The 101195-nt window shown below is 52.6% G+C and overlaps 31 protein-coding genes across 31 annotated transcripts; 17 read left to right on the top strand and 14 right to left on the bottom strand.

The window, feature by feature from the left end:
• Positions 1–5796: 5796 nt before the first annotated feature.
• Positions 5797–7636, top strand: BDZ83DRAFT_289316 (uncharacterized protein). Its single transcript, XM_060502178.1, has 2 exons — positions 5797–6619; positions 6672–7636. Exons 1-2 carry the CDS (start codon positions 5981–5983, stop codon positions 7551–7553), a joined length of 1521 nt encoding a protein of 506 aa, XP_060365789.1. The 5' UTR covers positions 5797–5980; the 3' UTR covers positions 7554–7636.
• An 870-nt stretch (positions 7637–8506) lies between these two features.
• Positions 8507–10043, top strand: BDZ83DRAFT_651157 (uncharacterized protein; the record flags this gene model as incomplete). The annotated part of the gene is given in 4 exon segments (XM_060510433.1): positions 8507–8878; positions 8891–9214; positions 9702–9768; positions 9907–10043. The coding sequence occupies 4 exon segments, from the start codon at positions 8507–8509 to the stop codon at positions 10041–10043; spliced, it is 900 nt and encodes a 299-aa protein (XP_060365788.1).
• Positions 10044–10546: 503 nt separating this feature from the next.
• BDZ83DRAFT_776422 (uncharacterized protein) lies at positions 10547–11224 on the top strand (the record flags this gene model as incomplete). The annotated part of the gene is given in 2 exon segments (XM_060515464.1): positions 10547–11189; positions 11208–11224. The coding sequence occupies 2 exon segments, from the start codon at positions 10547–10549 to the stop codon at positions 11222–11224; spliced, it is 660 nt and encodes a 219-aa protein (XP_060365787.1).
• Positions 11225–12016: 792 nt separating this feature from the next.
• BDZ83DRAFT_575947 (polysaccharide deacetylase) lies at positions 12017–13308 on the bottom strand (the record flags this gene model as incomplete). The annotated part of the gene is made up of 2 exons (XM_060504871.1): positions 12017–12706; positions 12766–13308. The coding sequence occupies 2 exons, from the start codon at positions 13306–13308 to the stop codon at positions 12017–12019; spliced, it is 1233 nt and encodes a 410-aa protein (XP_060365786.1).
• A 6149-nt stretch (positions 13309–19457) lies between these two features.
• On the top strand, positions 19458–20645 carry BDZ83DRAFT_619124 (uncharacterized protein). Its single transcript, XM_060508101.1, has one exon. It carries the CDS (start codon positions 19676–19678, stop codon positions 20462–20464), a length of 789 nt encoding a protein of 262 aa, XP_060365785.1. The 5' UTR covers positions 19458–19675; the 3' UTR covers positions 20465–20645.
• Positions 20646–21744: 1099 nt separating this feature from the next.
• On the bottom strand, positions 21745–23873 carry BDZ83DRAFT_651153 (uncharacterized protein; the record flags this gene model as incomplete). Its single annotated transcript, XM_060510432.1, has 5 exons — positions 21745–22172; positions 22872–23063; positions 23465–23536; positions 23576–23699; positions 23871–23873. The coding sequence occupies 5 exons, from the start codon at positions 23871–23873 to the stop codon at positions 21745–21747; spliced, it is 819 nt and encodes a 272-aa protein (XP_060365784.1).
• A 2082-nt stretch (positions 23874–25955) lies between these two features.
• On the top strand, positions 25956–27102 carry BDZ83DRAFT_776421 (uncharacterized protein; the record flags this gene model as incomplete). The annotated part of the gene is made up of 4 exons (XM_060515463.1): positions 25956–26249; positions 26312–26678; positions 26742–26886; positions 26943–27102. 4 exons carry the CDS (start codon positions 25956–25958, stop codon positions 27100–27102), a joined length of 966 nt encoding a protein of 321 aa, XP_060365783.1.
• Positions 27103–27538: 436 nt separating this feature from the next.
• BDZ83DRAFT_619121 (aryl-alcohol dehydrogenase AAD14) lies at positions 27539–28963 on the bottom strand. The gene has a single exon (XM_060508100.1). It carries the CDS (start codon positions 28752–28754, stop codon positions 27594–27596), a length of 1161 nt encoding a protein of 386 aa, XP_060365782.1. The 5' UTR covers positions 28755–28963; the 3' UTR covers positions 27539–27593.
• Positions 28964–30164: 1201 nt separating this feature from the next.
• On the bottom strand, positions 30165–31474 carry BDZ83DRAFT_289233 (uncharacterized protein). The gene is made up of 3 exons (XM_060502177.1): positions 31291–31474; positions 30758–31224; positions 30165–30700 (listed from the first exon to the last, which is right to left on the bottom strand). The coding sequence occupies exons 1-3, from the start codon at positions 31317–31319 to the stop codon at positions 30237–30239; spliced, it is 960 nt and encodes a 319-aa protein (XP_060365781.1). The 5' UTR covers positions 31320–31474; the 3' UTR covers positions 30165–30236.
• A 1473-nt stretch (positions 31475–32947) lies between these two features.
• BDZ83DRAFT_751558 (uncharacterized protein) lies at positions 32948–33655 on the top strand (the record flags this gene model as incomplete). The annotated part of the gene is made up of 1 exon (XM_060514067.1): positions 32948–33655. One exon carries the CDS (start codon positions 32948–32950, stop codon positions 33653–33655), a length of 708 nt encoding a protein of 235 aa, XP_060365780.1.
• Positions 33656–34003: 348 nt separating this feature from the next.
• On the bottom strand, positions 34004–38868 carry BDZ83DRAFT_751557 (ABC-2 type transporter; the record flags this gene model as incomplete). The annotated part of the gene is made up of 7 exons (XM_060514066.1): positions 34004–34430; positions 34514–34743; positions 34816–35049; positions 35121–36071; positions 36133–37668; positions 37767–37969; positions 38025–38868. The coding sequence occupies 7 exons, from the start codon at positions 38866–38868 to the stop codon at positions 34004–34006; spliced, it is 4425 nt and encodes a 1474-aa protein (XP_060365779.1).
• Positions 38869–40242: 1374 nt separating this feature from the next.
• On the top strand, positions 40243–42520 carry BDZ83DRAFT_288925 (uncharacterized protein). The gene is made up of 4 exons (XM_060502176.1): positions 40243–40664; positions 40715–41004; positions 41075–41524; positions 41594–42520. The coding sequence occupies exons 1-4, from the start codon at positions 40595–40597 to the stop codon at positions 42086–42088; spliced, it is 1305 nt and encodes a 434-aa protein (XP_060365778.1). The 5' UTR covers positions 40243–40594; the 3' UTR covers positions 42089–42520.
• A 420-nt stretch (positions 42521–42940) lies between these two features.
• On the top strand, positions 42941–45143 carry BDZ83DRAFT_776413 (uncharacterized protein). Its single transcript, XM_060515462.1, has 3 exons — positions 42941–43431; positions 43489–44075; positions 44127–45143. The coding sequence occupies exons 1-3, from the start codon at positions 42953–42955 to the stop codon at positions 44708–44710; spliced, it is 1650 nt and encodes a 549-aa protein (XP_060365777.1). The 5' UTR covers positions 42941–42952; the 3' UTR covers positions 44711–45143.
• A 595-nt stretch (positions 45144–45738) lies between these two features.
• Positions 45739–47984, top strand: BDZ83DRAFT_576037 (vacuolar sorting protein VPS1; the record flags this gene model as incomplete). Its single annotated transcript, XM_060504883.1, has 4 exons — positions 45739–47115; positions 47182–47329; positions 47405–47715; positions 47754–47984. The coding sequence occupies 4 exons, from the start codon at positions 45739–45741 to the stop codon at positions 47982–47984; spliced, it is 2067 nt and encodes a 688-aa protein (XP_060365776.1).
• Positions 47985–50898: 2914 nt separating this feature from the next.
• BDZ83DRAFT_751552 (glutamate transporter) lies at positions 50899–52356 on the top strand (the record flags this gene model as incomplete). Its single annotated transcript, XM_060514065.1, has 2 exons — positions 50899–51133; positions 51191–52356. 2 exons carry the CDS (start codon positions 50899–50901, stop codon positions 52354–52356), a joined length of 1401 nt encoding a protein of 466 aa, XP_060365775.1.
• A 215-nt stretch (positions 52357–52571) lies between these two features.
• Positions 52572–55043, bottom strand: BDZ83DRAFT_619058 (uncharacterized protein). The gene is made up of 2 exons (XM_060508099.1): positions 54277–55043; positions 52572–54194 (listed from the first exon to the last, which is right to left on the bottom strand). The coding sequence occupies exons 1-2, from the start codon at positions 54726–54728 to the stop codon at positions 52916–52918; spliced, it is 1731 nt and encodes a 576-aa protein (XP_060365774.1). The 5' UTR covers positions 54729–55043; the 3' UTR covers positions 52572–52915.
• Positions 55044–56740: 1697 nt separating this feature from the next.
• On the bottom strand, positions 56741–57724 carry BDZ83DRAFT_576022 (autophagy-related protein 11-domain-containing protein; the record flags this gene model as incomplete). The annotated part of the gene is made up of 1 exon (XM_060504878.1): positions 56741–57724. One exon carries the CDS (start codon positions 57722–57724, stop codon positions 56741–56743), a length of 984 nt encoding a protein of 327 aa, XP_060365773.1.
• A 1065-nt stretch (positions 57725–58789) lies between these two features.
• On the bottom strand, positions 58790–61178 carry BDZ83DRAFT_534986 (uncharacterized protein; the record flags this gene model as incomplete). The annotated part of the gene is made up of 3 exons (XM_060503344.1): positions 58790–60877; positions 60938–61049; positions 61111–61178. Coding segments are annotated over 3 exons (2268 nt in total), but the record flags the coding sequence as incomplete, so codon positions are not given.
• A 704-nt stretch (positions 61179–61882) lies between these two features.
• On the top strand, positions 61883–62757 carry BDZ83DRAFT_576080 (centromere protein H (CENP-H)-domain-containing protein; the record flags this gene model as incomplete). The annotated part of the gene is made up of 3 exons (XM_060504889.1): positions 61883–62048; positions 62116–62281; positions 62382–62757. 3 exons carry the CDS (start codon positions 61883–61885, stop codon positions 62755–62757), a joined length of 708 nt encoding a protein of 235 aa, XP_060365771.1.
• Positions 62758–62892: 135 nt separating this feature from the next.
• On the top strand, positions 62893–63528 carry BDZ83DRAFT_288829 (uncharacterized protein). The gene has a single exon (XM_060502175.1). It carries the CDS (start codon positions 62990–62992, stop codon positions 63467–63469), a length of 480 nt encoding a protein of 159 aa, XP_060365770.1. The 5' UTR covers positions 62893–62989; the 3' UTR covers positions 63470–63528.
• Positions 63529–65850: 2322 nt separating this feature from the next.
• BDZ83DRAFT_730230 (uncharacterized protein) lies at positions 65851–68284 on the top strand. Its single transcript, XM_060512837.1, has 5 exons — positions 65851–66277; positions 66427–66554; positions 67271–67445; positions 67771–67867; positions 67913–68284. Exons 1-5 carry the CDS (start codon positions 66123–66125, stop codon positions 67961–67963), a joined length of 606 nt encoding a protein of 201 aa, XP_060365769.1. The 5' UTR covers positions 65851–66122; the 3' UTR covers positions 67964–68284.
• A 1147-nt stretch (positions 68285–69431) lies between these two features.
• On the top strand, positions 69432–70007 carry BDZ83DRAFT_751548 (high mobility group box domain-containing protein; the record flags this gene model as incomplete). Its single annotated transcript, XM_060514064.1, has 3 exons — positions 69432–69492; positions 69694–69911; positions 69978–70007. 3 exons carry the CDS (start codon positions 69432–69434, stop codon positions 70005–70007), a joined length of 309 nt encoding a protein of 102 aa, XP_060365768.1.
• Positions 70008–72944: 2937 nt separating this feature from the next.
• Positions 72945–75397, top strand: BDZ83DRAFT_288483 (uncharacterized protein). Its single transcript, XM_060502174.1, has 8 exons — positions 72945–73563; positions 73618–73694; positions 73749–73819; positions 73875–74020; positions 74076–74302; positions 74356–74467; positions 74532–74659; positions 74750–75397. Exons 1-8 carry the CDS (start codon positions 73130–73132, stop codon positions 75004–75006), a joined length of 1452 nt encoding a protein of 483 aa, XP_060365767.1. The 5' UTR covers positions 72945–73129; the 3' UTR covers positions 75007–75397.
• Positions 75398–75607: 210 nt separating this feature from the next.
• BDZ83DRAFT_619006 (phosphoglucomutase/phosphomannomutase) lies at positions 75608–78021 on the bottom strand. Its single transcript, XM_060508098.1, has 5 exons — positions 77747–78021; positions 77498–77595; positions 77223–77426; positions 76147–77160; positions 75608–76080 (listed from the first exon to the last, which is right to left on the bottom strand). Exons 1-5 carry the CDS (start codon positions 77797–77799, stop codon positions 75788–75790), a joined length of 1662 nt encoding a protein of 553 aa, XP_060365766.1. The 5' UTR covers positions 77800–78021; the 3' UTR covers positions 75608–75787.
• Positions 78022–78444: 423 nt separating this feature from the next.
• BDZ83DRAFT_619005 (exonuclease) lies at positions 78445–79794 on the bottom strand. Its single transcript, XM_060508097.1, has 2 exons — positions 79307–79794; positions 78445–79247 (listed from the first exon to the last, which is right to left on the bottom strand). The coding sequence occupies exons 1-2, from the start codon at positions 79394–79396 to the stop codon at positions 78648–78650; spliced, it is 690 nt and encodes a 229-aa protein (XP_060365765.1). The 5' UTR covers positions 79397–79794; the 3' UTR covers positions 78445–78647.
• A 439-nt stretch (positions 79795–80233) lies between these two features.
• BDZ83DRAFT_576033 (oxidoreductase family protein) lies at positions 80234–81844 on the top strand (the record flags this gene model as incomplete). The annotated part of the gene is made up of 1 exon (XM_060504882.1): positions 80234–81844. The coding sequence occupies one exon, from the start codon at positions 80234–80236 to the stop codon at positions 81842–81844; it is 1611 nt and encodes a 536-aa protein (XP_060365764.1).
• A 2843-nt stretch (positions 81845–84687) lies between these two features.
• Positions 84688–85323, top strand: BDZ83DRAFT_575991 (uncharacterized protein; the record flags this gene model as incomplete). The annotated part of the gene is made up of 1 exon (XM_060504876.1): positions 84688–85323. The coding sequence occupies one exon, from the start codon at positions 84688–84690 to the stop codon at positions 85321–85323; it is 636 nt and encodes a 211-aa protein (XP_060365763.1).
• Positions 85324–88137: 2814 nt separating this feature from the next.
• Positions 88138–89307, bottom strand: BDZ83DRAFT_576074 (uncharacterized protein; the record flags this gene model as incomplete). Its single annotated transcript, XM_060504887.1, has 1 exon — positions 88138–89307. One exon carries the CDS (start codon positions 89305–89307, stop codon positions 88138–88140), a length of 1170 nt encoding a protein of 389 aa, XP_060365762.1.
• A 1430-nt stretch (positions 89308–90737) lies between these two features.
• On the bottom strand, positions 90738–92810 carry BDZ83DRAFT_576078 (uncharacterized protein; the record flags this gene model as incomplete). The annotated part of the gene is made up of 1 exon (XM_060504888.1): positions 90738–92810. One exon carries the CDS (start codon positions 92808–92810, stop codon positions 90738–90740), a length of 2073 nt encoding a protein of 690 aa, XP_060365761.1.
• Positions 92811–93271: 461 nt separating this feature from the next.
• On the bottom strand, positions 93272–95626 carry BDZ83DRAFT_730220 (uncharacterized protein). The gene is made up of 4 exons (XM_060512836.1): positions 95183–95626; positions 94329–94448; positions 94150–94226; positions 93272–94026 (listed from the first exon to the last, which is right to left on the bottom strand). The coding sequence occupies exons 1-4, from the start codon at positions 95292–95294 to the stop codon at positions 93637–93639; spliced, it is 699 nt and encodes a 232-aa protein (XP_060365760.1). The 5' UTR covers positions 95295–95626; the 3' UTR covers positions 93272–93636.
• Positions 95627–98845: 3219 nt separating this feature from the next.
• Positions 98846–100385, bottom strand: BDZ83DRAFT_719046 (3-beta hydroxysteroid dehydrogenase/isomerase; the record flags this gene model as incomplete). The annotated part of the gene is made up of 2 exons (XM_060512140.1): positions 98846–100086; positions 100142–100385. The coding sequence occupies 2 exons, from the start codon at positions 100383–100385 to the stop codon at positions 98846–98848; spliced, it is 1485 nt and encodes a 494-aa protein (XP_060365759.1).
• Between the last annotated feature and the right edge of the window lie 810 nt (positions 100386–101195).

The raw sequence follows: 101195 nt of genomic DNA, 5'->3' as shown, positions 1-101195 counted from the left end.
CTTCTACTCTCTCATTGATTTGCTTCCATGGGGCGTTCTTGAGGAGGAGCCGTGGCCGGCTTTCCATCTCAGGCGCGGCGATGTCGAAGGTCGTCTCGATCGCCCGGTGGTCCGACCCGTGGTCCGTCTCGTGCAGGCCGCATCGTACCACCGTTCTTGCTAGCTCTTCGGACGCGAGGGATAGGTCGATCGTCGTTGCCCGCATCGTTCTCTCCCACGTCTTCGTGCCACGCGGAAGGAGGCTGCGGAGCGAGTACTCGCTCATTAGATCGATGATCGGGTCCGCCCTCGCCCTGCCGGCCCCTCCGACACATCGTCACCTCCCCACAGGTAGTCGTGGCAGTTGAAGTCTCCTACCAGAACCACGTCCACCCTCTCCCCTGTTCCTCCTCGGACATTCGTGATAGCTTGTCTCAGCAGGTCGCACGCCTGCCGCAGCATCTCCGGCCTCTGCACCCGGCACGTACACCGACGCCACTATCAGTCTTCGATCCGGAAGCCGGACGATGGCCGCAGTGATATCCGAGGACGCTATCGGCAGCTGCTCTGTCTCTACGTCTCTGTTCACCCAAGCAAACTCCTGATTCCCCATCTTCCTTCGTCCCTCCACTCCGTTGGTACCATCCTCGTCCACCTGCTATTGCCCATCGGAAACCGTAATGACCTTACCTTCTATCCTCCGCGCCCATGGCTCCTGCACCGCTATGGCCGTGAAGTCGCGCAACGCCTCATCATTCATCAGACTTTCGTGCACTGCAGCCTGTTTTCCTCACGTTGAGCTGAAGGATCTGGACCTTCCTACTCATGGGAACGCGGATACAGCTTCGGACAGTTCTTGCTGAACGACTCGTGCGGTCCGCCACAGGGCACACATGTCACGATCGTCTCACGGCATTCAGAGTGGTGGTGGCCTACCTTGGCGCATCGTCCACACACCCGGGGGTTTACGCACTGGTACGCCTTGTGCTTCGTGATCTGCTGGCAGTTGTAGCACTGCTGGGGGCGCGGCCGCCGTTCAAACGCCATCGTCGTGCCGGACTCTCCTCCAACGTGGAAGAAGCCCTCGGAGATCAGTCTACGCGCATCACCGGCCTTGGTCACGAACACGACCATGGACCCATACGCCTTGGGTATCTCTTTCTTGCTAAGCCAAGAAATCTTGGCAACCGTGGTCTCGTTTTCTCGGCTAAGTGCCTCCGCCGCTTCAGCCCTGACATTGCCCTTCTCATCCAGTACCTCAATTCGCTTCACGTTGTCGATCTTCACGGGATAGAGTTCGTCTCGTAGCACGCGTGCTCCACGGCCGAAGCTCTTCTCCGCGATCTGCTTGACATACCTATGCTCCGCATCGTCGCGACAAATGATCCGGATCCTATCCGCGTTCCTTGGGTCTACCGTGACGGCCAGACACCGCCAGCTACCCTGTCCGTCCAACGCGCGCATCTCCTTTTCCACCGCAGCCCGGATCCGGCCTGGGTTGAGCTTGTCGCTGCCTTCTTCAACTCTTGATGTATCGATCGTACAGAAGGGGTCGCTGCGGCTCGGCAGCGTCGCGTTGCCCGCCGTGGCTACCCGCGAGTCGCGACCTTGCCCACCTAAGCCGCTTCGCGCGACGTCCGCGTAGGACACACTTGGGCTGTTCCGCGTCGCAGCAACTGTTGCGAGTGCTTCGAGGTTTTCGTTCGTCTTGGCGCTTTCGTCCTCCACGCGTTCTTTCATCGCTTGCAGCTCTCCTTTGACGGCCTGTAGCTCGCTCTTGACTGTTTGCAGCTCCGAAGTGACCACGCGAAGCTCTGCCTCAACGTTTTTATTCCGTGCTTCCGACTTCTTCCACGCATCGAACATGATCTTGACCGCTGTGTGTAGCTCTTTGACCTGCTTGCCCATCGTCAGGAGCAGCCCTTTGTCGTCATCCTCTATGGGTTTCGCGCGTTCCTTGGCCAGGGTTGTGGCTCGCTTGGTCGTCGTCCGCCGGCCACCACCAGCAACCTCCGTCGCTCCGTCGGTCGCATTGTCGATTATCTCTTGATGAGTCTGGTTCAGTTGGGCTTTCGCGGATGGCTTTCGCACCCTTCGTGATGGCAGGTCCTCGTCGCTCGCTGCCACCGCCTCCCTCGCAACGGTGATGGACGTCGAATCTAGCTCGAGATCCATCGCGTCGGGACGTGCGCAGAGACGCCACGCGGTAGATCGTGCTAGTGCCACGTAGCGCGTTTCGGAGCTTCTCGACAGCGCTCAACCCAACAACGTCGAATGATTCTTCACACAATCAAATATCGAAAATTCCCCAATCCTCTGATCAATACTACAGTAGAAGTCGAATTTGGTTTCCGTCTTTCTGGGATATGTTTGGGTACAGTCAAAGCCCGAGTGTCTTCGTCTATGCGACCTGGACATACCCATCTTCTCGCACGGGTGACAAATAGTTGAGGGATACGCTTCTTGCCATCCGGTGGGATTTCTACTTCACCTGCCTGGGCAGCAAAACTCGCTTCAGATTGCCGAGGGTTGTGTCACGGGATAACACAAGGCATAGGCACATCCAGTTTGGTGGATTTGGCCTGGCCACGCGAAAGATGCCAGATAAACTCCGAGAATGGCGTGTATCAGATTCACCGTAAAGCCCTTGCCACGACCTAGCGATTCAACGTCCCATTGGTCCTAGGAGACGTATTACCTATGCCAGTACTAGGCTACCCACGAGGAGACTCTGAGTAAGCTGTTAAAAGCCTATATTCGCTTCTCCCTCGCTGTGAAATGGAGAACTTTTGCTATGTATGTGAAAGCGGCATGGATTTCACGATACCCGATATATGGATATTATTTGTGAACAACCCGTCTTGAGTCCCAATCGCCGACTCCCATTATTCGTAGATACTTTCATTTTCGGCAGTGAAGATTTATACACTAGACATTATATGTTGATTACCGTTTTGATTTTAAAAAGATTCGTTCACACTGAAAAGTCAAGGTGCACGTGTACTCACAAGATTTGAGCTTTCGAGGTAAATACCGAAACGAAGGAACCATACCCGGCAGAATTACTTCCACCTCCTGTCGTGAAGCTTTCAGCTACTTAGCTGTCTAGTCACTCTAGTAAGTCCTGAAGCGGCCGTTGTGCAGTTCCGATCGTCAAGTGTCACCCGCCACGAATCGGGCATTTTCTTGCAGATATTTGAACTCAATCAAGCCACGTACGCCACGTACGTACATCTTCATAAACCGAGGCTGCACAATGTTGAGCTGAAGCTTGGGCCCGGACGTCGGACAGGAGAAATAGGCAAGCTTGCAGGTGGTAAGTGCATAGATCGCTTGTGTGGTTTTACTGTGTCTGAGTTCAAAGCAGTAAGATTCTCCGAGACATCTATACGCGGGTTGTATCGATTTTTCATCAGATGAAATATAATTTCAGAGCCATGATGGGTGTTCGCAATTTGATACAGAGATTTCTCGCGCGTGTAGAACGGCTAGGCAACGCGCCGAATAGGTCTAGAGCTAGCCTGCGAGGTCACGATCCTACAGTCAATCAAATCTCTTGCGTCACAATCATGTTTCCGTGATATTTTTGCTGGAACAACATTCTGCGTTTGCACTCTACGGAGTACAGCCAAGCTTCGTAAATTCTGCCCTGCTGCTGGGGGAGATTATTTGAGGAAACCAATGCGACCCAGGTCAAGTGATCGGATGTGTCCCCTGCAGTGCGGCTGGACGCTAAGAGTCTTGAAGCTAACGTAACTTGGCTCTAGCTTTATTACGAGAGCCTAAACTCTGACCCTTTGCCCTGCAAATTTCCTCTCCAAGGTGGCTTAGCCCAGGGGTCGAGGGTGCCCGGTTCATAATGATCACGAATCCCAAGTCCTGGCTGGTCTTCTTCTCTTCATCGCGTGGCTACGATGCTGGAACTCTTACTCATCCCCCCTGTTCCAGAGTTTCGTGTCGACAGAGTCATGTACGATTACAGGGCGGATGCTCTATGCAAACATGATCCGACCCGAAGCTCACGATGCTTGCTTTCTCCCAGGATGGGGCTGGGGACATGATTTCTTTCGGCCGTACAGGGCTGTCCTCAGCTGGCAAAAAGCAAGCCGCCACTCCACTTGCTCAACTCGCGATGGCGGCAAGTCCGGCAACAACAATCCGTCGGACACGGAGTCGAGAATTGGCGATTTACGTACCCAAAACCCAATGAATTGTTACGCAACCATTTGTCTCGTATATAGATTCTTTCTGGTTCTCATTACGAAAGAGGTCAATCGGCACGGTCTTCATGTGATATCGGGTCAATTGATATGTCCCCCGGGCAGAAAGATCTTACAACGGTTCTCTTTTCTTTTTCTTTCGTGGTGAGATCGGTCAAATCTGACAGCTCGGAAGACAGCGAGATGATCGTTTCAGTGGCGCACGCCAAATGCCCTGCAAGGTGTTTGGTTGCATCATTCGAATGCCGAAGCTATCGTTGAGTATATCGGATTAGGTCCCTGGATACCACGTTGACGGCCTGCAAATCAGATATCAAACGCATCTCTTGCCTCATTAGTTCCAACGGTCATCGACCGAGATTATTGCCTCTCTCGCGACTAGTCCAAGAGAGAGAACATTTTGAAACAATCTAGACGACGGTTCGCTTGTGAGCCACGAGCAGTTCGACGCCGCCATCGTGTTAGCGCGGTCGAGTTTCGTCAAAGGTCGCCATCTTCAGCCTAGCGCCAGAATCCACAACGTGGGAGGTGGGAACTTGAGCTGAAGAATCGTTATGGAGCTTCTATGGAGACGATGAAGTTCGCGGGGACAGGGCGACAAGCAGCATCGCAAGCAACGTATGAGACAAAAGATGCAATGAGCAACTCCACAGACAGACAAGATTCTAGCTTACAATTATCGTGCCACTGCAGAAGCCTGACTTGTCTTCTCAACGCAGGGACACCGAAATGAAAGCTAGCATTTCGTGCAACCCATCTCGGTGATCATGCCGGTGGCTCTAAGAAGGATCCCACCCCTGATTATGTCGGAAAAGCACCAATCAACGGGCTTCACAGTATTCAGCTAAGGTTTGGTCTAGCGAATTAGCACGAGTTCGTTGGCTTCTAGCTCAGCCAGGCCTCGTGGCAGCCCCCTCCCCTTCTCGCCCATTGCGCCCCTGTCTTAACTTTTTTTCTGACAGGCTCGTTCTTAGTGAAATGAAATAGGTAGTCAAAGAGTCGAGGCTACTGCGGCTACTTGAGTGCAACAAGACACACATCTTTGCTGGATTCGTTGAACTTTCGATGGAAGCGCGTTGTCTTTTATCTAAAGTTATTGGTGACTACGGCTCTTGGTACGGATGTCGTGGAAAGTCTAGAGCAACTGGCCTGTCGATCGTAACATACCGCTGATTGTAAATCGCCCACAACTCTTTTTTCCCCGGATCCAGATGAACGGGCGCGCAAATCATCCCTCGCGCCCTCGCCTCAAATCTCCAGGTTGCCAAACTGCGTTGAGAGAGGGATCCAGCATCCCGGTCATACTTCCATTTATGGGAGGTGGAACTCCGGCGAACACCCGAATTCCCATCTTCCTCGATTTGTCCGTTCGTACGGAAGTGGTCTTTCCCGACATGATCCCCATCCCCTAGTCAATCGAATGCTGAAAAACCACCCCTCACAAGTTGGGTCGCGTTGATTCCATCCAAGCTAAGGATTATGCCAGGGACAGGGCCTCCATGACCGACCTTGGCTCCGCAGTCTGGTCTGGCCCAGCTCTAGAGACCAAGGCCATTTATGATCTGGCTTGCAGCCACTTTTGCAACGTCTTTTGCACGAAACCGTCGACCTCTGCGTCAGCCGGCATACTCGCCAACAAAGGATTGCCATCGGAGAGGGCGTCGCGCCAAAAGCTTGGATGTCAGCTCGGTAAAGACAAGTCGTCTCACGGCGACCCGAACCACCCACCCCGTTCTATCCCGAAACGCCACCCGGTGCTCCGTCGCCGTTGACCGCCCGCCATGGAACTGGACCCGAACAGTCAAACGTTGACGCCACTTCCCGAAGTTCTGCAACGAGGCCTAACTGCCGTTTCCTTCTTTGGCTTCCTTTCGTTCATCACAACAACAGCACTCTTCTTAGTCTTGACCTATCGGTTGGTAACATGGTATCTTGCACCGGGCCCGGACCGGCCACAGCGCATGGCGGATGAGCCGAACGCGGATGCCGTCCTCGCGGAAGAGATGGGTCTTCCGGAGACGATGTACCCCGGCAATAAGAAGAACAAAGTCAAAAGGGACGCACCCAACCAGTTCCTGATGCTCATCTACAACCTGCTGCTGGCCGATATCCAGCAAGCTCTTGCTTTCTTGCTCAATGCGGCATGGCTCAACAAGGGTGGAATCATCGTAGAGAGCACGACATGCTGGGCGCAGGGCTGGTTCATCTCGACAGGCGATTTGGCTTCCAGCGCTTTTATCACCACGATTGCCATTCACACCTATTTGTCGGTTGTCAGGGATTACAAGCTCCCGACTTGGGCATTTTGGTGCATGATCGGCTCTGTTTGGTTCTTCATCTACGCCTTGGCCATAGCCGGCGTCATCATCACCAACAACGGAGCCGACAACGGTGGACTCTACGTCCGTGCCGCTGCATGGGTAAGATTTTGTCATTATATCTACATCTCAGCTCGAGCTAACGTCGTCATAGTGCTGGGTGAATGTCCGATATGAGGCAATGCGTCTTTACCTTCACTACCTGTGGATGTTTGTTTCCTTCTTCATCACTGCTGTTCTCTACGTCCTCATCTTCAACCACATCCGACGTACCGACCCATCACTTCAACTACCCTCCTCTTCCAACAACACAACGTCTTCTGCCTCCCAGAGCAACCGCGGTCGTAAACTCAGCCACGCCCACACAATGTCCCAGTCCGGGCCACCAAAGAGCTCCCATGGCGAAGCTGCATCGGCGTCTAACCCAAGCAACGCTGGACATCACCCTGCTTTCCTCATCTATCCGATAATCTACATCCTGTGTACGGCACCTTTGGCGTTGGGTCGTGTCATCACAATGGCTGGAAAGTCTGTTTCCTTGGAGTACTTCTGCCTCGCCGGTGCAATGATTGCATCCAACGGCTGGCTTGATGTTCTTCTATTTTCCACCACTCGTCATGTCATCATCTTCAATGCCTCCCCAGACTACGAAGAGACGGGTATCGAGACCTTCGCCTTCATGCGAACACCGGCTAACCGGCGTTATGGCAACATGGTGTGGGTACAGGGCGCCGGCAGTGCACCAAACAACCTGTCTGCGGACGAGGGTACCGGTGGCTGGCTCTGGAAGTTATTCCGCGGGGGACGTGGCGCGGGTGACATGAAGAGAGATCGGCGTCGCAGCGGAGCCCATCGGAGCATCAGCCAGGAGTCTCTAAGGAGACGGGCTGGGCAGATGGAAGGCATCCAGATGGAGACAGTAACAACGGTCGTTGTAGAGATGGAAGGCCACTCGGGAGGGAAGAAGGTCAATGGAAGACCGCTTTCGATCGATACCATCGAGAAAGAGAGGGCACAGAGCGTGGGTAGCATGTGAAACCCACGCCTTTTTGCTAGGCGCAAGACTCAATTGTCAGCAGCCTGGTTCAAGGACCATCGACGGACATCGGCCAATCTACTGGTCAGGCCTACTAGTACGGAGATATCGGGCTCTACATTACAGTATAAGATCCTATATGTTTAATGGGAAGGCAACTTCCTAATGTGCTCTGTTAACGATAGCGGGTTGGGCTTTGGGCGGTCATCTGTATTAATTATACCCATAATGTCATATATAGACTTCATTCATCTATCATTGCTACTTCATCATATCCAATGTCTACCCGCATAAGACCTTATCTCTCGAGTGCACCAATACTTTTCGCGTTGATCTTCACTTACGTACGATAGACCCAGTGAATCTTTGAAGTAGTGCCAGCATTACATATGTACCAAAGATATCGTCCACTCGCATCCGTATAGTAAATCATGACAACCGATCCTATCAAGCCAAGATGTTGCACGTCTGATAGAGAGACGAATACGACTCAGCCTTCATGTATCTCAGCTGAATGGCTTTATGGAGTATCTACGTTAGTGCTCGTTTGTGGCAAAGTCTAGAAACCTCAGAGTAGTCCTGCAATCAAGATCGACTTCTTTGCCATTCCTCAATAGCCTTGCGTGAATTTGACATGTCACATGTATCTTATAATGTGTTAGGATGAGTCTCAGATTGTAGACCTTGTTGTTTCATATAGTACTTATGAAACTTTGAGCGAGATTTGTGGCTTCCGGACGAGCGGGCAAGAAACCAAGGCAAATCGCTGGTCACTTTTGACACATGACTCTACAGTCATTCAGATCAATCGAGATGTCTGAAGCACCTTCCGAGATCATCTCTAGACTTATACATAAGGCGAGTTGAGACATCATTCGATATGAGGATGGGATTGCAGCATACCTTAGGCAACGATTGCAACATTAGCCTATTTCGCGCATTCCAATCGGATCATGATACCGCAAGATACCACAACAAACGCTTCAAAACCGGAGCCAATTGCTCATCGAGATCTTCACATCTTGAATCCGCCGACGCCACAAGGCAAGGCTGCGAAATGTGACGATGCAGGAGCCTTGGAAAGCAAGGACAAGGAGGATAAGTTCAAGTTTATACTCAAGAACTTGGACTATTTCAACGGTGAAGGGATCAAGGACTTACTCAAGACATCAGACATCATCTCAAAAGGATTTGAGTTGTTGCAGGATGTTACCAGATCCCTCCCAATACCAACATTCATCGGCACGCATGAGCTCGGTGACGACATGAAAGATATCAATTCAGCGCAGAAAGCTCTAGCTTATTTTCTCCAGACCAGTAGCGGGGTCAAAAACTAGGTTTACTACCACGTCGGCGCGGTTAGCTGTGATGTCGACGAAGATGAGTTTCAAAAAGCGCGGACCATCAACTTTAGGCTAGCGAAGAATCATGATTTGACCGAGGAAGACATCGAGTTCATGAAGATCTTGGAAGACTTGATGAACGGCAAAATATCGCTAGCCAATGTTGAATCATTGGCTCTGAAGCACGTTGTCGCCCGGGCTCAGCATGAGGTCAAGATTGAATGCCAAGGCTTGCAAAGCCTCTTGAGACCTCTCGCTTCACACGGTGTAGCCGACCAGCATTTTGGCAAAGACTCACTTGAAGTACTCAATTGGCCAGTAAAACTCCAGAAAGCGAACGAGCCGCCGCAGAGGAGTGGCGGACAAAGGAAATCTAACCCCCTCAAACGGGCCTGGGAACATGCCGAACAAATCACGGAGAAAGACGCCATTAACCCCCTGGTCACAAATGAATCGATCCCTGGACTCCATCAAGCATTGAAAGCATCATGTCGCTTGTTCGAAAGAAGAGGCCGTGAACAGGCTGAAGACGACATTCGCGGAGAGATTCGTGGGTTCTTGGAGCTAACAGGTACGCGTGGACTTTACCACACAAAAGCTAAGCCGTTGTTTCTACTCCGTTCTCAGAATTCTTGCCGAGCCATTCATCAACCTAGGGACTATTTCCAAGTTTTTACCAGAACATCGCCAAAGGTTTCTTCCGATAAACATCAGCGTCGAGTTCCATCCTCTCGCAGCCCCTTGTGGCTCCGAGGTCCCCACCACACAGGGACCTATGTTGAGGCTGACGCACTGTGAAATGCAGGTTCTTGACTACTACATCCTTCAGAGACGACCGAAAAACGATGTTCAAGCAACAAAGCCACGTATAGGTAAGTACATTGGGATTTCCAAACTATGTTGTCCTCTTTGCAGCATCGTCGTGAGGACCATTCCGGAACTGTTCTCTGTTGAAGACAACCATCAGGTCTTTTCACACCAGTGGATGCTACCTGATTTTATGTGTTTAGAGTCGTTCAAGCAGCACCTCGATGGTTTCATCGAGGTCCTTGAGGCTTGGAAGCAGTTGTCAGAGGAAGAACTCAAGTGTCCGGAGGTTGAGGGAGGGACTGGATCCTCGAAGCGTGAAAAATCCCTTGCACGATAGATACCACTGAGGTACTAGAATATCAGGTTCATTTTTGTGTTACACATTGAGAATAATTTGCTATTCTACATTCAATGTTGCAAGTAAGGTGTTGGGGTTTTACGAGATGCAAGAGAAGTGCTTTGTTGAAGAGCCACGCAAATGCGGCACGGAGTTCTTTGAAAATGGTCTTGTAGAACATGGACGGTGCGTATAGTGATTGTCATACCTAAAATGACCTGACTAGAAAAGTAATAAGACCTATGGGACAGAATAAAATTAGCTCGGTACGCCGTCAGAAGGCTCGGCAGGTTTGCTGTGTGACGGTAACAGTGAACAAGCTTGAGACTTGGGCAATCGGCTTACAAACCCAGAAACATCTCTTTCGTCCCTAAAGTGTTCGAAGAGCGTTCCTTATATAGAGCCTCTTTCCAAGGCTTGCAAGAATACCTAGAGGCGTTCTTCCAGAAACTCATATTCGACATGAATTCTTCTGTTTTGACCCTCCACTAAAACCTACAATCATGCTAGCCAACTTGCTTCTTCAGTCGCTTATAGTCTATGCCATCGCAGGCCATGCTGCTGTCATGCACGAATTCAAGACCTCAAAACCATGGACCAAATTAGGACTTAACTCCAGCTCAACACCATCTTCCTCAATCAGAGACCCATCAACTCTCAAGTATCCGACAAAATCACCTTTGAGCCTCTTACCGCCTGCAGTCACACCCTTCCTCTCACCCGAGAACTCAGGCAATCCTGGGCCACAAACCCAACTGCCGGACTCGAGAAGCTCGTATTCCGCGCCGATTCGGCCTCGAGAAGATGAGACACCCCTCGATCTCTTCCCAATCGACTGCAACAACCCTTCCTACAAAGAGTACAAGCGCCACCGAGATGTGCACCACGACGGCGTCGACAAGGGCGTAGAACGATTCTGCGACTCAGGCCTTGCACACGATACCATCACTATCGTAGAAGATGTCCAAGATCACCCCCTTCATGCCTGGCGATGGCGCTACAAGGATAAATACGGGGTTTACCTGGACTTCAAGGTCAACTGGAAGGTCGGGTGCCGCACCTCCCAAGGTTTCCAAGATACCCAGCGGCCACTTGGTACCGATGGACCGTCTTGTGATGATATCATGTTAGCTAATTGGAAGCATTGTAAGTTGTTTTCTTCAGGTCTTCGCCGCAAGTGATTCCTTGAAAATCCTACTGATGCTTTGGCCCACAGGTATTAATGGGGGGATTGGCGGAGCTACGCAGGTTGGTTGCCTCGTATTTACTCTAAACGCCGGACGAAGCGATCGATATTATTGAGAGTATGAGGACATTCATCGATCAAGGGTCACCCTCTTCTCAGAACGCGTTGGGAGCGCGTTGTTTCATTCTCCTTAGCCACATTTGGTGCACTCCTAGTTATCGGGTATGTTTGAATCCAGACATATATGCAGCACAACCAATCATGTTTCAAAAAGGCTTCAACCAGTGCTTCAGATCGGGAGGCCACGAGAGACATATCGACAAGAGAGGTAGTCTTAGCCGGCCTGCGCGTGCACGGCAGTACCATAGCACTCACAGTGACGAGATGCATGCAATATCCTGCGCTTCTAAAGTGCGCTTATTATGAAGGGAACCTGGTCTTCATGGAAGATGATCTTCAAATGCCTGATGAACTGGTGCCGCTTCACGAAGATCTTCCATAATGGACGGACGAACTTGTGCACTAACAAGTAATTGAGACGGAGTACCAACGAAGTTTTTGTATTCATGTCGAAATCTACTCGCGATCGCATCTATACAGCAATATGTAGTACACTACAACTCGACTCCATCAAGGGCGTGGTATCATGTACTCGTCTTAACTCCATCCCATTCTCAAACGACCGATCGTCCTAGCGATGTCCAGATTAGGGATTATCCAAAATATTACACGAAGCTTATAGTCCTCTTCCCATGGCGGGACTGTGTGGTCAGGGTACTTTATGCGACTACCAAACCATCAAGGCCCAAGCAAGCGCACCAGCGATGGCACCACCGAAAGAGAAGACAGTACGGCCAGCGGCGTTGACCTCGACTACGGTGTTGGTGCTGGTAGGTCTCACAGCAGCGGTCGTGCCGGTAGGAGTCACCGGAATGCCAATGTTGGCACCACCGTCGACGGTTCTGGATGCAGTAGAAGGCCTGACGCCGGTGCCTGTGGCAGTAGGCGTAGCAGTCTCGCTCTCAGACTCCTCAGTCTCGGAAGCGCTCTTGACGGTGACAGAGGGCTTGACGGTCTCTGACTCAGACTTCGTCGTGGATATCTTGATCTCCGGAGCGGACGTCGTGCCAGAGATAGGAGTCGACGTCGTGGTGGAAATGACAATCTCCTTGCTGGTCGTAGTGGGCTTGGGCTCCTCCTTGACTCCGCTCCACGGCTCGCCAGTCTTGGGGTCGCGGTACCAGTTCGAGGCCGGGTCACCGAGGCAGTCGCCGATGGTCGTGAACTCGAAGCCCTTCTCCCTCGCCGTGTCGATCATGAACTGGACGAAGCCGTTGACGGTGAATGTGTGGATATCGTGGGCCAAGCTGATGAAGGAGGAACTAGCGGGGCTGGCGCCATTGATGGCACCTGAGAAGGTAGCCTTTGAGTTGACACCGTTGTCTACCCAGTCCTTGGTGTCAAGGTTGTAATCGGTCTACGCATGAGTGTCAGTTTGAGGATCAGCCGAGATATACCACTGCACGTGCAACTTACGACGTGGTACGCGAAATCGTTGAGTGTAGATATACACTGGCCGTCGCAGTGAGTGTAAGGAGGGCGGAAGTAGGTGGGAATGAGGCCGAGGGTCTTGGCAAAGACTTCCTCGTTCTGGAGCACCTCTTGGATTTGTTGGTCCTTGGAAATTGTGTTGAAGTCCTTGTGACTCCATGAATGACTACCGAGCTGGTGGCCAGCGCTCAACATCCGCTTCAGGACGGAGGTGTAGGTTCCACTGGCGATGCCATTATTTCCGTTCGTGCCAACGAGGAAGAATGTCGCCTTGATGTTGCCGTTCCTCTCCAACGTGTCAAGAACCTGGTTGGTGTATTCTCCGGGGCCATCGTCGAAGCTGAGGGCAAGCTTGCCATTGACTGTGCAATGAGTTATATCGACGCCGTATGGGACATTTCCAAAGCGCGGGCGGGGCAGGTCTCGGGTGTTGAGAGCAGACGATGACTCGAGGGGGACAGCCGCCACCAGGTCGCCATAGGTCACAATGGCTGCGAGGAGGGAAAGAGAGTGTACTCTAACAAGCATCTTGGCGGTTCGATGGTGTGGTTGAAAGCGAATGACAGTGAGACGAACGACCAGATGGATTATTACGAGCTCGACTTCGAACTATGTGGGTTGGCTACACTTATATCTGAACCCCCGTATCCGTGTACTAAAAGAAGAATCCTCGGGGCTTCTCATGTACGAGAAGCATCGGGGATTAAAGGAAATGAGAGTGCTGGCCTAACCCGTCAAGCGGCGCGCGGAGAAGGCTAGGCAAGAGGTGATCCCAAGCGGGCATTCCGTCCGTGTGCCGCGCCCCCAACGGCCGCGGCCGGGTTCTCGGGCGAGATGGGGGAGGCAGGACATTCTGAACGCCAAGCTCGCATCCATCCAGACAACAAGAAGCAAGGGGAATGGCGTGAGTGGCCGTAAGAGCGCGGTCTGTCTTGCGACTGGCAAGGTTGGGTGCCTGTTCGTGAGGTAGAGGGAGACTAACGGGCTGCGGCTTGATGTCGCAAGAAAGACGGCGTGTCCCAAAACCGGCCAAAGGGTCGATGCGCGGCGCCAGGACCACGTCTACACGGGGTAAGGTAGGGGCCATTTTGCGGGGATGCTGTTGGCAAACAAACATGAAGTGAAAGAACAGCGGTTGTCGGTGTGATCGTCACGAAGGACTCAGACGAAGAAGAAATTAGAGCCAAGAAGATCGTGTTCGAACTCTTAGTCAGGGCTTTTGGAGTCTGAGGCTTAACCTCGGTCTTCAGACACATTTGCGAGGTGACCCCCTGACTCGAAATGGGCATGAACTGGTGAAAAGGCGACAATACGAGCATTGGCAAATCCCAACTGGCTGGATGTCAAGATTGCAGTCCCCCGCGGTCTACGCCCGAGGCACTTGGCAGCAGATCCTCGGGTTCCTTTTTTAACCCACAAACTTGTACCTTTTGGGATAGCCGTAGGCAGACAGTTTGGGGGCTTGGAGAGAGGAGGGACTTTGGAGGCGGTCAGCAACAAATGATTTCTCCCAGTTTTCTCCCGTGCAATGGGAGGCGGCGGCTGAGGCGCGGGCCCGACCAAATAGGTCTTTAGTCGTTGAATATGGTGTGCTTTGGATACGCAATGCTCAATCGGGAACCTGGCGAGGTCATCCGGCAATTTTCTTCTCGAGAGGGTGTGACGGGGCACGAATCTTGGCGCATTGGGGTCCTATGGAAGGGGATTGATGCAAGGGACGCGATCTGTGTGATTGGCCCTCAACATCAGACATCACCGCTGTCGCCTATCGTCGCATCAGGGTCTTGTTCTCTGCCGCCATTGGGACGTGGTGTTGCGCTGCGCTGCGTTGCGTTAAGGCGCCGGAATACGCGCAGAGTAGCTGTCTGTTCCCCGAGAACACCGCATTGCGATGTGCTATGTATGGTACTACCTTATGGTGCAATGTGGAGGATTCCCGAGCCCCAAGGGGGCAAGGGAGACTAAGTGACTCTCCAAGTGACATTGCACTTGGATCAAGAAAAGCTTAGAGGAGCTTGGGGCGACGACGGCGTGGCTGGTCTCAGTCTCGTTCGTTGCCCTTGGCCGCGCCGTTCGTACTAGCTCCGGTTGGAGTCGAGACGAGCCATGGATTAGTGGCTTCTTCCATTGCTTCTTTTTTTGCGCATTGTTTTTGTCATGCCCGATCAAAGGCCCCTCGGCCTCTTCTGTGACCGTCTTTGCCTGTGTTATGTTTCTCAATTCCGTAGTGTCTCTTCCTCCTGTTGTGCCGCAAGCCGTGAGAGTCTCCGGAGTTAGTCCCCGCAGTCCACCATGGGCGCCGGCCACCCCCGGTCTATTCGACTTCGTTGCTCTCTAGAGGGTGGGGAGGACGGGTGGGTAGTAAGTGGCCTTCAAGTTTCAACTGACAAGATACTCCTCCAAGTCGTCTTGTCCCACGTCAGATTGAGGTGATTAAGGAGTCTCATGGATAGGTTCCTAGGTCAACCTATCCTCATATTGGTTTCCTATTGACACAGCGAACAGGAACGAGATTGAGCTCTCCGACCCTTCAAGACAGGCACACGTGATGTGTGTGACCTGTAGACTGAGGTTCGGCAAGGGAACGCGGAAAAGCGCATTCACAGCTAGGGCGTTTCCGACACCGAACCAGCCCCGATGCCTGTCACCTATGTACCTCCCAGGCAAGGGTAATGCGCTAGGCTCTCAGCCCGTACAAAGCAGCGTAGCATTGCCATGGACGTGATTGGTTCTATCAGCCTTACCTCTGAGGAAAGGGAAATGCAATGACAATTGTTGCCTCTCTGTGTCCTCCATTCTCACTGCTCAGCGTAAGGTATGCAGTGGCATGGGCCAGAGCCAGCTTCTTCCAGCCACCAGCCATCAACGCACGTGTGTTGCAAAGAATAAGTCGGGGCAGGGCCGACAACACATTGACTTCGCACTGTCGATCCGGCAAAATACTGCCGTAGACAAACAGCGCGAATTGACAATGCGCCGCACTGCCCCGTGTTTACAGCTTCAGGCTTCTCCGAACCCGTCTTCTCATCCGGACAAGTGACTCTAGTCTATTGCCAAGTGGCCAAGGGGGGAACGGCCCATCATCACTTGGCAACGACAGGGGATTGAGCTGACTGCAGGAACAAAGCTTGCTGTGCCTTGCAGCTGAGACCAGACCTCTCTTCCCGGGCAAATTGTGAGGCCATTTCTTAGGAACATGGAACATTTCCAGCGCTACTGCCATTGCTTATTCTGCTCTATTAGGGTTCCCTTTGTTTAGGGCGGCAAGCCCCGTGCACAGTATCATCGTGCTGCCAGCGATTGTCTGACAAAGGCATCAATTCATTGAGAACGAACGGCCTTGTTGTTCAGACCTTCAGACCATTCCAGCTCTGTACCTCCGAATCTTCGATGCGTTGAACTCTCACAGAGCGTGTAGTTTTCTGGCATACTCTGGCCATTAATTACAGCACAGGCATTCTGTTTTCTGTTTCAAATTGCCACCGGATTCGTTAGGGCGATCTCACTTCACAAGCTGGTTCATCACGCCGCCCATCTTTCAGTCCTCGAACCTGCATCTCATCGCTGATCATAATCCCCCGTTTCTTCTCAAGTGAAAGTCTTACAAATTCAGAGCAGCCGACGAGACCATTCACTACTGTCAAAAGTCTGACTGCATCATGCATCGACTCTCATTCATGACTTGCCGTGGTGAGACAAAGTAGGGTAAGGTTCTGGCCCTGTAGGTGCTCCATTTCTTATTGTTCAAAGCTTGCATTTTTACGTTGCGCGGGACTCAAACCGCCTCATGTGGCAGGCTCTGATAGGCCATGGAAGCTGTGTAAGTGCAGGTTCGTTATTGATGTCCGTAATGAATCGGAAGGTGAGCCAGACCTAGATTTATGCTATTCACCTTCTAATTCCTGCCGCATCAGCGGCGCAGTATTGTTACCTACCAATTTCTCTGTCAGGGGTGGGACTTCAGGTTAACATGCCTGGCGCTTACGGTGGGTGAGTGCTTAGCTGCCAGGGAGAGGCGTGAGGTGTCGCATGCTTTAATTACCCCAATAAGACCTGTAATAAGGAATGAGCTCTGCAAACTCCTAAATCTCCTGCACTAGGCTGTGCAGCAGAGAGGCAATCCTTCTTCTTTTAAGTTCAGACGGATGCCTGCTGTGACCTGGATCCTTTTTTCAAATTTGCGGCGCACTCCTGCCCACGGGTTGCATTGGCCAGGCACCCGCGAAAAGGCATATCAATCAATGGATTGACACTCGCGCACTGACCGAAAAAGCCGTTCGAGTTCGTAACGAATGGCACCTTTTGAGATGAACGACGTAGCTTGAAACCGCCACACTTACCTTCTTCTCCTGGCAATCCAGTGGCTTGCACAGCCTGATCTCAGATTGCCGTTGAGGGTTGTCAAGTTGTTGTCAGCGGGCAAGCCACATTGTTAGACTTACTCGTCCATTAAAAAAGTCAACAAAGCATCGCTGTTGCCACTCACTCAACAATGAAACCAAGAGAAAGATGAAAGGAATTTACTTCTACCAAGGGCGATGAAGTTCAATCGGAAGTTGTCGGTATAAGCATTCGGCTTCAACGAAGTGCCGCGATCTGACTGAGCAAGCCAATCTAAATTTGAAGTTGAGTATCGGTTATCCAGTATTTGACCACGCTCAGTGTTTGTGAGGAGATAATGCCTGGTTTCATCTACTATATTTTGAAATTCTGTTGTATTAAAAAATGACATTGGGAAGAAGCCGAGGGCCCAGTGCCCTTGAAGATGGCAGCGAGGGGCCAAGATAGCATCTTCGCCTTCAAAGGGTGAATTACTGTATACCATCGAATTGCAACATGGATGCCCCGATAGTAGATAAATTTTATTAAAGATCTCATATCTTACCTTCATCAAAAACAGGGACAAGCTAATCTTGGAGCTTGAGGCGACGTCTAAATCCTAGGGTCCTAACTTTCGTCTGCCGAATGCAGGCATCCGTTACATACATCTCAATATGCCGGGTGCCTCCTTTTGAGCCGTAGTCACAAACGCGCGGGAAGCTCCCTATTCACTCGATCAGTAGTGAAAGCTGATTGTATTAAGCTATGTCTGCACTACCTCAAGGAGAATACCCGCGACAGTACAAGTCGGCCACTAGCGTTGAAGTCACCAAAGATTGAGAGACTGCTTTTACGCCCCCGCATCCTTGATTTGACGTTTTTTGCACGATTTGAAGATGGCATGAGATGTAGCAACGATGATTGATAGCGTCATGAGGTCTCCCAAGTTTCACAAGTCGGCAAAGCATGCTGTGGTCACAATTGCAAACCTTCAGAATCACACACAGGTTGGAATTGAGTATTGGTTCTTGAAGGATGAGGCCCTAGCTCTAGCCCGAGGCAGCAAGTGACTGTAAGCCTGGTCCCTCGAGCTACCATGCACATGAATTCATGATAGTTGGCCCACTTAAACGAATTGCACTTATCTTACATGCAGTCAGCGGAAACAACTTCAAGTTGCTGGCAACCGAAAAATTACACTCAGAAGAGGGGGCGGAAGGAATCTCAACCACTCGAAGTCACAAATGTGAAGGCTACCCTGTCTCTTGGCTCTCTTTCCCCATGGGTCAGTTTCGTTGACAATGTTGAATAATTGTCAGCTTAGTGGAGGGTTGCAAAGACAAGTGTCAGCGGTTGTAACGCTGCTGCTCGAAAAGGCAGGTGACGTCCGAACTTTCATTTCTACGTGATCCTTCCAAAGCCGTAAATCCAAGTTGCACTGCTGCCTTCTACGACAGGTGGATTCGCGCCATGCAAATCTCACGCTTTCCAAGATGTGTTATTATCATGTAAGTAAGCGGCAACCGATTCGAATTGCATATCCCATCGTTGTCAGACTCACCCTGGGATGAAATTGGAGTAGGATTCAATAACATATCCGCAACAAGGTCTCGGTAATATATTGTCTTGTCTCGGCTTGCAATTTCGTGAAGATGTTCGTTAGAGATAAGTCATCTCCGCGATGAATGCACGACTGGGAGTGAACGTAGGTTCTATGTCGGCTCTTGGTAGTTTTCTTCTGAGACACATAGCCCTGAAGCAACACGCGCAGGCTTCTTTCCGAGAAAAGATATCCAAGGAGAGAGAACATAGTCAGACCGCATAAAGTAGACTGTCGAATGTCAGCTCTAGTTTGACTACAGCAATTTTCTCATTTCATGGACCCCAAAGGAAAGCTAGGTGAGTCTCATGGGCGGTGAATCCCGAGGGACCATCATCCTAAGCTGGGAAAGCATTTAGGGTTTCATTATTGATCCAAAGTTCCATATTTGACAGCGTAATCAGACGTTAGGTTACTTCAAAGAAGCTTGGCATAAGATTCGCTAAGACCAGTCGTTCTGTACACGAACATTCGAAAGATGTAGCCTCATCTGAGCTCAATCTAGCCTCGATTGTAGCGTTCAGACTGCCTGAGAGCGGCACAGCAGACTTGAAAGATCGCAACGGGCTGCTGATTACCTCTTGGCTGTAGCCTTCGCATATCCCGTGTTCGGAAAGTACTGTTTTCTTCTACGAGAAACATGCCACTAAATAGTATCTAAGCCTCCAAGCTCACTGCTATGGTATATGACTCAGAGGTAATTAGAACTCTATAAAGGAGCAGATACCTGCCATGTCTTTACAACCACCAATGCACCAACAGCTTTGACTTATCAAGATCAACAGTCGGCTTCTTGCAATTTAAATCGTCTCAATATGGTTCTCTTCACAAAGTCTGCGGCTGCAGCCGTCCTCGCCTTTTGCTCTGCTGTCCAAGCTAGCCCCGCAGCTCCTCTGAACGATAGGCAAGCCGAGCAGGCAGAGATCACTCACCCCATCGGCTTCGACGCCACGGCTGCTCGCCGTGTTCCAGCCGATGCCCCAGTCCCCAAAGATTGCTGTTGTTGACGCCGCGGAACTCACCAGCAATGTTACCGAGGCATCTCCTTTCACACCCTCTGGTGCTGCCCTCGAGGAGGTCGCCAAGCGCTTCATCGTCGGCGTAGACAACCGTCACCTCTGGACCGACCCCAATTACCCTTTCCACTCCGTTGGAAAACTTCAGTGGTCTAACGGCGTCTTCTGTTCGGCTGCCTTGATCGGCCCTCGTCACATCTTATCTGCCAAGCACTGCAACCCCGACCCCCCTATCCCGGGATCCTTCTACCCTGGCTTCGACAACGGGGCCCGCTTTGGCTCTGCCCAGATCACCAACGGTCTCTTCACCTACGGCCAAGAGCCTTTCTCCCCTTGCGAAACCAAGGGTGACTGGGTAGTCTATGCTCTCGACCAGCGCCTCGGTGACCAGCTCGGTTATTTCGGCGCGAAGGTGCCTGACCGCAACATGTTTGACAAGCCTCAGTTCTTCCATATGGGCTACCCTGGTGACAAGGACGGGGGCAATCGCCCCTACCGCCAGACTGACATCACGGTTCACTCTAAGAGAACCTTTGACTGCGACTCAACTGGTCCCTTTTACACCGATACCGATACCATGGGAGGCCAGTCCGGTGGCCCTCACTGGGAACTTGATGGCAATGGAAACCGATGGATCTGGGGTGCTCTCTCCATTAGTGTCACTAGTTCTGCCGAGACTTATGCTGGCTGGGCTTCTGGCAGCTCTATGATAGACGGCATTCTCAAGATGCGGGCTGACTTCCCTTAGAAAGGCCGATGTTAGTGACGGGAATCAGGCGTGATCAGTCGTCATTCTCCATGCTCTTTGTATCTGCGATGACGAGCTCGGCAAATTTTCTACTTCCTTCAACTTAGCAGTAGTCAATACTATATCATAAATCAAAGGAAACCTCAAGTCCCATGAAGATTAATCAAGACGATTCGCTAGCACATAGCTTTGTTCTAGAAAAGCCAGGACCGAATTGATATAGCAGATTGGATCAGATTTGTGGCTTAATACTATAAATCTTCAGACCAAGCGGTACTTATCTTACAGCGAGTCCATCAACTTTAGGCGCCGTCCAGACCCCAATATCTACACGTTTCTTATTGCTTAGCCATTGAATCAATATAATGCTGTATCTACAGGAATGAAACGTATCGTGACACATCAAATCGCTCATCGATCAAAGTCATCAAAAAGGGGGCTGTACAGTTGATGATCGGAAAGACAATTTTACGGACAAGGATCCGGTTCAACTATTTCTTCCGTTGTATTCCACTGATAAGTTTCTACACTACGCTGCTCTTCGTTCACGAGTCAAGGCGACATGTTAGCGCAGTAGATGTAAGAATTGCCTCTTCACTTAGGTCAAGTCTTGAGCTGATTTGGGGTTTACTTGTGGTTGACACTTTCCTCGAAAACTTCGGCTAAGAAATCGACAATAGCACTCCGATTATATGAACAACAGATCTCCAATGATACGTAGATAAGCGTTGCATGATTTGCGCCTGCCAAGAAAGCGGATAAAATACCCGATGGGTGCAAGCTGCGCATAGAAAGCCTCCTGACGTTTGGCTTTGGGGTTGGAGACCCCTCAAGCAATTACTTAGAACGCCAAGCTGATCGACCATAGATCCATGCGTACTCAACCCGTTACCTCGTGTCATTGCTGGGCTGACCACATGCTTGCCAAGGGTGAGTGTGGGACGGCGTGTCTGATAATTCAAAAGATGAAGGCTGTCTCAACTCTACACCAGGCGATAGGTACATAAAGCTTTTCAAGAAGAGTCCCCACTAACAGCTGGTTCAGTATTACTGCATGGGACGATAGTAAACCGATTGTATCATCTCATGAGACAACTCATAAAACTATTCCGGATGAACGAATGTTTCCGCCATCCCGCGCCGTTGATAGGCTCGTCTTCAACTGCCCTGATCCTTTGAGTCTCCTCGTTGTTGACCCCTCACTCCTTCTCTGATGATGCTTGACATATCTAATAATAGCCTCTCGTTCTCGTAACTATCACGACCCTCCCTTAATGCAGCTACTCGAAGTCATCGACCTCCTTCCGCTCCTTCTGCGGCGGCGGATGCTTTGGATCCGATCCAGCATCCGTTCCCCATCCACCATAGCCACCCGCCGTGGCCATTCCGCCAAACCCGGAAGCGGGTCCCGCCGTGAGTGTCCCTGCCGCCCGGTTCCCTGCGACGCCAGGACGGTCTTTAGCCCAGTCGTTGATCTCATCCTTGGTCTTGCCGGTGTACTTTTGGAGATCCTCGTCTGAAATTTGGGTGTCGCGGCCGCTCTTCTTGTCTTGGTAGCGTTGGTAGAGAGACTTCTTGGGCTCATCGGAGCCGGGGCCCTCTGTCGGTGTTGATTTTCCAAACAGCCCCATGTCGGCTAGAGTCGTGATAATGGTGGTGCGATCTGAAGTTTTAGGATGATTGAGTTTGCTGATGATGTTTGATGTATCTAGACGAGAATCGAAGGCTCGTTTTGTGTATTTGGTATTAGGATAGCTGGCTTTTGCTGTTGGAGGCGGACGACACTGACCACGCTTCGATCGTGGGGAATGTCTGGGGTAGTTATTCGAATACTCAATTGTTCTAAGGGTATTTCTGCTAGTGTTGGTTGGCATGGCGCAGCGGACGCGAGAGGCACAGCCATGCAATTTTAGTCACGCCTCTGACGGATCTAGCGATGATCCCCTGCTCGCCATTGGGGTCGCAGTGGGTAGTCAGCCCAATCAACCCGCTAATCAACTCTTATTTAGGCAGGTCGCCAATGGGAGCTCTCTTCTGTCAAGCCACCACGACCAACAACATTCTCAGAACGCTCAGCTGACGTCAAGCTGTTGCCCGGTTCATAAGTTGTGGGTGGAACGGCAAGCCCTCGTCGATGGACACAATGAGACCATGTGATAAGATTTGCGGGTAGCGCGAGCCTGACGCGGGTTTCACGAAGCCTTCATTAACACTCGGTTCCTTGATGAGCGGACGCGGAAAATGGCTCATTCATGACTGCGGTTGGTTTGCTCTAGCCGATTAACATTGTTTGGCATATGTCCATAATCCTAAGTCCAACTATGCTTATCGTCCAAGAACATGTTGGTGCTGCAACATGCTCCCGCCTCGTGCCGGTCCACCGTCCACGCGCAGCAGCGAGGCTTACCGCTGGGACTACACGTAAATTCTTGACACAGGGTTCTCTGTATCACGTCATACGGTCCCAAATACGGCCCGTTGGTTGTCGTTGATTTGCTCAGCCTGTGGGGGAAGGCACTAGCTTTTGCCTCAGGGGCAAATCTTAATAGTCGGGGAGTATTGACCTCGAAAGCGTGGAAGCCTGGTTTAGCGTTGCGGCCTGCATGCAGCAGTTTCTAATTTCGTCAATCTTTTGTCTTGTACAAGTGCCGTAAGCCGGGTGCATCTCTGTTGAATAGACCAGGCCACTCCAAGACGGCTGCGATGGCAAGTCTAGTTCATCTGGTCATATCATCATGGTCAGATCTTAAGATACTTAGAGCCACGCTGTTATTAAGCCTTGTTCATCTGTATTGATGTTAAGGATTGGTCTGTGATAGGCCTTCGTAAGAAATCGAAATCGACAATTGAGCCCAGTCGTACATTGACCATGATGCATCCACTTATTTGTGGTCCAGGACCTCCAAACATCGACATTCTTTCCTCTGTTCCACCTGCCCTTGTCTTTGTCCTTGACTCGAAAGTTCACGATCACTTTGGTGCTCGTTGTTCGTGACTTACTTGCAACAAATTTCTGTCCTGTTTCATGGAACCGAATCGTATCTACGACAAGCACGTATGCGCCAAGTCCAGCTAGGAAGTGTAATAAAACAACAGCACATTACCACTAACTACTAGCTTCTGCTTCATCACGACGATCACTGTTTTGCTGTGTCGATGAGGCTCTACGAAGGTGCCGACGGGCGGAGCTGAATGCAGGATTTGATTTGCCAGCCAAGATCCAAGCTTCAAAGCCCTTGATTCATACACCGATAAGAGGGCTGGGTCGGAAGGGATGAAGGGCTGCAGCCGACGGGTTTAAGGATAAGCCACGGCCAAGCTGCGTCAAGTATGCACGATCATCGGCGCTTGAGGCTGATAGGTAGCGCTGTAGAAGTCTATTCACTTTAGTCTCCGAGTAACTGACCATTTTCAAGATGTGTACATGTAGCAGCCCTAGGGAACCTTGAAGTCATCATCTGGTTACGGATACCATGCCATTCCTTCAGCTGCCAACAGTGGCCGATATGAGACATGCACAAGAGAACCGACATCTAGAGGGCTGGGAAGAAACTGCAGGACGCAACTCAAGCACGGTCTTTGCTTGGCAGCTTCTGTGCTATCAAGAGTGAATAATAGCTGAATCATCTGATGAGAGCGTAGCTGTACATGAGTGGCTGCCAAGTGATGCGGAAGAAACGACAGATGACAAGTCATTATAGCTGCTGGCGATTAACACCACGTCTATCACAATCGCGCTTTGTCGGCAACGAGGTATGGAACTGTGAATGTTTCGTCGCCATCGTCCCAAATCCAACTCTTCTTTCCAAAGAATCAGTCCAATAAAGAGGCCTGGCCTGACTTTCACATACTGACAGAGAAGGATGAGGGAGGGAGAAACTCCCACGGACGGACGTTGGTCTTGAGACGACCCCATCAACGGCACAACCACCTCCCGATTTGTCGCAGTCGGAGGGGCGCGGGGAACCTGTGTGGGTGGACAGAGGAGCGGGCAGGAAAGTCAGAGGTTTCACGGGTAAAAGATACAGACCTGCTTCTTCATCCCAAGCAGCATTCTGCATGTCCAGTCGTTTCGCTGGAAATGACTTGCATGCGGCTTTGGGCCAAAGGAGGGAGGCCTATCCGCCATGTCGCCGCCGCATGTAAGTGGGGACATTACTAGAGAGCTGAATCGTAAAGCGCTGAGTCGTGTTGACAGCTGAGAATGCACCTGTGGGGAGCTGAGGAGGTAGTTCGTCATACTGACCTGTCTTATAGATGGTCTCAATGGCTCCCCGCTGACCTGCACCGTAGATCTTACAATGATCGAGTAAGAGGAAACACAAGGGCATGCCTCCAAGATGCCAAGAACCCCCCCCCCCCCCCGCCGCAACGGGAAGGACCGTTAAGCTACAGGTAACGGGGGAAAAGCAAACTAGCGAAACAACTGCCAGGTCCCCATGTCTGGTGCTGTTTCCGCGAAACCTCACCATTGCCGCGAGATGACAAACTGTTGGCCGCAGAGATGGGAGAAAATAATCGATGCAGCGGAACTGCGGCATTCCGAATAAGGATAAGAGACGATTCCCTAAAAAAGTGGGAGAGAGAAAAGCCGCCAGTGGGTGGGTGAGGAAAGCGAAGCGCGCCTCACAGATCCTGTCAGTATTTTGGTCAGAAGTTGAGTCAAAGCCGGGATGCCCTGATCGGACGCAGCATACATCTGATCGAAAGTCAAGCTTTTGCAAAGACAAGGCCGGATCGGCCACATTGGCCGTGCGCCACTGGGATTATTCTTCAGTCGCGACATGGCTGTGACAGTGGTGATAACTCAAACAGCCCGTTCGCTGAGCCAGTAGGCGGCCCGAGGTGGGCGAGAGATGAGAAAGGGAAGACTTGGGTCTCCACATCGCCGTGCCCGCGAGTACGCCGGCAGGAGGAAGAAAAGTCAAGACGAAGAAGAGGTCCAAGAGCCGCTCTCGTCTTGGCACAAGGAAATCCTCGTATGTTGCGCCGAGGAGAGGTGCCCTTCTATGAGAGCGAGGCTCTTTTGGTTTGTCTTCTATTCGTCTTTCCAAAACCCCGGCGCACAGAGCCTCAATATCTCGAAGCGAGAGATGTTAGTCCGGGCTTCGCCTCTTTGTTCAGTAGCAGCAACAGCAAACGGACTGTGGATCTTAATCGGACGCGCGTGTGTCCGCTCGATGCTCTGACGCGAAGCTTTTGAATCCAGGGCTTGATCAGTCATGGTCATCCTGGCAGAAGCTTGTCAGTTCTCCTCGTGGCCCACTGATCTCCACGTGGAGCTCATATACATAATGAAACGGCGCCACTTGCCTATTCCTTGAGAGACGAGAGGGTTGGTGTGTTCCTCGTGTATGCCGCTTCATATTCAGTCGATCCTATAAGATCCAACGTTCCGCGCTGTCAGATACATCGGACATGTGCTGATTGTCCATGCCATGAAGCTGTCGCTGTCGCTCTTGCAACCGACATCCACATCGGAACATCGAACATGGCCGTAGTGCCTCCGCCAGGATGTGAGCATTGTTCAAGAAGTCAGATCAAAGAGCTGGGCTCTGTGGCCAGAGCTGCCAATCAGACGTACTTGACGAGATCCGAGTTGGATACGACGTTGTTGGTCCTCAACATCCGTGCCGACGATACCGCCCAGGCCGAGAATATTCAAACGGTCCTATGGACACTAGTCGTTCTTTCAGCAGTGTTTCTGGGATTGAGAATATACTGCAAGATATCCTACACGTACACAAAGATCCGAATCGAGGACATTCTCCTGGTTGCCTCCTGGGTAAGAGCTCTCACTTCTTGACGAGTTCCGGCCCTGTTCCGGTATTGACAGTTGCTACGTAGTTGGTCCTAGCATCAGATGCCGCCCTTAATGAGTTTATCATCAAATCCCGATTCGGTCGCCCCGATTTTCCTATTACTGTCGACAACATTACAGTATTGGCTATTGTTGGCCTGTCTTCCATCACGTGCTCCTTTGTCGGTCAAGTCTGGAGCAAGACTGCATTCGCTATATCGCTATTGCGAATGTGCGATGGATGGAAGAAGGCTTTTGTGTGGTTTTCCATCATCTCTATGAACGTTCTCTTCGCGTTCTCCTCGTTATCGTTTTGGATTGGGTGTGTGCCACTGGAGAAAAGATGGAAGCCTTTCGCCGAAGGAACCTGCTACGATCTCAAATGGGTTGTTTCATTCGGGATCTTTGTTAGTGGTAAGATAATGTCTAACAAATCCAAAACCAGTCTTCTTGATAGCTGTGCTAAGGTCTTACCAGTATACTCCGGCCTTCTTGATATCGCGTTGTCGATCATTCCGTGGCTCATTCTTATGCGGCCCAGGCCGGCCGAGGAGTCATCGGGTCTTACTCTGAGCAAGAAGGAGAAGATTGGTGTGTCTGTGGCTTTGAGTATGGGAATGCTGTAAGTTGATCATGGTGATGACGATCTACAATCAGAGTCTAACGCACTTGGCACAGAGCCGGGATAGCAGCATTCGTCAAAGCATCGTATATGCGTTCAGTAAATGATACCACTGGTGATTTTTCTCGTAAGTGGGGATCCTTATTGAATGATCGGTTTTCATCTAATGCAAGTTATAGATGGGGGAGCAGAGTTGGCAGTTTGGGCCGGGGCTGAGACAGCCATTACGATCATGGCGTCGACTATTCCCGTACTGCGTGTTCTGCTGCGTGACACAGCAATCAAGACCAAGTATCTTCCCGAAGCTATCAAGATGAGGGTTCGGAGCACGGTCAGGAGATCGGAGAGAGCATCCGGAAGACCTGTGGCGCAACCCGAAGAAGACAAAATTCCTATTGTCTCATCAGGCGCCTCAATGTCTACTGCTGGAGCGTCTTCCACATCATCAGGCTCAACTGTGGACTTACAGAAGACGTTGATATCCAAAACATCGGATATCCGGAAGAAATGAGACTTCAGGGGGCCAGACAGAAGAGCGATAGCGTAGCTGAGTGCTGAGATTTATGATTTGACGAGACAACATACACGAGCACGGCATTCAGATGATATCAAGATAATGTTAATGAACAAGGAACACTCAGTTGTTCATGAACCGTACGATTACTGATCTTAATGTTTCAACTGTACAAACTCTCGAGGTGCCATATCTACTCGTGCCCAATCGGCTTACCCTGAGACTGCCACGCCATCGGGGCGGAAGCAGCTACCAATGGTGCCGTCGCACCACCCTCCCTAGGATCCTCGAGGATGAAATTCATTGGGAACCCGATATCAAACTCCTTGAAGCTCTCAATCTTCTTGATCTGCTCCCCAGTGAGATGAATGCTCAGGGCCTTGATATTGTCTTGCAAGTGTTCCACCTTGCGCCCACCAACAATCGGGAAAACGTAGCGTGCCTTTTGCATAACATACGCCAAGGCAATCTGTTGAATGCTCTCAATGCCATGCTCCTTGGCAACTTCCTCAAGTACCTCACTGGCCTTGCGTTGATCCTCGGATTGGTCCCCTCCAAACATGGCACGCAGGCCCTCGCCAGCCTTCTTGCGCTCCTCGAGCTGCTTCTTAGACTGCAGCTTACCGCCGCCGAGGACGTCCCAGGGGCAGAGAGCCATGCCAAAGTGGCGAGCCATGGGGATGATGTCCCGCTCCATGTCGCGGATGAGAACGTTCCAGCGACCCTGGTAGACGGAGAACTGGGTCTTCCCATGCGCCTTGGCGTAGGTGTTCGCAGCGGAAACGACCCAAGCGGGTGTATCAGAAACGCCGAGGTACAGGACCTTACCCTGCTCGACCAGAATGTGGAGCGAGTCCATCAGCTCCTCGACAGAGGTCGTCCAATCCCACCAGTGGATGTAGAGCAGGTCAATGTAGTCCGTCTGCAGCTTTCTGAGAGAATCCCGGACCGAGAGATGCAGCGACTTCTTGTGATTGCCAGAATAATTGACACATTTTCCGGGTCCGAGCGCCTGTTTGCGGTACTGCGTCGTGAACTTGGTCGCAATGAACATGGTGTCCCGGTTCTTCCTGTCGGCCATCCATTCTCCCAGAATCTCCTCGGACTCCTCGTTCTGGTAGTTGTTGGCGGTGTCGATGAAGTTGCCGCCGGCATCGACAAATGCGTCGAGAAGCTTGAAAGAGTCCTCCTTTTCCATGGAACCCATGAAGGACGACCATGCGGAGCCGATGGACATTGCACCCAGGCATAGGGGGGAAACTCTGACACCTGCAGTGGTGGACAGAACGCGGTATCGACCGAGCTCAGTTTTGGGCTCGGGAGCCGGCGCGAAGAGGGTTTGAAGGCCGGACATCGTGAGATGAGTTCAGACTGTGGGGTCTGGTGATACTTGATGGGGAGGTTTTGGTTGAGTTAATAGCAGTATGATGAACTAGTGCCTTTCTTGTTTTGGATGGATATAGTACAATGAGAGAAACTCAGCAGCGTTGAACTTGCTTGCCTTTATATCAACCTTTGCCATGTGAAGCCGCCCGTGGAGCAGCTCCAAGCGGTGAGTAGAAACTCTGCAACCCGGGTATAGGACAAAGTCCGAGAACGCATGCAGGGTTTCATTGCCAAGCGGCAAGAATCAAATTGTCCACCATCGGGGCCGCTTGTGCCCCGTGCTTTTACCATGACGTTGGAACACTTTCTAGACCTTGACATCGAAATCCTGGAAATGGGCATATGCGGGTTGATATTCGTCCGCAGGTACTGCGGATCTTGGAAAGCAGCGCGGCACTTCGTGGGGCCAAGCTGTAGAGTCTCTGGTGTGGATCGCCATCCCACCAGACCCGAGCCCACTTCGAATGCGGAAGCGAGCAAGTGGAAAGGTCTTAGTAGCTGATCGATCTCGAGCTAGGCGCTGTGAGACAACACAAGCCTGCCACCACAGTGGTAATTCAACGATGGCCTGATGCGTACATGTAGTGCGGATAGGCATAGCGTCAAAGTTTCGATATGCTCGAATGTCTACTCGAACCTATGAGCCCCATGCCCAGTTGTATGTACAAGGACTCTCAGATATTCTCCGACGGCAATCGAGATGGAGGAGCAACAAAATCCCATGGTGATCCACTGCACTGGATAGCAAGGGTAGCCCCAGCGGGTTCTCGGAGTCCGTCAACGTTGATGGCGAGAGAGTTGCACATACCACTCATCGGACTTAACGGCCGTAAGATTTGGCAGTCCGTTGCGATGGGCCTTCTCAACAGAGCTGATGCTGCGAGTTGCCAATTTATGTTTTCCAGGCTTCAAATTTCAGGTGAAGGTACCTACGGACTAATGGTTTTAGACTGAGATCAGACAGGTTCTCATGAAGTCATTCGAGGTCACGTACTATGCCCGGTATATTCTGGTGAAAAAGGTTCTACGAGAGAATATCGTGATGGCCTCGCTTACTAGTCGTTCTACAACAGTCGAGTATGAAGTGGTAACTTATGACCTCTTCTATTGATATCAAGCTAGTTTAGCTCCATGCAAGTTGCTTATGCCCCTGATTTGTAGGTCTCAGTTCCCCCGGCAGACTAGCCCGCTGACGTTTGCGGAGGAGCCGTCGGACTTAAGCCGTCCGTTTATCGGGCCAACAACGTCTCTAGAAAACCCACAACCTCTTCTAAAGTTTGGAAAGAAGTACAACATTACTGCGTAGAGTATTTCTCAGAACATCAATTGATCTCAATGAGATCCATGCCGCCCAATGCGCCTCTTCACCTTCCACCAACCCATTATCTGATGAAATTGTGTTATGTTCGCTCTACAGCACCGCCAACGTGACCAAGAAGCACAGTTCTTCTCAAGCATAAAATCCCGCGGGATTCTCAACCATTAAACCCATCCATGCCTTCTCGTCCTCGACCCAGCGTCTCAAATTTTGGATGATCCGGGCGTCATCAATTTCCCTAAACTCTTCCACCGCCTCCAAGCCTCGATTCAGGCGGTCTTTACCCTCCCCAGTATGAGGCCAGTCGCTGCCCCAAACCAAGCGATGCGGAACCGCCTTGACCAGAGCCTTGACAATCGACTCCATGTCATCGCAGCCGGACTCCGTTCTATCGGAAAGTCGGTAGAATCCCGACAACTTGACGATGACTTTTGAGGCCTTCGCGAGTTTGACGAGAGCTTCGAAGCCGGGCTGCTTCGTGGGATCGTTTAGGCTGCTTGTTGCTGCGTTGAGCTGCAATTTGGATTGAGCTCGCATTCCGCCTACATGGTCTGCAATCACTTGGACTGGAAGGGTTATTATCGTTTCGTACAAGTCTGTGTCCTTCTTTAGTCTTTGCTCTTACTCGTATTCCACTTAGAAGTGAATCTCACCTTTCCACATAGCAGGAGCGCAAAAGAGCTGGATCTTCCAGCCTGGGAGGTATTGAATCCTCGAAGCGGTCTGCAAGATAATTTCTTTCAGCGCCTCGAGATCTGTTGACTTGCCATCTGCCTGCTTGTTAATCCTCAACCCGCGGACGCCCGCATCATGCAATTCCATGAGATCTGCGTCAGAAATGTTCTCAATGTCCACCACGGCGATCCCTCGGACGATACGACTGCCACCCTCACGCAAGCTTTTCATCGAACGCAAAAGCACAGTGTTGTCACTTCCATACGGCGATGGCTGGACAAGTACGATGTTGAGAGGCGTTGCCTGGGTCAGGCTGGAACTGAAATCTAAGAGCTGCTGTGCCGTCGCTCGAGCGGGCGTGTATGATCTGCCGGGCTCAAAGGGCCCTATTGATGCGTCGAACACATGGACGTGAGTATCCCAGCTATCCGGCGAGAGGGAAGAGCTTCCAATCCGGTAGAATCAGTCACAGACGTAGAGTTGAGTTAGAAAGTACTTTTGGGCTACTCACCGAGCAGGAGTGAACTTGGAAGACTCCATTATTCAGTTGCTGCGTCAATCAGCATGAGCTTTTGATCCCGGCGCCTCTACTTCTTCGGGTTGCAAGAGCTGCTTTTCGGAAACTTTCTTGGAAGATCGCAAGCCATGGGATTCCCCGCATCGGCACAGGATCGGACCAGCAGATGCGTTGTTGCTACCGCGCGGCGAAATCCCGTGGTTGCCTTTCGGCGTTACTCCGCAGGCCGCCCCACTTGCGTTCGGGCTACTCCGGCTAAGCCCCGGGTTTCTACTCGGGATGAATGAGCCAGTCGGCTGCTGTCGCTTTTCGAATGATATAACCTTTCAATTCCTTAAGGAGAAAGGTCGCTCGGTAGGCTCCGAGAGCGCAAAGTCGGCGAGACGGAATCCCTCTCTCGAAGAGAGACAATAACCCAGTGACGGCCTCTTGAAACCTGGCTTGCCGCGTGCCTTGAATCGATATCACTTCCAAAATGGGGACTTGAATGAGCAGAATGTTGGAGTGATTGAAGGTTATGACAAAGCGACAGACAACTTGATGCCTTGCGAGCCTTTCGTTCGTCCGTCATCTTCGTCCCCGATGACTTGTCCGAAATATGTGAGCACAGGGCGCGTCTGTTGGCAGCTTCTCGAGCTGAGGAGTCTCACTAGCGGCTGAACTCATCGATGAAATATTCCCGAATTGTTCCACTACCAAACGGGTGCGGGGAAGCTTCTGGTCAAAGATGGTGGACGTCAAATAGCTCTGAAACCCGCTTCAATCCAACGGCCTCGCTAGACACGGTAACAGCTTAGTCCAGTTCACACTCAGAGTGTGGGAGACCGTTAGTTTTCATGTGTCGCCAACTAAGAATGTTAGCGGCTATGCGGCAACAACAAATTCAACCACACATATCAACCAATGGCTAGAATCTTGTTGCGTGGTCTCTCACTAGAACTGACATCTTCCTCCCTCATCCTCTGCCCTGTTCGTCCCCCAAATCAGGGATATCCCCTGGCCCTACCCAGCAAAGCCTGGCTGAGTCAGCGTTCTGGACTCCTGAAAGAGTCTAAGAGATCGCCGCACAGTTGCATCCCGCAGGACCTGATGTCATATCGATCGCAGTGCGGGGCTCGCCGCTGTGGCCCCCATTGGCAATGGGATTCGCTGCATGGGAAGAGACAGCGGGAGAGCTCCCAGCTCTTCCCCCGCGAACGACGTGCTGCCCACCGATGAAACCCTGTTTCTCATCCACCAACGCGCCGTGCGGCCACGACGGCTGACGTCACACTCGGTGCATCAAAGCAGGAAAATTCCAAGATTCGGCCAGCAAAGTGAATGAAGCACTGGGAAAACTCTGGGACATGGACGTCAACGTCTGTCGTCCGCGCAGGGACCGCGTGACTGAAGCACAGAGAACGATGTATGATGCATGCCCCCTTTCCCATCGCCTTTAGTAGCCTGCCTCCCCGTCTTAGTACTACGTTTTCGTAGCTTCCACACCCACTTACACCAACCACTACTCTCACCCACACCCATAGCGAGCAAACGAGTTGACGAGTTCACGATCATCCGGAGCATATCACAGCGGCATCTAGCGATACAGTATCCATCCACAAGCGTATCCAAAGTAAACAAGAATCAACCCAACCCAATCCAACCACCGAAAATGCCTTCCGTCCTAGGTCTCACAACAGACCCCTCCCCCCACGGCCCAGGCGCCGAACAAAAGCAAAAGAAGAAGAAGCCCCAATTCTCAGGCATCGCCGACGACGCAAACCTCGAAGGCAAACAACTAGCCCGCCGCGAGAAGAAGCCCGAAGAAGCCGGCTCCCCCGACGGCCTCGAAAAGAAGAAGAAGAAGAAGTCGAGCAAGTCCAAAAAGGAGAAGAAGGAGTCGAGCGGCCCCAAGCAAATGCGTCACTACTCCACCGACGAAGAAGACGACTCGGAAGAAGAAGGACCCCTCAACACGATCAAGCTCCGCAACCACGCCAAAGCAATCGAGATGGAGACCCTCCTCTGGGGCGCCCTCTGCCACAAGCCCAAGAGCGCCCTGAAATACATTGGCAAGGGCGCCATCATGTGCAACCCGCTCCTCTTTGGCGACGCCGAGGTCTACTCTGAGCGCTCCGAGCCCACGCTCAAGGAGATGCTCAAGGAGCACGCCGACCCACCCATGAGCTTCAAGATGCACAAGCCCCATGTCTGCGAAGTCGGCCTCATGGCCATGTCCATCTGCTGCGACGTCACCATCTTCCGCATGAATGACAATAACGAGCTTGAGGCTGAGGAGTGTCAGATCTCGTCTAGCTGGCGGCAAGTTGCGAGCGGAGATTGGGAGATGGCGAGCTCCATGGCCGGATGGCAGGAGTAGAGAGGTCTGGTTTGTCTGACTTACTAGAACCAAGCGAGCAGCGGTGGATGGCGTTACTGAGAATGTTGTTGTATTAAGTTCATTTTTTCCCACTTTCCATCTCATACTTGTACGGCGTCGATGTGTAATGATTCTATCTTCAATGTAATGTACTACGGCCTGGATGAATTGACTATCTGCATTGTTCGATGTTCCATACAGTCCTTCCTTCCTCAGCTACTCCTTTGAATCTTTTCAAATCGTGAAAACCATTCTCCAATTTTACCATTCTGGGACGGTACGAAGATGAGATACTTTTTTCTTCCATCTCTGTTTTCCCAATGCCTTCCATCCCTCGACTTCCCGAACTCAAACCTTGCCTGAGCTGCGACTCTTGAAATCATTCTTCGGAACCCTCACGGCCCAGTACAATGCCGCCGCCGCAGCGACATTGAAAATGCAAAATGCCCAAATGAAACCAAAATCGCGCCACCTGTTATCGAAACTCATGTTCATGCTCGACAAAAATGCATTCGTATCGGCCATACCGCAGTATTGGCAAGCATTCGCCTGGGCATCCACCAAGTAGCCACCCTTCTCCCGTATGTACGCAGCCATGTACTCGCCACAGGTGCTATTAGCGGGTGCGGCGAACTCGAGCAGCTCGGAAGCGCTGCATACCACTGGTGCATTGGCGAGGCCGACGCTGAGGAAACCCTCGACAATGTAAGTAAAGGGGTTGACACGATACATGAAGATCCAGAACCCCGGCAATGCGTCCGGGCCAGCCAAAACACTTTTATCATCGTCAGTTCGTTTCGATCAGATTTCTCAACTCACTCCAAGTAGGACAGATTATGACAGTTGGGGTGCACTTACCCGCAGAAAGCGAACATGAGAATGAAAAGCAGGTTCATAATCCCACCCGCGACCTCGGCGCTGCCAAGGCCAGCAATCATGAGATGTGCAAACGTGCTCGAGAATAAAAAGAAAACCCAGCAGATGAGAAAAAGCGTGACACCGCGCGAGTGAACGGAATCTGTCCATTCGGCGTTGCGATCGAGTCTCATCGGATAAAACCAAAACAGAAACGAGAAGATGGCCATAATCTGGCCGCCAAATTGTCAGTCTCGAGATTTCCGTCGGGTTGGGGCTTTGTGTTGCTGATAGTATTCACTTACAGAATTCCAAAACATCTCGACGATAACATTAGCACCCATAAATGCCACCCAAGAATACGATTTCGCCGGCCGTTCGCGGGCTTCGTACATGGTGCGCTGAGAGACAAATACCGGCATGATCTGCTGCGCCATCTGACTGAAGATGAAGAGGAAGATGTAGACGCCGAACATCTGATTCCGGAGCCCGCGTTCGGTATTATTACCGCCAAGGAGCGTCAGCCCAATGAACAAGGCCTGTCCGCGTCAGTCAGTTTGTTTGATTCTCACGGCGTGCTCGACCCAACGCAATACAAAATAGCACTTACCGAGCCAAACGTCAAGATGGACTTAGAAAAGATATACGAAGGACTGCGCCAGTACTGCTGGAAGACTCGTCTCGTCACCTCTTGTATCTGCACACCAAAACCTGCAGCAAACTCTGCGTACGTAGACGCATCGTGATCTGCTGTTGTAGATGTGGCACCTTTTTCGTCTGCATGTGAGGATAACCTTGCAAGCTCAGTCTGAACAGCCTGGTATTCGTTGCTTTCCCTCCATACGGCAGGCCAGTCGATATCGGTATGCGCCTTCGGCGCCGCCCCAATCACCTCCAGCATGTACTCGGCAGGATTGGATCCAGGTTGGTAGGCTGGAGCTCCGTGCCGGCTGAGATAATCGATGAGAACGTGTGAGTTCTTGCCAATGTCGCCGAAATACACCGTCCGTCCGCCTCTGGCAAGCAGCAACAACCGATCGAACCTCTGGAATAGCGATGCTGACGGTTGATGTATTGTGCAGAGAATCGCTTGCCCGTTTCTCGTCAGCTTCTCCATCAGATCACAGATCGACCACGATGTCTGACTATCGAGACCCGATGTTGGCTCGTCCAAGAAGAGAAGCAGCTGCGGCCGGGCAGCTAGCTCTACGCCGATGGTCAATCGTTTCCGTTGTTCAACATTAAGCCCCTCGCCCAGGTCCCCAATTACAGCTTCTGCATACTCCTGCATGCCGAGGAGATCAATCACTGTGTCCACGTAGGCCAACTTCTCCTCCCGGCTGTACCGCTTAGGTTGTCGTAGTAGAGCACTGAAACTTAACGCCTCTCTGACGGTCGCCGTATGAAGGTGAAGGTCCTGCTGTGTGACGTATCCCGTCTTGCGCTGGAATGAGGAGTCCCGAAGCTGCCCGTCGACAAGCATCTCTCCACTGACAACACCCATGGTGACACGACTGGCCAGAACATCAAGAAGACTTGTCTTACCAGCTCCCGAAACTCCCTATAATGATACGTAAGTTAGCCATGTCTTGCGGCCAATTGGCAGTAGGGCAGGAACCCACCATCAGTGCCGTCAGCGTCCCGGGCTTCACCCAACCGTCACAGTGGTCAAGGATCCTGCGAGTCTCGCCTTTGACTTGCACATCGTAGCAGACGTCATTCCAATGAAACACAGACGTTTGCTTCGCGAGGTCTGAGTTGTCGCTGTCGTCATCTACCCGTATCGTTGGTTGCGAATGGTTTCCTCCCAATGTCTCGACATCATCATGACCCTTTTTGGCACTTTTCAACGCTCGGCGCTTGAAAAGAAGAACCTCGCCCTTCGATCTCTCAGATGACACCACTTCGACTGCGACAAGGTAGAGGGACATGAAGAAGATGGTGATGGCAACCAAGATGCCAAAATTTCTCCAACGGTGACTCGCCAGAAACCCGTAGACGACTCGGAGGTGCTCTTCGCCATTCACGGAGTTAGAACCTGGCATCGCTCCACCAATATCGCAGACACGCTCATCCAAGGTAGAAGTTGAGTAACCGGGTCCTGTTGGGACGAATTGCGAACAGGTGAAGTTCCGTCCAATGAATTCATTGAGTGCGAGGCTTTCCTGTGCGTAGAAGACGGGATTGATCCAGCGAATCCATCCAATCCAGTCGTTGAGGTATGGCTGAGGCATGGCAAAGCCGCTGAACAGCATCAGAGCCAAGAGAATAATGGCTGAGGGCGCCAAAGCTTGCGACGTCGTCTTGGTAACGGAGCCGAGGAACCGAAAGATCATGGACATGGAGACCGTGATGGTGAACGAGAACAAGAGGAAGAAGAAAAAGGGCCCGGCTGACTCGCGTCGTAAATTCGTCATGAAATAGATTGGCACGTTAATGAACAACGCGTTGATCATCTTGTATGGTAAGTCGACGAGCATTGCGGCAACTGCCTCGGCACTTGGATGATAGAGTGCGTATCTGGCATGCTTCTCGATGATCTTTCTCTTTCCATAGAGCGTGAGAATCTCCATAATGCTACCCATAGCATTGATGAGAATGGTGTAGAAAATCAAGAGATTTCGGTTGTAGAGACTGGAGGAGTTTGGTGCCAAGTTGTAGAAGATGCTAGAGATGATGAGAGACTCGAAGAAATTTGTGGTTAACATTGTGATGGTCATCCACGGCTCGCTAATCAGTAGTTTGAAGCTGCGCCAAAGATTGAGGCTGATTTGCTGCACGTAGGACAACGTGTATGGTGACGAAGAACGCTGCGCTTTGGACTGATGCGCTCTTCGAGTGGCCGAGAACTGCTTGTGTGTATCTCCGCCAAAAGGGTACTGCTGCTCGAATGAATCGATCTCCTCCAACAGGTTCCGACGGTGCTGGCTATCCTTCCAGGCTTGAGCAAACTCTTCAGGACTCCGCGGCGGTGTTCGGCCTTTCCACTCGGGGTGCACAATTCTCTCGGAAGAGCTTGTCATTGAAGTCAAAAAGTCGGCGGTGGTCTTCTGCTCAGGACACAGGAAACCAAGATTTTCGAAGTAGGCTTTCGCATCGGTGGACCTCCCGAAGAAGATCTGGCGGCCTTCGTAAAGGACGATGACTTTGTCAAAAAGCTGACCATATGATGAGCAACGAAACATTCCAGCAGAGAAGATAGGCACTGACGATAAAGCAAGAATGGCATAGCAGGGGAAAAAGAGATAAAACTTACTTCATAGGCTTCCTGAGGTGCTTGGTAAATAGCTACAGAGGAGCTACAACCGAAAATGTCTGCCTGCATGCGAAGGGTTCGACAGAACTCGACTGCATTGGCAGAATCAAGACCTCGCGTGCTATTATCCCAGCATTGAAGAGGAGAATAGCTCAGGACGGCCTCCGCGATGCTGACCCTCTTGCGCTCGCCTCCGCTGACCCCTATGAAAATTTAGTCTAGGTTGCCTTAGAGTTGCCAAGTGTTTAAGCTACTCACCACGGACAAAGTCGTCTCCTACCCGCGTTTCTTTCGTGTGTGAGATACCCAAAAGTGCCATGACGACGTCACGAAGGTGCTCTGCGTACTGGTGTTGGGAGATCCCATGCGGAAGATCCATATTCTGGGGGCACCGTGCCCGGGCCGCAAAGTAGAGAGTCTCGCCGACGGTTAGGTAGGGAAAGTGATGGTCGAATTCTGCGGTGTAGATTGCTTCTCCCTTGAATGTCGTTGTCATCTCTTTCGGGGAGATGCCTTGATAGTTAATAGTTGCTCCATCGGCGATATAGAAACCGTGGGTCTCGCCAGCGATGGTCTTGAGCAACGTCGTACAACCAGAGCCGGGTGGACCAAGCACCGCTAGCATCTCTCCACTTTGAATGACGCCTTCCAAGTTGTGCAGAATGTCGATGCGCTGCTTCTTCCCTGAGGATGAAAACCAGGAGGTCAAGGCGGCAGCCTCCAGAAAGAAGTTGCCAACGGTCTTCTGATAGTCCGTAGTCGTTCCCAGGCCATAGACCTGCAAATCCCTAAAAGCAAGGCCCACCGTATTGGGTGCATTTCCATGAAGGGCATTGGTCTGGAGCCTATAGAAAGCTGCGGCCCATCTTCGGGCGTCGAATTTGTCGGTCTTTGGATCGAGTGTGGCATCAGATGGCTCAGGAAATAGTGAATGGCCTCCTCCATGGGATGCTGAAGTTAGGCGCCTAGCCAAGTCATGGATCTCTTCTTCGGCTTCCTCCTCAGCATCTGACGGGAGCGGGACGCTTTCAATGCTGTCGAATGTGGATGCATGGGGTTCATTCGCATGAGGACCGGGGTCCAAGATCGCAGGTGCCGGCATTTTGCAACTCTTCTCTAGTGGAAGGAAGACTTTGGCACAGCTCGAGTAAGCTCTACACCGCAAGACTCTCGGTTGGGATGTGATTCGGGCTGTCTTGTCGTCAGAGTAGATGTAGGGATAAGATGGCAAAGTAGATCGTGTAAGGAATCTCTTGTAATGACTTTTTTACGTTAGATCATCAAGGAGGTCTCCGGGCTTTTGTATTGTCGACATTGAATTTGTTCTTTGTCTCGTGAAGAGAGAAATTGAGAAAGTATTCATGACTGCGTTCGAAATTCGAATTGAGTTCCATCCATAACTGTGTGTTGGTGGAGAAGTTGCAGTTTATTTTCTCGGAAAGTGCGAAATGCCTTTGGGCGTCGTCGATCCGGAAGGCGTTCCGGTGAACCGACCAAGGCCGGGAAGGAGCGCTCTGGAGACGGCGTCGCACTTTCGGAAAATGCGAAAGACCGGTTAAGCGGGTCGATAGGCCACATCCTCCACTCAGAGACGAGAACCGTGGCACGTCAGAGCTGCCAAGGATGGGAAGAGCGCCGCTGGCGGTCCCAATTGGGGAAAGGTCCATTAGACGAAGTCAATCTGGTGGCAGTCCGCGGTCACTGTGTCATTTCTTCCGAGAAACAACTCCAGCCATGCGCTAAGTTCCACACCATTCATGACTCTGAAGTGAGATCTTGTGTGGAGAACCTACCTAGGCTACATGAACTTGCAGTTTTGAGGCCCGTAAAGCGCTGGCGCGTGTCATCCCGTTTCCCTATCTTCGACAACAAAAGCTGATCGGTCCGTCCGTATGCACTGAGACCCTTGGATGCTCCGAGCCAGTTGCGGCTCTGTCATCTGTATTCCCTATCCAAATCCCATTTGGACTTACAGTCTCGGCATACCAGGCCCTGTAGGTTCGGAACCCCGGTGCCCATGGAGCGGCAAGAAGTTGTGGTTGTGAACGGCCTTTCGGTAAGCCCGCATTTTCCATCAACTCCAATTCGAGAATCCCAAGCCCTGCCCGCCTCGAGATCTTCATCAGGCGATTCTTTGAAGCATGCCCCTGCAGATCTGGGAGTTTTCATTAGTCCGATGGCATTTGACTTACGTTCCATTTGTAGTGTACGAATTGTCGCAGCAAAAAGGTGTGTCTCATTGTTAGTCCGCTTGCAACCTGTGTCATGCTGATACCCTCCCAGCTTAGATGTAGTCGTGACACACCCATCTGTGAGCGATGTAGTACACTAAATCTTTCATGCCAGTACCCTCAGAGGAGGCCTAGGAAACGTACCAAGAGGGAGGCAGATCACCCGAGGTGAGCCTATCTTAAGCTCACATCACATTCAGGCCATTTGATAGAAGCACTGACTCCCAAACCCTCAGTGGCACCGACAGTGCTACTCTTTCACTCATCCTTGACCGTTTAGAGCGTATTGAGAACAATCGTCCAGCGTCAAGTGTCAACCCTACCGCGTCAAAATCAGACCATCGACAAGCTTCTGACGGGTATGGCTCCCCAGAGCCCTACTCACCACCGGCACGATATGGATCGAGCCACTCGGCTTCACCTCCGAGTCCACCATCCAGGGTCGATTCTAGGAACACACCCTATCACGAGCGGGACACATTACCATCTCTCAGGCCAAATGGATCTGAAGCTTCGCGCCACCCCGCAGTGCTGGACGTTGCTGCAACTCTTGGTGACACGTTCGATCGTGTGCGAGACCAAAGGCTCCGACGTACTATGGGCCACAACACCATTGCAACAGAGGGTATCGACATTTCTCTCGATAAGGCACGGACCTGGATTCATAGTAAGGATTTCATGAACTCCGTGCCTCCGCAATACTGACGGTCATGTCAGATTACTTCACCTACAGTCCCACTGAGACATTCCTCAGCCTTGTGGATAGGAAAACTATTGAATTAATACCAGATATGCTCCTGATGAGGCATGTCACCCTCGACCCCTGTATACTCATCATTTACTATGTCATCTTGTGGCGGGGATGCTACATCCTGAACACGAGATCTTTCCACAGCCCAGACGGCAGATACGCGCGGAAGCTTTACCTGTGCTGTCTCAGAACTATGCCTTGCTGGCAGAAGGAAGCCACGGGTTCAATCACTGACTTTATTGCTGCTATTTTCATGGTATACCACCCCTCCCCCCTTTTGTGCTCGTCTAACGTGCCATGGTCACCTTCACTAACTGAATTTACAGACCGGCATTGCAACAGAATCCTATGACTTCGAAATGAGTCTAGAAATGCACCAATTGGCTTGCGAGTACGCCAAAGGTCTCCAGATGCACAGTCTCGACAGCAATGACTACTTTGTAGCCACCGGTTGTCCCAGCACCGATGAGGACCGCAAGGGCATGTGGGAGCTCATTCAAACGGATCTCTTCTATCACTTGATCTACAATAAGCCGGCAACTCTATATCCAAGCCTCGATAAGTGGCAAGTCAACTTACCATGGCTGTCACTCGACCTACCCCCGGAAAAGGGTGCTCAAGTGTCGACAATATCATTCCTCTTCCGCAGCCGACTTGCGTTCATCCTGATCCGCTTCTTTCAGACGCTTGAAGGACTCGAGAATGAGTCAGAAGCTGTCGAGGCTATCGAGCCTCTGTGTCACGAGATCGAAATATTGTTTGATGAATGGGGAATTGTAAGTCGACCTCACAACCTATCGCTCTGCTCTATCCGATGGGGTTCGAATTCGTTAACACTGCAACAGGAAGACTGGATCAAACGATCAAGCGACGACCACATGGATCTGTGGATTTTGGCAAGCTTGATTCTAACCGGCTACACCTCCATCATCTTCATGCTGCGAAAGGCTACCCTGCTGAAATCGAACTCCCCTGTGCCAGTTTGCACCGACAATAACGTGCCCAGAACAGACTTCTCAACCCGAGCCTCGCGACGCATTCTCGACCTTACGTACAATATGCTCCACGTCTGGAAGTTCCCCGCGGCGGAGACCATCTCGTACATCCTTGGCGCATACCGAGCGCACACGGCCTATGCCCATCTGGCGAGCAACGCCATGAATGCCCCCAACCCTGGCGACATGATTGAGGATCTGTATTTGCTAGATCGCGTCGCCCAAGGTATCGAGACTGCGACGCAGCAGGAAAGCGACTTTCTCCCTTTGGCACGGGAGATGAAGAGAATCAATGCTCAAGTCAAGGAAAAGGTAAATGGCACTACGAGCGCACGGAATACTTGATTTCATGTCTAAAAAATTGTCGCGACACCTTTTTACCCAACTCGGCGTATCAGAAAATAAACACATTCAGCTTGGTTGTACCACAACGTTGGACTTCTATGCATTATCTACACAGCCCCTTCAGCTTCGAGCAATACGTCGATTTAAGCTGTCCTTGTGATGATTGGCCGGTGTTGCTTATCGCGTCTTCGCTGACTGCAGGTCAGAACAACCTCTTTAGTGGCTAGTCTAATTCTTCGCTGTCGAACGTTTCTCATCGGTCTACTCAAACGGGAAGTCTGCAAGAGGCTGTCATGCAGAAAACAAAGTCATGCGCTGCCAACTGCAGCTCGTGTGTAATCTGCCCGCCACTGAATGAAACGATCATCACAGCCTTGTCATCGAAGCCTTCATGTATATTATCCTGCCGTTTTCTCTAATCCCTCGTCTCATCGTCGTCTCTATGTAGTATGAGCTACTTTCAAGGGACTCTTTTCTCAAAAAGGATAACTAGCAGGACCATCACCATGTCTTGTGCCACTGACCAAGCGGCTTCTTCGAGTCCAAGGACTTCAGCAAACCTTTCATCCAATACTGCATACAGTGTCTCATCGGTAGACAGCGAAGATGAACAGGTTCCCGTACCCGCCAGAACTCGCAGTGCAAACAACACCACAGGACCAGAACATGTTGAAATGCTTCCAGCAGCAGAGAAGGGCAGCAGCAAACCAAAACGAAAGGGCCCTCGGAGATCCTTAGGTAGAGTCGTCTGGCAGATGATAGCTTTCTACGTGCTAGGTATAGTTGGCCTTCCTATCTGAATAAATGGCGCAATCATCGCTACTTCAATACTGACAAGTCTCCCGTCTACCAGCCTTAGGATTTATGGCCACCCACATGGCCTTCTTCATTCTTCTAGACGGCCAGCCTGTTGCAACTTCTGGCTTCAGTCAGAATCTTCAGGCCGCTCTAGCCAACTTCCTTGCCATCGCCGTCGAAATTTGCCTTCTGAGTGGCATCGCAGTAGCCTACGACCAGACCCTATGGCGACTCCTCCGTCGCAAAGCACTCAGGGCGTACACAATCGATAAGCTCGTTACCCTAGTTTTGAGTCCGTGGAATTTGTTCCGGCCGGAGCTGTTGACTAGTGCGCCCGAGCTCTGGTTGATCGCGTTTCTCTGCTTCATGGTCCCAGTTACTGTCGTCTTCCCACCTGGTGCGCTGACAGTTGAGTTCGAAAATGCGGTGTTGCCGGTCAATTTGACGAATGTGCCGACACTGGATATCAGCGACTGGGGAAACGGGACTGCCAGAGACTTTATGCGGCTCTCGTTGATGGAGCCTGATAACGATCTTGTCTACGTGTTAGTGTCCACTCCACCATGACCGACTCTTAGCTGATTGGATCTATAATACTTCAGGGATGAAATACGACCAAATTTGAGACAGACTGCATCCCTTGTCATAAGTCTCGGGGAACCGGTGCATTTTGCTTCGCCTTGTACTGGTCCTTGTACCTACAACTTGGTCTTTGATGGACCAAAGTTCGATTGTAATCAGCCGAAGGCAACAAAGCAGAGACACCCACCCCTCAATCCCTGCACTCGAGACGTTTTCTACACAGAAAACGGGGCATACTCGAATCGCTCCTTCGTGTACAACAACACCCTTGTCATAACTTGGGACACTATAAAGGGTGGGCAGTGCATTCCAGACGGCCGCAGAACAATGGACTGCACTATGGAGCTTGCTACCTACAACTTCACAATCTCTGACTCTCAAAATGGCACCCGTGAAGTTCAGACTCAAATACTCAAGACTTCACCTATATGGACAGATGAAGCACCAGTTCAAAAAGAATTCGCAACGTACTTCTTCGATTATAGATACGAAACAGCGTATGACGCGCCCATAAATCAGGAAGAGCTCACGAAGAACTTTACACGTGCCCAAGCGTTCGCTATTAGAAAAGCTGCCGTAGATGCCATGGTCGGCGGTGTGTTTCTATGTGAGTGAGGACTCGACTAACTCATATTCCCTGTTTCTGATGCGTTCAAAGACCGAGATGAAAGATATGGTGTCGAGCTACCATGGATTAAGCCCGGGCCGGGCTCACTCGCCGCAGGAAGCCCTTACATTGGGCTCGAGGATAAGTTCAACCCGACACTTGATATCAGCCCCCAATCAATCGAGAGATATCTACAGGATGTCGTGATTTCCACTGTGTCGTTGAATCAAATGTCGGCTGGGCCTCTATGGGTCAACAGTCAGCCTGTTCAGGCACTCGCTGGTGCAAACATCTACAGCTTCAGCGAGCCGTGGCAGTTCTATGCCCCGTACGTTTCGTGCCTGATAGTCACGTTCATGGTGTACATTCGCGGGTGGCGGGCATTATATCGAAACGGGTGTTCGGCTGGGAATAGCTTCCTTCAGTTCGTAGTAACAACCAGCACGAGCAGCAGGCTACATGAACTTGGGAAACCTTGCAGTATCGGGGGAAGTGAGAGTTTCTCGAAAGAGTTGAAAGACGTGAAGCTCCGTTTCGGCATTAAGCGGACGACGGGTAATGTAGAATCAGGTGATGGGGATGAACGGGTGGTTCTGCTTGGGACTGAGTCTGAGATTGAATCGCTTCGGACTTGACATCTCGGACCTCACCGCCACGTAAGCGCATTTCCACATGACGAGGTTGGAGGTCGAAGCCGATTGCAGTCGTGGAATAGAATTTCGACTATAGTTTAGCTCAGGTGGGCCTCCGACGTCGACACACTGAAAACCTTATTAATTGGATGATCTCATCACAATTCACCATAGACGAGCTTATCAACGTTCACCGTTCTTCCGGACATGTTGCGGAAAGGCAAATCTGTGATAGTGGGATAACGCAGTCGGGTTTATGATGCTCTGCAATGTCGCATTCACAGACTTCCAGTCCTGACTTCCTGTATCCATTTCTTAAACCTCGCAGAGCCTGTTTTCAGTTTGTTGAGGCATCTTTCATCATGCCCCGTGACCAAGTAACTCTTGTGAGTCTCTCTATCTCGGCAAAAGCAACCCAATATTGAATCTTTGAACCGCAGGGCACGCCTTAGATCAAGAAAAGACCGCCAACGCAAACATGTGACGAACAACAATACGCAAACTTTGACCGGTCAGTATGGGCCTCCCATCTCGCATCTGTCAACATACATCACATGCAAGAACGTAGGTTCGTTGGGGATTGCGTCACCTCCTGTGGATTAATACCTTGAAGCAAACTTGAAATCAAATGTTGCTTCATCTGTTCCAGGAAACCGGCTATTGCCACTGATGTGTGCGTTCTGCTGCATGTAGCAATTTGATTTCAACAGATAAGACGGGAAGTATTGATTTTGCCTCGTGACTGCATAACCAGGTCCGCTCCCGAACAGAAACTCTCTTTCCAGTCTAGACAAATTCATAGGTTCATCGTTCACTATTTCAATTGAGACCTACAATGCCGCAGGTTGCACGTGAACGCATGTGAAATCCTACTCAGAAAGCAATAGTACATGTTGGAAGCCATGTAGATATTTAGGCAATACACTGATCTCCCTTCTTTGGAATGTGAAGTTCATCTCAACCGACTTGGACGTGCCTACCTGCTTGAGCCTTCCACTACAAACTTCCGCAACCCTGTTAGAACAACGAAAATGGCGGTCTCTAGCCTGAACAAACCCGCGGCCCCATCCCTTGGGCTGCGATCTCAGAGATCTACCCATCGCCTCAACCAGATCGAGAAACTTCGTGCCAATGGCATTGGCGATTTACTTGACTTGCCCCAACTTGTCGTCTGTGGCGACCAGTCCGCAGGCAAAAGCTCCGTGCTAGAGGGCATTACTGGCATACCTTTCCCTCGTCAAGAGGGTCTCTGTACGCGGTTTCCCACGGAGATTGTTCTCCGGCACTCCAGTGAGCCATTCAGGGCGAAGGCCACTATTCGGCCTCACTCCTCTCGCCCGCCTGGTGTTGCACAGACTCTCAGCAACTATGAGCGCGAGATGGAGGAAGACCTCTCCGACCTTCCCGTCGCCATTGAGGAGGTCTCCAAGCTTATGGGGATACGCGGCTTCACCGACTCTCCTGGTGATGTTGCGTTTGCATCTGATGCTCTGCGCATTGAGATTTCGGGCCCCACAGGATTGCAACTGAGCATAGTCGACCTCCCTGGACTTATTTCGGTCTCCAACGAAGAACAGTCCCAGGCCGATGTTGAAGCTGTCCATGCAATGGTTCGGAGCTACCTCAAGAGCACCCGGACCATCATTCTTGCTGTGGTTCAGGCCAGCAACGACTTTGCCAATCAAGGTATAATCAAAATTGCCCGCGAGTATGACCCAGATGGACAGCGGACTGTCGGTATAATCACCAAACCCGATCTCATCAATGCCGGAGCTGAAGCCAAGCTCGCCAATATCGCCAAGAACAAAGACGCTATCAAGCTCAAACTTGGCTTCTTCCTTCTCAAAAATCCTAGTCCATCTGAGATGAAGGCCGACAGTGGAAACAACAGGCGTTCAGAGCGGGAGATGAACTTTTTCTCTTCTCCAGCCTGGAAGGCTCAGAATCTTGACATGAGCCGGGTTGGCATTGAGAATCTGAAAGTTTTCTTGCAAGAGCTTTTGGATGAGCACCTCGAGGGAGAGCTGCCCAAACTGAAGGAGGAAATCAGACGCAAACTTGATTTGTTTGAAAAAGATCTCGAAGACATGGGTCCTGAACGACGGTCTCTCGGCGATATTCGATCTTTCATGACCAACCTTAGTATGCGCTACTATCAGCTAGCTCAGGCGGCCCTGGATGGAAACTATCACTGCTCAGAATCCACCTTCTTCGAGAAAAAGAATGGAAGCAGACTCCGCTCCTTGGTTCATCAGCGGAACGGTGCTTTTGCAGCCAAAGTCCGTGAACAAGGTCACAAACGCGAAGTCACCAACAATCCACCTACGCCGCAGTCAGAGGATGGTTTCAGCGTTAGCAGCGGACAATTGCTTGTGACACGAACCGAGATGGTCTCCTGGGTCAGGGAGGTAAGCCTTTGATGATCTACTGCACTATTCATCTGTAATAAAGTCAAAGCGGCTAATTTTGATCAGACCTACGTCGAAACCAGAGGTCGTGAGCTTCCTGGCAACTACAACCACATCTTACTCGCTGAGCTATTCCATGAGCACTCCAGTCCGTGGCGCTATCTCGCAAAAGACCATGTTTCCACTGTTCTAGAATGTGTCTCAAAGTGGATTAGTGTAGTGGTGGCTACGCTTTTCCACGAGGATCGCCTGCGCAGAGACATTGGCAGTTTCTGTCAAGAGCGGCTAGAGCGTTCTAGAAAGACTGCATTTAAGGAGCTTGAGCAAATATTCTTGGATGAAGACCGCCATCCAACGACGTACAATCACTATTACACTGACAACATCCAAAAGGCGCGCAGCACATCGCAGAGAGACCTACTAGAGGACTCGCTCGCCATGCTTGGGGGGCGCGATTATAGAACTCGCGATGCTAGTGACAGAAGGCTTCTCGTTGAAGAATTGCAACCCAAGCTTTGCGTTGATATGGACCAGCAAGCATGTGAGGAGGCTCTCACAGGCCTCAATGCTTACTACAAGGCACGCACCCAAATCCCCCTTGTCTCATCTCTGCTCAAGACACTAATTATATCTCTTAGGTTGCGATGAAGACATTTGTGGACAACGTGTGTAGACAAGTCATTGAACGTCACATCTTGGCTCCGCTACCAGAGATTTTCTACCCCACGACAGTCTCGCAGTTCTCTGACGATGAGCTACTGCGCATAGGGTCGGAGCCGGAGAAGGAAATCGCTCGACGGCAAAGTCTGGAGGCGTCTGCTCAAGGGTTACGAAGCAGCCTTATTGAATTGCAATGCTTACCAGGCTAGCTCATGTTTAGATCAATGACTGTGCTGAGCTTTTCTTGCCTATACTGACGCTTGTGGCTATTCCTTCTTTTGTTGAAGTTTTGATGAGACGAATCTGGTACAACATTTGCAAATAGCTTGACGTTATAGTTTCCTAATTGTTTTCGTCGTTTATTCGGGATCACCGCGCTAGCTTTCGCCTTACTAGATTTTTCATCTTTGATGTTTGCTGACCTAGTAGCATAGATGTCGTTCTGTTACCCGCAGCTTTCTAGTGCCATTCTCTTTGCAGGATATGAAAGTGCAGCAGCTATCTGCAAGCCATGCCCTGATTACATTGGTGTGTCATCGGCAGGTTTTGAAATGAGCCAGCTTGGCAAAGTGTTTGGGCTTCAGAAACAACTAGTCGCTAGAACATGACGAGGCCCTGTCCGTCTTACCATTATGCCGTCCACTTTGCGTTGCCTTCCGCAGGGTGACTGGCTTCCATCACAACCTAAACCCACGTCTTTTTGAACACTATTCGAGGTCAATACTACCTAGAGGCTCTCGTCGATTCTCTTGCCTGGTTGTCGTGGGTCCCTAGGCTCTCCATGCCAACATGGACTACACCGCTTCCAAGACTGTACCTGGCAAGAACCCGCCGCCGTATACCTTAACTTCTTTTGAGGCTGGAGCGTTAGATTCATCCCGGTCTTTCATTGACATCCCTTCTTATTGTGGGAGATGGGACCACATCGAGCTCCCCGGCAGCGGCAACCGACCCCGGCTCTCCCTCGCCTGCTCCCTAGACCAAGAGTCGCGTGCTGGACCTGCATACGCCAGAACTCGGCCCGTTGGAGTTCATTGCCTCCCGAATGCCCTTAAGCAGATAAATAAGACCTCTCCAAAGGACAAGAAACAGGCATTCGACACCTCACGAGCGAGCATTATCTGTCGAATTCCAGATATCAGGGTGACACAACTGAACATCTCGAATGTCAGTGGTCAGACATTGCAGTCCCCGGCCGCATCCAAGATTTTAAGCTGTATTCCTAGTCTTCCCGACAGCGCTCAACGCTCGGCTACCCACATAGGTACCCTGCACTCTGTTACACTGTACGTAATAAAAAGACCTTAAACAGGGTATCTGTCTCCGAACCGGCGTGGAGCGGCCAAGTATCACTTCACGCCCTATCTTAGCAAAAGGGAGCACGCGACGGTGATCTGCCGACCACCGGTGCAAGTCGACGCTTTTCTACGGCTATGCGTGGCTTTCGGCGGAACTCCCGAGCGGAGGTGGGTGGAATGTCGAAAGCAAAGGAGCTCCGGTGCCACGGCCAAGACTTTTTTTTCCCCTCGTTGGTTTTTCTGTCGACAGTCCCTCTCCTCTCCACCCCCAAATCAAATTTCTCGGAGCCCCATGCCCGACCCTTCACCCTGCCCTCGCGCTCCCCCGCCGAGCCTCTCGGCAATGCTCGGCGCGGCACGGCATTCGCCGTGGCGGACCAATGGGCGGAGACCGCGGTCGTACCAACGTCGCCCGAGAGTCATGTCTGACGGATGCCAACCGGGGCGCAATCACCCTGGGCACCTTGGTAACGAGCCTTGGTCTTCTTGGACGCGCCGGATCCTTTTGCTTTTCGTGGAGCTTCTTGCTGGCTGACAACGCGATTGCAAACTGGAGACCGAGTTTGGGCCTCTGGTAGAGCTGTCATCGTCAACTGTCAAGATGGGGAGACGATGAGACCCACGGTTTGTGGGGTGAACCTGGAATGGAAGCTCGAGAGAGAGATTCGAGCTGGATCAGACCGAAGTGTCTGCGATAACGCGACAAGTGGTCAGTTGAGATCGCAACGTTGCGAGCCAGATGTGAGGCTCTTTGCATCGCAGGCATTTGATACTCGCTGATACTCAGTCAAATCGCCTGCACACCGTTTGGTGAATAACACCATCAAAGCCCCGTCGTCACCGCCAAGTTGTAATTCCAGCCAAGGCCAATACCCAGACCACTATCCCGACATGACAAACTGACTCGGCCAGTCAAGCTTCGTTGTCCTATCTCTTTTCATCCAGTATTCTCCCTTTGGATGATCCAGAAAAGTTCTCCTGTCCAGCCCACTCTTCCACTGAACCTTGCCTCTGCCAATGCCGCGTCGAAGTGTTCCACCCCATCTCATCCCGGTCACACACGCGCCTACGATGCTAACTTGCTTCTCGTTTCCCAAGATCCTACGCCGGCGGCCGGTGACCCTCTCAATTCCTCTCTCAGTCGTGTGTACGAGCCTTGCAGTCTCAGTCCAAACCTGCGGATTGACCAAGGCATTAGTATCCAGCCCTCCTTCATCGACGCGCTGGTGGGTAACGCGGGGATGGAATGGATCCTCTTACACCTTCCTTTCGCGTGAAAGATGCCAATTGCTGTGCCCTCCCCCAGCTCTGATATCCTTCTTGGCGGGTGAGAGATACGCGTGCCCTATCTTGCCCTCGACGGAATTCCCATCTTGATGGCCTGGCGCACCCTCCAGTTCCCAGCGGAATCGCCCACGCGAGCTTTCTCTTGTTCGCCCCCTTCCCAAAATGTGGCCGGCTCTACCTTTAGCATCGTAGACTAGCCGGCCCCTGCTCGCCACACTGATAGACAAGACTCTCGGTGCAACCCAGCATCAGATTGACCCACGCGCCGGGTGCTCTTCACGTACGGAGTATATATCCCTCGCTCGGGTCGTCGATCGAAGGTCGACGGAATTCCTCTTCCTTTCTCCTTGCTTTTCTCTCAGCGTGTCAGCGATCTCGGTACGGCTTGTTCTCCAGTATCTTGTGACTCCGTCTCCAGGCAACCCCGTTGTTTCGTCAACATCTAGACACCTCACCCCCGTCCAGAAGCCAGCCCAAGATGGAGAAGTCAGAGTATGGCACGGCCGACAAGGCTGTCCGAGAGAACTCAAACTCCTCGATGGATCAGGTCCAGCGCCAGACCTCTGTCACATCGGAGGTGTCGGTCCACGAGAAGAAGCCGTGGTGGCACCCGGTCATCGAGCCCGGTTCCGCCGTTCAGATCATCATCGCCGCCGCCATCGCCGTCGGCATCGGTTTGGGCGTCAAGACTACCCACCCAGATATCCCCGCAGCCGCCACGACCATTCTCATCATCCCTGGTAACCTCTGGCTGCGGTCTTTGAAAGCCGTGGGTATGTTCAACCTCGTTCCTTGAACATCGACCATTCCGAGCTAATGAATTCTCTCAGTCCTGCCTCTCATCGTAACAGCCATGGTTCTCGCCGTCCAAAAGCTCAAGGAAATCTCCCACGGCGGCGCCAAGCTCGCAAAGTGGACAATCGGCTACTACGTCATCACAACCATCGTAGCCATTGTCCACTCCATCATCATGACCTCCCAAGTCTGGGCCCGCCTCATGACAGTGGCCTCGGCAGAGTCCATCGCCACAGACAGCATGTCCGCGAAAGACCAAGAGTCCTACGAGGAGAGAAAAGACCAAGACATCCCTGCCACCGTCACCGAGCTCTTCAACTCCCTCATCCCAGCCAACGTCGTCGACGCCCTCGCCTCTGACCACCTCCTCGCCGTGCTCGTCAGTGCCGTCGTCATCGGCTACCTCATCGACAACCGCGACGGCCAGTCCTCCCTCATCAAGGCAGCGCGCGAGGTCGAGACCCTCATCATGATAATCATCACCTTCCTCATCAAGCTCGCCCCCATCGGTGTCTTCTTCCTGATTCTGCCAAACATGTTCAAGCTCGACATCAACGATATCGGCGTGAACCTCGGCATCCTGATGGGCGGCGCCATCAGCTCCATGTTCTTGCACCTCTTCGTCATTCTCCCCCTCATTTTCTTCGCCTTCACCCGCCAGAATCCATACACTCTCTGGTTCAAGTGCTCACCCGCCTGGTTGACGGCTTGGGGGACAGCATCCTCGGCAGCGACCCTCGCTGTCACCATGAAGTGCTGCCGTCAGACGCTCAAGGTCCCCGAGACAGTCACCAAATTCGCCGTGCCCCTGGGCTGTCTCGTCAACATGGACGGAACCGCCATCTACTTCCCGATTGTTGTCGTCTTCCTCGCACAGACGCAGGGCCATGTTCTCAATGCCGCCGACTACATCATCATTCTGTTGCTGTCGACTCTGGCTTCCATCGGCACCACTCCCATCCCCAGCTCATCCCTCGTTCTGACGGTCATGATCTCATCGAGCGTCGGCATTCCTCCTAGCGGAATGTACGGTGTCGTCGTTGCTATCGACTGGTTCATTGATCGATTCCGCACTGCTACCAACGTTAGCGGTGACCTGTTCGCCGCCGTAATTGTCACCAAGATGACCGGAATCACCGACCCTGTCGACGGCTCTGAAGTTGTTGAGGAAGAAGTCAGGCACAATGACGAGCGCGTCTAAGTGATTTGAGTGTAGAAAGTACACGTGAAAAAGGGGCAGTACAATAGAATGAATAACACTCTGGTCGAATATCGCAAGGCATCGAACCACTAATGAATGTACCGGAGTGGCCTTTTTGTGACTTGTGTTCTCTTTTCGTGGAATGGTCGGTATATAAAGTCAATGGTCCCCTGCTGAAATCGTGTTGCCGATGCCCGGTATCGCGCGGCCAAAGAGTCACAAGGCCGCATCAAAACGAAGACAGCTTGATGGTCCTACGCCGAGCCGACTAAGGAGCATCTTGCTGACTGGGGAGGACAGGTCATCTATCCGAGCGCTTCCCTTGGCGGACCGGAGCGTTGGACGGCAAGTTGAAAACTTGCCGATGAAAGTATTATTTAATGTGAATGTACTTGGAACCTCAAATCATTGCTCTAATATTCAACTCGAAGCGCCTCGCTAAACCCAGACATCTCACAAAAGTTCGCCATGTAAAACGCTCCAAGTCCGCTCTGAAATGACTAAGAGCCAAAAGTAAAAGCACAAGCTTCCCCAGAAATGCAACTCTCAATATCCCTCATTACCAGCCCATCTTCCTCCTTTTAGGTTTATCATGCCAAGCCCTCACCTTGCTGTCCTTCTCCGTCGCCTCGATCCTCAACCACCCATAATCATCGTCATACCCAAGCCCCTCGTTCGCAGCATACTCCTCGCGCGTACGTTTCCGGCTTTCAAGATGCCCTTTGGACCGATATTTTACGCTATCGGCCCCACCCGTCCGGGCCCTCCACTGCGTCCGAAGAAGCGGCGGGTCCGTCTGTCCGGCTGGGGGATTCTCGGTCCTCCAAGTTTTAATGACGTTTATGGTGGGACAAATCACTCCATATCTGTCCGTGTCCGTGTCAGCTTCGTAAGTGAGCAACATGTCGTGGTATGACCGGTTTTGCAGGTTACGGGGTGACTGTGCTTCAAAATACCGACCTTGAATCTGCTCCCCGGTCACAGGGTCCAGGATATTTCTGCAGATACTTATTGGCTTCATCTCCAGCTGCTGGTTGTCGGTGATGCCAGCGCGCCCATCAATCGTGGACCAGTCGCCCACCCATTTTTTACTGCCCTCATGGTATTTAGCCCCCGGCCACCACGGCATCGGCGGCCAGCGCTCCCACATCTTGTAAGGTCGCGTGCCGATGTAATGCCCGCCTCTTACCGCTGACGGCAGTTCGGGACTTGTTCGCGTGACGGGCTGGAAGTACCTTAGCTGAGAGTCAGTAACGAGAAGGATCTGCTCTCTCTTTTGGTTGTTGGGATCCAGAATATACCCCTCCCGGGGTATACTTCCATACACTCTCATCTTGAAGACTTGTCTTCCTTCCTCCAGCCAACTATTTGCATAGGCTTCTGGTGAGGGTGAATTTTCGCTGGGCGTCCTCTCCCGTGCGATCCCTTCATTATTGGACTGAGTACCCGAAGGACCTGGCTGGCCGTTCCGCTCTGAAGAGGCCTCGCGGCTGGAGGGAAACGTCGTTACCGGGTCTGACGGTTCACGGGGCTTGTCAGGGCGCGTAAAGGTAATGACCTCGGTGCCGAAGTAGTCCGCGATGAGGTAGAGCATCTCGTGGTACGCGGCCTCTTTGGGTAGGCCAGCGTCCTGCTCGTTCCTGTTGAGGCAGCGTATGAGATCTAGAGGGCCCCATTCCTTGATTTTGTCCTTGGACACGTTCGTAGCTGAGTTCGCGAGGAGTTGACAGTACATCCGGAAACGGGGTGAAGCGGGGTCCGATAACTGGGAATGAAACCAGTTGGCCAATCTGCCCTTGATAGTCTTCGCAAGATCACACCGGTTGTGAACAAGGACGCTATAAGAGTTAGAACGGGTTCTCAGTAATGAAAGTCTATGGCGAAACAAAAGAGTAGGTGGGGAAGAGGGGGGGGACTTACGAGAGAGAATACCACAAACTATCCTCACCTTTCGGCACAGGGCTCGCGAAGAAGGTGTAGGGGAGGAGCTCCTCCTCACTGTCTCCCTCTCTCTCTGGAATGACGCCGTATAACTTCGGATCTTTACCCTTTCCCTTTGGACTTCTGGCCTTTCTCTGCGTATTGATGCTCTCTTCTTGCTCGACGTCATCCTCTTCCTGCTCCTCGGTATTCTTCTCTTGCATTTCTTCGTCTTCCTCCTGCTCTCCACTCTCTTCCTCCTCCTCATCATTTTCTCCCTCATCGTTCTCGTCATCCGTCTCAACCTCGCAAAACTCAGGGTCGCTGCCCTTGAATCGGAAATTCGTCGTAGCCTGAAACCCATAACAAGCAATAAGATCCTGCCACTCCTCGGCCTCTTTTTCTCGCGCATCCCGAACCATATTCTTCGTCGCCATCCACGTCTTACCCATCTTCCGATGATCCCGCGCCCGATCGTCCCTCTCCTTCTGTCTATCAGGCCCATACGTCGCATCGAAAATAGTCTTCGTCACAGGCGTAGGCACATTCCGATCCCAGTTGGCAATCGTCAAATTAACCGGCGCATCGTCACAAGTACCATTAGGCTTCCAGTGACTGATCCACGTATCCTCGAATATCTGCCAATCTTCGTGCCCGGGCCGTCGGATGCCCGCTATGGTTCGGATAGCCGATCGGACCCGTCTGCTAGCCTCGAGGAACCGCCGGTGACCGACAGACCCAGGCTGGAACTCGAGACTTTCCTCACGGATTTTGGTAATTAAACGGTTGCACCAGTGCACAAACTCGTGGGCTGGCGGTCGAACTGCCGGTCTGGCGGCGTCTCTGCTGTGTAGGCCCAGAATTTTGTATGCGAGATCCACGTCCCCGTCGTCTGGGGCGCACCCGAGGATCACCCCAATCTCGGGATATGCTGTGGCTCCTGTCGGCGCGACCCACTGTTGGACAGCTGCAGCGGCAGCCATTTTGTCAAATGTGTCTTGGTGATACGGTGTTCGCGTAAGATACGGTGTAAACTGTAATCCGCTGAGAGAACTTTGTGGGGGCTTGTCGAATTGGCTGTATGAGGGTGGCTAGATCTTCGTTGAAGCCTCTAGTAATTACAGTGTTCTTCTTTACAGTCTTTTTGGTTGCCAGCAATCAATCTTTCTGCGTTGGAATTGTGTAATGACCTCGATTTCCGTTGTGGTTTCGTCGTTCTCGCTCTCATTCAAGTAGGAATGATAGAGCCTGCCCGTACTGCAAGCACCAGGCATCTTTTCACCTAGGTCCAAAGAGACCTCGCAGAACTATGAAAGAAGGCATTGTATTCCGAGGCAAAGGACGGAAAGACCAAGCTAACAATGATGGCTTAAGAGTATTGTGCTACTCATGAAAACCGTTACTGAAACCTCAAAGGCTTCAAGAACAACAAGGTCATGAACACAAGGACATCACATCCAAGTAAGGCTGGTCCGTTACCTAACTTATTACACCCTTACTTAGAGCAATACCAATGAAAACAAATGAATAAATCAGCATTGTAACAGGTAGCACGAACTCCATTGTAGGGCACTTGACAGTGTCCAAACTTAAAGACAGCACAATGATGATCATGGGGAAATCGCAAGACTCGCAGCACACTTTCTACGGGACCTCAGAAAGTGAACAGAGGTAAACAAGAGCACCATACGTTTTCAAGAAGAAAATACCTCTAAGGTGGCTCTATCCCAAGCACGCCATGCATGCAAAATCCTTTACAGTCCCATCTTGTTTGCCCCTTATCCCACGAGTAAAGTACCCAAAGATGTAAAGAAACTCCGTCCTCAAGTTCGCTTAGCTGTTACCACGACCATCATCTGGCGCCATCCTCGTCGAAACTCTTCTCACTGAAAGGTGACAATCGACGTCCCCCGGCAGTATGCTAAGCCGCTCTCATCACGTTCTTCCCACGTTCCCCTTCATCCATCTGCCTTTGGCAACTTTGAAAAATACCGATACAAAGAACAACTTGTCACGACCCAGCATCCGAGGATGAATGCTAGGTCGGCAACAAGGGCCCCGGGTCAAGGGGTGACAAAAGCACAAAAAACTCCTCAAAGACATCCCTCCTTGTCTTTACAAAGGAGGCTTTGGGTATTGTGTAATGCTCGTACAATATTCCACCACAACTAAACCACTCCACACATGCCCTCTCTCTGTCTTTACCGGCGTTCCGGGCCCTCCCACTTCCTCTTCGCGCCCCCGCCACCACCACCAGTCTCATAGCTCAGGTCAACGCTCCAAAGCGAATCCCAAACCACGCTCTTCTTCGTCGGACTCTCAACGCTGGCCCCGCTCCTCTGACGCTGCAGCCTCAAGGGCGATCGAGCTTTCTGACCGAAATCAGTGAGAAGGGGGTTAAACCTCGGACAGAGAGAGGGAGAAAGAGACACAGAGACGGAGACGGGGGAGGTTTTTTGCTGATCTAGGGGCCAACGAGAGAATCGATCATGTTTCGTACCTCGGGCGACCTGGGTCTATCGGCCTGACCCTCCTCGACAAGGGGGCTCGATGCCTGCCCTGCCTGTCCCGACTGCTCGTGGCCATTCATCGACGGTCCCAACTGTCCTTCTTCAGGGTGGCTCGTCTCGGTCGGCGTATCTGGTGCGACTGCGCGGAGAGAATTCGTCTCGCTGCCCAGTGCATTACCCTTGAGAAGTGCCGCACCGCCGCCACCGACAGCAAAGGGAAGGGCCCGTTTCGAGTTGGAGCTGCTTCGACGGCTCTCGAGGCTCTTGCTGAGCGCCTTGCTGACACCTTCGATGCTGTGGGTGTTGGCGCGCTGTTTGTCTTTGCCATTTGTCTGCGCGTGAGTGTGCATGTCCGCCATTGCCTCGACATTATTTGTCGCGATCGTAGATTTGCCCAGTCCGGGTGTGGCGGGTGCGCCGGGCTTGTCCTCGTGCGCGTCAATCAGGTACCATCGCAGGCCATCCGAAAGCTGGAAGGGGTTATCATCCTCTTCGCCATTAACCGAGTCGGTATCAGGGAGTTGCTTGTGCATGCTCTTTGAAAGATCCACAACGCGCTCCTGTACCCTCGTGATGCGAGCCACGAGCCACTCGCGGGATCGCAGACGATGGGCATCTGTCTCCCGTAAAAAGTAGTGAGGAAAGCCGACGTTGAAAGCCGCCCATGCGCCAGCCGTCTGGTTTCGGGTGGGCAGGAACAAAGCGAGGTCACCCTCTTTGAAGTGCTTGAAGGCAATCTTCTCGTGTGAGTCCCGCTGAAGGGTGTGCGCCTTCTCCCTGTACGCGCGCGCATCTCGCTGGAGTTTCCGGGCAAGGTGCTCAACATCCTTGACGCGCTTGTAGACTGTCTCAGCAAACAGATCCATATCGAAGGTGCCCAGCCGCGTCATGAAAGCCTCGTATTTCTCAGTCTCTGCGTCGGCATCGCTACTATTCATCCAGTACAGTAACTCTAGGTCGGTGCTATCGGCCAGAGTGCGACTGGTGAGCATGCCGGAGCGGCGAATCGTGGACTGACTAGGATCGGATAAGTCGTTTGCGGTATGGTATTGGCTCATGGTGCCCCTCTCGGACCTCGGAACCTTTTGGATTGTCATGATCGCGTCCTGCCGAGTGACCGAGAAGCCCAATCGCTCTAACAGCCGGCACAACCTGTCGTTCTGGGAGTAAAGACGCTGCGTCAGATCCTTAGTCTTTTCAGATCTAGACTCAAAGTGACCGAGCACAGCTGAAAGCTTGGACTGAGACTTCTCCATCTTTTCCTTGTAGAGTCGCAACTCTTCCTCGAGACTACCAACTTGGGATTGTCTGGAGGCAAGCTCCTCGGTGATAGAACTGATTCGTCCCTCTTCCTCGTCGAGCTTCTTCCTCAGGCTCTCCGAGCCCGTCTCGCCATCGGCAATCTTGGCACGAAGCTGATCAAGCTGCTCTCGGCCCTCAGCGGCCTCCTTTTCAAGAGCAGCCACACGGGCCTTCTCTCCCTCCAGATTTTCCTTCAGGTGCCGGGACTTGTCCTCCTCGGAAGTAAGCTTGCTCTTCGTTTCAGAGATTGTGGCCTTTAGGTTCTTAATCTGCTCGTCAGCTTGTTCCAGATCGGCCTTGAGAATTGATCGGTCACTCTCAAGGGTCTTCATGTTGGCGGCGACATCGGTAGCCCGGTAAATGAGTGCGTCGATGAGATCGTTGAGGTCCTCAGTGGTGTCATCGTTCGGTGACAGCTGGTCGTGAACATCACGGAGCGCCTTCATTTGTACGTCAGCCGCCTCCTGTGTGGTGTTCAGTACCTTGGCTATCCTCTTGGCCTCGTCGTTGGCGGTCTGCAGTTGCTTGTCGAGAGACTCGTTTTGTTCTCTTTGGAGCCGTGCCTCGTTGCGTAGGAAGTCGACTTGGCCCTGAGTCTTGAGGGCCTCGTCCTTCTGTTCCTTCTGTAGCCTCTCAACCTCGGCCTCCAGCTCGTGCATTCGCTCAATGTAGGTGGCCTTCTCGTTTTCTCTCGACTCGCCAAAGTTCTCAATCTCATCTTCGGTGTCTTCGATGCGGGCCTTGAGTCCCTTGATCTCGTTTTCCAGTGACTTGCGCTCTTCGACGAATTCCCGCTGCAGGGCCTCCATGTTCTCGAGAAGCTCCTTCTTAGTAGAGTTGGCCTCCTCCATTCGGTCCTTGACGTCGTCGTGCGCTGTAGCCCGGACGCTGAGGTCCTTTTCGAACGCTGTAGATTTCTCCTTTTCAGCATTGAGCTCGCTTTCAAGGTGCTGTATTCTTTGCTGAACCTCGGCATCGTTGGACGATTGGCGCTTTTCCAATTCGCTCTCCAGTTGCTGTACTCTCTTCGCCAAAGCCTCGGATTGATCAGATGCTCGACGAGCGTTTAGTTCACCTTCGAGCTGCTGTATTCTTTGCAAGAGCGCTTCTGAATTTCCTGCGGAACGGCGATGGTCATCAACTGTCGCTGTTGACCTAACGGAGTTGGTCGAATCATTCCTCTCGTGTCCGAATAAGCCCCCAATACCGGGTCGAGATGCTGCGCTTTGTCTGTGAAGCAAGTCTTCCAATCTTCGAACGCGACTTTCTGCCGTCTTTAACTTATTCTCGAGCTTTGATTTGTCGTCTTGGAGGCTTCGCAGCAACTCATCATCCCCACGGATCATCAAGCCACTTCGTCCAAGGGCGGCTTCGTGGACACTACCATTCTTAAAGGCCTTCAACCTCTTCGACTGCTGCTTCGTAGGACTGCTCAACTCATTCACAAGCTTCATCACATCCTCAATGATATCCACTTCGGCTTGTTGCTTCTGGAGGTGTTCCAGGAATTCTTCAAGGTCTCGCTTGACCATGCTGGGCCACGTTTCCTCTTCGCCGAGCAAGTTGACCTCGAGTCCAAGTACGTTTGCCTCGGTTTTGTCTGATCCGTACATGCTGCCGACCATTTTGTGCCACTTCCTCCGTCTCTTTGACTCCTCGTCCTGGAACAGCGCCATCTCGTTGGCCAGTGTCGACGAATCCGTCTTGATCTTGTCGGACCACTCTCGGCGACGGACAGCTTCGGAGACGAAAGAGGCGTACATGTACGGGAGCTGGTGAATGAGACGCAAATAGTCAAAGGTCGTCATGTCGTCCTCAGCTTGGTTCAAGACATTAATCTGATTTTTAACGCTGCTGTGTAATGTGGTGATCTCGGTGATGTTGCGCATAAAACTAATTGAATCGGCCGATATCGCGTTCCGTGCCTGCGTGACATAGAGCAACATATCATCCATCTCCGCGGAGCGCTTCTTCAAACTTGGGATGAGGCGTGACGTGTGGTTCTCCGCCGTCCGTGAGGCTTGAAGGACGTTGGGCTGCGTATCCTGGTACTCCAAGACGATGTGGTAATCAGTCTCTATCTTCTTAGCCACGGCTTCGACATCCTGGAGCAATTGCTGCGCCTCGCCACTGTGCGACAGCGCCGAACGACCAACAAGGCTGTCAAAGTCTCCTATCAGCTGCTCAAGTCCGCCATACATCATTTTCGCGGCCTTCTCCAGATCCGTCGCCTTGGTGGTGAACTTTTTCAAGGACGTCGGCGCCAACCGTCCCGACTTCTTTGCAGTGTCGATCTCGATCAGGTCTTCCAGCGTCGTCGTCTTCTTCTTGAGGTCCCTGGAGGTCATGAAACGCACCATAGCAGCAGAGATGGGCACACTGCGCGCCACGGTGAGGTAGTGCTCCCAGTTCTCGGCAAGCTGCTCGTACTCGCCCAGCGCAGGTTCTACCCATTTCTTGAGCTCTGCGTACTTTGGCTCAATCTGTTTCACACTAATCTCCAGGTTGGCCACAGCCGCATCGAGGCATTTGACCATGACGTCCATTTCGCTATACCGCTCCTGAATCTCGGCTGTCATACGTGCCGAGTCGTCAACAATGCCGCGGGCCCATGCCTGGCGCTCCTTGTAGAGAGCCTGCCATTCTGATAGAACACGAATGTTGCCGATGTAGTTGGGAGCGTTCGGGACAGCATAGCGCTTAGGAAGGGGGAGCTCGGACTTTGGAGACGAGGCGGCGTTTGGGGAGTTTGGTTGCGATATTCGAATATCGTAAATGTAGATCTCGGTCTGCGCCAGCAGGTCAGCTTTCAGTTCTCTTACCCGTAGTAGAAGGAAAGTATATCGTACCTCCTGGTGGAGAGTCTGCAGCTTGACACTCCGGCCTTGGGCAGTCAAAGCAACGACCTGGTGCGCCGGAATCGACGTCTGCCTTGCGATCCAGGCTTTGAGGTCATCGAGCCTGCGAATAGAACTGTCAGCCTGCTTCTCCAAGTCTCACGAGAAGGCAAACCCTGACATACGCAGAAAACTGTGTCGTGTCCACCTGCAGGCGCTGGCCCGTATGGGCTATCAACACCTGCGTCGCCATCCCCGGAACATCTCCGGAGAGAAGATGAGCTGCGACAGCTGGCCTGCGGTCCGGTCTTTGCAGCAATAGTTTCAAAGGTTTTGGCGTAACTATGTGTTAGAGTCGACAAAGGCCGTCGCCTGGTAAAATCGTATGATGCGCGCGCGCAAGGAACTCGCTGTTGTCGTTGTGCTCGTAGTCGCCGTCGTCGTCGTCGTTGCGGAAGATCGGAGGGAAAGAGAGAAGTATGCCCGAACGTCGGTTGTTGCAAAAGCGCAAAGGCGGTTCGTTCGCCAGGTTCCAAGACGTGACCGCTGAGGCGCCCTCCGGAGCTCGTGCAGGCTGCAAACCCACTAAAAACCTTTGGGAAGCATAGCGTGACGCCGCCTCGTGATGTCTTGAGTCATTTGATTGGACAGTCACAGGGCACCAGCCACTGATAAGGTAACGGCTCCAGAATGGGGCTGACACCCAGGAGATGGAAGGCACGCCGCGCCGCACCCGCCACAACCTTCCTACCAAGTAAGTTCCTGCCTTGCCCCACCGTCCATCCGGATCCGAAACTAAAGGCCGCCGGGTTTCCGTGAGTTCGGGGGTTTTGAGTGCGATTGTGAGAGAGAGTCGCGCGTCGCGTCCGGAAGGCGGGGCGGTGACATTTCGGCCACCGGATTCATCCTATACAAACTCGAATTTCTGCTATCTGATGGTAGAAGCCATTTTCGACCATGGATGAGCCACCAAATCGAAGCCTTTCGACAGCAAACAAAGCTGACGAAGTGCCTCCCCTTTTATTCTCCAAGGACGAACAGCGCGTCCTGGCTCTTTACGATGAGCTTCGCGACCTCGAGATCAAGGTCGCCCTGGTGAAGGCGCAACAGAGCCATGTCTCAGGTACAAACTTCCCATATCAAGGCGATCAACAATGTCAATGTCCGCGTTGCTAATTTGTAGGAAATAGACTCGGCAATACCAAACACGGAAGAAAACCTGAGAAAAGCCCAGCAGGACGCGTCAACGGCGCGTGCAGGATGGCTTCTGCGGAACAATATCACGGACAGCGTCATGACTGCCAACCCCATTCTCAAAGCCGTTCATGGGAGCACGCAGTCAACGCCCATCGAAACGTACGTCCATCGTTTATTCAATGCTCACAAAACTCACATGATTTTTATCCATGATGGAAACTACCTCTGAACTTGGTATCTGAGTGCTGACATGAACCAGTGATCTCCTCCCACACATTCGCTCCCGCGACAACGTCTCCGTCGCCCTCGCCAACAAATCAAAAGACATCCGTAGCCTCATCAATCAGTTGACCGAGGTAGAAGCCGAGAGCCTTCTTGTCGGCCGGCAGAACGTGGAGCTCACAGCCGAGATCCTCAGACTCACCGAGGACGCGGAAAAGCGAAGAGCGGGCGAGACCGACGACCCCGCCGTGCAGGCGGAGATAGCCAGGCTTGAAGCCGATATGAAGGCGAGCAGACAGCGGTGGAAAGTCATGAAAGGCACCGCAAGCGCTGTGATCGTTGGCAGTGGCGTGGACTGGTCCAGAGATGAAGCGCTGCGGGAAGTAGTACTGGACCCCGAAGATGACGAGTAATGAAAGCTTGCTAGTCCTTGGAGACCAAAAGCCCACATTGCCCACGATGCGCACACGATGCGCAAAGGGAAGGGCGGACAAAGGCGCCTCAACGCCGTGAGAAGCTGCCCGCAGACGCCTAAAATACAGGCTCATAGACCATCTTATCATGACCATGTTATATCAGGAATCAGGGCTCTGAGATGGTGCCGATCACAACGGCGTATTGCCACCGGTTTGAGGGGCTCGTCAAATGGAGTGGACCGAAATCCAAGCCCTCAGTACCGAAACGTTCGCTTCAACCCCCCCTACGCAAACAGTATGCAGCTACGGACCCTCAGAGGCTCGGTCAAGTCGTGACCACGGTCTAGGCTGGCGGGCCTTACGGATGGCATTACCAGACCACGGTGCTCGCCCTGCCCTGCGCACGATCGATTTACTGCTGCTCATAAAAGTGTATCCGTACGGCACGGCATCAGCACCTGAGGACCTGAGGGCACTTTTGGTTTCCAAGCTCACCTTCGGCCCCTGCCGCCTCCACACGATCCTCACCACTCACGAAGGCTCACGAAACTGGACAGGGCTTAGCGGCAACTCGGACGCTATGACCACGGCGATGTCGAATCACGTGGGTGAGCTTGGCTCCGAGATCTGCTCCTGTGGCCAATGCTTGAGCTCGATCAGCTGCTCTGTGACTGTCTATGTAGCTGTATCGCTAGAAAGTATGAGATAGCAAAGATTGACAATTGTTTGATGAAACGCGTTTCAATATCTTGGAGAGGAGCCGATGCGCGTCACGGGTCCTAGTCAAGTAGTTGTAGTGAGCTCATTCTCCTCTTTTATGGTGACTTTCACGCGCAAAGTGTCAAGACTCGAGAGGTCCCAGACGGCGCGAACAGCTTAAGCATCGAGAGGAACAACGCGTTTCGCGTTTCCATTTCATACCCCTGTGACCATGGAAGAAACATGCCTTTTTGGATTAGATAATCAACGTCACTCGAGGTCTGTCTAGAAGAGGGAAGAAGGAGGGAAAATGGGACTGAAAGTTGGGGGGAGCTTTGCACTCCCCGTCAGTCGAGCTCTGTGTCTGTTGCGACAGATCAGCCAGGAGGCCCAGGAGGAGTGGAGCATGGGCTCGCGTTGAACTACACAGTCTACACTACACTTCAGTCTCCGACTCTCCATGTACCTCTCGGGTGCAGGTCCTAGGCGTGAGCAGCAAGAGTGTTTGGCTTGGGAGGGGGTGTGTGTGTGGTGTGTGGGAGAGAGTGATTGTGTGAAAGTGGGAGAGTCTTCAGTCAGGGAGGGCCAAATTTTGCCGGGGGACCATCAGGTACAGCACAGTATCAGCAAAGCAAAGGCAACCAGACCAGCGAAATTGCCTGGCTCCGTGTATCCGCTGCAAGTCGTCGGTACTTTGCGCACTTTGTTCGCCAGCCCGTTACCACCGCCTTCCCAGTGCCAGCCCAGCCAAACAGGGAACAAGCGGGCAAAAGCAAAATGGCTGGGCCCGGCGGCCCTGACTGGAATGGTGAAATGGTGCGGCAACGCCCTCCTACTGGAGTTCTGGGCAGACACGGCTCATTTGGCCCAAGGGCACAACGCGCTGCTGGCTTGCCAATTTGCAGAGGAGACCTGCATTGGGCGTCTTGGGTGCGCTTTGGGTGCATTGGAGCGGGGGGCCGTCTCGATTGTCGTTGCAGGCATTACCCAGTCTTATGCCTCGAGGTACACGAGACGCCCGCACACTTTGTGCGCATGACGAAGTATTCCACCCTTCTTTGACGCCGGGAACGTTGCACCGCCTGGCTGCTGCCCGCTTCGTGGTGTGTCGGTGTTAGAAGACGTAGAACAGTGACGAGACAGACACGCCGCTCGCCATCGGTCTTCGGTCGCCTTGTAATCCTCAAGCTCCGCAAATAGTAACGCGGCTCTATCTCCGCTATCTCATGTGGTGAAGCTCATGGTAAATATGATGTTCAAGCAAACCATCTGTGGTGGTCTGTAGACTCGCATTGAGCATAGGCTCTGGTGGACATAGCTGATCGCAAAATAGTGCCTACACAGTAAGCTCTTCGTAGATCACCTAGTGGCGGAGGGTAGCTTGGAACAGTACTGAGCAACCAAGCAACCTACAATGGCCAAAGATTGTTAGTAAGCCGACCAGTTTCCACATCCGCTGCAGAAGCAGGCTGCTCTCTGGGTGTCCAACAATAGACACTACGGAGACGGATGGAGGATGTAGGAATCGACGGCAGAGGGGAGGCTGGGGAGGCCCAAAGTGTACCGTGAGCTGCGTGTGAGGAGTGATTGGGCGCATTCGCCCAAGCTGATTCCGGAGTCGGTGGACCGCGTTTGGGGTACCTTGGGTCAAGTAGCGGTACAAGACAATCTCGTATGACGGTACATGGGGCGAATGCATGAATCAAGTACCCAGATTCCGTTTCGGCCAGCCTGAATGCCATCCCCATCAGTCAGTCATCATGGCTTCCGGTCGTTCCAATGTCACATCTCCCTGAGCAACAGCGTGAGGTGCTGCTGCTTCGCATCACGCCTCGTCACCCGATGCTGAGTCTACGCCTCTGTGCACGGCAGCCGACGGTGTGCCCCTGACTGCCAGGAGATGGCAGCGTGGCTCAGTTTCTTGGATGAGAACGATTTCTAATTATACGGTGAGTGGATGCTTCGATAGCGAGTGGTCTAGAGGCGCCCCAGTCACTTGCTGTAAGCTCCCCTCGGGCTCAAGAGCTCTCCAAGTCGCGTCGAAGCTGGTGAGTGGCTTCGCGCCGGAACTCTGCCAAATGGTGTTGCAATCTGTGCCGCATATGAAAGCCACCATTGGGTCTGCCGTATGTATCTTGTCTAGCCGCGTGGACCAGCAACCCAGGGCGAGCCGGACACGGAGCGTTTGTCGAGAACTCTGAGCCGACGGTACCTGTAGACTTTGGTGCGTTTTGGAGGCGATGTCCTTGGGTGTTGATAGGACAAGCCACCTTGAAGAGGGGGAATGCCGCAAAGTGTGTCGAGTGGTGTTTTAGTGTGGATGAAATTGCGCAGCGACGTCCAGGAAGCACAATCACTTACACAGTGTGTGAGCGTGTAAGTCAGCTTGTCCCCCATTCTCCAAACATTGAATCCTCCACCACACCACAGGTGCTCCATCGATTTCCCAATATCCATAATCCAGCCGGCCGAGCTTTGTTGTCTTGGTAAACAGCCGAAAGTTGCAAAGGCTTGTCACCGGAAGACGCTAAGGAGACAACGTCGAGAACATGAGGTCACTAACACCCACAGCCCCAGCAAAGTGCAAGTGATGGGCATATTAGTGTGTCCGAAGTATAGCTTGTCTGCCAAGGCGAAGGTTTACTTTGATGGCGTAGGAAGTGATGTCGTCTCATAGACCTAATTCAGGTCGTGCAGACCTCGAATTCCACAGAGGGTTGGCGAGAAGAAGCTTTGACTGCTGTGAACACGATCGACCATCAGCCATGCTGTATCGAGCAGATGCAACTGCCAAATGGAAGAGCCGCCAAGGTGTAAGGTATCTCACTGCCTTAAGTTGAAAATGTCGAGGCAACGTTAGCTACTGAACTTCCGTCTTCCCCGTACGGCGTGGTCGGTCTTCAATGTCTGACCGATGTACCTACGGCATGTCTAGCGAACGGGCCCTTGCCATTTTACAGGCGGTAGGGAGTATCGGAAGTATCTTAGCGCTCATGAAGATGACGAAGAATTGCCTGGTCCAGACCAAGTGCAGTCGGACGGAGCAGGTGTGCCATGTGCCACTGCACGTCTCTGCCATCTGGAAGTACGAATAGGTACACAAGGTCGTCTCCCTTAGGCTGTCAATGCCTAGTGGTATCGCATCACTGTTGTATGAAGGATGGTATAAGTAGCAGGGTATGCTAGGCTAATGGTGCATGCGCGGAACCATCCTCAAATGGATGGGTGATGACTGGTGTTGAAGAAAGAGGTCGTGGATCCAAATCATAGTTGTTGATGGCATGGTGCTGTAAGTGGGTGGTGACATGGAATTCGTAAGAAGCTGAAGCTTGACGAGCCAATATTCGGCCTCTCACTGCTTGGAATATCAGCAGTCAGAAGTGGAGGGAGAGGGATTGGATTGAGAATGGGCATGGCGACTTGGGCGAGAGTCTTGGACTAGAGAGAAGTCGGTTGATGGACGAGAGATGGTCCGTGTGGACAGTGACAGGAGGAAGGGAAGGTGGGGTAAGGTAAGGTAGACGGAAAGGAAAGCACGAGATGCTTCAAAAGGAAGAGTGAAAGAGGGAGGGAGGCAGGAGCAGGCGCAGGAGCAGGCACAAGACTCAACCGCAACTCACCTCAGACATTGGCGAAAAAGCCGGCACGTAGCCGTAGGTAGGTAGGTAGCAAGCGGAGAAAGAAGGCGCGACGGCTGTCAAGTACACGGTGCGAAAACATGATATAAAACCCAGGTACAAAGCGGATGTACAGTACTTCGGTGCGGAGTTTTGCGTGCGCTTTGTACCTGTACAGTACCACACAATAATAGCAGCGGCACACCAAGAGCAAGGACTCTCCGAGGATGGAGTGATTGAGATGGGTGGAAAGCGAGCGACAAGCTGGGCCAGATCCGACGGGTTGAGACGAGGGATGGAAGGCAAAATAAGAGCACCGCAGGATGGGCCCGATCCTGCTTCTTTTCCCTGCTTCCGTTACCTGGCCAGGTACGGTTTTGGCCACGGCTACGACCACCTGGACGGATACGCGATACCTTACACCTGAAGCTAAGGCCATTGGCGCCTGCCTTGCAAGTTGCAGCTGGTCCGCTGGATAGGTAACATGTCGCTCCTTCCTTCTCCATCGCATTGCCGGCACGTTCGCAACTTCTGATCGCGCATTGTCCACACCTGACTTGGTTTGGACTGGTTCCGCAGTTTGATTTATTGCCATGGAATTGAATGAACAGTTGAATAGGTTGCGTGCGGACGCACTTGCATACTCAGGTGAAGTATCCGTAAGGTAGGGAGGTATCTTTCCGTACTGATCAAGGTACTGGGGTACTTTCGAGCATGTATCCGTTGCTGGCCGCTTCAAGGTGTGTGTAGTCGTTGTCCCTGGCAGATGCGACGAGCAGGAAGGGGGTAAGGTAGGCAGAAGGTGTGAAAGGAACGTGAGGTACTTTGCACGGTAGTCTCTGGTGCAAGGTACCTTCACCTTGTGGGTGGGCGCGGACTGTAACTAGGAGGGACTTGGACTTCCGCGTAGGAGGGGGGGAGGATGATGGGAGGAGAAGGATGGGGAAAGAAGGGTCAAGCTGGACTCTGGAGCAAAAGGCAAGAGAAGGGAAGGGTGCGCACGTCGACTGTCAGGGAGGGAAGGCGCGCCCACACCCTTTCCCTTCCCATTGCGCCTTCCCCCTCTCTTGCCTCTCTCCTCTTTTTTGCCCTTCGCCAGGTGGGCGGGTGCTCGGTATACCCAGTGCCAGGCCAATGCCGCCAGTTACCACCCAGTGACAAGTGTTGCCAACCTATGCCAGTGCGCAGACCTTTTTTTTTTTTTTTTTTTGGCCCGCCGTCTGGTTTTGGTACGGATACCTGCCCAGCCTACCCAGACACCCATCCCCTCTTAGCCATTCAGCGCGCAGCAGCAAGCCCAGGCACAGGCGAGGAAGCGACGGGAGGGAAAGGCCAAAGTGACAAGCGTCCGCACCTGCGCAGGCAAGAAAAAAGGTGACTTGGAGTGATCCAAGGGGAAAGAGGAGGAGTGCCCATCCACGGTGACCCCCCTTCCCTCCTCACTTCTCCCAGTCTCCCACTCAGTCTCGCACACGGTACGAAGTACCACCCCCAGTCCACTCGCCCAGTCGCCAGTCGTAGTCAGTCCTGGCCCCGTCCCAGACTTCCCAGCAAAAACAAGTGCACCCAGGCGCGTTGCTCCCGCACAATCACTCCCCCCATAGTAAAAAGGCTGCTTGGCCCTCCCCCCATACAATTTCCTCCCTCTTCTTCTCCCATACAAATCTCCCACCCAAATCCTCCTCTCTTACAATCCGCACTCTCACAATACCACACTTTACTGCCTTCGCGCACTCAACCCCGTGAGTACCTGCTGCCCATATCCCATTGCCTACTTGCACCATCAACCACCGCAACATACACGCGCAACATCATCCTTTTCTATTTTCACCGTCGTCACAATTTCGATCACTCTGCCTCGATTTGCAACTCAGAAATCGCTTTTTTACAAGTCGATATCGTGGGTGCGATCCGTGGTTGAGCTTCGAACTTTGGCGTGCACCTCTTCGTCTCTTACACGCTTGTCCATCAACCAGCTTCGCCCAGAGAGCTTTCCAGCTAACAAGAGCTTGACGCGTCCAGATCACCACATCAACACCTCTTTTCCCACTTCTCAAAAACCTCCTCAGGTATGCTTCACGATCCCTCTTGGACGACTCTGAGCTTCAAATCGCAATTACTTCGCGTTGCGGAGCGCAATTGCATTTGCGACTCAATCACCTACATATCCCGGCTCCCGCTGTACAGCGGTCCTCTTGCACCATGGCTTTCCCCCATGTCGGCGCTGCGGCTTTGCCGTCACGTCGTCGTGTCGCGCCGACTTCACACATTTTCAAGTCTCCGTTCTTCGTCGCGCCATCACATTCATCTTGACATTGAAGCAATTGGACTAACACCATATTCCAGATACTCAAAATGCCTAAGGCCGCAACCAAGCGAGGTGCCGCTAAGGACACCAAGAAGCGCGCGAAGAAGGGTACGTTGCCAACCCGATTCTCACTTGTCACGAGACGTTGTGAATTTCGGGCAAGGTCGAACTTCAGAGGTTGAACCTGGGGAGTCTCTCCATAAGATTCCACCGGGCCACGACTGAAATGACTTTCGACTTGCCTGCTTTGCACTGCGTCTATCTAGACTAGTTACCTCGCCATCGACAGGTAGTTAACATGTTGTCCAGACCCCAACGCCCCCAAGCGTGGCCTTTCCGCCTACATGTTCTTCGCCAACGAGCAGCGCGAGAACGTCCGTGAGGAGAACCCTGGTATCTCCTTCGGACAGGTCGGCAAGATCCTCGGTGAGCGCTGGAAGGCCCTCAACGAGAAGCAGCGCGGTCCCTACGAGGCTAAGGCTGCCACCGACAAGAAGCGCTACGAGGATGAGAAGCAGGCATACAACGTAAGACACCCCCAACCCCCACTCCATCTGGCCGTGTTGTGCTGAAGCTAATTAGTCCCTGTAAAGGCCGAACAAGAGGAGGATGAGTCCTCTTGATTGCTGTATTTCTGCTGCTTCTCAGTCCGAACTGGTGGCGTGGAGTTACTTTTTGCGCACATCTTTCGGACTTTCCTTGTAACTTTGGGCTCGGCGGTGTATGATGGTATTGAAATGGGTTGCTTTTCTCGTTATTCAGGATCGGCAGGAAGGCGGATATGAGGCAGGCGAAGCTCTCACGCCGCCCCGCGCGTCAATAGCAGAGCTGGTCATGCCGCCGGTCGCGGAATGAAACTGTCCTCGATTGGGACACAATGACATTTGACGGCTCACACATTGACAAACATACATAACTACCTACTTGTCCCATGGCGATGTGAGTGAATGTTACAGTGAAGGTGTGTACGGACGGAAGAGGCGCCAATCAAAGTCCTGCTGTTTCTGCCCTTGCTTCCAAGGGTCCTTCCCCAGGTCCAGGGATCTGGGTTGATGGAGCTTGTTTTTGTCCAGCCACGCAAGGGTCTCTACCACTGCGACCCCATCGTGTCATGGTATTTGGTAAGGCATAGCGACTACATCGCCATGTTCCGCTAATGCAGATTGTCTGAAGCCGGTTGGGGATCATTCAGATGCGACAGCCAAAGTATGACCAGCTTGAGTGGTCCGTGGTCTTGGAGACCTTTCCCTTCCGAACGGAAGCCGCTTCCTCGATTGCGATTGGAGGTGAGGTGACCGGTGAACCTCGGGGAATTCGGTCAGTCGGTGAAGACAGGCTACGGCAGAACATCGGATTTCATCGCTTGAATAAGTGGGAATGTTTCCATTTCATTCCGTCCGCCGTGTGATAGGTGCTCTGGCAGGACGGAAGTGAGGGGAGATACGTATCTCGTGCTAAGGACGTAAGCTGTCTGCCTCCAATCACAGACTCCAGTGACAGAAGGATCTCTCAGTCTCAGCACCTCCTCATACCTTACCCTTCAGGGTCGCTGGTTCCCTCCCGATGATCAGACACGGCATGCAGGTGAAGGCCTGGGGAGTTGATGTTGGATGCCTGAGCAGGATGAAACAAGGCTGCCTCTCTCTCCCGCCAGAATGCGTTCAATGTGTCAGTGTAGAAAAATTCATAAAAGGAGCCCATGGCCACCTCGGGCGCCGGCCCTTGTGATCTTCGAATGCCAACCAGCACCTCATTGTCGGAGATGACCTCTTCACTCATCCACCACATCCTGCTAGCCTTACCTGCGGCACTGCTACCCACCGTCTAGATGTACGTTGGCGCCAACGTAGAAGTCTTCGCCGTTCCAGAAACCAAGGACAGCTACCTTAGCCTCTTCATCATGGGCCACAGTTAAGGACGGGCGACTATGTTATTGAACACCATGGATCCCTGGCCTTCGTAGCCAGATTAGTTCATCGAACACCAACATCAAGTATGGGCATTCCGCATATCGGCCCAGTGATCTTTCGTCGCATGAGATGAACCGACGAATGTCCTGCAGCTGCTCGTCCCAGGATCTCTCCTGGGCTTGGTCCATCTTATCTCGTCCATCAGACGCAATTACCTCACGCATTACCTGGAGCCTTCATAGCCTGCCTACATTGTGCACAAACGAAGCGATCACGTCCATACTTAGCCGCCATCTCACGCATCGCAGATGTATGTGCCGAGGATTATCTTAGCTAGGCATGGCCCGCCGTTGCGGGAGGTCTACTCGGATCTCTTGATGCATCACATCACTTCGCATGTTCTACACAGCTGACACCTGTCAGTTCTATTTCCTCAGTACGCCTCTTTGTGCGTTTCGTTCGGTGCCATCATCACTCAGCCTAGTGTCTGTCTATCGACGGTATCCCGTTGAGCGCTCGAGACAACCTGCTCTTAGAAGCAGTCAGCTCGAGCATTTCGAAAAATTGCCAATTCCCCAGATGACCTAGGTGCATCGCGCGCTCGATCACTTACCTCGACTGTGTACTTTGTACACTTGCGTTACCGAAATGGTCACCTAGTCGTCGCACTTCGTATCCCGATACCAATGTTCTCTTACGTTCCCCGGGGTCTATGGTGGAAAGGCTTGTGAGGAGAGTTCGTCTGCATTACTTATGCAAGTGCTCACAACCTGGACCTCCACCCCACCGGCTCCGGGCCGGCCTCATTCGTCCGTTGATCCAAGTCGAGCGTTCCTAATGCATGCAGAGGGAAGCATACATGCCCATGGGGCCATCCCCAGCTGTCGTGGCATGCTCTGGCTAGTCGGTGGCCGGATCAATATGTGTTGAGCCCACACTCCATTCTCTGACAGCAATCTGACCTACATACGCTCCTCTTTGCCGTTACGCCCCGGGCCCTCCTTGCGATTTCTTGGGTAGCGGTTGCTAGAACCGACCAAATTGCATCGTTTGGCCTGGATGTGTTGACACAAGGATCGTTCTCTCGACTTGGTGGTTCGAGGGTCGAGACGACCAATGCCTCATTGTTTTTTGACACACCTTAGGCCTTGCTTGAGACAGACGACCAAGGCAAGACTTGGCCTATCTCTCACGAAGACAAGAAAACAACATAGCCAACATCTAACGAATTGTGCACGCTCTCGTACCCCTCAAGTCGTAGCTGATCAGTGCACGAAGACAACGAAATTCAGACACGTCAGAAGCAAGCACCTGGTGTTTGGGCGTGTGCTGCCAACACAGCGAGAGCGACCTGGATTGTTGGGTTTGAAGTCAGGCGGGGTGGTGGCGTGTGTTTCCGGGCTGGCCGTTGAAATCGAGACCTGCAGCTCCGAATCGCTGTTGCAGCCGCTTCCCGTCCAGTAAGTGGCTGCGAGTGTAGCGACCACGTTACCACTGCATATCTGAGATTACCACGCTGAGCCCATGAAGCAAACCATCTCTTCGTCCCTTTTCTCTTATCAGCACAATTGACTGTGGTCGATCTTGGTCGATATATCGTCAAAAGCCGTATGAGGCATTCGCAACGGTGTCAACCTTCTTCCAACTTGGTCACCACAGTTCAACCAAACTCCTGCAGGGGCAACGATTGCACGACGAGAGTCTCTAGGATAGAAGAGGTGAGGGCGCCGCGGGAACCCGACGACTCTAACGGTTAGGTCTGGTTCGTTGGACGATGAGATCCTGAGACGCAGACGTTGCTAGTTCGGCTCGGTCCGTCAGTGTAGGTAGGCAAAATGGAGCAAGGCATTCAGAGAATCGACTACCGCCTCCTTCAAGGCTGCTGCCTCGAAGCTGAGCGCGCCGACATCATATCGGTGAGCCTAGAAGGGCTCCGCATGGCTCTTCCTGAGGCATACGGAGGCACCATCACCAGTCTTGTTGACGAGATACGGAGGTCTGCAAGGAAGCTGAGAGACTTGGCGGATCTATCGCAGATGCATTTCACCAGGGTCCCAATTTTGCTCAACTACCTCGACGTCATTCTTCCATGTTATTGCAAGACACTTCGCGACATCACCGAGTTTTACGAAGATCGGACCGTGAGTAAGGACATGCGATGGCGAAGGATGTACCACAAGATGACACAGGAGGCCGGTGGCCTGCCACTACCTCAGCGTTTCATGCTCTACAACTGCTTTTTAGAGTCCCTCCGACACCTTCTCATGAGGCGCGCTAGCATCTCTCCTTCGATCTTGGAGATGACGCACTAACAGTCACACAGGTCGACACTCTTTGACCTCAATGGCTTAGAGACGCTTCGGACTAGGATAATCAAGTTGAGAGAAGCAAGAGGACTCCGTATGTTCATCCAGAGGCAAAGCAGCAGCAGACTGACTGACACATACTATGAAGCCACGCCAACAACTCAAGTCGGGCCTGTCCTTCGACCGGAGATTATGCTCAGACCAACACCTCAGGATCCGGTACGTGCTGTTGCCATTGGAAAGGCCGCTTGGCTGATGAGCCCTCCTTCCCAAGACATTACACTGGGCAGAGCAGATCTTCTCACTCCCGCTCACCTCCCGAACGGCTTTGAAGCACATCAGGCCATCGACAGCTTATGGTCCTTTCCAGACGTGGGGACAACTGAATATTCCCAAACAGGTCAAGATGCTGTTCAGAAGGTACATGTGCTCGTTACTTATGACTAGGCAAAGTCTTGCTAACGCCAGAACCAAGACCATTCGACGAGGATCGCCTTGCGTTGATGACCTACCTAAATCATGTTAACCAGACCCCCTACTTTCTCCTCAGGACATATCACCTGGGGGGCCAGTGGTTCTCACTACTTGGTGCCCACGAACTCTGCATAAGGCGGGAAGGCAGCGCCTTGCTACTGGACCGATACAGTCATTCTCAAATGGGCCTCAAACTATGGGCATCTCTCTACTTCAAAACCTGGGAGGGTTTGTAAATCCTCGTTCGAATTGTCGTTGAACTTTCCACTGACATCTCCCAGAATTGGTCCTATTCCACTGCACGTTCGTCTCTCTCAAGGCTCGGATTATCTTGACGAGCAGAATGAGCCCAAGGGAGTTCAAGCTCGGAAGTGAATCCCGACTCTTCCAAGCGTGCGTGATCCACCCAGTATTGCACCTCCGGCCATGCCACCATAGCTAACACCTCTGGCCACAGCCAAATCCTCGATGACGGCTTCAAACATTCACTTATTGTCTACCGCGACCTTGTCACCCAAGGCCTTCGTCTTCAAGCTTCAGTGTGGGATGGCGAACTCAAGAATTGTCCAGTTTGGACTGCTTTCGGTATGATCCTCCTACTTCATCTTCCATCCTCGCCCTTGCCCCCGTCCCTTTTCTTTCGGGCTTGAGACTAACAAGACACGATAATCTTAGTCACCCACCAATCCGCCTCTCCGACCTGGCTCGTACGCAAATCAGACCACCGCATCTGGCTCAAAGACGTCCAGCTTTACGTCTTTTGCCAACAGTATCATCAGCAGAATCAGAGGAAAGGCTCCTCGGCCGGCGCCTTTGAGATCGACTTTGTCTCCGAGATGGGCGCGACGCGGTTCATTGAGGAAATACAGTCGCAGGTGGATCCCTCCGAGGCATCCACAGACACCATGGAAGCTATCGAGGACGCCAGATAACTTTCAAACGGTGACGAGCTTCTTCAAGGCAAGGGTGTATATATATACCCACTCCGACTCCGGACCAATATGGGGCACCTCCTTCACCGACACCTTCCACCCCCAGGAGGTTACCATCCGCCGTTTTGCGGGCAGATGCCCCGACAAATTTGCGGGACTCGAAGAGTAGGTGAGTAGACATCCACCTACTCTCAGTCCGGCATGTTACTCGCCCAGCCTCTGTCTCCTCCACGTTTCCCAACGAAGAACTACTCTAATGAGCTCTGACACGCGCAACTCTGATACTTTCGACGAATTTCTACGGCCGTCTGCTTTTTTTCCCTTTCAGCTTGGACAATTCCAAACGTAGCTTCAACATACCGCAAGGGATAAGCGAGCGAATGTTTTGTATCTCGGAGGAAATACCCCGGAAGGTTGCTCTGAGGGGTACTTAATTGCCCAGATTGGTCATGCGTTCCATACGTTTCCTCCATTCTCTTTTTCCTTTTTTTACGACTTGACGACCTTGATGATCAAGATTGATGATTACGCACGCGCAAAATTCCCATATTGGAAAGACCCTACAGAAGAGGAAGGGAGGGCGCCGTCAAGCAAAGGACTATTGTGTGATTAGGTCAATTGATTCAATCTATGCAAATCGTGTACCATCGTGATATCGTCCACAGCAAACCTGGTGCTGGCCTTTCTTCTACTTCTCTATACTGAAGCGTTACTTTTTTGATAAACTCCCACCTTATCCCTCCCCTTTGTCCAAGTGCAACCCAATCATGCAATAATGCACCTAGGTCTTGACATCGGGCTCGTCACGGCCAATGAACTCCTTGAACTTGAGTAGCTCGGTGGCCATCTGGATTTCAGGCTTGAGGAAGTCCTGGGCATCCAGGTCGTACGTCTTGGGATCAGAGCTGTGCTGCTCGAGGTACAGGCGGATAGTGGCGCCGGAAGAGCCAGTGCCGGAGAGACGGACAATGATGCGGCTGCCAGAGGAGAAGGTGGCGTACAAGCCCTGGTTGGAGGAGACAGAGCCGTCGAGATCGGTGTAGGAGAAGTTGCCAGCGCCGGTGACGGTGCGGTCTATCAAAGTTAGTTTCGTTTCATTCTCAAGGGTTCTTCCCACAGGTGTTTTATCAGTGAACTCACCTCCAACCTTGCTGCCGATGAAGTTGGAGTCGGCGACGAGATCCTTGAGGACACCAACAACCTTGTTGGCACCCTCGCTGTCGACATCCTCGTAGTCGTAACGGGTGAAGAAGGTACGACCGTACTCGGTCCAGAAGTCCTGCTGGATCTTCTTGATGGAGGGAGTGACGCCAGGGTTCTGCTCACCGATACCGGCAATGATGTTCAACCAGGCGACGACAGCCCAGAGACCATCCTTCTCACGGATGTGGTTGCTGCCGGTACCGAAAGACTCCTCACCGCAAATGGAGAGCTTGTCAGCATCGAAGAGGGCGCAGAAGAACTTCCAGCCGGTGGGGACCTCGTAGCAGTTCAGGCCCTGCTTCTTGGCAACCAGGTCAACGGCGCCGGAGGTGGGCATGGAGCGAGCCAGGCCGTAAACACCCTGCTTCTTGAAGTAGGGGATGAGGTTGGCGTGGTGGGCAATGATGGCCAAGGAGTCGCCAGGGGAGACGAAGGCGTTAGCGCCGTAGATCATGTTACGGTCACCATCACCGTCGGAGGCAGCACCGAAGGGAATGTTGTTCTTGTCAACGACCTCGACGAGGGAGTGGGCGTAGGTCAGGTTGGGGTCGGGGTGACCGCCGTTAAAGTCGGGGCTGGGAACGCAGTTCTGGGTGGCGCCCTTGAGGCCGAGCTCCTTCTCGAAGATGGCGGTTCCGTAAGGACCAGTGACACCATGGAGGCCGTCAAAGAGGACCTTGAAGTCGGGGTTGGACTGGAAGAACTTCTTGATGAGGTCGAAATCGAAGATGTCCTTGAGCATCTCGATGTAGTCGACAGTGCTGTCAACAACCTCGACCTCGAGAGAGCCGTAGGTCTTGGTGCCGATGGTGGAGATGTCGACATCGGGGATGTTGGCGATCTTGTAGGAGGTGAGGGTCTTGGAGGCCTCGTAGATCTTGTTGGTGACGGATTCGGGGGCGGGGCCACCGTTGGCAAGGTTGTACTTGATACCGAAGTCGTTCTTGGGACCTGAATTGGGTTCATCGTTTAGCTGGCGAATATGATTTTCAGGGTATGGGTAGAGATCTTACCGCCGGGGTTGTGGCTGGCAGTCAGGAGGATACCACCAGTGGCCTTGCGCTTGCGGATGACATGGCTGGCAGCGGGAGTGGACAGAATGCCGTCCTGGCCGATGAGCAGCTTCTTGACACCGTAGGCAGCACCAATCTTGGCAATCAATTGGACAACCTCGGGGTTCCAGAAACGACCATCACCACCGATGACGAGGAAAGAACCTAGAGAGGCGGTCTGTCAGTTTCCTGGGAGGGTTACCAAGGACGAAAGCTGAGATGGATTTTCCATTTACCCTCGACGCCCTCGGGGATGGACAGGAGAATGCTCGTGACAAAGGCCTCGCTGTAATGAGCCTGCTGGAAGACGGTGACCTTCTTGCGAAGACCAGAACTGTGGAATTGCTAGTCAGTGATGGGGCTGCTGCGTGAGGGTGCATCGCGCAACTAGCAGCTATGGCGGGGTAGCAACAAAAAGTTGGACTCGACATGATTGGGGACGATAACAGCGAGGGGTTTGTTTTGTTAGGGGAGAAATGACGTACGTGCCGGGCTTCTGGTCCTGGAAAGGCTTGAACTCGACAGTCTGGACGTCCATGATGCTGTATAGTTCGAAGAGTGATGATGTTGAGGGGGGGGGAGTTTGTCTAGGTTGTAGAAGAGGAAAAGGAGAATGTTGGGAATGGAGCTGCAAGTATTAGTGTCTCTGTCTGGCATTGCCTGGGCTCTTTCTTCCGTCTCTCATGCGAACCGGCGTTGGCGTAGGTACGGGAGGTGGGACCGGGGAGTGGTGGGCAAGGGGCCCAGAAAGCTTTCAACGGGAACATGGTGCGGTGAGAGACTTAGGTAAGGTATCCGTATCCATAGGCCACTGGAAATAGCTAAGTGGGCAGAATACGACGCATTGGTACACCTCAGTGAATGGGAGATGGCATGCGATAGGCTCAAATTGCACCTTTTTAGTGAATAGCGCCCCTCCAACCTCGTACACATTGGTGAGCCTGGAAGCCTGAAGGTACCTTTCACTCAGCCAGAGCTGTGGCCACCTCATGGTGGGGGTTTGCTTGGCCAGTGATATCATCCTGAGCCTAGACGTGGGCGGGGTCACCGCACAATGAAGGAGGGGCAGCTCTGGCAGAGCCCCTCACTTCCAGGGGCCAAACACAGGGGATCCTCCCGGCGAATCATCGTGAGGTGCTAGTGAGTATCGCTCTTATTCGCACCGTCTTGGAATGCTTGAGTAACCAGGAGTAAGCAGTGCCTTTGATATTTCGCACTGTCTTCAAACGACCCCGCTACTCTTGCGGCCGACTATCGATTCAACTATTTACCTTAATGTAAGGTAGCTAATGCCAGGCAATCTTAGACAGACGAGGCATGGTATCTCACTCATCTCAGTGCCTCATCAGAGAAGGATTGAGCTCGACCTCCTTTGAATATGATAATCTACAGCAAGTTGTCTGCCCAAGCATCGTCCTCATCCCGTTCACTGACCGGCGTGTCCTGCGAGCTGGCCTCCCCTCTCCACGTCCGGCCAAAAATAGCTTCTCTGTAGTACTTGGCCTCAGCAATACTCTCGAGAATGTCCTCCTTGGCCTGGTGAAGTCCCTGCTTAGCTGGGGCACCGTCCACGACATGTGCCGGGCACCAACGTCTCGCCGCCTCCTTGAGCGAGCTGACATCGAGAATGCGATGGTGTAAATGGTCAACCACCTTGCGGTAGGGCGGCTTGTTGAGGAACGATCGGTCCGCGTGTACACTGTTGCCCGCCAGCAGCGCCGTCTTCTTCTGCGGGATGTGCTTCTTGATGTAAGCGAGCAAATCGTCGGCAGCCTGCTCGGGTGTCGTCGTCGACTTGACGACCGCCGCTGTGAGGCCGCTGTCGCCGTGTGTCTTGGTACACCAGTCGTCCATCTGTGCCATGCGTTGCTCCGTCTGGTGCACCACGCAGCCCCAGCCCTCGGGATCAATGACTTGCAGGTTTCCCGTGGTGATGATGCAGAAAATCTCAATGATTTCCTCCTTGTCCGGATCCAGTCCAGTCATCTGGGAATATGTTGGTCAGTCTTGGGTAGGAATGGCATGTCTAAGGTTGTAGTGCATACCTCGCAGTCAACCCAGACCAAGGGGCCGTCAGATGCAGACTGCATCTTCGGGGCAGGAGCTTTGGGTTTGAGAGAGTTGAGAAGATCCATGATTCAGGCGAGAATGACGTTGATATCGATTCGAACTCTTGTCAACTTGAGTTGCACTTCGTCAACAGCAAGATCTTCTTTTTGGCGTGCTAAGCTTGACTGAGCCACAACTTCACCGGGCAGAGCTGGCGTCCAAGGTGGGGTGCAAGCTGCAGCGTCCCGGCTGTGGCTTCCAATTGTTGCATGGAAGGAGGAGCGAGATGCACGGAGTACTATGGGATCCTAGCTGTTCCAGTTGGCGTTCTCAATGCTTCCTTTCTTACCATCACCATGGCCACTACCCAGGCCATTGCCATTGCTGGTAGGAACTCCGCCCCACATGTTCACTATCAATAGACAACTTAATGCGTACATCCAACTGCAATAAAAACTCAAGGGATTCAGGATGCATCAGTAGCATAGTAAGGTTCCTATTGTTACTGCCCACTTCCATTGCCCGGGCAGGGAGGGACGTCTCACCGCCAGAACTGCAGAGGAAGGTGCCCCACATCGGCAGAGGAGGAAATTCAGCCGACAGCCGCTGATAAGATAAAGAAACTGCCAAGAACCAAGGCAAGTACCCCGGACCACCATTCAAATAGACCATCATTCATTGGACCTATCCTTCTACACGTGCCCCACTTTCCATGTTGGAGCCAATACTCCAAGTGACATGAACCTCCTTCTTTCATCTGACTGACCTCTGTTCGTTGATAACATCCCTCATATCCCATTTCCAAGAGACAGGGTGTTTTCCGAGATTCTCAAGGAATACAAATTCGTCAAAAAAGAAAGAGAAATTCAACACAGCGTTGTCCTGTAACCAACAGATCACACTTCAACGATAACGACCTCGACATGTCATCCGTCAAGAAGTCGGGTTCGCCCGTCGCGGTCCCTCAAGATGCAACTCCAGTGCCACCTCAAAAACCTCCCATGTCTGCTTCGCCACCTCGCATTCTCGTCATCGGAGCTGGCTCTCGCGGACAAGCATATGCTCATGCTAACGAGACTTCATGCAACGGTATCGTGGCTGCCGTCGCTGAACCCATAACCTACAAGCGTCAAAGCTTTGGCCGAACATTCGTTTGGGGCTCCAACGCTCCCCAAGAAGGGCAACAGTTTGCCGACTGGACCGAGTTCGTAATATACGAGACACACCGCCGAGAGAGAGAAGCTGCTGGTGAAGATGTACCGCCTGGTGTTGATGCCGCCTTTATCTGTGTTCTTGACGAAATGCATCGCGACGTCCTCGTCGGTCTTGCTCCTCTGGGACTGCACGTCATGTGCGAGAAACCCCTCGCCACGTCTCTTACCGATTGTCTCGACATGTATCAGGCTATGAAGCCTCCTGCTGGTCAGGAGCCCAAGAATGTCTTCTCCATCGGTCATGTACTACGTTACAGCCCACACAATATGCTACTTCGCAAACTCTTGCTCGAAGACCGTGTCATTGGCGATATCCTCAAGATCGTGCACACCGAGCCGGTCGGTTGGTGGCATTTTACCCACTCGTATGTGCGTGGCAACTGGCGGAACGAAAAGACGACGGCACCAAGTCTATTAACAAAAAGCTGCCACGACATCGATCTCCTCCTCTGGCTTCTGAGCGCACCAGTAAAGGCTGGAACAGGCACCCCTCATCTACCATCCACCGTCTCGTCAAGTGGTTCGCTTCACCTCTTCAGGAAAGGTCGCAAGCCTGCTGCCGCCGGAAGTGCAACAAACTGTATGTCATGTCCTCTGGGTGATTCAGGCTGTAAATTCTCGGCCAAGAATATCTATCTCGGCCAGGATCTGAAAGGTCTCGCCTCTGGTAACACCGACTGGCCAGTCAGCATTGTACTGCCGGAGATTGAAGACTTCCCGATATCTGAGCGAAACAAAGTCCTGGCATCAAAGCTTGCTGAAGATTACGATGATTCCACCCCCAAAGACGTCGTCGCATCGCGGAACTGGTTCGGTCGTTGTGTCTTCGACGCGGACAACAATGTCTGTGATGACCAGACTGTCACCATCACCTGGGACGATGCTACGGACGGTAGCCCAAAGTCAACCAAGCAATCCAAATCAGCAACTCTGCACATGGTCGCACAAACGAAAAAGATTTGCGAGAGGTACACCCATATTTATGGTATTGATGGCGAGATTTATGCCGACGCCCGTACAATCACCATAGAGGACTTCAACACGGGTGCCACCCAATCATTCCACCCAACCCTCGAAGACGCCGGTCACGGCGGTGGGGACAAAGGTCTCGCACGTCAATTCATACTGGCGGTGGACAAAGTTAAGAACCACGGCTGGACGCCGGAGAAAGCGCAGAATGAATTCATCGGCTGCTCACTTGAGGAGGTAATTCGCTCCCATGCGATGGTATTCGCAGCAGAGGAAGCGCGGACAGGGAAGAAGGTGGTCGACTGGCAGGAATGGTGGTCACAGAAGGTTGCCAACACGACAAGTGATTAAAGGCAAAGCCAGTTTACCTTCGGCGCGTCAGTCTGCGGTCGGGGAGGCATCGGCGTATTTACATGGCAATCGGAGTCAACTCCGATCCTTGATTGTTGGGTTCATACTGCCTCTTCGTTCTCGGGGACGCAAAGCCGACGGGTTCTCCCCGGTTCTCTTAGCTCGCGAAACCATTTCGATTTCAATTGCCAGCCCCGTGAGCTACGCCTCAGTGCGAGATATGTTACGGTGTAGACGGGGTCGTCTGCCGAGGCAGCCAAGGCAGTCCCTTGTCGTACAGCTCCAAGTCTCCATCGTCACTGCACCAGACATATCTCGTCTGGAATTCAGAGTGGTAGCGTTGAATTTCCACGTTGTCCGATCTGATCTAACCAAAAAACATCGTACTGATCTTTGGAACGACGATCGCCACTGGCCTGCCATTAGCTTGAGCGGTCTTTGAGACGCATCTTGACAGACAACAGCCGTTTACACCGAAACTTCCTCTCACTGATCCTACAGCCTTTGCAAAGTCCGGGTCAACCCGACGGCAGCTCCACGTGTACCTTCTCTAAAGATGAGGAAGTGAAATGAATCTTTCGTACTCTTCCCGGCGGTACAGTCCGCGCTAGACTTTCCTCACGTTGCCGTTCTGTCTATCGACGCTGGTCAACTTCGTCCCACATCTCGGCGACCCACGACAAGCTTCCTGGTAGGAGCTCCTTTTGACTTCGCACAATACGAGAGACCTAGCAAATGTCGCCAGTTAGACTTGGAATAAATGTCAGCAAGCTTGTAGCCGCCTCTCCACAAATGCCTTTTTATTACTCATGGGAAGATTGCTCCCCGGCGGTCAGTTTCCCCGACGGCTTTTGACAGTGCTCGCCATACTTGTGGACCGACGATCTTGCGGTGATCGCGATTCCTTGACTCTCAAGTCCACATCGCGGTCTTCCACAACGAAACTCGTCAAAGTCGACTGCCCGATTACAGCTGCTCTCCCCGACGGTCGATTTCCCCGACAGCGAAGATACACATGCTTGTCCCCTGGCGATCCCTAACCGCCGATTGAGACGTTGGTGCCGCGGCCTATCACTGCCAGACTATTCAAAGTCGACGTTCCGATCTCCTATGATCTCCCCGGCGGTCAACATCCCCGTTCCAACGACAATGATACGTTTGGGACAGTCGGGGAATTCCCGAAAGTTGGTTCATCAAGGTTGAGAACGCTCACCTTGGCCTCCGCCAGGCGGTGCATACGCGCATGCATGCATCCTTTTGTCCTTGCCGGAGTTGATTCCGAGTCCGACATCCCCGCTTGTCGCGGAGCCGTTGCGAAGATTTTTCTGGAACACGGGGCGCCAAAGCGGACACCTCCCCGTCTTTCAGATCAACGTCGGACCGGCGTGCGTGTGACCGCAGGACCCGAAACGCCAGCGTGAGCTGAAGCGCAAGTTGCATGTATTAGAGTACGAGATGCCCGCCAACCTCGGGCTTTGAGCGATTGCGAGGTATGATTTGATGTTTACATGATCAATGATCATTGACCGAGGGAGCCTTCACCTTCGAGGTCTCAGCTCAAAGCCATACACAGTACACTAGTTCGACTTGATGCAGAGAACGCCGCAAGTTCAACGAGGCTAGTGACCGTTGAGCGGACAGTATTTCTTTGGCAATCCGCAATCGGCCGGATACCGCGGGGTTGCCATACTTACTCGACGCCAAGCATAGGCAATATAAATTCAAACTCAATTGAGCACTATCTTCAACAAATGCCCCCAGAATCGATCCACAAAGTCACTCAATGCAAGCGGTCAGCTCCCGAGGCTTGCAACAACAGTGCTTAGTGATCCTCGTCACGATGCCGAGTCAGATGAATGCAGTGGGCAATCGCAAGCCAAGCTTCGTTTCACTACGAGCTCCCCCTCTTCACTGGTGAGCTCATCCTTGTCGCTTACCCGTGTTTGTTGAGACAGATAGATACCTGCCTACCTATCGTCGCAGTATTTTTTTTTTGTTTTTGCCGCACTTTGGAGCGGACTCTGCGCCTATCTGTCTGCATGGTTCGGAGGATGGGACTCGCAGGACTCCCTTTTACTCGTACGGGCGTAAGACATCGCTCATGCAGCAGAAGTGGCGTTACCGTGTCGGCACTGCTAGACGAACCTTTTTTTTTTTTTTGAGGAGGATTTCCCAACCACCGTGCCTCCGTCACCAACTTCCGACCACTTGGGTTCAAGTCAGGACGAGAACTGCGCATAGTCGATGCAGCCGCGCCCGGCTGGGGTGGCACTGGCACCCCACACCGAATGCCGCGTTTAATTCTCACCAAACCTTAGAACGCAGCAAGGCAGGTGGAAACATGCAGGCTGGCTGGCAGGATTGCCGCTTCCTGCGTCAGGTGAGGGACAACACTGTCTTTCCTAAGGCAATGCCAGCTGGCTAGGTACTTTCCTACAAGCAAGCGGCTTTTTCATCTCTTCCCTCGGCGAGCCGCGAGACACCCCCAAGTCTGTGCGCCGAGGCCAACGGCCGTGACAGCACACCTTCTTAAAGGGACCTTTCATCCCCTCTTCTTACCCCCCCAATCGCATCTTTCAAAGAACGAATCGTGCTTTGACAGAAGATACAATCCATCGGACGACTCCCCGCCCACACTTGTCTCGGTTGACGAAGAAGAAAAGACGAGAGGCCTTTAAAAGAAAACCACAGCAAAGTAGTCAACTACAAACTCTCGCCAGCTAGCTATACTTCGTTGCTCGCCCCCATCATCTGTCAAGCTTGTCAGACCCGTCATCGAACCTTGGTCCCTCAACCGTCTGTTCACACTTTTATCGCACATACTTCGCAACGCCTAGGCAAAGATGTCGTCGTCCGGAGCTTCTCCCGCCGCCCCCGCATCCGAAGACTGCCCCTTCGGCCCCGTATCCCGGCACATCACAACCCACGACGCCAACGGCCGCGCCGTCTTCTCCGACGCGTTCCCCGTACAAGTCACGCCGGACCCGCTGAAGAACATGTACTTCCACACCTGCTACACAACCTCCGAGTCACCCGTCACAATGGATGACGAAAAGGACCTGGCAGCCTACGCGCCCAACCACCCGCGCATGCCGACCCTGCACCTCCCCTCGGGCTCCGTCCTGCGGGTGGTCGATTTCGGTCCGCAGACCGGGCCGATGATGCACCGCACCGAGTCGTGCGACTACGGCATCGTGCTCAAGGGCGAGGTGGAGTGCTACCTAGACGACGGGGCGAAGCGGACGCTGAAGGAGGGGGAGATAATGATTCAGAGGGGCACGATGCACGGGTGGAAGAATGCGACGGATCAATGGGCGCGGGTGATTTTCTGTCTGCAACCTGCGGAGCCAGTGAGGGTTGCGGGTAAGGTTATGGAGGATGATATTCCGTTTATGAAGGTTTCGCCTGAGAGGCAGGCGGATTATGAAAAGTTTATGGCGGAGCAGGCTGCGAAGAAGAAGACGGAGGAGAAGATTTGAGCTTGAAGAGAGTTGTAGATATACCTTACGAGGGAGGCAGTGGGATTGTTGCATAGGAGCCCGGAAGAGATCCCATAAAAATCATGAGTTACGCTTCACGCCTCATTGAAGAAGAATGAGAGACAGCCCACGTACCTAGTGTACCCGTTAGTACCAACATTATATTACGGTTTATGCATAGGCCATCTGCCTCACTCCATCAAATCGATCCGCAGTGATTCATCGGTGCCATCACTCAGTTAAACCACATACCTCCAGTGTCCCCTTATCATCACCAGCCCGCGTTACCCTACATGAGGAAATACATGTGGTATAAATCTGTTTAAAATCCATCAACAATACCCATGGCGTGGCGGGGAATGTCAGCTTGGCTTTCAGAATTTTCCCACGCTCTCATGGGTCACGGGTTCGAGTCCCGTTTTCCACTTGTAGAGACGTTTGGGGATCTGTTATTCGGTCGTGGATAGTATGAACGGATGGATCTTGGAATGAAACAACACCCCTGCATCAGCGTGTAAGTGATGCCGGCGGACCACTTTTTTTTCTTTGGCGTGCTGAGGTGCTTCTTTCGCCAGAAGAAGTTTCCTTCCTGCTGCTAGATCACATAAAAATGTCACTATCCCGTTGCCTCAGTATGGGGAACCAGATGTTGTGAGGCCACATGCGAGCTTACGGCCAGAGGAGCAACATGTCCCAGCGTGGCTCTGTGCCGTGTGGCTGGTGCCAACTGCCCGAAAGCATCATCGGCGGTCCGTGTTGGGGTCATACTTGCTTCTTGCCAGACTTGCCTCTTTCTTTTGACGCTCTGTCCCCGAGAAAGGAAAGAGAGAAGAAAAAAAGAAAGAAGAAGAAAAGAATACCTCTGAGTACTGATCACGATAATTGATGAAGTCTACCTTTCCACGTCTTCACGGGGTTTTGGCGGCTAGGTAGCCTTCATGTTGCATGTCCAGAGAGGCACATTTCAATCTATTGGTCGAGAACAAGCTTACCTAAGCAAACTGAGCTGCTCCGCGCTGTTCCTGTCCGAGACCTGGGCTTGGCACCTTGGGTGGCCTCTGTTGTAGGTGGTATGGAATACCAGGTACTCACTTTGGAACCCACAAGGCCGGGAAGAGGGCCAATATGCTGGGGCATTCGTACCATTCTCTGGAGTTTGATGAACTATGATTTTACCTTGACCCCAACGATATGTTGATAGGAAGAGACGCTCACCTCCAGCTATCGAGATCAACCCCCACTAGCCGTAGTGATCCAGACTGAGGTGGGCCCTTGCTCCCGCCTCAGTGTGGTACCTGAGGTATCCACTACCCCGAATGCAACACCCCCTGATCCACCCCGAGAAAGTGGACCCAGCCACCGGGGTTCACCAAAAGAAAAAATAAAAAACGAAAATTTCGACATGCGCCGCTATCGTCTACATCTCATCCTCCTTCTCATCCATCCAGCCTCGTCTCACAACGTCCTAATCGCCCCCTTTTAATTCCCACCTTAACTCATCTGCTCTTCAGCGACAGCTCATCTCATCTATATTTCCAATCCTCACATCACTTGCACTTCTCCAAAACCCCCCACCTCTCACATACACACAAAACCAAAACCAACACACAATGCCTCGCCGCGCCGCACCAGAACCCAAGCCCCGCAAACCGCAATACTCCCCCGAAAAGCGCGCCCGCATCGCCGTCCTCTCGGAGCTCGGCATGTCCCTCAAAGAGATCTCCATCAAGGAGGAAGTCCCCGTCTCCTCCATCAAGGGCATCGTCACGCGCTACCGCCTCCAGCAGGCAGGGCGCGACCGGCCCCGTCCGGGCCGCCCCCGCATCCTCTCCGATCGGGACGTCAAGACGCTCCTCCGCGTGCTGCAGGAGAAGCCGGCCTGCTCGTACGGCGAGCTGAAGCGCGACGCGGGCGTGACGTGCGCGACAAAGACGCTGGTGCGGTATTTGCAGATGGAGGGGCTGAAGCCTACGAAGCCACCCGCGGGCGATTCCGAGGAGGAGGCGGAGAGGATGAGGGTTTTGGTTGAGGAGGGTGAGGGAGAGGAGGTTTGAGACGATTTGAAGTCCAACTTCGCCGCGGCAATGATGGCGGAGAGATCTAAGCATGTCGAGCCTGGGGGGGCGGCTTAACCCGCAGGCTTGCAATCACCGATACTCATCTATTCCAGATTGACTTATCTGTAGGTTTCCTCTCATCTTGGGCTCGACGTCGGCGCTGACTATTTAGACAATGACGGCCATTGTCTTGGGAGGGAGGCAACATAAGAGCTCGCCTTTTATGGGAAGGAGGTTTACGGATTACCAGCCCAGGCTCCTGTTGATGAGACCATTCAAGGGGGGCCCGAGAGAACCGTCATCTCGGCAAGGATGCAGCTTCTGCGCCGTTTATCAACAGGGATGCATAAGTCGGACCACAGGCACGGCGATTTCCTCCAGGAACCTGCCACAACAGACGATGGCCCGCAATGAGGCGTCCTACGTTACGGCTACCCATGTAGTCTTATGCGGTGGGAGGGAAGAATCACCCTGCGTCGTGGTGTATGAGGAAAACTATCTAGATAGAGGGAAGGATTATGATATCACGCAGCAACGAAGCAAAACGTGGCGTGTACTTTGTCTATCATACGATGCGAGGTTCAGTAAGTGGGGTTTGGCGTTCCCGATGGAGGTCTCCAAGATGAGCATGGAAAAGGAGAGAAGGCCCATGGAGGCGACGATCGCTTCTCCAATCTCATGGGCGTCGCCAAAGACTTCTCACTGACAACGGGCTATCATGTAACGTAACCATTTCTCAAAAAGAAGAGAGACTTACTCACCGGTCGCCCATCGCTCTGTCCAAATGCCTCAAATACGCCCCAGCACCACGACCCCCATCTTCATCCTCCTCCCCCTGACGAACCAACAACCCTTCCCCCTCAGCCCGAACCCTCCATGCATCCCAATCAACGTTAACAATTCTCCGATCAACAAACACCAACCTCCCGCCCTCCCCCAACGCCGGCGCAAAGACCTTGACCCAATTCACCTCCCCATCAACCTCCTCCTGCTGCTCGTCCTTCTCCCACTCACACACTCGCGACCTACCGTACCTCTCCCCCGTCCTCAACCCCGCGATGACAAGACACCGGAGCCGAAGACACCCCATCCTCACCGCGGCACACCGGATCGCGTCCCGGAGGAACCCACCACCACCACTCGCATACGTCCGCAAATCCAAAAAGAGCGTCTCAAGCTGCATCATGGCAGCCCAGTCTACTGCGATAAACTCCTCATCGGGAAAGCCCCGTTCGATGAAGAACGCCATGTCGCTTCGGAACTCGGTCACGGCGTTGCGGCGCAGCCGCAGCTGGAGATAGGGGTCGGAGGGGAGGCTGTTGAACATTAGGTGACGAGGCAACGACAACGACGTGTCTGATCTTGCTGCTCTTCTTGGATGAGAATGGTCGGCACCCCGTCCGTGACAGCAACTAGTCTCACGAAAGACGAGCGCACCGGAAGCCATACACCTACCTATCCCATCATCATGTCCCCTCGGCCAAACCTGCTCAAACACTCTCAGCCCGTTTCGTCCGAGGTCGCGCAGAGCCCAGTCCATCGCAGCCGGGAACCTCTTGCCGAGCTCTTCCTCCAGCAGCAATGCACCGTGCTGTTGCTGTCGCTCGCGTGAACCGTCTGCCTGCCTCATCAACGGAAACGAAGCGTGATCCCCGTCCCCGTGCCGCACCCCGGACTCGTACTTACCTCGAACGCTGCCACCGCCCTTGGTATAGACGTCGATCCGCTGAAGGTCGTAAATCTCGTTGACGGGATCTGAGGCGCGGGCGCAGACGGCCCAGTCCGGGACGAAGAGGGATAAGATGCAGGGGCTGCTACTTACTGTGAGGTAGTCGTAGAGGATGTGCTTCTGGAGCTCGAGCGGGAGTAAGGTCAGACGGTCGAGGATGGTTGGGTGACCTTGTTGCAGCGCTTGTTGAAGATCCATAGTCGTACGCATAGGAGGATGAGGGAGTGTGTGGCGTGGGAGTTTGCAAGGATAGAGGTCCTGATACGGTACTAGTTGGTGTTCTGCTATGGATTTTAGACAACTTTCGATGGTCGGACGGAACTGAGTACCGAGAACGTGGGATCTACAAGGGTGGCAGGGCTTAAGATGCCTTTTTAATAGATAACTCGACTTTGTGCTGTGGGACGGACCTCGGGCCGCAAGTCTGTTTCCCTTTGTTTTCGTTCAAGTTCCCGACAACGATCCTGGTCCGGTGCTCTGGGTTCCAGGCTGTGAACAATGCCATTGACGTTCGAGGCCCAGCCAGTCCTCGAGACCTGGAACATTGTAGTACATACGAAATCATATCTCAGAGGCTCAAACCGAAAAAGGACTCTTTCCATCAGTCGAAGACTATCGAATCTTGTTCCGGCAACCTCAGCCCGAGACCTTGAATAGTTGTCCGAGGAGCCCCGGGTGCCTCACGATGATGTACGAACCAACGGCGATGTTCTAGATTATGAAAGGATTTCCAAGACAGCTTTTTCAGTCGACATGTCACAAAGTCGCCAGCTACTTCCCAATGTCTGACGACCCGACTGTCAGACTTCTTCGGTAATGAGAAAGGTTATTGGCTCCAACCATTCGAGCCAGGCGGGCAAGCGCCGATTCGACTGTCAAAACAGGAGTCGTCGAGTTGAGCTCAAGAGCCGAAGAGATTGATGTGAAAATTGAAAACGACCTCTCAATAAGATGATTGAGAATTCAGCTACCGTGATACTTTTCCGTAATCTTGTGAACTTTCACTTATCGCTCACCATCTTGAAATCGTCTGGATACAACATGAGAGGTTGTATTTCGTACCTCCCTCCCACAACCACCTCATCCATTATCCCGTCTTCTCCATTGTGTCTAATAACAGAGTCGAAAGTCAGAGACCGATTCCACGCAGCAGGCAGGCTTTGATCCTCAAGCACCTAAACCACGACGAAAAGTCCATCATCATGTTCCATCACAGAATTCGATCCAAACGGGCTGTAGCACATCGGGCCGCCGCTAATTGCAAAATTATACACAACGTGTAGTCGGACGCTGATGGAAAGGAGACGAAGGTTCAAATGCAACATAGCCAGCTCGGCCACACTTTCTTAGTCAAACGACACAATCTCACATCAAGCCAAGTCATATTTTTTTCATCAATAAATTCGTTCATGATGAGACCATATTTGTCTATTCAAAAGTTCCCAACATCCTCCTCATCGATGGAGTACATCTCACTCCTCGCGCTCCACAATCTCAAAGTCATCCTCCGACTCAGCCAGCCCTCTTCTTCTCGTCAGGGTATTCGTCACGTTCAACCCAGTCATACTCCGACAACTTATCCAAGCCATCGGCAACACCTACCTTTCAGTCAGTCTCATACGCCCCTCTCACTCAATCGTGATTTTCGGGCGAGTTGTGCTGGTACTCGAACTACGAGACGCCCGCGCCACCGACTCACCTTGCTCCTTCACGTCATTGTTTCTCTTCTCCTCGGAATAGGCTGCCGTGTTAGTCTTACCGGCCGTAGGCACATCTCCGTATGCCTCCTTTGCAGATGTGTCGAGTTTGGTCGTCTGGGACTTCTCACCAGCCTCAGGTGCCTTGCCCTCAAGCTCGAAAGTATCACTGCCACTCGACGAATCCCACCCCTCTCCTCCCCTATACTCACCACCATGAGCATCGTCCCAGCCCCCGAACGCGACTCCCGGGTATCGATGCCCGCCCCCATTCTCTACGTCAGGCATCTCGTAGTCGTCGAATCCAGGCACCGGGTAGCCCGTCCCGTCGCCAAAAGCATTCTCGGAACCTTCGAGAGCGCCAAGATTAGCGCACTCCCACCATGCAGCCTCCCCTTGCTGCAGCCTGTCCTCGCAGAACCTCGCTTCCGTGATCAGGCCCAGATCGATCAACAAGTCCACCACATCGTATTGAGCGCCCTCCTCTTCCTGGGCCCACGCCAGCAGCCGCATCACGCACATGAACTCCGTCGGCTCGGCATCACGGCTCCATTCGAGCAGTCGACAGCAGATGCGAGCCCAGGTTGCGATCCACTCGACATCCAGGGACCCCGCTGCCTCGCGGAACTCGATCGTGTGGTCTTTCGTAGGGTAAGTCGTCCGCATCGTGTTTCCGTCCTGAGGGGCGAGATGTTCGACAGAGTAGAAATCATAGGCTTTGAACTTGTAGTTAATATGCTTGGGGAGAAAAGCAGGCGTCATCAGTTGCCCAACCTGTGCGACTGTCATGTCGGCACCGAGGAGATCCCTGACGCCAGACATGACGTCCCATCGAGCCGGCTGGTTGACTTCCACGCATTCGATACTTCCTCCTTGGCCTAGGATGTACCCGTCCAGGAAGTCGGGGTCTCCGCGGATGTCTTTTCGCATCCTTCCGGGAACACGAGTGTAGCGTCTGTTGATCGGGGGAGGCCGAGGTCGTGGTGGAGCTGCGCTGTTGGCTGTAGAGGTGCGGTAGTACTTCGGCATCGATACAGGAGCATCGTATTTATGTGGAGGAAACCCAAATGGCGAGGTTGAGCGAGCTTCGGAACTTTTTGGGTCTCTGACGTCGGGGATGGCCCGTCGATGCTGCCATGGTTCGTGACTCGTAAGAAGGGCCTCATCGTCCTCTTGATCTAAGTTCATCTCGTGGTTCATCGTCTCGAAGGTCGTGTCAACCTCAATCGAATCACCAAGCCAGCGGTCTCTTCCCAGAACTTTCATCTTCTTCAAATCCTGTGGGGCAATGTTTTTGTCAATAGTCGCTCCTGCGGGGCCTTTGCCCTGTCCCAAAGGTGTAGCTTCATTCACTCGAGCAGACTGGCTGTAGGCGAGGGTAGCACGCCAAGGAGGATGAAGTCGACTGATGAGGGGGTCAGCGGCCCATAGAAGGGCAGCAAAATGTCGCAATGTCCTTGCGTCGATTCGTTGTGTCGGTCCTACACCTACATGAACGTGGAACCCACAGCTAGGGTTCACTCGGCATCGGAAGTTAGTAGTGATTACACTTACCGCAAGACGTGTCATATCAAAAGACAGGTTCATATTGTACATGGCCGGTGATATCATTTCGACGCGCTGCCAGCGGTAGCCGTCGACGTGGTCCGCCTTGAGAGACATGTCTGTCTTTAGCTGGAACGCGTCCATGGCCTTCCTACTCTGCATGCTCTGCACAGAGCCGGGCACACCGCATTGACCCTGGCCATAAACCGGCAATCCAGCTTTAGCCAATGCGTCTCCAATGCTGTGGAACACAAAGTCCTCGTCCCAATCGTACGCCGTATGCGGAAGGCCGAGCTTATTGATCCCATCATCCGGTGGAACTACAACAAGAGGCTGCAGCTCATGCTTGATGGCATAGTCAGGGTCTCTTTCCCCCTCGCGCACGAAGGCAACGAAGAACTCAAGTTCTACGCCAAAGGACACTCGCGGAGGTGTGGTTTGTGTTTGGCGTTCGGTCATGGTGGATTTGGGTGTATGGTGTGAAGTCGTTTAGTGAAATGTACAATGTGGTGCTTGTGTCTGCGATCAGTCAATGATGCAAATTCGGACGAATGAATGATATGAGGTAGGTAAGTGTTGCGAAGAGCTGGACTGCTGTCATACAGGCGGCAGTGAGTTGGAATATATCGTAGCCTCCCTCCAGCAGCAGTAATGACCATGAAACGGTTTCGATATAAAGACAGAAAGAATTGTCTTTAGCAGTTTCCGTGGAACAGAAAGTTGATGAAACAATGGCGTAAAGTTTTGTTTGACCGATTTCATGAACCTACCTATTGACGTTGACAAAGGCATGCGTTAGTGAAGATTCGCAAGCTCGGGACGATGAGGCGTACCTCAAAGAAGGCCATTGAAGGACTGTCACAAGCCCATTGTCGGCCACGGGCCGGTGGCCAAATGTCAAAGCAGACGGGACAGGGAATGGGGGGAATCAATTCTTCATTTCTTTTGACGTCGTCTGGACTGTCTTTCAATCATGCCTAAAACGCGAAATGCAGAGCAAAAGCAACATGGGGTGACATCACCCGTCCCTGTAACGCACTGACTCCTCCTAGAACTTCAAAATGCCATACGGGTGGGAATATCCATCGTCTCCATCGCATAATTCCACGTATTCCTCGTCAAAAAAAGATTAGGGAGCCGCGTGGTAAGCACGCAGACCGGGTAGTAGGGAAGGTGATTACAGAGAAGCGAAATACCGCTCAAAGCCTGCGATTGTCAATCATGTCGCCGCATGAAGCAATCGAGACTGGCAGTTTACCACAGCCTAGGAGAATGCAGCAGCAATCTAGAGCATGTAGGCGAGGAGGCCAATGGCGGCGACAGCAGCAGCGTTGCCGACGTGAGCGGGGTTCGCAGTAGGAGCAGCCCAGGCGGAAGAGCTGGAGCTGGAGGCACCAGTAGTAGCGGCGGCGGTACCAGTTCCGGCGGCAGTGCTGGTAGCAGATGCGGTGGTGGTGGTGGAAACACCAGAAGCCTGGTCAGCCTGGGCGTTAACGGTACCGCACTGGGACTTGATGGTGTCGGTGCAGTTGGTCTGGCCGCGAGCGTCACCAACGTTGGCTGTGATGCAGTCCTCGAAGGCCTTCTCGCAGATGAAGGTGGGCATGGTCTGCTCGTAGTACTCAAGGCCGGGGGCAGAGCCGTTGGGGCAGAGGCAAGAGTAGACAAGGGTGGTCTATTGAGTAAGAGTTAGCCATGCTGCACTCGAGCGTCGGCCTGTTCTGATTCGGGCCGGGGTGATCAACGAGCAAGCAACTAGTGCTCCTGCTCTAGCATAGAAAAAAAGAGGAGAACTTACAGAATCGCAGTCGTTGGTGGTGGGGTTAGGCTCGCAAAGGACCTTGCAAGTGTTGCGCTCGGCGACACACCAGCTGGCTGTGGAAGGAAAAAAAGAATCAGTCAAAGCTCAGTGATTGTAATGGAGCGGCAAAGCCGGATTGCCACAGATGATAGCATCATTTCTCCCAATTGACTTACCTCTCTGGTTCACGGAGACAGTAGCAACGTTGATGTCGGCAGCGGTAAAGACCTTGCGCTGGGCAGAGACAGCAGTGAGGGCCGAGAGGGCCACGATCGCGAGAGAAGTACGCATGTTGTCTGTTGTTGTTGTGTAGAGGTAGTGGAAATTGTGGTTGGTTGGAGTTGTTGAATGGAGACGGGAGAGAACGTCTGACAATCAATCAAGCGATATTCAGTTCCAAAGTATCGTCGGCGGCGTGAAGATGTTTTGCCTGGATGTGCTTGCTGGTGATGTTTGACGGAGCGTGGACGGGGAGAGGAGAAGAGAAGAGGTGCGGTCACAACAGATGGGCGACGCGGGCAACGATGTGGTTTTATTATGAGGCAAGAGTGCTGCAACAGCAGCAACAGCAACGAGAGCGGCAGGTACCTCGGGGTGTGTGAGTGGTTCTTTCCCACGCTTGTGTCTCTGGTCGCACTTGCCTTGAATGCGGTAAGCTCAATGGGGGGAGCGGGAAAAAAAGTGTGAGGAGCCCAGGTATGAGTGCAGGTGCCAGTGGACAGTTGCAGGGGTGGCTGGTGGAACAGCAGAAACCGCACCTTCCCTCTTGCGATCATCAGAAAGACAGGCAACGCATGGTTTGATTGCGCGGTACCTGTCCGGCCGACCGCGTCTTTTTCTCTTTTTTTTTTTTTTTCCTCTCTCTCTCTCACACATTTTCCCCTCTCTCAGTACCTACCTTGCCTCACACTTGCGGCCTTACCCTCACTTTCCCTTCGTTTTCTACTAAGGTAGACACAATGTCCACGTCCACCCAGCAGCAAGTGCACCGGTGCGTCCACGTTAGGTACGATACAAGGGTACCACTTACATGGCAGTCGCAAGTCGCCGGGCTTGGCCCGTTCTTCCCTCACACAAATAGGAAGGCCTGCAAAGATGGGTACGTACTGGCGGATACAGACGTGTGGCTGGGGTCCACCCATCGCAAATGTCGGGTCACAGTGGGGGAGAGGGGAAACCCAACCAGGAACATACGCACATCCTCCAGTGCAGCCGCCGTATCTCCGTTAAGAAAAGTCCAATTGAGGTTGCCGTTGCGGACCTCGGGTTGGATCACGATGGAATTCTCGCGGTGAGGTCAGAACTGAGAAGCGACACCGTCACCGAGAGCGTGCGCGAGCGCCAACGAATTCGCACAGACAGTCCGCGACTTTGCTGTTATCGGCAGGGGCGGGTCGTCAACCGACTGGCCGGGGAGGTACGTACCGCACATGGCCTTAATCAAGATAGGAACGCTACAAGGTTGCACATGGCGGGAATTGGATGTGTACGTATCTTCGCTGTAGGTGCAGATAATTAGAGTGCATCTTCTCAAGCAGAAGCTAAGACAGCGCCATCCCGCAAAGTTGTGGTGGTTTAATTCTTCGTCTTCTTCTTCCTACTCACTCCCATAGCGCAGCGCAATTTCTGATACACTTAATCCCAATCTCATAATAACATCGTCAATTGTCAAGTGCCGCGGCGGTGGATGCTCATATGAGGGAGGTAGTCAAGCAGGCATAGGGCTGCCCTGTCAGTAGCACCTGGTCCCTGTCGCTTCAGACTTTGGGGACTGAAACTTTCAGCGACCCTCGTGATGGCCTCATCCGCGTCGTCGCATCTTTTCCGCTTTCATTCCATAATTAATACAGACGTGGCTCGGTAGTTTGCCTGTGCCACCGCGGCTTATGCCATGCCACGGGCCAGGCTGAGTGTTCACCCACACATGCATACGACAAGACAATCCAGGATTTACCGGGACGGAAACGACAGAATTCTTCCCGCCGAACCTTTGGCTGGGTGAGTCTCTCATCGTGATGGGATGGGCATGGCACGCCGCACGCGAAATTCCATTGACCAGGCGATGGTCGCAGCGCCAAGTGCTATTACAGTCGCATTCCTTGCGGTGCCTGTCTCATAACAAAACAGAGAGAAGCAAATTGAGATAGCGAGACTACCTAGTCACTAGAGGGAGAGAGAGGGAAAAATTGCCCCCCTCCCTCCGCCGGCGTCTCCTTCAGATTTCAGATTTCGCAGGGCCCGGGCTTTTCATCTCGGTCTAACGTTACCCAACACAGCTCCACCTTCCGCTCCTCTGTTACTAGGTACCTTAGGTACGAATACTCCGGAAGGTGCGAATACCTAGTGACTGAGGTGGTGTTCTCCATTTCTCTCAACTTCCTCGAGAGTTCCTCCGCTCCTCGGTCTGCAGAAACAGCACTATTCCCAAATAGTGTTAGAGCAGCAGGAACACTAGCCACAGATATGCAGCTTGGCTGTTGCCGTGGTCCGGGAGACTCGCTGGTTCCATCTCCATTGTGTGGGGGCAAGGGTATCTATTGCCAATCAATTCAACGCAACGCACTTTGCTCCGGCCGCCGTCCCATTTGCTGCTTCTTTTTTCCCCCTCGGTCTCTGGCTTCTCCCCGTCACTGTCGTCCACTGCTACAACTCACCGATGCCTCAGATTCATTGATTATCCGATGGTTCTTTCATTGCCGGCAGACGTCGAGTACCTCCCGGCAGCATCTCTACGGCTCTCTAGTACACGGACTGCATCGCCAACCACCAATCCACCAAAGAAGCAGCTATGGTGGTGTACCGTCAAGACGTCTCATCTTCCGAAACGAACGTGACTTTGCCCGCCCCTTCTCACATCGCATCGCGTCGCCCTCTTCTTGGCGTCGCTGAATTGCCGCCCTGTTCACTGGTTCCCTGCCTCACTCTTGTACCATGTTCTGTTTCTGTTTGCGAACCTCCTTACCTTCCAAACACCCCCTTTTCCCTGTGAACGAATCAACGACCTACCGCAACGTATAGAATGGCGGTACAACAGACGCCATGAGCCTGACCAAGCCGACATTTCAGCATCATGATCAACTACCTCGACTTCGCTACAGCGTACTTATCTTAGTGCCCGGTTGAGCCCGGACCCATATCGAGAACCCTGTCCTGCTGGCCTTACAAATGCCTGCTGCATCTTTTTCGTGGAGCAGCCTATGGAGCAGCCGGCGCCTGCGGATGTTCGTGCCCAAAGCTCCAACGCCGTTGGACGCCAGCCAACAATCACGGCACAAAGAGGCCGCCTCCTCAACTCCAATGTCGATTTTGGGCTGGTGAAAAAGACAATGAGTCTCTTAAATCGGCAACGCGGCCAGTCCACGCACGCTCTTGCAGCAGCACTAACCCGAAATACCACCTGGCACCTGTGGCACTCGCACACCACGGTGAGCTGCCTCCCACGGTCTTGGGCGCTGAGCTACCACGAGCTCGCCGTCCAATCATCGTAGTCAATTGCTTGCCCAGCTTTCTAGTGATCGTCATCAACAGCGACACTAGTTATCTACACCAGTCATCTGCACCAAACGCCCGGGGTATCGGTATGCGGGAGGGGCTGCTGCCAACCCGACCGAAGCAGAGCTTGCTATCGGATGTAGAAGTCGACTAGGTATTGTCTCTCACGGCAACGGTCATCCGCTTTCCATATGTTCCAGTTTCCAACAGGCGACGGTTGGGCAACAGAAACGCTCTCTTGTTCGATTCAGAGTACATTGGTGATTCACTTATGGCCGGCTCCATGTTGTCTTCCAGCCAACCGCAAACATTCTGCATGTGTCTATTGCACCGGCTATGACCAGCCAACCGTCACTTACATCGGACCATCTGCAGCGTCTGTTCAGCCATGCAGATTCTCCGCCTCGTCCAGCTGCATCCATCTCATCACACCCTCCCGTCCTTCGCCAGCCACCCGCGAACCAAGTTTGCCGCATTTCTTGCGGCGTCGCCAGATACTGCTCGCAAAGTTGGCCTAGACCTGCAAGAGGCTGCCGATACGAACTTTGCTTGTCCGTACCCGCTGGCACAACCCCGCCACTAGGCTTACGAACGCATCGCCCAGCCAGCATCTTGCCCCAGCCCTCAGTCTACCTACCTATGGCTTCATCTTCTGTTGAGTGGCTTGGCTTGTTGAGCTGCCTCAGCAAGGTTTTACTCCGTCCAGACCGTCAACGGATCGACTTGTGAGGCCCTCCTAGCGTGGCTTAAAGCTTACGACGGACTGAATCGAAACACGATATCATGCCACAGCATGGGAATTTCGGAATTTCCATCAGAGAAATCCCAAGAAGTGATCTTCGGAGCGCCATGCAGCCGCCCCCAGCGCCGCCAACTTGGCAGGCCGGGGTTGTGGGGGCCGGACGAGGATCCAGGTTCTGGATCTCCGTGCCGCGTCAAGACGTCACCTGTCATCATGTCGATAAGCGTGTGGCACTTACATGGTCAACACCTGAACCTTGGAGCAAGACACTGCCAAGTTATTGTCGACGACGGGAAGCTGCATGATTTTTCAAGAGCTACAACGTTCTCTTATGTACAGCGCCAGCAAACCCTGGATACTCCACCCTATGTAATCCGTCGCCGAAGGTGAATTCCGAGTTCCTTCGACATACACCCAAAGGGATTTCCAGCAATCGACCGCCGGCTGAATTCTATGAGCTCATGCTCGCCTCGCAACAGGCTCAACTCCAACTTCAAGAACATCCTTGACGATGCCCTTCTCGCTTCTGACTTTCTCGCCTCCACTCTTCACCCACCTGTTCCATGCGCCGAGCTGCATACACAATCCCTCCATGGTCGTGCACTTGGCCTGGTATCCCAATCCGCCCTCCTCCGGTCGTCGACGAGCGTCAGCATCGTTGATGATAGCATTGATGGCACCAGCTACGGAAGCGGGCTGCAGCATGTACAATGGCAATCCGGGTTCCGAGAAGATCTTCTGCAACGCTGGCACGCTCCAAAGCAACAAGCAATAAGCCTCTATGCAATGAGCCAAGAGCAACAATATCAGTGGCGGCGGGTATTGCACGTGAAAGGGTGTCACGCTGACCGACTGCACGAGTGTGTAAAAGTCCTTGAAAACCGGAGGCGGTCCTCCATCTGTGACAAGGAACGGGCGGGCAGCCACTTTGTGCGCGTGAGGGCCGAGCAGGGCTGCTTCGTACTGCAGATGTGCCAGAGCCACGTTGGCTCCATGGACCCAGTTCTGCATGAAGGGCGCGGTGAAGGTAGGGAAGCTGGCCATGCGTACTGTCGCTCCAACCAGGTAATCGTCCTTGTGGCCGTAAATGGCGTTCCCTGGGCGGATGGCGCCGGTGCGAAAGCCCCCTGCCTGCGTGGGATCTTGTGGCACCTTGTTCGCGCTGCAGACGAGTCGCTCGGCTTCGGCCTTGCTTCTGGCATAGTTGGCGAAGAACTCTTCGTGAGGACGTATCGGCTTCTTGAAGTCCACTTCATCAAGGACCTGGAAGAAGTTTGTTGGCCACCGACTCCACGGAGCATTGAAGAATTTGGTGGGCTTCAACGCCACACTACAAGACGAAGTAAAGACGAGAACATCTGCCCCCGCCGTCTTGGCTGCGGCAAGTACATGGGCGGTTCCTTTAGTGTTGACGAGAGAGCAACGGTCATAGACCAGCTGGCTACGCTCCGAAGGACGAATAACAGCGGCGGTATGGAATACGGTCAATGGAAGATGTGCTACCGCCTGTGGCCACGATCTGCCGAATGCGGCAGAGGTTGCTGATTCGGAAGAAATATCGGCTTGAGCGAAATCAACTCTAGATATCGGACCCTCGCTCATGTCGTCGCGGCCAGGTTTACGAAAGTCAATGATTCGAATAGCCTCTGGTGGGTGACCACGCGCAATGAGCTGGATAGCTAGCTGTCCTCCTACCAGACCTATTTCATACCGGAGTCAGCAGCAATACGTGACGATTATACGCAGAATACTTGCCAGAGCCTCCAACAATGATGTATCGGCGATCCAATTTCGGCGGCAAGTGCGGAGTCCAATCAATGGGCTGTTTCTCCATGCGCTCGAAAGTACGCTTGACTTTCTCTGGCGTCCATCGATCCGGCGACACCCGCAGAGCCTCCGGATAGATCGTCGACATGGCGCGGTTAATCTTCCAAAGATATGCCAGCAAAGCCGCCAGCAAGCCGAGGGCGACCCTCGTCGTCCATGCTTCCAGCACCATGCTGATCAAGATCCACCGTTTCCCCTCCGTCGTGGAATTCGGAGCTCCCGTATCAAAACGACTGCTCCTGTGAAGTCGGCGCGCTGCGACTCTCTGAACTACACAGACGACGATTTTAGGTGCAGTTGGAGAAGGAAGCTTGTTTTTCCATGACGCAACGCTAAAGGAGGGAGGGGGTCGGGAGGCTTTTTATGCCGGATTCCCTTTCCAAGACGCGCTCCTTGCCCGTCGCATCTGAAATTCGAGCCGATCAATGCGCTAAACGCTTTTCTCATGGAGTCCCAGAGCTTCCCCACCTCGCCGGTCCTTGCGCCGAAATGCCATTTTACAGCACCGTGGGGTTCAGTCTGAAGTCCTCGGAGCTGGAGTTCGCAGCAGCCGATACCCCCCATTAGGTGCACGAAGATCGTGAGGGTCGGCGGCCAGCCTCTTGAGAAAGGCGCCTTTGACCAACCAATTATTTTGCAATGGCAGAAAGGCTTCGGATTCCTCAAAAGTTCCGAACTTGGATGTCTCTTATTCGTATTCTAACCGAGTTGTGTAGGCGTCTATCAAGTGACCCCCATTCTAGACAATCCCAGCACCACTGCTACTCCAATTCGAACCCGCTGGGGAGAGAGCGGGGCCTGAAGCCACCGTTCGGCACGTAGACTTTCGTCCGGTGCGACCCGAAACCGAACGTGGGGTGCACCGGCGTCGCGCGGTCCCGTATGGTTCAACCTATATGCTCCCAGTCCCAACTTCTCCAGTCCAGACTGGGAATCGTGGGGAAGCTGAAGCCCTCCACGAGGCTATTCGCTGCTTGCTGCC

This window comes from Colletotrichum acutatum (assembly GCF_030867785.1).
Source record: "Colletotrichum acutatum strain CBS 112980 chromosome Unknown BDZ83scaffold_39, whole genome shotgun sequence".
Lineage (NCBI taxonomy): Eukaryota > Fungi > Ascomycota > Sordariomycetes > Glomerellales > Glomerellaceae > Colletotrichum > Colletotrichum acutatum.
The sequence above is the reverse complement of the archived record's forward strand: the minus strand, read 5'-3'. Positions and strand labels throughout refer to the sequence as shown.

Coding starts and splice junctions, on each gene's coding strand:
- BDZ83DRAFT_289316 (XM_060502178.1), top strand. CDS start 5,981: ATGGAACTGGACCCGAACAGTCAAACGTTGACGCCACTTCCCGAAGTT. Junction 6,620..6,671: donor ACGTCCGTGCCGCTGCATGG/GTAAGATTTTGT, acceptor ACGTCGTCATAG/TGCTGGGTGAATGTCCGATA.
- BDZ83DRAFT_619124 (XM_060508101.1), top strand. CDS start 19,676: ATGCCCCAGTCCCCAAAGATTGCTGTTGTTGACGCCGCGGAACTCACC.
- BDZ83DRAFT_619121 (XM_060508100.1), bottom strand. CDS start 28,754: ATGTCCGGCCTTCAAACCCTCTTCGCGCCGGCTCCCGAGCCCAAAACT.
- BDZ83DRAFT_289233 (XM_060502177.1), bottom strand. CDS start 31,319: ATGGAGTCTTCCAAGTTCACTCCTGCTCG. Junction 31,225..31,290: donor TCCAAGTTCACTCCTGCTCG/GTGAGTAGCCCA, acceptor CCGGATTGGAAG/CTCTTCCCTCTCGCCGGATA. Junction 30,701..30,757: donor CGCTCCTGCTATGTGGAAAG/GTGAGATTCACT, acceptor AGAAGGACACAG/ACTTGTACGAAACGATAATA.
- BDZ83DRAFT_288925 (XM_060502176.1), top strand. CDS start 40,595: ATGGGCCACAACACCATTGCAACAGAGGGTATCGACATTTCTCTCGAT. Junction 41,005..41,074: donor TTATTGCTGCTATTTTCATG/GTATACCACCCC, acceptor CTGAATTTACAG/ACCGGCATTGCAACAGAATC. Junction 41,525..41,593: donor TGTTTGATGAATGGGGAATT/GTAAGTCGACCT, acceptor ACACTGCAACAG/GAAGACTGGATCAAACGATC.
- BDZ83DRAFT_776413 (XM_060515462.1), top strand. CDS start 42,953: ATGGCCACCCACATGGCCTTCTTCATTCTTCTAGACGGCCAGCCTGTT. Junction 43,432..43,488: donor GATAACGATCTTGTCTACGT/GTTAGTGTCCAC, acceptor ATAATACTTCAG/GGATGAAATACGACCAAATT. Junction 44,076..44,126: donor GGTCGGCGGTGTGTTTCTAT/GTGAGTGAGGAC, acceptor ATGCGTTCAAAG/ACCGAGATGAAAGATATGGT.
- BDZ83DRAFT_619058 (XM_060508099.1), bottom strand. CDS start 54,728: ATGGGTAAGACGTGGATGGCGACGAAGAATATGGTTCGGGATGCGCGA. Junction 54,195..54,276: donor AGTTTGTGGTATTCTCTCTC/GTAAGTCCCCCC, acceptor TAACTCTTATAG/CGTCCTTGTTCACAACCGGT.
- BDZ83DRAFT_288829 (XM_060502175.1), top strand. CDS start 62,990: ATGGAGTGGACCGAAATCCAAGCCCTCAGTACCGAAACGTTCGCTTCA.
- BDZ83DRAFT_730230 (XM_060512837.1), top strand. CDS start 66,123: ATGTCGTCTCATAGACCTAATTCAGGTCGTGCAGACCTCGAATTCCAC. Junction 66,278..66,426: donor AAGAGCCGCCAAGGTGTAAG/GTATCTCACTGC, acceptor TACAGGCGGTAG/GGAGTATCGGAAGTATCTTA. Junction 67,868..67,912: donor ACGAGCAGGAAGGGGGTAAG/GTAGGCAGAAGG, acceptor TTTGCACGGTAG/TCTCTGGTGCAAGGTACCTT.
- BDZ83DRAFT_288483 (XM_060502174.1), top strand. CDS start 73,130: ATGGAGCAAGGCATTCAGAGAATCGACTACCGCCTCCTTCAAGGCTGC. Junction 74,021..74,075: donor GTCAAGATGCTGTTCAGAAG/GTACATGTGCTC, acceptor GCCAGAACCAAG/ACCATTCGACGAGGATCGCC. Junction 74,660..74,749: donor TCCAGTTTGGACTGCTTTCG/GTATGATCCTCC, acceptor CGATAATCTTAG/TCACCCACCAATCCGCCTCT.
- BDZ83DRAFT_619006 (XM_060508098.1), bottom strand. CDS start 77,799: ATGGACGTCCAGACTGTCGAGTTCAAGCCTTTCCAGGACCAGAAGCCC. Junction 77,427..77,497: donor CATCCCCGAGGGCGTCGAGG/GTAAATGGAAAA, acceptor CCGCCTCTCTAG/GTTCTTTCCTCGTCATCGGT. Junction 77,161..77,222: donor TGCCAGCCACAACCCCGGCG/GTAAGATCTCTA, acceptor AACCCAATTCAG/GTCCCAAGAACGACTTCGGT.
- BDZ83DRAFT_619005 (XM_060508097.1), bottom strand. CDS start 79,396: ATGGATCTTCTCAACTCTCTCAAACCCAAAGCTCCTGCCCCGAAGATG. Junction 79,248..79,306: donor TGGTCTGGGTTGACTGCGAG/GTATGCACTACA, acceptor ACATATTCCCAG/ATGACTGGACTGGATCCGGA.
- BDZ83DRAFT_730220 (XM_060512836.1), bottom strand. CDS start 95,294: ATGGGTGGACCCCAGCCACACGTCTGTATCCGCCAGTACGTACCCATC. Junction 94,227..94,328: donor TGTCTCCGTGAACCAGAGAG/GTAAGTCAATTG, acceptor TTCCTTCCACAG/CCAGCTGGTGTGTCGCCGAG. Junction 94,027..94,149: donor CCACCAACGACTGCGATTCT/GTAAGTTCTCCT, acceptor CTTACTCAATAG/ACCACCCTTGTCTACTCTTG.